This window comes from Semicossyphus pulcher, unplaced genomic scaffold, assembly GCF_022749685.1.
Source record: "Semicossyphus pulcher isolate SPU_LCO1_2020_fin unplaced genomic scaffold, fSemPul1.0.p SCAF_3, whole genome shotgun sequence".
Lineage (NCBI taxonomy): Eukaryota > Metazoa > Chordata > Actinopteri > Labriformes > Labridae > Semicossyphus > Semicossyphus pulcher.
In genome coordinates, this window is record NW_027211704.1 from 16,324,496 (window position 1) to 16,467,913 (window position 143,418).

The following is a 143,418-nucleotide window of genomic DNA, read 5'->3' on the forward strand; positions in this document are numbered from 1 at the left end:
GGTAATAATGTTTTTAATAATAGTTTCATACATTTTATTAAGTTAAAAACAGCTGCTATCTTCATCTGCTGTTTCATACCAGCTATGAACCTCCAAAGGCCTGCCTCACACCCCCAACCCGGCCCTTTCTCAGCTGCTGACCCACTTTTTTTAAGCATTTCTTAAAATAATGCAGTGGGTGGAGTCAACTCAGACCTGGGGGTGAAGTTACCCTTTAAAAACTTGGACTTAAAATGAACTTGGAGTACTTGAATAAAGTGTAAAGGTATGTTAACCTGGAAAATAACCATTTCCAATCCCAGAACCTCCTGGTTGTAAAAACGCAACAGTTGTTGCATATATTCAAGCTCCACACAAAGAATGAACCATTTACATTTATGACCTCCAACCACCACCTAGAGACCACCTCGTATGAAATCAGCTCTGGTGGAGATTTGCACCACATTCAGTCTTTTCTTGTTAAATCTGGTGAACATTTAAGACAGCTTTCAACATGTTCTTCTGGTCTGTTATATCTCATGTTCACTTTCAATTACATTTCCCCTCTGCTTTCCCTTATCTAAATCACAGGTCTCTGTAATGGAGGTGAGAGAAGGTCACTGTGCTATTTGTCACCTGGACAGGTGGTATTTGGACAGAGAGCTGCAGGCAACCGGGAGAAAGCCTAGCTGTTCCTCTAACTCTCTCCACTCTGACGGTGCCTGAGTGACCGAGGGGAGAGCCTGCAAATTCCTGCCTCGTGATGAGGTAAACCTGCAGAAACACAGCCAAATTTTTCTTTAGGATAACTCTGAGCAAACACACTCTGGGCTTTGGCTGTGCCTCGGACAACATGCGTGTAAGCGGATTTGTATCTTGTCACCAGTCTGCTTCAGACAAAGCACCAAATCCCCTCACACAATAGTGTGTCTGTGTAGCTGAAAGGGAAAAGGACTCCTGACAGGACAAAACACTTCACTCTTCTGTAATCTCTCCTTGTTGTCACACATCTTTAAATGCAGTTTAATCAGCTTAGCATGTAGAGCATCCAGTGATGAAGACACAAAAAGGGGAGATCAGTGTCAATCCATAAAGAAAGCATAGAAGACAGACATCACATGTCATCATTCAGTCCCTTTACATTCCTCTCTGCACCTGAGAAAAACAAGTGATAAATTCATCCTCCAACACCTTTTGTTTAATTTGAAATTGATTTAATTAAAAGTATATAATGATAAAAAATCTGCAAATGAAATCTTGCATCGTATCACTTTTCAAAGTAAATACTGTTACAACAAAAGTTTTATGACGGAAGGAAGTAGCTTTATTTTGAAATCAAAGGTACTATCAAAGAGATGCCAATGTACCGATGACAATTGCATGAAGCAATAATGAGGCTTTTAAAGTTACTAAGTACTATAATTTTAACAACCAAAACAGTCTGAAGCCACCACAGTCTGAAAGCAAATTATGATTAACTATTTTATAAATATCCAACTACAATCGTTCCCTCACAATAAAAAAAAAGAAACATGTCCACACCTGTTAATTGTCAGCAGCTTGCCACTATTTAATTCTCACATATTACAACAAGCTACACTTGATGCCTACTCATCTGTTTTCACACATCTGGTTTGCTGGGTCCTAACGCCCGCTTCCTTAGACGGAACCATCGCATGAGACGTGATAGTGCTGGCAGACAATGACAGAAATTTCTCAGTGTTGGAGTTGATTAGAAATGTTTTGATATTCATTCATCATCTCCTCCTGGCTGCACATGCATGAAATAACACAGGATAATACCCTAAAGATATGATGCAAGCTGGTTTTCATCAAACCCCCTTTTTACACGAACATAGTCAAAGTAAAATCCTTTGGCTAAGTGTCGTGCTCAAAGGCACAGGAATGGTACAAATGCAGGTCTGGGAAACTCCCCATCCTGACCTTTAGGCTCTTTACTATTGTAGTTTGGTTATGATTTAAACAGACAGGACGTCATATGGTGCCATGTGAAGGAGAAGATTTGAAGGTGGGAAACTGTGTGCAAAGTGCAAATTGAAGCAGTTTAAACCGCAAGTCATCTTGTCTCTATTGTCCCCTAACCAACACAGTGAAAAAGCAGTGTCAGGAGAACATACTTTCTAGTGCTGGAATGTGTTTTTATTAGTGCAGCATGGTTACGGTTTCAGTTTTGTTGGCTGGTTCAAAAGATCCAGAGCTGCACAACACACATCTGCCTCGCACAGATTTCTTCAGACGTCAGACTGCCTGTCTGCCTGTTTACACCAGCCTCCCTTTCCTCTCTCTGTAAAAGTACAATGACGCTGAACTTTTATATTCATTGGCTGCAGTGGATAAAAGAAATATAACCTAAACAGCAAAATGTGTGTCCTAACATGCGTGACTGACAAAATCAGTCATCACTGCCCGTGGCATCATTTCATATCCACCTCTGACATACATAGATAGCAGTCGCAAAATCAAAACCACATGAAGAACATAAACAAATACCAGTGGAAGGTTAAAATTTGCATGTCAATCTCATGCACCACTTACAGGAGTCTTGTGGCAACATGTATCATTTTATGATAAATGTGTAACACACTGATTTAGTCTTGTGTTAGCCTGAAGGAGCTGAAAAACAGCCTGTTACACCAAGGCCAGAGATGAATCAAAATCACTTTTTAAACACAGCCCAGACAAATATGTGAAAGACTACAATACAAAACATAAAATACAACACACTGTAGACTAAAATACCACAGTTTATCACTTTGATGAGCTGCAGTGTTTACCTGAATGAAATGCAGAAAGAGATTGACACAGGAAGGCTAGAAGTGCCAAAGTAGTACCAGCCTTTTTAGTAGAACAGGGTTGTGCTGGTATTGTTATTGTAACAATAAATAGCTCAGTAATTAACGGTAACAGTGGGAAGCTGCTCGGTAAAGAACGGCCAGGAGTCTATTTTGTGTTGCTGAGATGCTGGTAGGTGACAGCTTTGGGCATGATGATACAGAATCAAGGAGTGTCTGTTGACTGACTGTAGCAGACAATCAATTATGAACAAAAATATCTAAATTAAGAAGAATGGAAACTGATTTTTGTAAGTTAGATAAGATTAACTCTCAGGATAACCAAGGATACAGCCGTGCTAGCAGCTTTAGCATGTTGATGTTAGCAGGTAGCCTATAATGTTTACTATTTTACATCTACAGTATATGTAGTGTATTAGCATAATATCTTGGTGAGTGTTGATGAGCTATTAGCCTGCTGTATCTCATCTACTGCCATAACCTAAGAATGCCTTAATATATGTGCCAACACCACAGAGTCCTGTGAACATGACACAGCAGATTTACTTACTCACATTAGTTTTTAGCTTGGTCAGGCAATTATCAACAAATTCTCCATAACATCTTTACAGAATTTACTGTGAATGGAAAACTCACCCACCTACTGCGACAACAAATCCAGAGTGTGTGGGTTGTTGCAGAGGAAGTATCTCCTTTAATCTGCTTCTTGATCCTCCTCTTTATGTTACCAGGATCATCGACTTCAAAGAAACATGAATATAAGATGATTGATGATTAAACCATAACCTCCCATGCTCCCCTCTTTCTGTCCCTGCAAAATAGCTGTGATAAATCAGTCAGTGAGAACCAGAGTTGACATAGAGAAGATCAGGACTAAAGAGCTCTTGACCTATGAGATGTTTGCTCATTTCAAACTTACTCCTTCTAGTACAGGAGTTCTAAAGATTTGTACACAGCTTAAGATAAGGTGCTAAAAGTAGTCAGAAGCCTTGTAAGAGGGCGAAGTTAAAGCCCAAATTCTGTATGCGCTGCTGCCTCGTCAAGGTACAGTAAGTCCAGCATCTGTCAGACGGTCCTAATCTTGACCGATGTTGACAGTATAGACTTAAGTTAGAAAGCAGTACAAGCACAGGTTTAAAAAATTGTCTTACCTTATTAAGGCCAATCTAGTTTAGATGCTTCTCCAGATCCTGGTATCTAGCATGCTGGCTCATTGTCGTGGCGTATAGGACAAAGGAATAATATAAAGCCATAATTAATGTGATTGTTAACACAATGCTTTCCTGCAATGACCAGTCAAAATATCCTCAGTGACAAAAGGTCTTTTGAGGAGATTAACGTCACCATCAGAGTTGTCCATTTTAATCAACTTCATTAAGGTCAAGTTACTTATTCTGGTTTGGGAAAATTGAGTCAAACTGTGCTCTGCAGCTTTGAAGTGGTTCACTTGTGAATATTGTCTTCCCCATGTTCCCATGGGTCCTATGTTCACTATGAATGTCAGAAACAAGTACGTTCAAGTTGTAAAAGAATGAAAGGGAGATTGACGTTTGAAATACAGTTAGAATGTGAAAATTGGTTCTGCACCTGTGGAGATATCACTTGTCTTAAGTCAAGTCGGCACATTTGAGGATGAGGATTCAAGAAAATCAGTAGCTAGGTGAGTGATTTCAACCTTTTGAACCAGGGAACAGAAAATTTGACCTTGGAATCAACATTTATGAGGACATAAAAACCCTTTGATAGGTCTTGTTAATTTTTCTTATAAGAAAACATTGAGCTGGACATAAAAATCCAGAAACCGAAAGCACAGAATACTTAACACAAGTTAGTCACTTTTGTGATAGTGTGCAGACACACAACAAACAGCTATAAGAAAAACTACTTAACTTGTCAAAAAAAACACTTAAACCTTAAACTAGTTGATAGACGATATGATTGGAGGTGGGCAGCCTACTGTGGCTTAGCTAGGTAAGCTAACGTTACTGAATTCATACCCCAAAGGGTGCTTGCTAACTTTTGTGTTAACCACCTGCAGGTTTATGTAGCTAAGGTGACACTGCATTTTCAACGCGTTTGTGAGTGACTTATGGGTTAACGTATCTTTAACATCCCCAATGAGAAGTAACATAATTAAAAGTTGAACAATATTCAATAAAACCTGACAATTTTAATGTACGTGTATTATGCTAGTTGGTTTCTGCTGTTCATGTTAGCTTGTTAGAGATCTCCTAAAGATGTATTCAGTTTGGCCAGGAGTAAATTGTCTTTACTCAACTCCCTGGAGGTAGAGTAAAAAAAATAGTTTAGTGAACATGTAAAATGTTTGAACAGATGCATGCATGCCAATACTGTACAGCACTTGAAATGTTTTATGTGAACATCCACTCCCTTCTTAAATCACAGGCATGCGCCTGAACTAAGTGTGCTGACCGTGAATAAAGTCAACCTGCTTGAATTCGTGTGACCCTGAGTGCCCTGCCTTTACCTGGGAAAAATAACGGAATTAATAGGCTAATGTTTCTGCTTCACATGGTAACATGGGTTGCTCGCAGACAGGAGCAGGGAGGGACAAGAGGCAGAGAAAATGAGGTTGAAAAAAAAAAAAACAGAACGGGAGAGCTTAGGACTCCCCTTCAGGCATCCGAACAAGTCTGGACTGTTCTGTTGCTGCTTGTGTTCAGCCCACGCTTTGCAGGGCTGCCTCGGGAATCAGAAAATAGCGTTTACAGTCCTGACAGTCTCCTGCAGGGATGCACCGACACAAGTTCAATTATTAAGCTACAGTGGATGATCGTGGAGTTGTTTGTTGTGCTTTTTGTTTTTTTAAGCTGAGACACCGGTGAATGGGAATAACGTTTACAACTGTGTGTCCAGACACTGCACGGAGAGACAGGGCTGGATATGCCACAGGTGGAAAGGTGGGGAGCGGCTGGCTGTTGCCCGGTGCACGGAGCAGAGATCCCCAGGTAAGGCGAAGCAGAGGCGGGGAGAGGAGAGGAGGGTCTGTGGTGGGCAGTGTGGGAGCCTTAACGTGCATGTGTTATGAAATTAAAGGGAATATGCTACTCGGGTTGTGCACAGTTTGAAGGCTGCTCTTCGGACTTTCAGGGACATAGTTTTTATGTTCTGTCTGCGATGTCACTCATGGATGGATGAAAATTGAATTACTCGGCAAGTACATGCTAGTAAGAATAATTCCCTATAGCATGCTGTACATATAGAGTGCTTATCTGAATTGTAGCCAATGCACCACTCCTTAACCTATTGCTTTCCCTGCAGCAAAAACTTGACTTTGAACAAGACCGAGCAGAGCTTTCATTACCTCATTTTCACCCTTTCTGACATTTAATCCCATTGACATAATCCGCTTTGCAATAGCCCAGTTTATCAGACGATTCCTTTGGGTTATAAGACAAAAAATATATAATGCATTTTTAAATAAAATAATGCCCTGACAAAACCTGTGATTATACTCCTTTGCCCCTGCAGACACTCTTCCTGCATTAGCTTTCATTACTTTTGCACAGGACTGAAGGGGAGTGCAAAACCACGTTGACCTCAGCTGAACTCATTTAGTGATAGGGCACTACTCCTGCTACAGTCCATGATGCTGCACAGAGAAGGGGAATCTCACTCCTCCACTTCCTCCTCTGCCTTTGTGACTTGATTTGTTTCCATTGTCTGTTCCACTCCTGAGGGCATCCACGTCTGTGCTGTGGTTTGCCTCTTGCAACAGCAAGAAATCCCCTTAATTATGTCTCAAAAAACCTTTAGTTTGTCTGATTAGAGTCTTCCTCGCTGCCCCACCTTCACCCTCCCTCTTCCTCTCTCATCTTTTCATTCATTGCATTGTTGCAGACTTACTTGGTTAAGTTTTTGGCGTGCCACGCTGGTGGTGGATTGCAGTCTGGACTGATCCCAAGTGTGCCGTTTGTGGAGGACTGATGCTCGTTACTGTGTGTTTGATGTGTTTTTGGGGATGGAAAATGTTCTGTTGTCCTCGCTTGAGGTTTAGGAAGAGAACCGTTTTCTTGATAGGTTTTATTTTAAACTATTTTGATCAACAATGGGGCATTTTTGTGGAAAATGTTGCTGTGGAACTTCTACTTCTACTTATTTGAAGTACTTGCGTTTGTTTTGTTTGGGGTGCTTAAATAGCTCTTAACTGTGTTTATGTTGGATTTAACCAGCTGTAACCCAGGAGATATTGACTTTCCGCCTCAGTTCATTCATGTCTATGAATGAAAAGGATCACACATTGATGAATTCAGTTATTTCCCTGATTTAGTCCATCTGGCTCTTGTTCATAGTAGTACAAAGCTTGTGAAAGACTTAAGAAGGATTAGATCAGTGATTCTTTTGAAACTTGTTCCAACAAAAGGTCAAAGAAGATTTTTAAAAGCTTCTGTTTTTAGTGCTTTTGTTTAGTTTGGATGAAGAAACAGACAGATAATATATTACTGATGGAAGTAAGAAGTGCTGTACTTGAGCTGAGGGTAGAGGTCAAAGGTGGCAGGATCAGTCTCCCCTGTTTCTGACTCCTAGACAGCCTCAGAGTGAGCTCCTCTGTCCCTGTTTCCAGCAGCATGTTGCTTCCTAGAGCACAAAATCCTGGTGTGTGAGCAGATTTTAAGGAGACTTTGGTAATTTACTGTGACACCCCGCCCTGCTTTGACCCCTCCATCCCCTCGTCCACTTGTGTCACCCTCTGTCCCCGTATTGATGTTATGCTGAGGGAGCCTGGCTCTTACACAATCCTGCACTCTGTCACAATGCAGTGGCCTGTGGCCCGCCGCCCCCCCTGGGAGAATGGCATCTCTACTAAACCACAGCCCTGTGATCCTGAGCTGAGCTGAGCTTTCAGAGAGCTCAGCCCAGCCTCAGTACAGCTCCCAGCAGAAGCTCAGGGATGAGTCCTAATCTCTGTTTCTTCCTTTCCTTTAAAAGTCCTGCTCTTCCTTTGTCAGTGCTGTTCCTAACAGGCTTTTTTTGCCCCTTACTGTAAGTCCTCACCTGATTCCTGATGAGGCTCTGAGCAGCACTTTGCTACTGTGCCACTGACTATTTGGTTTGATTCCCAGGTGGCCTTTAGTTGTGTGGCCATGGCCAAGCAAGTTACATCATCCTTTTACAACACCAGGTGTGGAGGCCGCCCTAGGAATGTCCTTTATAAAGACATGATGACTGTATGCTGTGATAAAAAAGGAGTTTATTAGAGGAAGTAGGTTACTCCCACAATTGACATATGATGTAGCCACTGAGTTGTTACACTAATTATTAGTTAGTTGTTTAGGTAATGGTACCACTATCAGAAATGTCTCAGATCTTTGCTGCCATCAGGGGTGTATTATTGTGACGACAGAAGCTGTGCTTTTTTTAGGTTAGTATTCCTTGTTAGTATGCCTTGCTACAAATTGCTATTGCATTCATTCTCTGTAATTGTTCATGTTTTAATCGGCTGAGCCTGGCGATACAACTATGACAGAAATCATATTAAATCCACACAGTGTTAGTCGTACACAGCAGTATTATTAAGGCTTTGATACTCAGTTTTGGCCAATTTGTTCATTCATTAATCAGAATCGGTGTCAGCAAGGGCAGAAAGGTTCCTGGTTCGAATCCTGTTTCAGCTGCCAGGGCCTTTCTATGTGGAGTTGCATGTTCTCCCTGCGCTTGCTTTGGGTCCCTCTCGGTTCTCCGGCTTCCTCCAGCAGTCCAAAGACATGCTCGTTAGCTTGATTGGCGACTCTAACACCTCTTTCCCATCTAAATTTAGTGTGTTGACGTGGCTTTTTTTAGACACGGGAATACCTGCTTATAGATGCCGATTGTCTCCGTTCCCATTGCCAGTGAAGTATACTCCTGTCGATCTCTTTTCTGCTGCGTCACCGTCTGACGTCACAAATGTGCCCAAAACAGGGTATATAAACAGTGAAGATGGAAGTGGTTCGGTCTTTATCGTATCTATTACACATTCAGTCTGTGTATAAAACGGGAGACGGGAGGAATTCGTAAGTGAGATGACAAGGAGTTGCAGAAGTTACGGACAGAGCATAGCATCGCGCTGGAAAGGGGGGCGGAGATTAGCGTGTTGACACAGGTTTTGTGTTCCCATCAATGCCGATCGGAGCCGAGGTGATAATTACCCGGGTCTACTGGTCATTTGACCCGGGTATGTATGCTGTTTGTAGCCTTTCCCATTAAGCAAAAAAGCCTGGTCTTAAATTGCCCATAAGTGTGAATGTGAGCGTGAAGGTTGTCTGTCTCTATAGCTATGTCTCAACTCAGCGGCTGCATCCATCAAAGGACGCAGTCCACAAAGAGTGAGTCATTCCTAACCTGTGTAGACCACTAAGGCCTACTGAAATGAGTCTGGTCTACGGAGGATTTACTGTTTGTGTAACCACCTCTTCCGCCCTTACCGTTGTGCCACAAAACACTGCTACAGTCGGCCATCTTGTTTGAATTGGTGCGTTATGATTCTCGGGATATGTTGGGCCATGAACGATTCACCGATGGATTCTTTATGGCCCGGGAAAAGGAGGACGCATTTCTTGGCCTGCAACCCTGAACAGGATAAGCGGTATAGATAATAGTTCAATGGATGGCATCAGAAAGAAAAAAAGTTTCCAAAATAGAGAAGGGTCTTTGGGTGGGTTGTCAGACTGGAAGAAGGTTTAAGAAAGGAAGAGAACTCTGTTCTTTGAATGTTTACTGCCACTTCTTTTAGTCGTCAGCTGGTGTTTTAATGGCCCTTGAACCGTTAATGCCTTTCAATTATGATTTGTTGGGTTAGCCAAGATGTTATTGCCCAGAATACCCCGTCCTGTGGGTATGCTCTGTGGTCTCAGCACCTGGCTGACATAATGAAACCAGAAATGAACATGTTTTCATTAGAGTCCTTACAGGGGAAAAAAATAACATGAAAGGTGAGCATGCTGGTGTGGTTTGTCAGGAGCTAAGTGTACATAATTTAATTTTATAGGTAGAAGTCTTAGAATAAAGTACTTTAAATCTTGAAAAGGGAAAGGGGCATTACATTTGGAACATATTAAGCTTTATGTGTGTGCTACGTGTTTGGGACACAAAGTTCTGAAACAGTCGGGTTTGTAGGCTCTCACAGAGGGAACAAACATTTAAGGGTAATTATGAGCTTCTGGCTTCAGGCAAGTTTTCGTTCTTGAACAAATTAAAAGAGGACAAGGCGAACCGATTCCAGCGTCTATTTTCAATCCTGGATGTTTAATTTATAACAGTATTGTTGCACTGTGTGTACTTTGAACTCAGTATTTTTTTTTTTAGAAATAGTTGGATTATCAGATCGATATCAGTTGTCTGTTTGTGGACAGCTACAACCCTTAGAAGCTTGGCTAGCTAACTTAGCCTAACGTGCTATTTTGCTTGGCAGCTAGCTTAGTTTCGTACAAATGTTACAAAGTCTGCCTACTAGCGCCTCTACATATCACAAATTAACATGCTTTAGCTTGTATGTTTAATCCTTACAAAAACTAAAGTATAAAAATGTCTTGTGGTTTTATGTGGGGCTATGTGCGTAAGAATTTCTTGGGCAGGTGCACCAAATTAGCAGTCATTTATACACTTTTTGTACTGATCAAACAATCTGAGATATAACGCTCAACTAGCAAGCTTTAGAGCTGTTGCTAGGCTAATAGATAATGTTAAATTTGGAATGTACCAAACTTGCTGTGTTCAAACGTTTCCAGCCTTTATGCTTAGCCTAGCTAACAGGATAGCTACTAGCTAGCTGTATCCTTAGACAGACATCACAGTGGTATTCGCCTTCTCATCTCAGCAAGACAGCTAATAAATGTGTTTCCAAAATGTCCAAGACAACACATCCCATTCATCTTCAGGATGGTTGATAATGTGGTGGAGGCTGTTGCCATTATAGCTGTATAACCTTGGTATACAACATGGGAGACCTTAAATGTAGCTTGTTGTCTGCTGTGACTGTTATCAATCCTGTCAGCATGTGTCAACAGCTGTCTTTCATGTGGGCCGGTTCTGACGGAGGCACTCTGACAGTGTGTCTGGTTTGGGTCAGAGTTCCAACAAAGTGCCAAGAAATGAAAACGACCAAATCCCAGATGATGTTGATATTCTTTGCATTCCTATACAAGCTCAGAATATCATTTCTGTCTGCTGTTATCCCGCTGATCCGGCTCATACTATACGTTTTGTTTCATCTACTAAAGTGGTTTCTCATGCTTTTGCTCTGTGACGATGTTTACTTTAACTAACTTAGCTCTACAGAGTAGATCAGAGGTTTGGTTCATCGGGTCAACATCTGTCAGCTATTTGCAGTAGCCACCGTGTCGTGCATTAGCTCTGTAAAAAGGTGAATGTCAATGGAGGTTGTCATGAAGGGAAATGCTCCACAACCGAGATGGGTTTATCTACCAGAGGAAAGCTGTCCTGAAGTTAGACAGAGGTGGTCAGTGACACAGAAATATAAGGTGACACTGGCCAAAATACCTCATTGAGAACATCACTGCATTCCCAATGTCTCAAAGAACAGCAAAGGCCTGTTTCATTTTTTCAGTGGTACATGTTGTCCATGAGAATCTGGCATCTGCATTCCAGACACACAGTAACCAAAGACAGACACGCAATCTGTGAGTTGGAGTTGATTACAGTTGTGACGTTTGAGGATGGTGTGAAGATTAGTCTGATGTTCTTCGCTCTTTTAAAGAGGCATGTCTGACCAAGTGGCCTTTGTTTATCTGCTGTAATGAGGGAACAGAAGACGGAGGGTGAGAGGGAGCTGTGTAGGCAGAATTGTACTATAGTTTGTGTCTCTCCGTATACGTCTCCTTACTTTATAGAGTATGTCCTTTTAAATGTAGAGATGCTTGTTGCCATGAGAAAATACAATTGAACATTTGATTTTAAGGCAAGGAAGTTTGTGGAAATTATAAACATCAACATCGTCTTGGAACACACAAATAGACATGCTGCGCTTAAGTTTAAACAAGGACAACAAGTTCCACAAAGTAACACAAACACACTGAAAACTAGTACACACAGGCCTAAAGACATAAATATAAATGGGAGCATGCAGTAATGTCACAGAAAGACTTCTATCGGTGGTTTAGACCACAGTTATTGTGAGCGAACATTAGACATCATCTAGTTAAAGGGAGAAAACTAACTTGTGGATTTCACAGTTTTCTAGTGAGAGCAAAAGCCAGTGTTTTAATTCATTCCTCTGTTTCTGTTTGTAATTTCACCTAATTACAGTTTAAACGGAATGTTCTGGTGTGAAGAGAGACGCTCCAAATAATAAAAAAAGGATTAGAAATTGTTCGTGCATAAATCTGAGTCGTTCAGGATTTTGTTTCCAGAATGCTTCCCAAAGAAGAACGTCACTGTCACAGAGACAACACTTTTTATACAGGGTAATAAGTAGTACAAGCAGTGCAAATAAATACAAACACACATTATTTTCTTATTAGTGTGTTAAGAGAATTAATTAGTGTCAGGAGGGACAGAAGTAGACAAGAATAAGAAATGACCAGGTGAAAATGTTTTATGTTCTCTTGTGAATGTCTCAGATGTTTGCAGTGTGTGTTATGCTGTCTTAAAGCTGCCGTGAGGAGCTTTTGGCTTGTGTTGATTTTGGCGCCCCCTGTGGACAAAGTGGTACCTCTTATCTCTTTGCTGATCTCAAAAAACTCATCCTGCTTTCTTTAATCATTCGAACACATCACTCACTGTGAATCTTTGCTGTGGAAAATATAGAAAAAAGCCTGTCTAGGCACTGCAAAGTTAATCGCCTCGTCTGACACCTACCTAAAATTAAATATAAATATAATCAATTTTGTCGCTTATGGTGTTGTTTGCTTTTGTAGGTCATATAGAGGCCTCAGTATTAATTTCAGTCCAATTCATAACCAGCTAAAAACTCCTCACAGGAGCTTTAAAGTTATAATGTCAAAGATCTCACTAATTGCGAGAGCACACTTTCCAGATATCCAGACAGTGTTGCATGTGTGACGGCCACGGTCAGCTCCGTCACGGTTGTCATCGATCTTTTCTTTGTTTGTTCAGCCATAGTAGATTACTGTTTACTCGCAACACTTGCAGAGACCATAAAAGCAGCCGCTTAGCTCCGCCTACCCTCTCTGACAGACCAACCACTGCTGGCTGATGGAAAACACGTCACTAACTGGGCGCCGCTTGTGATGTTTTCCGTGTGTTACATCTGGTGACAGATCGTGACTTAACAGACATTTATTCACATGAAAATCTATGAGATTATTACTTTGAGTTATAGTTATAGTGATAGAAAATGTTATTCTGTCTTTCCCCTAAAGAAAATTAATCATAAGTAAGGGTCACCCAAATGAGATGTTGAGTTCTGAGGATGTTAGATATCCTTCTTTTTACTCTTAAACACAAGAATGAATGTATGATGTAGCGAGCCAGAGAGCAAGAATGTATTCATGGGAGCTTTTAACATCTGTTGTTACCATATAAGACCATCATGCAATTTTATACATTGACATTTAGGGTTGCAGGTAAGGAAGAATGAGTTGTTTAAAGATGTATTTGCCTTTTGTTTTGTATATGTGCACATGTACTGTTTGTTCAGCATCTGCTGTATTAACACAGTTTTCATAGAAATGGCTCATATTTATTATAACATTGTATTTTTAAGGCCTGATAAACCTCAACTCACCATTGAATGATAGCTTTATAATTTGTAATCAGATAATTCTTTGTTAATTGTACATGACGGCATAACAGATGTCAAGTTTTATGATTGCAATGTGGGGTGGGCTTTTGGCTCGATTACCACTCACCCAAACCAATACATGTGGATCATTAAGCAGACTAGCAGAGCTTTGAACTCTCTTATGTGAATGTGTGTTCAGGTGGCACTCAGACAGACTTTGTGTACCTGCCGTAAGTTACTTAAGGTTACTTAGGAATTGTTTATTCATCGTGCTACCACAATGCTAACACCCAGCGGCTTTGAAACTGCATCATTCAAAAAAGAGACATTACTCAGACAGACATTTAAAACATGAACACATGTTCAAAGAGACGAGGCTGGCAGGCATGATATCAAAGATGGGAGGTGGGTCAGTGCAGGTACGGGCAGGATCAATGGTTAGACGTCTAAGGCAGCTCAGACAATGAGACAACAGGGCTGAACTTTCCTACCAAACATATGCTGGGAGACAAACGACTAATGGGATGCAGCTGAACAGGAAAGTGACAAGATCATGCAACTAGCAGAAACAGGAAATGCGACAGGGATGAATAGTAAGTAGCTGTGGGATGGCTGCGTTTCATCTAACAGGAGATGGGACTAGTATGACCTAAAGACACAAAGGGAGGAGGAGAGAGTAGGCGTAAGCAAACAAAAGCAAGGCCTTTGAAAGTCTGCAAGCATGAATACTGAACATGTTAACTACCTGTAGACATGATAACTGCATATTTTCCTTTTTGTGTGCGCAGGTTATGAAGATGTTGAGCTGGGTGTTTACTGTGACCATCCTCCTGTCCTCCATTAAACAGGCTGAAGCTCAGGGTATATATCATTCAAACTCTCCTCCCAATTACCACATCATCAAGAGCTTCACTCGTGTGTCTGTCTCGTTATGTGTACACAAAGTATGTTTTTATGTGCTGACGTCTGTCCTCCATCACTTGTACCTGCAGGCAGGTGTAATAATGTGCAAGCAGCAGATATTGTCTTCCTGGTCGATGGCTCTTCCAGTATCGGCAGAGTTAACTTCCTGCAGGTCAAAGGCTTTATGGCTGGAATCGTGAAACCATTTGCCGGTGCTGTCAGGGAGTCAGGGATACGGTTTGGGGCCATACAGTACAGCGACACCTCCAGGTGAAGCACAGGATTTATATTCAATACTTGCCAAATAATCTCACCGCAGGTACAGATTAAAGTTTTCATGTGCATTTCTCTTCCTGCAGAGTTGAATTTACATTTACTACCTACCTGAACGGCACTGAGCTGGTCAACGCTGTGCAGAATCTGAACTATAAGGGTGGAAACACTCGCACTGGTGCTGGCCTCAAGTTTGTCTCTGATAACTTCTTCAACCCTGCGTCCAGTCGGGACGTACCAAAGGTCTGAGGAGCTGCCGTAAACTTATAAAGCTGCCTGTGTAATATATAAATAGTGTGTTTTCAGTTAAAACTGTTGGTCCTCCTTTTATTTTAGATCACCATCCTGATCACTGACGGGAAGTCGCAGGACAGCGTGCAGGATCCAGCACAGAAGCTGCGCAGTCAAGGAGTGCATGTTTATGCCGTTGGTAGGCGCCTCGTCTGCATTTCCTCCACTCTTAATCAAAGTCGTTTTTGATTGTAAATAAGCCATTGTGATTTTTGTGTGTGCTTGTTAGGCATAAAGAGTGCAGACAAGAACGAATTGGCTCAGATCTCCTCCCAGCCCAGCAGCGAGTTCACCTCCTTTGTCGGGGACTTCAAACTGCTGAACACTCTTCTTCCTCTTGTGAGCCCTCAAGTTTGTTCCAAAGCAGGAGGAGTGTACGCTAGTGATGGTATGTTGGTGAACTTAACTAGCATAACATAAGTTACTACTAACACAAGCATCTAAATACACAAGTCAGACACATCAGTATTACTTAGATTATCTGTGTCTCATCCTGCTTCCACTCTCTTCTGTCCCTCTTGTATCAGAGGCATTTTCTGGTCCGTCCAACATTCAGTTCACGAGCCAGACGTCTGATTCTCTAAAGTTTCGCTGGACTCAGGCAGGGGGCCCTGTGAGCGGCTATGTGGTCCAGTATGTGCCACTATCGGGCCTGGGTCAGCCTATTACATCTGAACTGCGTCAGGTGAGTCGCAGCTCTTACATTTGTGACATAGAACTTTGACCCTCTTGTTGATATTTTAAAACCAGTATGTGGTGCAAAATTTTAATACTGTTTGAAAGAACGGTTGCCTTGGAGACATAAAACGCCATCTGCGAGGTCACACCGGGTTGATGTGACAAATCTTCAGCCAGGCATGTGATCTAAGATTTGTATTGCATGCTGGATCCTCCCAAGTAAGTCTCGAGTCATTTGGTCCAAGTCTCAGGCAAGTCTGGAGTAATTTTATGTTGGGCAGGTCAAGTCAAGTTGAGTCCTTAGTTAAGGCAAGTCAAGTCCCTTTTTTCCACCCAAGATACAGCACTCTAATCTTTAGTACCCAGTCTTTATAAAGAGAAAAGACAAGGTGTTGGTAGCTCGTCTAATAATGATATTATTGGTCAATTTATATGACCTGTTCAGAAAGTATGACTATGAATTGTATCTGTATTATCTTGGCAAAGACGCAGCCAGGATGAGTTGTAACGAGTACGACTGATGAGGCTTCAACATCAGGTAGCGGGGGACTTTGATGTAGTGTGTTGCCATAGTGAGGAGTTTGACTGACAGCCAGGCATCCAACCATGACAATCACATACCGAAAGCTTTTTGAGGCGTCCAATCATGATTCCGAATTTGCGCTGCTTGATAGCTAGACAGATACTTTATAACATTGAATTTTATCATTTTATATTTAACAGCTAACATTCAAACTTATGAACACCGAGTCGTCCGAGTCATCATGCAAGTCGCAAGTCATCAAAACAGTGACTCAATTCGACTCAAGTCCAAGTCACCAACTCTCAAGTCCACGTCTCTGGTGTGGATATACGAAACCAACATCAGTGTTGAATACTATTGGTGACGCATAGATATGAGTATTGGTATGACTTACATTGAAGTTGCAAATAGCAATATTCAATGCTGCGTCCTCGCGAGAAACACTTACCTTCAGGCTGAGTACAAACACGTCTAATGGGTGGATCTTCATCTTCATGGAGGTGCTGTAGAGATTACATCTTGGCAGAGTGAGGAGTGAAATTCCCTCCTGTGTACCCTGGCAGACAAGATGAAAATAGAAGAATGCCAGCTCAACCGTCTATCATTATCTATGCGTCGTTCACTTTGCTTAAACTTGTTTCAGCGTTCACTGTTTTTTTAGATGACCTACGCTTTGCCCTGCAGGAGACCGTCGCTGCCAGTCAGAGGAACTTTATCGCACGAGAGCTGAGGTCAGGAACCGACTACCTGGTGACTATTATCGCCCAGTACCCCAACAGCGTGGGAGAGTCTGTGTCTGCCAAGCAGCGAACCAGTGAGTAAGAAGGGAAGGAGGCAAATGTCAGCCAAAACTGATGTTAAACTTAACATATGCACCTGCCTTGTCTATTTTCTTCCTCATACAGGGTCTTTGCCAGGGGTCTCCAGTCTACGTCTGGTCCAGGCAGGCTTCTTCTCCCTCTCTGTGGGCTGGGATCAGCCTTCCACTCCTGTCCAGGGCTACAGACTCACCTATGGACCCCGAGGTCTCTTTCTACTCCTGTCCATCTCCGTCTGTCTTTCTTCATGCCTGCCTCTTGTCTAAGATAAACACATTAGTGACATCTCTTCTTCAGAACAAAGAAAAAAGACACAATGTAGTTTTTATGGTCTGTCGACTGCTGACAGATATCTCGTCACAAAAGCACATCTTGGCAGAGCGAAGGATGAAAAGAAGCCACAGGAGTGAAAAACAGTTAACCTGTTGGTAGCAAGTTTGAAACATGTCAAGAATGTACAGCATTCAAGGCTGAGTACAGGAACATGAGCTTCTTTAACACCTCAACTCCCTCGGGCTCTGACTGTCAGTAAAGATTTTATGGCCCGTTCATTACCTTAAATATCAAATACATTTTATCATCACCGGTGTTGATGAAACATAGGCGATGAAAACTCTTACTTATGTCACAGATCGCCACAGACAGGGTGTGGCACAGATCACAGCCGTGTTGGGATGTCTGGGTGCTTGTGCCATGATTCAGGAGGAGAGGAAAGTGGCCCCTGAGGGCTCATATAAACAGTTTCTCCTTCTGAACGTGTGGCAGGAGTGCCAGTCTCACATGGAGCTCCAGTGAGAGTATTTAAATGAGGTCTGTGCGTATCCTGTAGTGAGAGGTGCGATGTTTATACATGTTTCTTTTCGGCCTGTTGTGGCAAGTTGCACATTTGACACAGTTAACTTAAACTAGACGGATATTAACACACCCTACATATGCAGGACATGCACACAGACGCACACATTTCTCTACAGCTGGATGGTAGCCAAACTAAGCCTTTGTGCTCAGAGGTGAGAGTGACGTAAACTTAATGAGGCGACGACACATCCCGTTTATCAGCAGCTTTGTTGTCAGCTAATTTGTCCGATGACATACTGTAACTGCGCCGCATAATTTGTGAATGCTATTAGCGCCCTAATTGATCTCCTGCACTAATTGATCTCCCATCTTTATTGTGTGGTTGGGAGAGCAGGTCAGCCAGCATCTCAGCTGTTGGAGCAGTCCCTGTCTGCAGACTCCACCTCCATCACGCTGGAGTCGCTGCAGCCCGACACGGAGTACGTCATCAGCCTCTACCCGCTGTTCCCCCGAAACTCTGCGTCCCCGTCCGTCCTCAACGCACGCACATGTGAGTTCAACCTGAGGCACTTTTAATTGGTACTTTTGTGTTTATATGATCGTGGCAAATGTCAGAAGACGTAATATAATAAAAAATGCACCTTATTTAAACAGGTAAGAGATACAGGATATGCTCTGTTCATGTGTAAGGATACTATCTCTGTGTGGCTGGAATGAGGTTTCAGTGTAACTAGCAAATGAGGTTTAAATTGTCCGTGTGTTCATGTTGTTGCGTGTGTCAGTGCGCCTTGAGGCGGTGGAGCAGTTAACAGTGGAGACGGAGTCAGAGGGCAGTGTTCGCGTGCGGTGGAGAGGCGTCAGTGGTGCGCGGGCCTACCGTCTGGTCTGGGGACCATTTACAGGTCAGGACAAAGAAGACGACATCAAACGTTTGTGTTTTTATTTTTTACATATTTAAATACACATCAGAATATTTTGTTTTTCTGTTCACCAAGGGCGAAATGTGGAGACTGTGGAGGTCACTGGGGACATTGAGGTCCACACTTTGTCCAGACTGCAGCCCGACACTGAGTACATCGTCACTGTCATCCCGCTGTATGAGGGCAATACTGAGGGGCCTGTAAAGACAGCCAGGTTCAAGATAGGTAGGTTTTCATCACAACTTATCGTCTCGCTGCTCCCTGTGAATTTGTCCCCTCTTCCCCTTTAAATCTCAGTTACACAACAAAAAAGTTAATTTATTACAAAGAAATTGTTGGTTTCCTTGTCGTGCGTCCTGCCAACTAAAGGGACAGGAAGCAACGGCAGACAAGATGGCCAACAATCTTCCCAGATGTTTGTCTCTAATTTAAAATCCGACACGTGTTACTGTTTAGTTCTGTTTTAGGAACATTTCTAGCACACCTACACACTCATACACACACACACACACACCATCTGTCTGGTGTGAGTAATGCCCATATGGAGTCAGAGAGGTTGGAGCAGTTTTCTTTGAATGGAGTCTGAGTCAGTGAAAATCTTTGTGTGGCCCAGTTCTGCTATCAAAGAGGTGAGATGTATGAAATGTGCTATATACAGTTTACAACACTAACTTAAACTTTAGCGTCTTTTTCTCCTGTTTGTTCCTGTTTAAACCGTTTGCGGTACAACACTTTGTTGTGTCTGTGGTTTGTGATGAGTCGGCTCTTCCTCCTAATTAGGAAAATATGTTTTTTTTTTTTTTTTTGCTTTTCGTGAAGACCACACTTAATGAAGCCCTCGTGTTTTTTTTTTTATTGCATATAAATCATTCACATTTTCATCCAACAGCATTAACATGTAGGATAACTAACATTACAATACATCTTTATTAAAACGTGACAGGTAATTAAAGTTGATGTTTTTTAAATGAATGTTTGGTTATTTTTATCTTCTTCCACTTTTTCAACCACTTCAGTAGAGTTCAATCAAGCCCCGGGATGTGTTATGGAGTGAAATGCTGAGCTTGTTAGTGTTTAGTCTGGCTCTCAGGCCCAGGGGGGACATCAGTGGGAACCTTTGCTCTGCCTCTTTGTTCTTTGGCCTGTGCTCTGCCCACTGACATTTTCTCATTGATTTATATTCATCACACGTACCAGAGGAGCCCTGTGGCCACGTACAGTATGAGAGAGAAACTATTTGTCTCGTAGCACTGACCTGTGTGATTTTTTTACTCTTTGCCAAGGAGAGCATTTCTCTTTTAACCACTACAGTCCACAACACCTGCAGCCTGAGGGCAGAGGCGTGGTGTTGTGTGTGTAATTCATTACGCTGCCAATGATAGAGTGTTGGCACCTCCTCAAAACAGTAGTTTTTGTATCATTTCACAACAGATCACTGAACCGTGAAAGTCCTGGCATGAATATGAGCACGTTGCGTTTGTGAATATGTGGAAATACTGCATTTCACTGTTGAACTATTAAATCTTGGGGATTGGAAGGCTTTGAAAGTGGCATGTATCATCTTTATTTACTTTTGGGTATAGTAGGGATGCACGATATTGGATTTTTGCCGATATGCCGATATTTTACAACTCATTTAGCCGATTACCGATACCGATATTTTTTCCCGACTTTGCCTTGGCTCCTCCTCGCATCACCGAAGCTGAGCAGTCATTGCAAACAGCAGTTTTGCTTTCTATTTCAGACACTTTGAAAGACTTCCACACCACGGACATTTTGGCTTCTGACTCTCTCATGCTGCAGGTAGACACACGTGACGTCATCACGCTGCGCCGCGCAGGTCTTCTTCGCGCCGGGGACATTGTGCCGAGGTCGGGCATTTAATCAAGTATGCAGCAGCCCATTATTTTATCGGTTAATTATATCGGCGGATATCGGGGTGTTGTCCGATACCGATAACGTGCCGATAATATCATGCATCCCTCGGGTATAGCTGTTCTCTGGAGATTAAGTTACACATGTTCATTTTAGTGGCTGAACGTATAGAATTGGCATTTCTGTTTCAGCTTCAGCGTCTCGTTACAACATCTGTGTGTTTGAACGTAAGCTGTACGAAGAAGTGAACAATTTTCTACTTTTTTTTCCTCTATGTAACTTTTCTTTTGACAACGATGTAGAGGACATCAGGAAGAACCCGTGGAGTTAATATAGTATAGTTACTCTATAGTAGAAAGCACACAGGCCTATTTAAGAGAACCACACAAAAATAGCAAGCTGACTTGCACAGTTGCAAAAACTAAGATAGAGCGTGTAATGAGACGGGCATCAATGTTGTACTATCACAAGTTAACCAGAGGGCTGTACTACAAAGGAAGCTCAGCATATCCAGGCTTTCTTTAAGTAAGCTGGCACAGAGGACTGTCCCCTATGGTTGCTCCCAACACCACCTTGGGAGCAGCCACCTGCACGCACTCCCCTGTTAAAGATTTAACATGATTCACCATTGCTCAAGCTGTCTAATGACAGTATAATATAGATGGAGAAGCGTTTCCATCTGCTCTCATTGTACAGAAATGATGCCGAAATACCCCCTGCCATCTTGCGACGGTGACGTCATTTGGAGCCAGAGACTGCGCAGTAGAGATCAGCGGGTGGAGCGGCCGTAGCCACTTCCGCTAACCAAAACACACACTTAACTTACCGAAAAAACAGCAAAGATCCCACATGTTGGGGTATTTAACAGCAGAACAGCATTTTTGTGTTGGTCTGAAGTTTCACAGATATGTAAACTTCAATGACTGTAGTGATTGTTTTAGTTATGTCTCCTCTCGCCGATCGTCCTCTACTCTGCTAATCCAGAACAGATCGGCTGCAGGAGCCTAATTTGTCAACAGAGCTGTCAATCATCATTTTTACCTCATGTCCCATCTGTTGACATGGAGGAGTCGGGCTTTACGACCTGTACTGCAGCCAGTCAGCCGGGGATGCTCGTAATGTTTCGGCTTTTCTTTAAGGGAGCTGTTATGTCTCCTAATACCTTTTCTCCTCTCTGAGCAGGTCACAATGAGAGGAAGATGGAGCTGGTGTAAGCAAGCCAGCCCTCAGGACTCAGAGGGTCCGGTGTGACAACTGTCATAAGTGATTTAACACCACATGCGTAGAAAAGATGGAGGCTGATGGGGAACACCTGTTCACAAATTTGACATCACAGTGGAAAACATTTACAGTTATTATCTGTCTGGGCCAAATTGATCCGTATAAGCAGATCATTATTTTAACTGAATTTTTCTAATTCAAAACAACTTTATTAATCCCTCTAAGGGCTATTGATTTTTTGCTTCTTCTTTATGTCTAATGCACTTTACAATCTAACTGACCTTTATAGGTTCATTACGTGAATATTTAATGCTTAAAACATACATACATTAAAAGGAATAACAGTGCTTATTTATTGGACTTATTTCGATCTTTTGTTGAGTGACACAAGAACATTTTTCCAAACGCTTTTGAACTTAAATGAAACAGGGATTGTACCCAAAATTGCCAGAAATGTAACACCGAGTTGACAACGGATTCCTTAATCACCCTCAAATAAAAACTGGGATTCAATTAAGCTGGGTGTCAAATAATGGCCGGGGTACTGGTCAACATGAACATATGAAGGACGGCCCTCAAATACAAGCCTGGGAAAAGACTCCTGATGCCTTTCATATAATGTGCAGGACAGTGAGCATTGTACATATTTACTGCTTTAGTTGAATAAATTCATCAATACAATCAAACTATTTTTAACACTGCTGTTCTTGATTACTTATCTAAAGTATTATTGTTTTATTTCAGTCACGTTGGCTGTAACAAAACAACACGTCATACAATAACAAAAAGTACAGATAACAAAAAGGACCCTGGAAGATCTTATAAGATCAGGTGTGACCAATTTTAACTCTTCTACACCAAGATTCAAAGGTATTAAATCTGTGGCATAATGAACAAACTGCTTTGCATGAGACCCTTCATTTACAGCAAGGAACACTTTGAGGTCATTTCAGTCCATCCAAAAAAACACTCAATTTCTAAAAATGAAGCTTTGTCAGGTCTGTCCTCCAGAGGAGAAGAAAACTACTTTTAAAAAGCTCGTTTGTTGAACGGAGGTCGGCTCGATCATTTCTGATGCATTCGGGGAAGTTGGGGAATCTGAACGCTGAATGGCTCTTGTGACAGAGCGTCAAGTAAATTTGTCTCAAGTGTAACGGATTGTTATTTGAACTTACATGCAGATGTGTGTTTAAATAGAGATTAAAAAGAAGCTAAATCAACGAGTGAAGCAATGCAGCTTTATATTCAGAGGATTTTTTATTGTCTGTATTACACAAATACAATACTATACAATACTATACAATCCTTTTCACGTGGCGGCTGTTTTCCTCTGATGAAACACTCAGGGTTAAACTCAGATGCTGATATAATGTTGTACTGTTGCTTTACAGGTTTGCAAATCATACAAATGTTGGGAATCTAACAAATTGCTAACATTGTAATGTTCCCTGATGGATCAGCAAGCGAAAATCTGGAGGGAAATCAGGCCGTATTAGTTAGCTAACAACATATTTAACAAGTCATTAGCTAACGTTAGCATTCGAGCACTTCCTAGCTAAGATTACTGTTTTTATAGTTTTGCATTATACGATAAGAAAGGTACAAATTTCTCTGCCATGGCTCAGCAAACAAATGTCATCAGCTGATGGCACAAAGACGCAATCTTATGCTAGCAAGAGTGCTAACTTCAAAATGCATTATTGTGACAAACAAGGATTTTGTCTCCAACCATTTACACTGAAATTAAGGAAGAGATCTCTTTCCACAAGTATGGACAGAAGGAGCAGTTACAGGGACCAATCATTGTTTCAGAGCTTTACTTGTGACATATTACATAATTGCATATATTTGTTGACATGTGTCCTCCTCAGAGCGTCAGGAGCAGCAGGTCCTCAGAGCAGCTACCACCGGACCCTCCACCATTCGCCTCACCTGGAGGCTCATTCAGTCCTCTCAAGGGTACCGCCTGCAGTGGAGGGAGGGGGAAGGTGACATTTAAACTTTTACTTATACCTTTAATACTTTGTTTGTACTTCATCAAAACATTCTTTACTTTTAACTAGGGCAACAACGACAAGTTATCATTGGGATTGAATCAACTAATTTTTATATATAATGATAAATGCCATAAAAGCCTCAAAAAGAAATGCAATGAACAAATAGAGCTGATCTTTGTCTCCAGGTGGTCGTGTCCAGACCCTGTCCTTTCCTAAAAGCACCACCAGCTATGAGCTAACAGGCCTTCAGCCCAACACAGAATACCTCATCACCCTGTTCACCCTGTACGAGGGCCGTGAGGAGGCCACACCTGTCTCCACCGCAGGGAGAGGTCAGTGACCCAGCCAGGGGGCACCAAACCCTGAGCTCATTTTTCATTGATTCATGAGTCTTAAACGTGGGGTTGAATTATTATCTTTACTTTCAAGGTTTATCTTTCTGTATGATAGTCCTAATCCTGTTGTTGTTGCAGAGGAACAGCCGGTGGGGAAGGTGTCCAACCTGAGGGTCGTGGAGTCTCTGGGCAGCACTGTCAGAATCGGCTGGACGGGTGTAGCGGGGGCCACACAGTACCGCATCATAATCCTGAACACAGAGGGTACACTCACTCATTTTTTATATTCACTTAAATGTTTTGGTGCAAAGCTATGAAAGAAAACTTGTGTGTTTTTCACGTCATGCCAGCGGGATCGGAGGAAATCAGGAGTATCCCCGGAAACCAGACGACCTTTGACCTCAGAGACCTGACAGTGGGAGTGTCTTACGGCGTCAGTGTTACAGCGCTGGTGGGAGAAAATGATGGAGAACCGGTTACAGTCTACATCAAACCAGGTGGGTTGAGTTATCTGTTCAATGTAAGCATTCCCTTTTTATTTCTGGGTAAAGACACAATCGCCCAACGTATGTGTCGGACTATTTGGGGCTGTATTTGACAGACACTCGTCTTAGTTGGGCTTCTTGGTGACCTTTCGTCTGTTGTTTTTATTGCCTTCGAAGTGAAAAAAAAGATGTCTACATGAGGCCCTGTATGCCCTCTTTTTCAGAGCTAGGTGCTGGCAGAGTTACAAACCTCAGAGTGACAAACGCAAACAGTCGGAGGATTCGAATAGCCTGGACAGGTGTGAGCGGCTCAACAGGATACAGGGTTACCTGGAGACAAGGAAACAGTAAGTGTTGTATTCATCTTTTACATTAATGTTGAAGATAGAGAAGAAGCTGTGTTTTTATATCTTACCTTATGATCCTTTACAAAGCAGCAGACTTTAAAGCTTTGAAGTTCCTGGTCTTTATCTCTCTCTTTGTTCTGGCTTAAAGTCAGAAGTTTAAGAGCATCATTTTTATGCCCTTTTGTTATGCCTCGCAGGCGCGGAGCAGTCCCGTCTTCTCGGGGCGGAGGCCACGGCCTTCACTATTGACAGCCTGCAGCCAGATGAGGCAATGGTTGTCGGTGTTGCAGCTGTGGTTGATCAACGCGTCGGAGAGGCGGTCACACTGTCTGCTCGGACTAATCCCCACGGTGGATCAGTGTCTGGCCTTCGCATCATCGACGTCACGTCTCAGAGGATCCGCATTGCTTGGTCGCCTTCCACGAGGGCGACCGGATATAAGATCACTTGGCGTCGTGATGATGGTACGCAACAGACGTCACATTACAATACATATGTTATAACAGGGCAGTATAATGTGAAGTGTTTAGATTTGTGATTAAGATTAATGATCAGGCTGTCTCTTTTACCCTTATGTGTCTGTAGTTTGAGAAAGACGTATATTTCTACATGTTCATCTCTCTGCCGTGCTTTTCTTGGTGCAGGAGTTGAAGTATCTCGTAATGTGGCTGCCGACATCTCCTCCTACACCATCGATGGACTGCAGTCAGATTCAGCCTACAACGTGTTAGTGTCCTCACTGAGCGGCTCTCGAGAGGGGAGTCCGTCCACCCTGAGCATCAGAACAGGTACAATCCTGAGTCTGTCTAAGACACATTATTGCTGTTGTGCAGTAAAACATGGCTACGATGAGGGAAACAGAAAATACTAACTATTTGACTGTTTCTGTCCTGACCCTCAGAGTTGGATCAGTCTGTGGTCGGAACTGTGACGTCGCTGCAAGTCCAGGAGACTCGTGGAGAGGTGGTCCGAGTCACTTGGGTCGGCGTGCAGGGAGCGACAGCTTACCGTGTGTCCTGGAAGAAAACTGACGGTAGAATTAACGGTGGTCCATTTAACTGAAAATCCTCTCATATAGTTTCATACAGGTCACATCTGAGAGCAATAATCAGACATCTATCTGCCCTTAACATATTAATACCATGTTTGACTTTCATGAGAACTAAGTTGTTTTCTCACGTGACGGATGTGGTGTGGCACCCAGTCTGTGTTAACGCTCGTGTCTGTTGTAACTTTGCTGCAGGTGGTGAGGAGAGGAGTCAGCTGGTGGCGGGAGATGTGACAGCAGTGGATTTAGACCGGTTGGACCCCGGAGCCCAGTATGAGGTGCAGGTCATGGCTTTGGTTCAAAACAGAGAGGGGTCCCCTGTGTCTGTCAGAGTCACCACACGTGAGTCCTAAACGCCAACATTAAGATCTCATTTCAAGGGTTTCCACAACATTTTAACAACCACGGAAAGTGTGGACATTTTTAACAATACTTGATGTTTAAAATCACTCTGTATTTACTGAATCGCTGTATGTGTACAGCTGGTGCCACCACCCCTCCCCTACAAGCTGCCACAACTTTACGAGTAGCAGAGGTTACCCAGAATTCTGTGCGGCTTGGCTGGAATCCACTACGGGGCGCCACGGGATATATTCTACGCTGGAGGGATGAGACAGGTGAAACATGTTATTATAAGGATTATAATTAATTTCACTCTTAAATACATGCTCTGGAGTCCTGTCATTTAAACCGTTCACAGATATCGGCCCGGGCTTGTCTGTTACGCTCCCTGCTTCGTCCACATCGTACCAGGTGACTGGGCTGCGTTTGGGCCGGCGGTATCGCTTCACCGTGCAGCCAACCTTTCAAACAGGACTGGGAACAGAGAGCACTGTGGATGACCACACCGGTAACACATTTCCATTCATATACTTATACCAACCTCTTGATTCCTCACTGACACAAACAAACCTCTGTGGCCTCAGTGTGTGTGGGCGGGCGTGTGGATGTGGTGTTTCTGGTGCCGGCGTCAACCGATCGGATTCGCCTCGCAAGACCTCTGCGGGACCTCCTGACCAGTGCAGCTCGGTCGCTCAACACTATCGGACCCCGAGACTCACAGGTACAACTCTTTGAAGATTCAAAACAGGAAGTTGAGAGGCTACTTACTTCATAGGATCACTTTCAGCTGTGTCCTCACAATGTTTTGATTATACTTCTTGTTCCAGGTTGGAGTGGTGGTTTACGGCTACAGACCTAAAATATGGTTCCTGCTCAATCGCCACAGCAGGTCTGACACTCTGCTACAAGAGATCCAGTCCACACCCTTTGATGAAAGCCCCGGGAACAACATCGGTCTGTTGTTTCTTTCATTATTCCCACTGAGCCTTCTCTCTCCGTAGCTGCTCCGTATGTGTGTCTCAGCAGATGTGATACAGTCTGTCTCCCTCTGCAGGTGAGGCGGTGACTTTCACCAGACAGTACCTCCTGGCCCCCACAGCCGGACGCAGGCCGAGGGTCCCGGGCGCTGTCGTCATCATCTCGGACCAAAAATCAGCTGATAACCTCACGCTGGCAGCCAACAGTCTCAGGGCTGCAGGTGCGCGGCACTCATTTGTAGAATGAAAGTTGTTAACTTGCTTTCGCCTGGTTGGATGTGACTCATATTGTGACACAGGCTCCGAACTGGAACACAGTTTTTGTGTCTTATTTAACACACTTATTGTACTTTACATGAATAATTCTAGTTCATTTTAATTCACTAATCCACGTCTGTTACCTGAGACTGTTTTTGTGTGTCTGCTAGGTTTGACAGTGTTAGCAGTCAGTCTCGAACAGGCGAATACGGAGGAGCTGCGTCGGGCTGTGACGGACGGCAGCACCCAAAACATCCTGTACACCCGCAGCGCAGCGCAGTTGGACACCTTACATACTGATCTGGCCGACTTGCTCTGTGGTATCGCCAGAATACCAGAGGTAAGAAGAGACCTTTATTCTATTTATAGTCCCGGTTTATGCTTGGTTATATCTGTATGCAACTGATACAGAAATGAGCAAGAGCAAAACTACACATTTTCTCATTTTTGGTACCTTGACTCTCAACAATTTAACAACTGGACATACAAATCTGGGTGAAGGAGGATACAAGATGGTTTGATGTTTCTGTCCTTGTTTTGTTTAGGTAACTCCAGGGACTGACCAGTGTACCATCCAGTGCCCTCGGGTGAGTTATTCTCCGACAGTAGCTTCATCTAATCAGCCTCAGCCTCTTTTACAAAAGTTCTCTCCTCCTGTTCCTGCCTCCTCCTCCCGACTGTTTGATCTCTATAATCTGTCTCCTTTGTTTCAGGGTGAGAAGGGAGACCGCGGACAGACGGTACAGTGCAGGAAAAATGATTTTAGTTCATACTGCTGTTCTTTTATTTAGTATTTTCAGCTGTTTATATAACTGCATGTTTGACTCCTCAGGGTGACAGTGGCAGAGATGGTGTAGAGGGACGTAAAGGAGAGTCTGTGAGTCCCGCATTCACACTGACAGAGCATGTTTCAATATCATTTTGATCAAACATACTAGATGAGAGATGTCCCTGTGTGTGTGTAGGGTCGTGATGGTTTACCTGGGAGAGAAGGCCCCAGAGGACCTGAAGGACGCCCAGGCCCTCCAGGCCCATCTGGCCCGTTTGAGCCCTCAGGGGGGTCGAAAGGAGAGAAGGGGGAGAGAGTGAGTACAGCTGATGCATCACCAAACCCACAGAAGTGTACCCAGTAAGGACTGAAGGTACAAGTAGTTTGTTGTCGTTTTAGGGTTTTCCTGGCATTGATGGAAATCCAGGGTTGCCGGGACGACCAGGTTCACCTGGAACTGCAGGGCTCCCGGTGAGTAGATGGAGGGACACGGGGACCCTATTTGTGCGCTCTTGTTGTCATATTCCCACAGCGGTAACATGACGATGTTGTTGTGTCTGCAGGGTTCACAGGGCCTGCCTGGTATCAGAGGAGACCCAGTGAGTAACCGTCCTGCTTCTTAGCAGCAGAGTTAGGTGGATGTGTTAACATAAAGGTCAGTGCCTCCAAAGATTATCTCTGTTTTTCTAGGGTGTATCAGGTGGGAGCGGGCCACAAGGGCCGAAGGGCGGTAAAGGTGAAAGGGTGAGCTGAGTGTTTGTTTGATTCCAGTTTAAAAGAGAAACAGTGAAGTGTGTATTTTAAAGTGTTTTTGCTTGTGCGTGTGTGTTTACGGTTCTCTCATGATGCTTTAGGGTGAACCAGGGTCAGGTATAAATGGAGGGGGTCTTCCAGGGAGAAAAGGAGAGCCAGGCATCCCGGGAATACCTGTAAGTAAGACACTGGAAATGTTCTTATAAAAACACACAACAACGACATCATTCAAGAGATGTGAAAACAACGTATCAACTTTATCCAAGTGATTCGCACAAACTCTCCACACTCCACATCCACAAAGTCACGTAGGTCGTCAAGACCAGCCGATGGTTTTGGATGTGTTCATTAATTTCTACTGTATATACGTTAAGGGTACTCCGGGTCGGCCAGCTATCGATGGGACTAAAGGTGCCGCTGGAGTTCCGGGGACTCCAGGTCAGGATGGTCGCCCAGGAATACCAGGAACTCCAGGACTCTCCATCAAGGTCTGCCTCCTTCATGTCTGATCTCTGCTTCAGTCAATTTAGGGAAAAGGGGTCTTTAAAAAAACACCTTAAAGAGAAGATAAAGATGAAACACACAAGATTAATGTTTGAAAGTACACCATCAGATACTGGTGAGACAGTGACAGAGACGATTAATCACTCATGAACTGAGAATCAATTATTTACTACATTTGACTTAATTCTTATGTCGGTCATGTGCAGATCATGAATCAAAAAAACGAGCTGTCTTTGAACCTTCCCTGAGCAGCTCTCTGTTCTCATGAAGATGCACTTTACTGTGTTAGAGCTTCTCCTGCCGTCGTCAGTTTGGTGTTTTGTTGTGACATATAGACGGGATGGTAAACAAGATTTTGCTTTCATCATCAAACATATGTAATTATAAAATCAAAATAGACATTTAAATTATTAAAACAGGTCTCTCTGGGGCGCAGGTTTAGCTCAGTTAGAAGAGCAGGCGCCCCATGTACAGTCCTTGTGGCACTGATCGCAGGTTCGACTCCCGGTCTGCTGGTTATCGGGTGCAGTCATCTCCCACTCTCTACTCCGCGCATTTTCTGTCACTCTTCAACTATCCTATGAATAAAGGCAAAAGTAAAAAAAACTACTCCCTCAATGCCATTTTGTGCTATAAAATGTGCTTTTGCCTCTTTAATATACAGCGGTTTGTTGAACTTCTTACATACATGATTACATTTACAACAAAACACAAACTCAGCCAATATGTAAAAAAATAAATCTGTTATGTGCACTAGGAATTTTATTTAGCTTATTCAAATATATATATATATATATATATATTTATATTTTTATATCATATTTATTTATTATTCCGAAGCTATATTAGAGACCTGATTTAAATGGAGCTTTTAGCTGCTTGTCTGAGAAGAAGCTGTTATTGTCAGCCTCATGCACAGGGTGGTAGCATTGAGCTGCATGTGTATTTTATTCAGTGAAGGCTTGAGCATTTACTGTTCGTGTCAGGATTTCAGATTTTAGAAGGAACTTTTGTTCCACAATATCATTTTTGATGTTTGATTTTAATTAAAAAGTGTCAAAGATTTTATTAAGATCTAAATGGTTTTATTTAAATTTGCAAATTTGAGAAAAAAGACTTCACACAGATTTCATTCTTCATCTCCAGTGTACCCAAAACAGTTAGTACAGCTGATAACTGAGGCAAATACTGAATGTTTTCTTTTTACATACAGGAGGTTTTATTTCTCTGGAAACTAACATGAATCACAGAACTGAAAATATTCAGTTTCAAATCATTTTAAGCAAACACGCATTAGAACGATTCCTCAGCAGTGAAGACAAGGGATCAGTTTCTTTAGATTAAAACAATCAACTTTTCTGTTGCTGTGTTTTTACTCGACTTCCTTCAGTTTGATTAATGTTGGGATGTTGTACGGAGGATCCGAGAGGTGTGTTTTTAGTGAACGAATCCACCTTTGACCTTGTGTGTAGATTACTGTGTGGATTATTATAGAGACATTTGTGCTAACGACAGTGTTCATCATCCTTTCTGTGTGTGCGTGTGTGTGTGTGTTTCCTCTCCATCTTTCTGCAGGGGGAAAGGGGCAGCACAGGGGAGCGGGTGAGTCACACCATCAGCAGCTTGTCCTCTCAGTGCAGAAATATCCCGAGGAGCACGCGAGCATAATGATCTCAGCTCTTATCTCTCTTTGCTGACAGGGACCTCCAGGAGTCGGCAGCGGGGTGGCCGTGAAGGGCGAGAAGGGCTCCCCAGTAAGAGCTGTCAATCACAGCCGATGTGCTGACATGTTTAGTTTGCAGATGAACTCGGTGTGTGTGTGTGGGGGGGGTATTTTGCATTTGCTAATTGCATTTTTATTATCAGGGTACTTCAGGAGCTCCAGGGACTCAGGGTACTAGAGGGCTGGCAGGACCACAGGGCAGCAAAGGAGACAAGGTAGCTACAGAGAGACTTGGAGTTTGAGTGTTTGAGCGTGTGACGTGTTCATCTGACGGATTGTGGTTGTTTTTCAGGGCGACAGTGGGGATGGGGCGACTGGACCTCCTGGCAGACAGGGAGAGCCTGGGGACCGGGTAGGTTGAACACAGCCGTTTGAGATGGCTGATGTCATGATGATGAATCCAGGTTATACTAGAAAGCACTAACTCCACCATGTCTGCACAATCCTCATCATCATTTCAAAATAAAACACCTCTGCATCTGGAGCCAGACGTGGCTTACAAAATAAAAGACAATTACACAAACCATTGGAGAGTAAGGAAGTTTTAAGTGTTATTTAAAGTAATGCTGCGCCCGCCTTCTGCAAATAGCATCAAATTTGTTTGGTGCAAATGCCATTTAAAGAATATGTAATCGCACATTATTTTAAGTATTTTGACCAAAATGCTTTATAACCATTAGTAAAAGAACAACGATCTTCTCCTTGTCATGACATGCTCACATATAATGCATCATGTTTGATCATACACTATAAAACGATGGACGACATAACAGCTCCCTAAAAGTGAAGCCAAAGCCTTTCTATCGCCCCCTGCTGACTGACTGCAGTATAGGCCATAAAGCCCGCCTCCTCCATGTTAACAGATGGGACATGAGTCAAACTATAAAATCAAAATACATGTCAAATAAATATTTCTCAAACATGGTTTCTGTCATTATAGTTAGATCTTATCATGCTGATTTATGTGTGTTCATTTTAATTAGTTATTTGATGCTGTCAGAAGGATGATTGACAGCTCTGTTGACAAATGCGGCTCCTGCAGCTGATCTGCTCTGGATTAGCAGAGTAGAGGAGGAAGATCAAGAGGAGACGTAACTAAAACAATCACTACAGTCATTGAAGTTTACATATCTGTGAACGTCTGCTTCAGACCAACACAAGAAGCTGTTCTGCTGTGGGATCTTTGCCGTTTTTTTCGGGAGGTTAAGTGTGTGTTTTGGTTAGCGGAAGTGGCTGCGGTCGCTCCACCCGTCGATCTCTACTGCGCAGCTCTGGCTCCAAATGACGTCACCAGCGCAAGATGGCAGCGCCCGCCTCGGGGGTGTTTTGGCCTCAATTTTGTACAATAAGAGTAGATGGAGACACATCGTCCATGTTTATATACAGTCATTGGGTTTGATCAATATTGTAGGTGGTCTGTATGGAAGGACATGATTCAGTATAATGTGCTTTATAAATGATAAATGACCACATGGTGGTGCTATCCACAACTAAAGCTATTTAGTGCTCTCTTTGCCCAACTCTGTTTTTTTTGGATATATATTTTCAGCTAACAAACAAACAGGACTGAACTGTGATGTTCTTGATGCACTTGGTATATTTCCGTTTAAGCAGTTCACTCGTGTCTTGCAGGGTCCCCGTGGGCCTCCAGGAGAAATCGGTGGCAAGGTAAGGCAGTGGAAAGAAAAACAACTTCTTTGTAAGTTATAAATAAAAGAATGACCTGCGTCACTCTCTCTGCTCCCTTAGGGTGACCGTGGACAGCCAGGTGAGCCGGGGTCACAGGGAGACAGGGTGAGTCACGTGACAGGAGACAGGATCACTCGTGTGTGTGCATGTCTGTGTCTGTTTTAGAGCCTGTGCTTTAAGTGCTTTATTTGAAAAGTCTGAATGACTGGGCTATATTCACGGGTATAGCACCAGGCTTCATATTGAAAAGGCAGAGCACATGCATTAACATGTAGTTATGATATTAAAAATGTAGCTCTTATCATGCTCACCAAAATGTTGTTAAAAAGTGGAGGCCCATAAGTCGCTTTTCTTCAGTGGAGTAACAAAAGGCTGCAGAGAACTGCAGAGGGAGTGTATCCGAACTGAAGGCTGCTTCTGGATTTAATATTCTAATTATGACAATATTCTTTCTTATTCCTTTTTATAAGATGGATGTTAGAATTTGCAACATAATGTAAATGGTTTTACACAATGAGAAGACATCTGTGGTAAAGATAATTAATAAAGCCTCTGTGCATCAGAAGAATATTTATCTTTAAATAAAAATCCCTCATTTCTTGCACATACATCAGTTATTTGCTGATGAGCCCTTGCAGGTAAAAGGCTCTATCAAATGCCAGCAACATTTTCTCCCAAATAATGTAGCATTTTTTTTATAAAGCACCTTTCCGACTGGTCAAAAAACCTGCTAACATCCGCTAACACCCGGCTTTTTTGGTTAGTGGGAAAAGTTCAGACCCGGGTCAAATGACTCTGCAGTAGACCCGGGTAATTATCGCCTCGGCTCATTGGCAATGATGGGAACACAAAACCCTGGTGTCTGCCCCCCTTTCCAGTGCGATGCTGCCGCCCATCTCCGCCCAAGCAGCGATCGAACATCGTTCCAAATTTGTCTGCGCCGAGTTTGATAAAAAGACTGAATGAGTAATAGATACAATAAGGACCTAACCACCGTAACATCTTCACTGTTTAGTAACCCTGTTTCGGGCACGTTTGTGACGTCAGACGGTGACGCAGCAGAAAAAAGACCAAAAGGAGCATACTCCACTGGCAATGGGAGAAGAGACAATCAGCATTTATTAGCGGGTCTTCCGGGGTCTGAAAAAACCGCGCCAACACACTAATTTTGGTGGGAAAGAGTTATAATACACCGTAGAGATATACCATATTTTCCTTCTTAATACCAACACCTAGACTTGAGTATTGGCCGATACAGAGTATCCCTTTGCAGTGTTGCCAGTTCAGATTGACAGCTTCCAGCCCGATTACAACTCAAAACCAGCCCGATTCATTAACCAGTCCAATCATAATCTTGCAAGAAACCCATGTAAAACTGTAAAACCATTACATACGCAATAGAAAATAGATCGTAAGCACACGATATCAAATAACCGAAGATAAAATGTTAGATAAATATGCCATCACAACCCAAAAAGAGTGCAGTTAGACAACCAAATACCGTAAAACGACAGCTCGTTTATACTTTATAGTTTTGGTGCATTGACTGGTTACTTGCAGATACCCACTACCACGTATGAGGCAGTACTGGCAGCTGTTACCGATGATGGTATCGCTATTAAAACAAGTCTTATATACTGTATATACACCTAAACGTTTCAGCATGGCTGTAACACTTCTCTGTGGGATACATGTAATCTTAACAGAAAGTCAGGCGACTAAAGAGGATATCCTTTTCTCTTCAACTAAACAACAAGCTTCAGTTACAGCAGTAGCAGCCACAAATTGTGCCGTTTGCTCATGCGTGTGTTGCTAAGTAGGGATATTGAGCTAATTTCACAGAGAAATCAATCAGTGAAACTGAACATGTGTCTCTTTGCAGGGGGAGAGAGGACCGGCTGGTGAAACCGGGGAGAGAGTGAGTACAGCAGTGATGGTTGAGCTTTTAATTTAAAGTAGTTCAACTGTTGACATCCGTCCTTTTAGTGAGCGTTTGAGCTTTTATCTAAACGATGTTCTCTCTCAGGGGGACCCAGGGAAGCCGGGCCTCGCAGGAACACCGGGTTTAAGAGTGAGTGACAGGCGGCCACGTAGTATTAGCTAATGGCATCAGTGTGCCTTTTTTTTGTGTCATATTTTCTGCATGTTCTGTTACAAATGCACAGCCAGGCTCATGATTGCGTGTTTTCCATTTGTCGCCAGGGTTTAGTCGGGCCCAGCGGACCTCCAGGAGAAAAGGTGAGACTGATTCAATCAAGCGTAATCATAGGAGAAGCAGCGGGTCAATAGGAACGTGATTCCATCGCAGAACGTTTCATAATCTGATGTAATGAATTTCTTAGCAAAGATGAAAGGATAAGTGAACCTGTCTGTTCCCAGGGAAACGATGGAGCGCAAGGGGAGCCCGGCAGGAGTGTGAGTTATCAGATAAGAAAGAAATCATGACATCTAATAATTTATCTCTTCTTTCATTTTCAATGTGCGCCTAATATCTGTGACGGTCTCTGTGAGTGATGATGAGTCTTTACTGTGTTACTCGAATCTTTCAGAGTCCAGGTTTACCAGGGAAGAAAGGGGAGCAGGTGAGCTATCAAATTCTGTTCTCATACCCTCTATGTGTTCACTTACACACAAACTGCCAATCTGATTGGTTTGCTGTCCTCTGCTGTTCTCCCACAGGGCGAGCGAGGTCTGACCGGTTCTGAGGGGCAGAGGGGAGAGAAAGGAGAGTCGGGACAGAGAGGAGAGAAAGTGAGCAAGCAGGGGATGATGATGCTTTGGGAACACTCACAATCTCGCACCTATCTAAATGTCATTTCCTGTTCTGTTGTTTTCCCAGGGTGCATCAGGGTCAGGAGGGTCTGGTGGTGCTGGAGTCAAAGGAGAGCAGGGCGAAAGGGTGAGTTCACACCGACGTCGTTGTCACGCCTCTTTATCGGAACAACAAATGGCACAATCATAATGTTCACAGCTGCTGTGATATATTCCTGACAGTAGGGTCCCGGTATTCATGAAGCATTCCCTCGTGCCACCTGTCAGTGTAAGTCATGCCCCAAAAAACCTCTCACACCCAAAATACATAAAACATGTGCTCTTCCCTTCAGGGACTCGCTGGTATCAATGGCAGGCCGGGTGCCAAGGTGAGAGACCTGCTAGTTTTTTTTTTGTGTTTATGTGTAGTTTTGCTGTTTACTTGTATTGAATCGATTGTTAATGTGTTCTCCAGGGAGATTCAGGTGATCCAGGAGAGAGGGGGGAGAATGGACGGCCTGGAATCCCAGGAAAGCCTGGACTTCCTGGGAAAGAGGTCAGAGTGGTGTATGGAATATCGCCACGTTCAACACAGTTCAAAATACAATAATACTTCTGCAAACCTTCTTTAGTATCTTGTTAGCATTCTCTGTTAGCATGCTAACGTGTGCATGGCTGGCTAATAACTAAATAATATTGTGTACTTAAACCTGAGTGTTATCGTGATGGTTCAATCGTAAACAGAAGTATAGGTGATATGCCATGTTTATACAACAGTTAGTTGTAAGTAATCTCATCAGTCTAGAGGCATTCATGAGGGCTGATATAGAGTGAAAAGTCCCAGTGATGTTGTTTTTCTATGTATCACTCCGCTTCACTCAGGTGTTCTGACTATTAACATTACAATTAACATTACAGCAGACTATCTATGTCTACATTAATCAAGCTGGTACCCCTGAATCACACAGCAGACTCTTATTTCACTGCTTGATGATAAATTAAAACAAACAGATAAATCTGTGGTAACCTGTAGAAACAGAGTGCAGGTTAATTTGTGTGTTGCTTGGCAACAAAAGTCCAGTTTCAGTTAAGTTGTGGAACTAGTTGAGTTGGTGAAGCAAAATTTAATCTGTTGTTGATTATGTGAGGGATAATGTGTAGTGAGCAGGTTGCTATAGCGGAATGGAACCCTGACAGGGTGAGCAGGTCTTGCCTCACCCTTCAAGTGCCATCCTCAGTTTTGCAGATCTCTCTGTTGTAGTCAACAGTTTTTGCGTGGTTTCACCTTTATTGCTTTCTCTCTGCTGTTTTGCCTCTTCTTGTTTTTGTCCCCTTTGTAAACAGACCGACGGCAAATTTACCGGACTTCTTTCCGTGGATTGATATGATTACAATTAGTCCTCCGGATTGTGTGATTAGAGCCACATCCCTAGCAACGGTCTGTTCTTCATAGCAACGGTTTATTATCGAGAAATAACAGACCTCAAATGCCGTAATTAACCAATCAGAATCAAGTATTACTTTTAACTACTATTTGCCGCTTGTATAACTGTTGTATAAAAGCAATATCACACTCGAGGTTGTGATGTTATACTGAATATCAGCACTGCTGTGATTATCCGCAACCTACGACCAAATCACAGCCGTGCTGATATTCAGTACAGCATCACAACCTCGAGTGTGATATTGATTAGTTGAATGGAAGCAGACTAAGACATTATATTACTGTAAAAACACACAGAAGTAGTTATTGTTTCTGTTGCTCCTTGCGCTGTAATCAAAGATCAAACCGCCTGTTAAGCTTTCTTTTGTTCCTTCCAACATGCTTCTCTCTCTAATGATGCCAGTTTAGAGGTAAAAATGAAAACACACTTCCAGCAGCTTCTTGTGTATATTTTCTTGGTTCTGTTCACATGTTATGCTTTGAAATGAAATGCCACTAAGGTTTCCTCACAGTTAAAATCAAAAATGTATTCATTCTTATGTTATACAGGGAGGAAGGGGAGAGAAGGGTGATGAAGGTACACCTGTAAGTATGGACTCTCCCTCTTATTCTTTTCTTTTTTCTTTCCATACATTTACTTTCATTTTCTGTTAGGATACACTTCCTTCTGTTGTGCTAACATCTTAACAACAACTCAGATCATAGAAATGTGCATTGTGTACACTGCAAATGTCCTTTTTTGCCTTTCATCAGGGGGAGTCTGGACTTCCAGGGAAGCCAGGAGAGAGAGGGCTGAGGGTAAGGTCGTCTTTGACACATTTCCTTCGCCACCTTTTCATTCTAAAACTTTCAAACTACAAAGGTACATCAATGGAAAGTTCAGTTAACGGACGTGTTTATTGCCCCCCCCTTAGGGACTCGCCGGTCAGCCAGGACGAGCAGGAGAGAAAGGAGACTTTGGAGACCCAGGAGAGCACGGACGAAATGTGAGACCCACATTAATGTTTCATCACACAGACAGATTTTCAATATGCTCTTGTGCTATTCCACTAAGGCCTCAGAGCTGGAGCAGCGAGGAAGGTCAGCTGCTCAGCATCTTTATTGATCTCTGTTCGATCACAGGGCAGCCCGGGACCGGCCGGACCGAGGGGAGAGAAAGGAGAACTGGTTTGTTGTCTTGTCTTATTTTAACAAAGTACTTTTATAACTTTTATATCCTGGGATTGTGGACTCATATGTTTCACTCTCTTTTTTAAAGGGCCCTCAAGGTCCTCCAGGGCCAACGGGGAAAGTGGTGAGTGTGTCACTCTGAAATGTATTCTTAAAACTTAATCAAAGACGACAAAAGTCAGGAGTGAAATAGTCTCCAGCTTCCTTTTTGTTACCACTAAATGAAATTCCTACAACCCTATTCTGAGACTACATGCAATCTTCTGTGTTTACTCTGTTCAACAGGCCGACATCCAGGGCCAGCTGAGAGGAGAACGAGGAGAGAAGGTAGGTGCTGCACCTGTGAAGAGCAATCATCTGTGAAGAGTCTCATTTGAGTTATTTTAAGGATACGATGGAAAAACTCCTAAATAAAGCTGCCGTGTCAGGATAAGCTGAAAGAAAACGTGAAGAAACTTACGTCACTGTGATTCCCAGGGCGACGACGGCGACCCAGGAGAGCACGGCAGCAAAGGTCAGAAAGGCGAAGCAGGGACTCCCGGAGCCGCAGGCCTGCGAGTGAGTTTGCCTCATTCTTGCAATTTATAAATGCTTCTGTGAGCATCTCATAAGCCTCTGTACTGTATATGCATCTGTATGCGCGCTGAAGCCGTTTTCTGTGGATTTAGTATGCGTGACTGATGATCCTCTGTGACCTCTTGTTCTTTCCCTGCTGTCTATAAAGGGCCCCGAGGGACAACGCGGGCCTGCAGGCACAAGAGTGAGTTTGCTCTCTGTCACTGTTTCTCCACTGCAACTCTCAAAACTGGAGTCTGCAAATGTCAGAATCATCCCTCTCTAACTTTCACTAACATGTGGTATATTTCAAATTTCCAGGGTGACGCAGGAGAAAGAGGAGCGCCTGGAGAGAAGGTTTGAAATAGTTATTGTCAATGATATCATACCAATCAATCATATAATTATCATTATTCAAAATACTGTACATAAACTTGCAGCTTTCTGGTGAGAAGCCACTGGACTCCCTTGTAGTAAACTCTCATTAGGATGAAGTTCATAGGGTCTGACAGAACGCCTCATATACAGTGTAAATGTAGTTTACTAACTCTAATCCTCTCCTCTGTGCGATCAGGGGGAAAGAGGAGCATCCGGGTTAGATGGACGACCTGGGATAGATGGTAAACCAGGTGCTGCTGGACCACCTGGTCAGAGGGTACATATGTTTCTGCCTTAAAACACATTGTATGTTCAGTAGAGCCTCAGTTGATGGTGAATGTGTGTTAACTTTTTTTTCTACGATTTACAGGGTGATCCTGGAAAACAGGGGGATCCTGGGAGAGATGTGAGTTTTGTTTGACCAATACGACTGGGCCTGATTTGTAATAAAGGCTGATATTTAAGTGTTATGCCATTTCAAGTATTGAGACTGTTAATTAAGGGCTGCACGCTGTTGCCTCGCAGCTAGAAGGTTCCTAGTTTGAGTCCCGGTTCGGACGAAGTGGGCCTTTCTGTGTGGAGTTTGCATGTTCTACCTGTGCATGCGTGGGTTCCCTCCAGGTACTCTGGTACTGGCTTCCTCACACAGTCCAAAGACATGCTCGTTAGCTTAGCTGGTGACTCTAAATTACCCTTAGGTGCGAGTGTGAGAGCTTGTCTGTCTCTGTGTGTCAGCCCTGTGATGGACTGGCAATCAGTCCAGGGTGTAACACCGCCTCTTGCCCAATGACAGCTGGGATAGGCTCCAGCCCGCTCACGACCCTGAACAGGATAAGCGGTATAGATAATGGATGGACTGAAGTTGTAACCATTTCTTCCAGGTTTACAAGTCTGCCCCTGAATTGCACTAACATAGAGCAGTTTGTGTGTGCGTGCTGCAGAGAGCGCTGTGGAGGTGTTAGAATCCACTCCTCAATCCTTTGGTTAGTTGCATAAGCCAACAGTGGGGACAGACGTTCACAGTGCACTTTCACAGGACACTATTATGTAATGTTGAACATTATAATGCTTCTGAGAGACAAGAAGACAAGAATAACTCAATTTACAGTCTAATTAAAGAGTCTGAATCCTGTTTTAAGGGGCAACTCTGTGACTACTGCTGCTGTACAACGAAGAATGTCTGTCATGCAATCCTATGCACATTTTAAGTAGGGATTATGATCATTCAAAAGTAACTACAGGTTCACAAAATGAACCTCTAACAACAAAAACTCCCTTTTAATTCTCAACAGTACAATGCAAAATCTCACCTGAACCGATCCATGTTACTTGTGTTACTTTTCCAGGGTTTACCCGGGCTTAGAGGTGAACAGGGCCCCACAGGGCCTGTTGGGCCCCCAGGCACTGCAGGGACACCTGTGAGTACACACACACACACACACACAAGTCTGTTTGACCACATTTACCTGGTCGTTTATCATCTTCCTGTTGTTGTATGTTTCAGGGTAAAGCAGGCGAAGATGGCAAACCTGGGGCTGCTGGCAAAGTGGTAACTCATTCTGTAATATATAAACATTTAAGTAATGACTCGGCTGACATATTTCGATATTGATTCTGCTCAGTCAGAGTATAAATCTTGTTATTACTGCCTGTGTTTTCTCTCAGTATGTCTCTTCATCTTTCCCTAACTGGTAATGGTCTTGATGTGCTCTTTCCTGTGAATGATTTTAAGTGATCAGAAGAAGTGCAGACGTTTAGTTCAGGGTCTGCTGCATAATGGCCATCTTGGCATAATGGCACTGAATTATCTGAGTGCTCCTGCAGTGGACCGGCCATTATTCAGTGCGCTCCTGCAGAGTCCGTAATGCATTCTGCTTTGACTTACAGGGAGAGGACGGTGTGCCGGGCGAAGACGGGAGGAAGGTTTGTGGCTGTTAATCCCTTTATACCATCATCTACTGTCGGGTTGAGGTTCAGTCTTTTCTTTTCAATAAAAGTAACCAATGACTATATATTTTAGCTACATATCTATGAATTGGCATTTCCCTGATGTCCTTTTATGAATATAATATACTTAGCATTTGTGACCTGTTAAGCACCAAACAAAGATGATACCATACATCAATGTAGCTTGAGTTTTATTTTGGTTTCAGAACATTCGGCCTGTTTTTCTGACTCTGCTGTCTTTAATCTGCAGGGTGACAAAGGAGAATCAGGAGGCGCTGGAAGAGATGTCAGTTTGACCAATTACCTCTTTATGATTGTCTCTTTGTGTTCTGTTGTCAGTTTGTTTCTAAACTGTGTCCTGTCTGACTCAGCCTGCCTCCTTCCTGTATTGATCCTGCCTTCTTTCACTTTATCCTATCATACATCAGCTTCCCTCCTTTTCTATTCTCCTCATCAGTTTCCTCCTCAAGTGTGTATTTATCTACTGTACTTTGCCCTGACATTGACATTACCATCACACTCTCACTTACTGCTGCATCAATAGGCTTCTCAGAAGAAGCTATATAAATTCACTAGCCTCTAATGATCAAGCTTAGCCTTTAAGGGGAAAACACTTCTGAGAGGCATCCAGAGAGGCGCCAAATGTCAGAGAGCTGTTTTCATGTGCAAATTCATATTAATTATCTCTCCAACATCAGAGGAGGGCTGGCAGCAGCCACCTGCTTTGAATTTATAGATTAGCTTCTACTATAGCGCAGGAGGACGGAACCCTGTGCAGAGATGGGCTCGGTTGCGTAATCGTGTGTGATTTTCAGGGCCGTGACGGGCAGAAAGGGGACCGGGGCCTTGCTGGGCCTGTAGGACCCCCTGGCCCCTCGGGAGTTCCTGGAGTTCCTGGAACCATCGGCCCGCCTGGACCAGTACGATTTTCTTTATGCCATACCATTATATTATAAGTAATATTATAATTATGTCTGTTCCTTTCATTTTTTGACGAGTGTATATTATGAATGGGCACGTTTGTCATGTTTACTGATCTATGCATTGCCCCTGTCTCTCAGGTTGTTTACGTTAAAGGAGCTGTAGCAGCAGCGATCCCCGGCCCCCAGGGGCCGCCAGGAACCCCTGTGAGTGTGCATGACTTCGCTGTATTACTGCTAATTACATTCTTTAAATGCATTTTACACTTTAGCATCCACATTATTGCCTTTCGCACAGTGTTGTGTGCTACGAATAATATAAACCTCTCAGGGCTGCTGTGCATTGAAGGAGGATAAAATCATTACACACAAAACTCTTCCTCTGCAGAGAATAATGTTTATTTTTGCATCATAGAAAAAGTTAATTTTACACCAAACTTCAGCCAGAAACCGTATTAGCTGATGTGTGGTGATGTTATCCCCCTGCAGCATCTCTCTCCCACATGTAGCAGCAGAGATGTGTGTTTAATCTACATCTGTCTGTTTGCCGCTGCAGCCCTCCAACAGTCTTATCTGTTGATGTTTTTATCATTGTCCTTGCTCTGTCCTTCAGGGCGTACCTGGGATCCCGGGAGCTGTGGGAGGCAGAGTAAGTCGTAGACGTCTTTATTGATCTCATTATGTTTTATATCGGTAACCACTTAGTCTTTTGTTTTTTTTGACCTTCTAACTTTATTTGTTCCAGGGGGATAGAGGTCCGTCGGGCCTTAAGGGAGAAGCTGTAAGTTAAACTTCCTTCTCTATTGTAGTAAGAGTGTGACATGAGTGACGTTTATGTGTTTTTATGTTGACACTCGTATTTTTATCGGCAGGGAGACCCAGGAGAGGACGGGGCGCCGGGCAAACCTGGAACAGCCATGGTGAGACGTCAGCACATTAGCTGTCACGACTCCGCTGTGGCTTATGGAAACATTTACAGTCACATCTCTTCATCTTTGTTCAATAATGTTTGTGTGTCTCTCTTACAGGATGTACACAAAGCTCTGTCCGGCCTTGGCATTCTGGTATGTGGACTACAAACAATTATGATTTGAATTTTAAAAATATTGGGGTTTGTCTGTTCAGAAAGGTCTCTAATTTTTTTTTTGTTTTCATTTAATGAGATACATCAGTGATTGCTTTTGAGATTGAAATTAATGACTCCTAACCACTATTTATTGTAAATAGAGTTTTATTGGAAATGTTCCTACAGCCTTTTAGCTCCATTTCATGTGTATATGATGTACTAAGTAACAGAAAGAATATTTAAACAATAATAAATACAAATATCTATTCTTATTTCTTACTCATATCTGATGTAATGTTTAGTGAGCAGGTTATTATAGTGGAATGGGACCCCGACAGGGTGAGCAGATGTTGGCTAGCTGTTATTGTTCACATTAAAATGAGCTAACCTAGCTGTTATTACTCACATTAAAATGAGCTAACCCTGCTGTTATAACTCACATTAAAATGAGCTAACCTAGCTCACATTAAAATGAGCTAACCTAGCTGTTATTACTCACATTAAAATGAGCTAACCTAGCTCACATTAAAATGAGCTAACCTAGCTGTTATAACTCACATTAAAATGAGCTAACCTAGCTGTTATTGCTCACATTAAAATGAGCTAACCTAGCTGTTATAACTCACATTAAAATGAGCTAACCTAGCTGTTATTACTCACATTAAAATGAGCTAACCTAGCTGTTATAACTCACATTAAAATGAGCTAACCTAGCTCACATTAAAATGAGCTAACCTAGCTGTTATTACTCACATTAAAATGAGCTAACCTAGCTCACATTAAAATGAGCTAACCTAGCTGTTATAACTCACATTAAAATGAGCTAACCTAGCTGTTATTGCTCACATTAAAATGAGCTAACCTAGCTGTTATAACTCACATTAAAATGAGCTAACCTAGCTCACATTAGAATGAGCTAACCTAGCTGTTATTGCTCACATTAAAATGAGTTAACCTAGCTGTTATTACTCACATTAAAATGAGCTAACCTAGCTGTTATAACTCACATTAAAATGAGCTAACCTAGCTCACATTAAAATGAGCTAACCTAGCTGTTATTACTCACATTAAAATGAGCTAACCTAGCTGTTATTACTCACATTAAAATGAGCTAACCTAGCTCACATTAGAATGAGCTAACCTAGCTGTTATTGCTCACATTAAAATGAGTTAACCTAGCTGTTATTACTCACATTAAAATGAGCTAACCTAGCTGTTATTGCTCACATTAAAATGAGCTACAGTTTTTGCATCATTTAACCTTTATTGCTTTCTCTTCGCTGTTTTTGTTTCTTTTGTTTTTCTTTGTGATCAGACCAACATCAAATTTACCGGACTTCTTTCAGCAGATTGATATGATTACAGTTAGTCCTCAGAATTCTGTGATTAGATACGCATCTCTAGCAATGGCCTATTCTTTTTAGCAATGGTCTGATATCGGGAAATAGCAGACCTCGGAAATAATTAACTATTATCTAGTATTTAACACAGTTGTGTTAAATCATGGATACATGGATAAATAAATTGTCATATTATCCTTATTCATTAAAATTGTCCTAAAAATTGGGCAAAATGTCATACTTGTCCTTGCAAATGTCATCGTACCATTCACAGCTTTCAGTTGTAATTATTCAAGTCATGTTCAGCTTTTGTCTCTTGTGTCACAAAGCTCAGTTTGTTTAAAAAAAGAGTTCAATCCAGTCAAAGTGGATTAACAGAGCTGCTGTGGTCAAATGGCGGATTTTCCTAAAAATAGGACTAAAACCCACAGTAGCATGTGGGGCTGGATGTCACAGACCAATGACTGATTTATGTCTAAGCCTGAATTGTCACTTCTTAGACTTCTTTGCCCTGACAGAGTGTTAATAAAAATCTATGTCTCTCACAGTAAAACTACATGTTTCAGAATGAATGCCAAATATACATATTTTAACATTACAATCAGACACAAAAGACACTGGTCACAAGCACGTTTCCAGCTGCTAAGATGAAATCTAAATGACTGGCTCAAAGTTGTAAAGCCGGTTCCCTTCTCTGCTCTGTACGCAGGTGTCTGATCTAAAGGTGATGGTGGACAGGAAGGACACACTGTTAGCTCCCACCGTGGAGAAGGCAGAGAGAGGTGCAAAAGGAGACAGGGGTGAAACTGGACCAAGAGGACCATCTGGTGTAGATGTAAGTATGACTAAGGTCATCGTTGAAGCTTTCTAGAAAAACTTGATAAAGACCCCCCGTGATATAATGGCAAGCCCAGATGGTACACCACATTTAAATGTTTATTACAATGTCTAAACAACTTAACTCAAAGCATTTAAGAACATGTAAAGTATATGTATCAATGTCCATTTCCTGTGGTACCCCAGGGTGCTCGTGGTATTCAAGGTGAGAGAGGATCCAAAGGGGACCAAGGTGAGCGAGGTCCTGCAGGAGCCACCGGGCCTACAGGCAGAGCCATCGGAGAACGAGGGCCAGAAGGACCCCCAGGGCCTGCTGGAGAGTCAGGCAAGCCAGGAATACCAGGAGTTCCTGGCAGAGCTGGAGAACTGGGGGAGGCTGGGAGACCAGGAGAAAAGGTAAAGAGGAGAGTTGGTTAAACACATTTTTAATGGACTGATTATGATTCTGCTGACATCATGTTTATCTGTGTCTCAGGGGTCGAGTGGGGAGAAAGGTGACAAAGGAGAATCTGTAAGTGTTTGTTGTGTTTGTGATTGGTATGTGCTACTCTGTTCACATATTGATTTTTGTTTGTTTTTATTGTTTTTTTATTTATTTGTACTACAGTGGGACAGCTGAATATATTTAGCAATTAAATAAAACTTTTCCTGCATGGACGATAAAGTGTGTCGTATTGCATCGTATTGCATCATACCGTACTGTACCATATCGTAACGTACCGTATCATATGTTATCGTACCATATTGTACTGTATCGTATCGTATCGTACCGTACCGTACTGTACTGTACTGTACTGTATCATATGTTATCGTACCGTACTGTACTGTATCGAATCGAATCGTATCGTATCGCACCGTACTGTACTGTATCATATTGTGCCTTACTGTAATCCATTGAATCGTACCGTTCTGTACCGTATCATATCGTATTGTACTGCAAAGTATCGTATCGTATCGTATCGTATCGTACTGTATCATATTGTATTGTATTTTATCGTATCGTACTGTACTGTACTGTACCGTATCGTATCATACTGTATCGTATCGTACTGTACTGTACTGTACTGCACCGTATCGTATCGTATCGTATCGTACTGTATTGTACCGTATCGTATCATATTGTGTCGTACTGTATCATATCGTACCGTACTGTACTGTACCGTACTGTATCATATCGTATCGAATCGTATCGTACTATACCGTATCATATCGTATTGTACCGTACTGTACCGTATCGTATCGTACCGTACTGTATCATATCGTATCGTACCGTACTGTACCGTATGGTATCGTACTGTATGGTATCGTTTTGTTTCGTATCATGTTGGAAATTCATGTTTAATTGAATCACTTCCTCACTGAACTGAGAGTGTCTTCCTTTTTTCAGGGTAGAATCGGGCAAGCAGGACCGGTCGGCCCACCGGGTCAAAAGGTGAAATCCTTTGCATTCTTTATATTCATATACTGTATCAAAAGGGAGCCCATATTTTGTAGATTAACATACACAGTACATTAAATTGAGTTCAGTTAAGCATATCTGTTTGCATGTACTCTAGGGAGCGTCTGCTGACTCCGTACTGACTGGTACACCTGGAGTCCGAGGCCCTCCAGGACTTGTAGGCCCGAAGGGAGAGCCTGGTGCTGCAGGACCAACAGGACCTAAAGGAGACCGGGTAAGATGTCAGTATAAGAAAGTCACATGTTGATAACATATGTCTGGTTATATGTCACGCTAATAAGCTTCTCGTGTCTGACAGGGGTTTGCAGGATCTCGAGGTGATAAAGGGGAAAGAGGAGAGTCTGGAGAGAGAGGGCGCGATGGCTCGCAGGTAATCTAGAGTTAAATATTGTAATAATTACAAAATAATAAGGGATGGAAATCAGATTAAGATCTTACTGGAGTTACCACGCTCTTTATTGTTTTTACATTTGGTATTACAAACAAACTGTGGTTTGTCATCTCAGGGAACACCAGGAGAACCAGGGAAACCTGGTCTGGATGGGAAACCGGTAAGTGGGACGTACTGGTGAGCTAAAGTGAATTGACAGTATTGTGCTTGTTTAAATGTTTAAACATCGTAATGACTTTCTCGAATTAGAGAAGCTTGTGTTACTATTTAGTGAATATTTCCTTCTAAAGACATGGTAAGTGTGTTTATCTTCTCCTGAGAGTAACAATATGTTGTTTATTATATATAACTTAGAATGATTTGTTATTACTTATTTGTCTTTTTTATTTACAGTTTTATGTGATGTTAAAGTTGCATCAGAGAAGGTTTCATCTTTTCTGTCATCAAACTATTTCCAGTCGTCATTTAGAGCCCAAAGACACGTCTGTATCTGATATGTGCTGTGTCATGATTGCTGGTTGGAAGCAGGAATAAATGTAATGAGAGGAGAGGAGAGACGTTTAGCACTTCCTCACATATCTGTTTTCCTTCCCTCCATGTTGGAGCAGGGCCCGACAGGGCCTGCTGCCCCTCGAGGCCAACCAGTGAGTAACCCAGCACAGGGGCCTTCTCCCAGGCTTGATCTTCAGAGCAAACCACTGGGTTGGCTGCGAGCACTAATGATGGAGCTCTCTTTTCCCCCTTTTGGGCCGAGGCTTCATAGATCCTTAGACAGTAACCTTTTGCAGCTGTGCGGCTTAAAAACTCACTCCCTAACATCCTCCCTCTCCTCATATGTGCCTTATCTCTGTCCATTTCCTTTTCTGTGTCCTTTCAACACTTTTCTCCTCCCCCCTGTCACCCCCCACCCTCCTGTCTTCCACCTTCCTCTGTCTTTCATCCTCTCCAGGGCATGCCTGGGTTCCCAGGAGTTCTAGGCAGACCGGTAGGTTCTTTGCTGCTGGCTGGCAAGCTTGAGCTGTGGATATGGGAGGGGGGGGGACCTTGTGGTATTAGATACAAAAAGAGGGAGGGGGTAGATAGTTAGATGTATCAGCATTTAACAACAGGAGACTACAAGAACCTGTCATTAGGATGCACACCCCGTCACGTACCTCCCAGGCAAATGTCACAACTGTAATCCTAATTCATTTGTATTGGAAACATCCTTCTGGGAGCGGGAGTCCGGGATAAAAGTCAAAACCTTGATCTGTTCGTCATGTAACATTTATAAAGACCATCTATCCCCACAGAATACGTTTCCAACTCAAGATTTGAGTTTTGAAGTAGAATTCTGAGCGTAAAACACCACACATTTGTTGGAGGAGATGAAAGGAAGTCAGCTGACGTCCCGAGCCGAAGCCCCCGTCAGGATCCAGCGTACAAAAGGAGGGGGGGAATATTAAATTGGGTGCACTCCAAAAAGTTCTCTGTTGTCGATCCGCTCGATTCGCTTGAGTCTGCTTATCGTGCATGCAGCTGTGCCTGCTGTCTGTTGTGTGCTTATCCCTCTCACAGCACTGATTTTTCAGAGCTTATCATGTGAGTGTGTCTTTGACATTGTTGATTCTCTGTGTTTGTATTGTCATACCTGTTGTCATGAGTCAGATGTATGTATGTGTTTATACATGTGTGTCTCCTGGAGATACAATCACACGTCTGCGTTTCATGTATGTTACCTCCATGTTTTTGTCCAATACTGAAATAGTATAGATTTTTATGTGCCTTAGACATATTTATAATTAAATATGTGTCGTATGTGTGACTACTCGACTAGCTGGACGCTGTGACTTCTGGAGCTTTGACGTTGTGAGGTTGCTAGGCAGCCAGCTCCAGGAAGTCATAATAAATGACGAACACAAAATCAATCTTTTCAACCAACACGTGAAAAAGCTTTTAGAAAATGTCAAAATATTACATTACAATGTGGCTTGTGTGCTTGCTTCTGTTTAAACGTACTGTGAGGAGCTGTAGCTGGTTAAAACACATAATGCATTTAATACTCATGCGTCATATGAGCTACTAAAGTAAACCAGACCGTCAGGAAGAAGACTGACAATTTATGTATCGGAGTTTTAAATGCCTTTCACCGCAACAGTTCAGATTCAAGCGAAGGAGTTCAAGTATCTCGGGGTCTTGTTCACGAGTGAGGGTAAAATGGATTGTGAGACACAGTGCAGCATCCGCAGTAATGCAGGCGTTGTACCGGACCGTCGTGGTGAAGAGGGAGCTGAGCCGCAATGCGAAGCTCGCAATTTACCAGTTGATCTACGCTCCAACACTCACCTATGGTCACAAGCTTTGGGTAGTGACCGAAAGAATGATCGCGAATACAAGCGGCTTAAATTAGTGTCTTTCACAGGGTTTCTGGGCTACTCCTTCACATCAAAAGGAGCCAGTTTTGTTGGTTCGGCCATCTGATTAGAATTCTATCCTGGGCGCCTCCCTTTGGAGGTTTTCCGGGCATGTCCATCTGGGAGGAGACCCCGGGGTAGACCCAGAGCTCGCTGGAGGGATTATATATCCCCACCTGGCCTGGGAATGCCTCGGGATCCCCCAGGAGGGGCTGGAAAAGCTAGGGAGAGGGACGTCTGGGGTAACTTGCCTAGCCTGCTGCCGCTGCGACCTGACCACAGATAAGCGGAAGATAATGGATTGATGGATGTAGACCGAAAGTCTCGGTTTAAATTTTCCCTGGCAGAGTTTCATAGGAAGTAGAGAGCGTTAAAACGAAGCAATATGAGATATTTTGTCAGAGACAACACACACATGTACAGACAGGATCAGCAAAGAGATAAGAAGTACCACTTGACCACAGGGGGCGCCACATGCGATAAAAATAAAGTTGTAAGAGTTGCTTTAAAGACGTATTTTAAGAATGGAATATACTGACTTGTATTTTACTTCTAGGGAAACCCTGGAGAGCCCGGCGTAAGGGGACCAACTGTAAGTACAGCACGCATACACACATTCATAGACTCTTATGAATTGCAGCTGTTACATGTTGTTCTTATGCGTTTCAATCAGGGTCCCATGGGTCCTAACGGGCTTCCAGGTCCGGCAGGTGTGAAGGTGAGTTACATGAGCGGTGTGTTACATGTTCCCGCATGTTTACTGAGCTTCTTTTAGTCTGTTACTCGCTGGACAAAGTTTTAAAAGTGCGTTTTTCACAGGGTAATCAAGGAGAGGCGGGCGTGGGAGTCCAGGTAAAACCTCTCATCATTTTGGAACGATATCAAATTGATGTTCCAGGTTTATTGATATTGTGTGTTTTCCCTCCTTTCTGCAGGGTCCTCCGGGTGCCCAAGGGAGCACAGGTCTTCCGGGACCTCCAGGTCCTCCAGGAGCTGTTGTAAGTGTTCCCATAAATCACAGCTTCTCCTTAGGGAAAGGTGTTGATGTTTCCTCGTGATATTCACTCATATGTGTGTGTATAAAAATAATGTTCTCCCTCATAACACTGTATGTATTTCTCCCTGCAGGGTCCACAGGGTCCTCCAGGACTGTCCGGGCAGGTGGTGAGTATTCAGCCCTCATCCCGCTGCTGCTGCTGCCGCACTGCAGAGCGCAGCGAGGAAGCGTAACAATGAAGTAATGTTTTGAGCCTGAGGCGTTTTAGTTATAACTGAAAATAGGATGGTAATTAAATAAAGATGCCAAAACACGTGTACCTGGCTTTTGTTGATAAATGGCGGCTTCAGCTGTGTTTTGTGTTCGTAATTTGAAACCGCAGGGAACAGAACAACTGATTAGTTTTACCTTCAGCTGAAAAAAACGCAATCAACAACAAAAAATCAAATCATCTTTTCAAACGTAAATGTTTGAGATTAACTAAATATTATATTCTGTATGTTTAACTGTGTGCTGCTCCTCAGGGTGAAGCTGGTAAACCAGGAGTCCCTGGAAGAGACGGGGTGCCTGGCAAAGAAGGAATACCTGGATTATCAGGAAAGCAGGTGTGTGTGTGCGTTTGTCTCTATGTGCCAGTTTTTGTGTGACTGTAGTCGGTTGTGTACATGGCGTGTAGTCTGCAGTCACTGGGCTGTTGTTATCGATATCTTCATTGTGTAATTTGCTCCTCAGGGCATCGCTGGACCTCCAGGCCAGTCGGGTTTAAAGGGGGAGCAGGGAGACAGCGGTCCCCCGGGGAAGGTGAGAACATGCTGCATCTCCCGAGCCGCCACTGGCTAGACGGACGCTGGATGAAATTGCTTTTTTGCGCTTGCTTTTATTGGATGTGAACCCGGCTACAGAATGATTTGCTGCCTGAAGTAATAAAAAAAACACTTCTGTTGTGCTATTATAAGCTTCTCATCTGATGCGCAGCACTACGGCCGGTGATCTGAGTTTCCTTCAGGAGTCCTGACATTTGTAATAGAAACAGTGATATTACATATGAAAACAAACAGAGGGATCTAGTAGTCTCAGACTTGTGGACCCAACAAGATCCCCACAGGCTGTGTCTGTTTGTCCGCCTCGGGCCGGGGCTGCCTGTAAAAGTTTTCCACATACATTCCCTTGCTGTTTGTACACTTGTTAAAGCTGTCTGGGACTAAAACGGTTGCTGCTAGCTGTCTAGATAAACTCATATTTTAACCCTGATATCTCTGTAAGCTGTAGCAGTGTGCACCAGGAGGCTCGAGTGGGAGGAATATGACTAGGACTCTAAACAGCTTACAAAGAAAAACCTCAGAGTACAGACATTTAAACTCTGACTGTGTTGACGAGGGGGTCTGTCAGCAGACAGTGGATTCAAAACAGTAAAGTCAAGTAAAGTTACAGCAGATCATTGCGTGTCTGCTCATGTAGGCAGGGACGTGGATTTCAGGGAAGGCAAGTGTTCTAGTTTCTGTTTGTTGTACGCTTGTAGTCCAAGTAATATTGACCAATCACGTATCAGCAGGCTGTGGCGTATGCAGGAACAACAGTCCGTGTGGAGTGCAAAAGCAGGCAAAACGTAATGACATCCCGGCTCCCATCAGCGGCTATCTGACGATGATTTAGCTTCTTATTAATCTCTATGAACAGACATCTGCAGCAAGTTCAGCTAACAATCTGCTCGAGATCAGAAATTCAACTTGACACCGTTCAGCGTTTAGATTTCCCAATTCCCTCGAATGCATCAGAAATGATCCGACCTCCGTTCAACAAACGAGCATTTTAAAAGTAGTTTTAGACAAACCTGACAAAGCTTCATTTTTACTATTTACTAACCTGCATCATGATGTTGAAATTTCAGCAAACTTCAAGATATAATCTTGAAGATTTTCATTTAAATAAATGACTGTTAAGTCACTATCTATCGCCGAATGAGGTAACACAACGGTGATTGAGCCTATGGCCCACTGATGAAAGCCTTTGCATTTGCAGTATATAGTATTATTATGGACTAGATGTCTGGTGCGAAAAATCAGCGGCGCCCAGTTAGTAACGCATTTTTGATCACCCAGCAGTGGTTGGTCTGCCAGAGAGGGTAGGCGGAGCTAAGCGGCTGCTTTTCCGGTCTCTGCAAGTGTTGTGAGTAAACAGTAATCTACTATGGCTGAACAAACAAAGAAAAGATCGATGACTACAGATACAACTTCAACAATAAGTGAAAATCCAAAGAAAAAGAAACAAATTCGACGCTCAGATGAAGGAAAACAGTCTAAAAAGGAAAGCGACCGTCAGCCAGGAAAATCAAGAGTTACAACCGTGACAGAGAGAGCCAACCGTAGACGTCTGATTTTCTGGGACGTGTAACCCCACAATTGCAGTTTTATCGCCATAAGGTGCCACTAAATAGAACAAAACTGAGAACTTAAGATTATATATTTAAGACCCGTTAATTAAAGTAAATCACAAGAAAAACTGGTTCTTTTTCGGGTTCATACCGCTGTACTTAGCCAGAGTGAAACCTCTGTGTAACTGACTATTTACAGTAAAGCTGAGACTGGCCAGAAACAGATGAACGGGCGCTTCTCCGGGGGATTTAATGAACTAAGAAATTACGGCATTTATTGTGCAGATATACACACGCTCGCTTGTCAAGTTGCTAAGTGGACTGTAAACAATGCAGCACATGGAAAAGGCTGGAGATTGCTAACATGCCCAACATGTCCACCGTTGTCCCCAGAGGTTAAATCCTCCTCAGACTACAGCTTATAAATGTTTAGGTTGCGCTCTGTTGCAACACGGCTACATCTCCTGTCTGGGCTTTTGAGGGTGAACATTGATCTTTCATGTCTCTCAATGTCTATACTCGACAGAAACATTTCCCCAAAAGACACTCTCGAGTAAAATCTAACACACTCCTCTCAGTCAGTGACCTACCTACTGTAGTATTGGATTCCCAGCCTAAACATCCCCTGCCATTTGGTGAGTATTTTGCGCAGGGATTAGGCAGCAAAACAAGAAATTCATCTTCCTCTTTTCCAATCTGCCTCAGAGGGATTTGTCCGTTATCCGACTGTTATTGATTGACATTCAAAGAACAAATACTCTGGCACATGTTGACCCAGTAAAATGAGTTTTCACATGTCAGAAACATATTTAGTCTGCCAGTGCTTGTGTCCACACTCCCAATCACACACAGGCTTATTTAATCTGGTGCAGTGCAGCCCTGGAGATCTTTTTGCAGAATTCTAGTTAAATGGGAGGAAAACCCTGTGGAGGCTTGTGTGGTGCCTCCAATACTAAAAATAACCAGCCATGGATGTGAATTTCAGCTAAATCCTTGCATAGTTTTATGGAAAATTGCCTCAAGTGTTTAATTAAAAACTGAAGCAGCCTGTCAGTTTGCAAGTGGCAAAAGCTTGTCTGGACTGAACTGCATCAATTCATACACCGATCAGCCACAACATTATGACCACTGACAGGTCAACGGACTAACATTGATTAACTCGTTACAATGGCACCTGTCAGTGGGTGGGATATGTCGGGAGGCAAGTGAACATTTTGTCCTCGATGTTGATGTGTTGGAAGCAGGATAAATGGGCAAGCATGAGGATGTGAGCGACTTTGACCGGGGCCAAATTGTGATGGCACGACGACTGGGTCATAACATCTCCAGTACTGCAGCTGTTGTGGGGTGTTCCCGGTCTGCAGAGGTCAGTGCCGACCAAAAGTGGTCCAAGAAGGGAAAACCAGTGAACCGGCGACAGGGTCATTGACGCTGGTTCTGATAGAAATGTGTGAGAACACACAGAGCATCACAGTTTGTTGTGTATGGGGCTGCGTAGGCGCAGACTGGTCAGGGTGCCCATGCTGACCCCAGTCCACTGCTGAAAACACCTACAATCGGTATGTGAGTATCAGAACTGGACCACGGAGCAGTGGAAGAAGGTGGCCTGGTCTGATGAATCACGTTTTCTTTTACATCATGTGGACGGCTTAGTGCATGTGCGCCGCTTACCTGGGGAATACATGGCACCAGGATGCACTCTGGGAAGCAGGCAAGCCGGCTGAGGCATTGTGATGCTTTGGGTAATGTTCTGCTGGGAAACCTCGGGTCCTGCCTTCATGTGGATGTTACTTTGACACGTACCACCTACCTAAACATTGTTGCAGACCAAGTACACCCCTTCATAGAAACAATATTCCCTAATGGAAGTGGCCTCTTTCAGCCCTGCCACACTGCCAACATGGTTCAGGAATGGCTTGAAGAACACGACGAGTTCAAGGTGTGGACTTGGCCTCCAAACTCCCCAGATCTCGATCTGTGGGATGTGCTGGACAAACAAGTCCCACGGAGGCCCCACCTCGCAACTTTCAGGACTTAAAGGATCTGCTGCTAACGTATTGGCGCCAGACACCTCAGCACACCTTCAGAGGTCTAGTGGAGTCCATGCCTTGACGGGTCAGAGCTCTTTTGGTGGCAAAAGGCCCCCCCCTTTTTCCCCCCTACACAATATTCTTGACCCTTGCATGATGCTGTTGTAGTTGAAGATTTGTTTAGCATCGACTCACATGGACTGAGCGACTCCTTAAAATTTCAAACTAGTCGGCTGCCAAAATGATTTACGATTTAGTTACGTGAACTCCAGATGAAGTCCCATGTCCGTTCAAATGTGAGTTGTTCGCATTGCACCACTAACACTGAATTATTATTTCCTGCCAGTGACTGCAGACATGTGTTAATAGAGATTGGCTGTGGTTGGCAGTGTCTGTGCCAATTCTGCCAATGAGGATCTCAATTTCAGCTCAGTGAGACTGAAAATGACAGACAAGGTTGCATACATACACAACTTCCTCTATGCAAATCCAGCCTCAACACCAGCCAGGCTAATCTCATCATATAAACCTGTATCAAACTGATGCCCCTGACCTTATCTTGTTAAATGATATGCACTGTATCACTTTTTCCGCTGTTGCTGCCGGTGCAACACATTCCCTCTCTTGTCCGAGCCAGTAGAAATTAAACTTTTTGGCCTGCAGCGCAGCTTTTTGTTATGCAGCTCTTGGATACATGAGGTGTGCTGCCAGATTTCATAATGATGTGAAGTAGCACACACATTTAGCAGCTGCTTAATCTCCACTGCAGTGTTTTTGAAGCTTTATGATTGGAATTCAGCGACTAGCTTGTACAGATGTTGGACAGCTGCTTTACAGATGAAGGGTCAAGTGTTTAGCAGCGTGTAGAAACGCTCGAGCTGTTCGGTTAAGCAGCCAAAGGACGTCTATTACCTTTTATTATCATCAACTTTACTTTGGTTATTATAATTGGTTTTTAAACAGATTTCTCATACCTATTTATTGATTCCAGTCATGTTTCTTCATCCAATCTCTTCTCTTTTTGACAATGTTTGCTTATAAAACTTGATTAAAGTCCTCTGCAAGAGGCTGAATCGGATGTTTCACAGTTTGTATGGCAGCAGGGAGCTGTTGTCATGCTACACCAGAGGAGCTCATTTGTGACATGATGCTTTTTTCTTTACCATATATATATACATATTATTAAAGGGGGGGTATTATGCTAATTTCAAGCTTCATATTTCCCTCTGTGATACCTGTCGAGTAGCTTAGCATAATTTACAGTTAAAAAAACTCATTTTTCTCACACTGGTGCTCTGTGCTGGCACTCATACAGCCTCTGCCTGAAACGACTCAGTCAGCTCTGTCCCTTTAAGAACCCCGTCCCTACAAGCCCGCTTTCTTCTGATTGGCCAGCTCTTCGAAGCCTGCTGAGGCTGCACTTTATGACGTCACAAAGTGCAGCGTGTAGAAAAAGCTCTGTGAAACCTGGCGTTCACAGCCGCCTGCAGACTGAGCTGAGAAGCCTGGGGATTACTCCAACATACTACTACCTACAGATTTGAAACTTCACCCACGTTTAGTCTGAACATCCAACATTGTAACATTATATATATGTCTTAAAATGTGAAACAGCATCATACCATCTCTTTAAGAATGTTTGTTCTAATATAATATAGTAACATCAGAAAGAGGAGCGTGATATGTAGCAAAGGTCTCTGGCTAGAATCAAATCAGCGATGTTGCAGTCATGTCCACCAGACAAACTGTCCTGTTGTTGTTTTTAAAGACTCAGTTAGTGCAGCTTCTCTGCTGGTAAAAAGTGTCTGGAGTGAAAGACAAAAACATGGAGCTCACAGCACGCCAGGTACTCTGTATTCGCTGCCTCTCCTGCTGTTTGTTATCTTGACCTGAATGGTGACGAGTGTCTCGGACGGCTCCCTCGCTGTTGAATGCCTCGGGTTCAGCACCTCGGACAGAGCCGCGCTGACACTGTCAGTGAGTTCACTGGTTTGATAAATAACCAGTAAACACTTGTCCATCTGCTCGGCTGCTCTACCATTTGTTCACACACAGAAAACAAAGAGTAAGTCACATTACATTTCCAGCACCGAGGCTGCAGTGGACTTTGATAAGAGACCTGTTTGTTTTTTGTCACAGACTTTAAGAGGTTTCACTTTAGTCTATTTCAGCGTTCTTTACCAAAAAACTAAAACAGTGTCGGTCACAAAGGAACTCCTGGGCGACGACATTAGCAAACTGTTCCTTGAATTAGCTGTGTAGTTTTTTTTCAGTATTAGCAAGCCCACTTAAACGGAAGTAAAGGAATACATAGAGTTTTGTGTCTTCGGGTTATTCCATGATGTTTTCCGGCAGGCATGTTCAGGCGGGTGTAGTACTATGATCAAGCAATCTGTCCTATTAAAAGACACTAAGGCTCTTAACCTTTAACAGCTGAAAAAGCTAATGGCAGGGCCGGCATGGTGCTTCAATACCAAGGCTTTTAAGTACACATTTACGTCTATTCATGAACAAGAGCCCATAGTACGCCACACAGGTAATTACTATTATTTCCTCCCATTTTTCTTTGCTCTTACAGGCTGTGGCTGGACCCCCCGGACCTAAAGGAGAGCGGGTGAGTCACTGTCATTAACATCCAACTGGCTGCGTAAACCTTTTTTTATACCTTTTATATGGTGACAGCAGAGGCATTATGTTTCAGGTGCTATACCCACGTCCGACCTGCTCTTTTTAGCACAATACATCAAGATCATTGGAGAGAATTTCTTTAAATTACACATGAAAATAAACCTGGATTTAAGGAAGAACTGATCTGATTTTGGTGGTTGAAGGTTAAAGGTCAAGGTCACAAGCCATCCATGATCAATTAATGGACCATCTCCCCTCTCTCTGCCCCTCGTGCACTTGACTGTAGATGTATAGAGGACTCTGTTGAAGCCTTGTCTGGAAATAAGAGACTACTACATGATATAAGATGAAGCGGAACAAAGTAGCTGAATGCATCTGACTTAATTTTGTTTGCTGCAGGGTCTCTCTGGTCAAACACTGCCCGGCATCACCGGAGAGAGAGGCCTACCTGGAGAAAAAGTGAGTCTGACCAAACCACACTGTCAGGTGTAGAGTGTTAACAGCGTTTCTTTTATTCAAACTGAATGATTTATGGCGTCTTTCAGGGCGTCAGGGGAGACAAAGGTGCTGCTGGCATCAAAGGAGAGAGGGTGAGTACCGTCACGCTGCAGAGGCACAAACTGTATATGTTAACATGTTGGAAACATGTGATCTGTTTTTGTTCCAGGGAGTGGATGGTGAATCAGGAGAGCCTGGTGAAGATGTAAGTGTTCCTTTCTTTCACATGTTATTGTACTGAACGTTTGTTTGTGTTCATACTGTATATCTTCACACGCAAGACTTTAATGCAATCATCTTTCTATCATGGTGATTTGACGCCACTATAACAATAGCGTCAGTATTGTGTAATTTAAAATTCAATCTAGTTGGATTTGATGGTTGAAGAGAACAGATGGCTGCTAATTGTACAGCAGATTTTAACTGTGTGAAAAGAAAGTGAATTAAATCCCCGTGGCTTGTATTTGAACAATTTAAAACTATTGTTAAACAATTATTTAACCAATGTGTACTTTGAATTAAAGCTCCTGTGAGGAGTTTTTAGCTGCATATGAAACAGACTGAAATTAATTCCGATGCCTCTATATGAGCTACAAAAGTAAACCAGACCATCAGCAACAAGACTGATTATTTCTATATAGTTATTTTTAATGCCTGAAACCGCTGGTGGGGCAGACGGAGCGATTAACGCTGCCTTTGTTTACATTTCCAGGGCAAACATTTAAAGTGAGTGACACATATGACATGATTTTTGTTAAAATAAAACACCACTTAAGCATGTACCGGACAAAATCAGAGAAGAGACAAGAGGTACAGTTTTGTCCACAGGGGGCGCCAAAATCAACACAAACTGAAAGTTCCTCGCAGGAGCTTCAAGTACTTGGTTTAGTTACTTTTTCATAAGCTTGATAAAACACCACATTAAGCTTGTTGCTCCTGACAGGTGTCATTTACGCCCTTGATAAACAGTACTTTGGGAGCTCAGTAATGCTGCTAGCTCTATAACAGGTCTATAAATATTGTTCTAACTTTATTTAAGTTTTTTTCTGGAAATAAGTTCAGTAAAAAAAATCTTAGGATTCAGTAAGATTAGTTTTGAAATAATCTTAAATATATTATTATTAATAATAATAATAATAATACATTTTATTTGTATAGCACTTTCAAAGGTACTCAAAGGCACTTTACGTGATAAAGGAGGATAACAAATAAACAGTGTAAAGCAGTCACAGTGACATTTATATGTATATCAAAGTAAACAGTTACAACTCTATCACTCTCTATTGAATGGGGAGCCAGTGGAGGCTTTGAGGGACTGAGGTGACGTGATCTATGATTATGACTTTTGCCTCTTCGCAGAAGAAATTGTTGAAATGAAGTTCCTCTCGTTCCAGCGCAGTTTTTTATATATAAGTCATCAAATGTGCAGCATGTTTTTGCTGGAGGACACGTGCAAATAGTCTCTTCAAATGGAGGTTTTACTCATCCACTTATGTCGACGTGGTCTTCTTAAAGTTCAGTCTGAATGGTATGACCTTCTGTTAACAGGAACTCTCATAAAATACATTTAAAAGGTAAAACAATATGTGTTTTGTTCCCTCACATTTTCAACCAGGATGCTTTTGTCAAGCTTTCTCTCAGCCAGTCCAATTATGTGATCTTACCTCAATCATCCCTCTTTCTGTAGCAGTGTGATTAAAGTCTGCAGACTTCCTATCTTAAAGTGTCAACTGTAATCTCCTGTGATGCCCAAGGTGTTGATTATTTGTCCTCCTTCAGGTTAATGTGACATCTTGACTGTAATGACAAACAAACGTGTCTTCACCAGAATAATGATGAAAGCCAAACAGATATTTGGGGAGCATAAAAAAGTTAGTCAAACTATTTAAACAAACTAAAACTGCACTTTTTCACACCCTCATTTTTGCTTGCAGGGGGCGAAGGGATCTTCTGGGCCAAAGGGAGACAAGGTGAGCTTTTGTCATATTTTTAATTAAGTAGCTTGAAATCAAACCCGACCCATGTGACAGTTGTGTTAAAACATGTGTTTCAGGGAGAGAAGGGCATCGGACTGGCAGGTCCTCCTGGCCGGGATGGGCCTCAGGGTTTAAAGGTGAGTAGCAGCTGGTACCTCTCTGGTCTGATCGTGAGATTTCGCTGATGTGCCACGGGTCAAAATCTAACTTTAATTCAGGGAGATTCGGGCCTTCCTGGGCCAGCTGGTCCTCCTGGGCTGCAGGGGAAGCCAGGCGGTGCCGGGCAGCCTGGCCCAAGAGGAGAGGGTGGACAGCCAGGACCTCCTGGACCACTGGGGGAGAGGGTAGGTGGAGCTGCTGATCACAGATATGTTTTAGTCTCTTTATCTGTGGTGTTTCTTTTTTTTTAATACTGAGGTCTCGTTTTCAGGGTCTCCAAGGATTTGCAGGTCGAGTCGGCAATGTGGGACCACCTGGTCCTCCTGGACCTCTCGGACAGGCTGTGAGTGTTGATGCTGTTTGTGTCTCTGGTAGTTGGGTTCAGATAAAAGCAGCCATATTTACTCCTGCTTAATTATGATGTTGGGATTTGTAGTATTTTAAAAGTGGACTGGGCCGTAACAAGTGTGATCTTTGATTTGTTTCAGGGCACGCCCGGTACCAACGGGGTCAAAGGGGACAAGGTGACTATCCCATTTGACACATATGTCTTTCTCTCTGCTTAAATGTTAATGAGCTCGTTTGAAGGGTGTCCATATTATTTCTGTTGCCAGGGGGAAGTTGGCGTTGGGGTCCCCGGTCCCAGAGGAGAGAGAGGAGACTCAGGCCCCAGAGTAAGACATCACTCTATCACCGAAATGTGACCTCATCTAAATTTGCCTCCAGGTGATCGACTCTAACACGGCTGTATGTGTGTGCCTTTCTCTGTCTGTTACGTCTCAGGGAGAGGAGGGTCGCGCTGGCTTGGATGGGGAAAGAGGACTGGCGGTAAACATAAAGTGCTCTTCTTTCATCCATTAGGCAGGAACACGATGTTCACGGACAGATTTCTCAATAAGGATCTTTGTCAGCTTAATTCACCAGGACGCCATCCGACGGACGCATAAAGAGAAGCTTCATTGTTTTTACAGAAGAGCTGTTCTTCACGGGGACTAAATGTATCTTAGATTATGAACTAATGATGTAATAGCCCTTGTTCCCTTTCATCGTGTTCAGGAGCCCATCATAATCAAGCAGTACATCCTGAGAGTCAGACGCACATACATATACGTATATAATGGAGCGTGGTGTCTGTGTCTTTGTGTGTTCATCAGGGTCCGTCGGGGCTTCGAGGAGCTCGAGGAGAGAAGGTGAACACATCCAGTCCTTTTACCATTTATATGTGGCATCACGCGGGCTTTTGTCCCCCCGGCGATGTGCTCATGTAAAGTAGTGAATTTAATTTACACGCCTCGATGAAATATTTTGCTTTCAATCTTTCTTTTTTTTTCTCTCACAGGGAGATGGCGGGCTGCATGGTGACAAAGGAGAGAAGGTGTGTGGGTATTGTAATGTTTAATAAGCGGCTCCCCATCTCTTTCCCTCCGTCTGCTGCTTGTTTATTTGTTTATGTTTATAAAAACAACAGGGGTACAAAATATGACGAAAATAAGAAAATTCATATTCTTTCATGAGATTAACTGGGAATTTATGAATACACACAATGTTGATAAGCTCTGTTACGATGTGTACTACACCCATGTTCAGTGGTTTCATACGGGCCTGTGTGAAAGTCCGGTTTTCAACCTTTATTCAACATAATCTCTTCCCTACACAAACTTTGTCGCCCTTTAAACCACTTCACCTGAGGCGGGCTGAAGCCAAACTTCCTCTAAAACCATCACAGGATGAAACATTGTGTGTTGATGTTCTGGCTGTCGGGTGAAGCCAGATGTTGAACATCTGTCCTGTCTCTCACAGGGGGACACCGTGCTGGTGGGAGGACCTGCTGGAGAAAAGGGCAACAAAGGAGAAACAGTCAGTGAATAACTGGATGTGCAAACTGTTCAATACAGTCAAACATCCACTTTGTGTTTGTGCAGTGTGTATGTGTTTGTGCTTGTTGTGGATTTCACTCTTGTTCCTTTTTAGGGTGACAGGGGACCCAAAGGTGTGCAGGGAGAAAAAGGGGTGAAGGGTCAAGAGGGACCGTCAGGGGAGCCGGTAAATTTGTTTACTCTTAGACAAGAGTTGTGACCGTTTTAATGCTGATACTGCACTAATGATCATGTTTGAGTCATGCTGTCTGTCCTCCATTTATCTTGTGAAGAAAACACCAGAAAATAGTGAAATATGCACATCTGTGTTTGACCAAATCCAAAGACAGTCAAATTTTACTGATAAAAACAAACAAAAAAAGCCACCAGATTAGCAGCGTTTGACACATGCAGGCTGAAATCACAGATTTTTTTAGGCACTTTTACTTGATAAGAATCATTCATGAAATTATTCTATTATTAAAAAACATATATTTATATTTGTCCACACATTTTTTGCTGAATTGAGAAGCTGTTTCAGATAGTTTGCCTTTTAAAAATATCAAATAACTGTAACACGTTACAACAAGATCCCATTTAAACAACATTCTGATACTGCTGTAACCTACGGAAGCCCTGAGCGGACATGCATCCTTACATTTTATGTACCACATTTTCCCGTGATAACGAGTTATTTCTGATCACTTTTTGAGATCTCAACTTATTTACCTCTTATCGATGCGGCACCACCACATCGTCACATGATCGTAACTGGTACCCCCAGAGATGCAAAGGCACAAATCAAACAAAGAGGCTTAACTTTCCTCATCAGTGCGGGCAATGGCAGCATGGCATGTCCTGGTCTGTAATATCAGTGACCAGCCTGTTGATTTGTTTTCTAGATCGTAAGAAAGTTATCACGAGAAAACCAGCTTTGTTATCTTGAGATAACGAGATAAAGAAGTCGAAATCTCAAGAAAACAACCGGAGATGACTCGTTATGACGGGAAAACGCAGTTAATAAAATGTATGGATGCATGTCCGCTAAGGGCTTCCATAGTAACCAATACCTGAAGATAAGATGTCACAGTATTGATACCACAAATGATCAATATACATATGTCTGTGTTTGTGTGTATTTGGTATCAGGGTCTGAGGGGGGAGCCGGGGGAAAGAGGATCCACTGGATTCACGGGCGCCCGTGGCCCCGGTGGACAGAAGGCGAGTGACACCGAGTGTGGACGATCATTGTGATTAAATCAGAGACAGACAGGAGACACAGCAGGTCATAATTTCACTGCTCTAATAACTGTGATTCTGTCTCCTGTCTGCAGGGAGAAGCCGGCCAGCCTGGAGTACCCGGTGAATCGGTCTGTGTTTTTTTTCAATGAATCAAATGCAGATTATTTGTGTGTGTTTTTTCTCTTTAATTGACAGGAGGAGGGATGATTTTTGTTTTGTCTTTCAGGGTTTACCAGGAAAAGACGGGCTGCTGGGGCATAAGGGGGACAAGGGAGAGTTCGGTATTGTTGGAATGAGAGGAATCAAGGTATTGTCATTGTTCACGTGTCGGCAGGAGACAGATGTTGGTTTGTTCTGTGCGGTTTCAACCTTGAAGCTTCGTTCAGGCGTCGGTGCTGACTGTCACAACTGGATAATAGCGTAAAGTGAATGTGATTGAAGTGAATTAAAACTAATTCTGTTAGAAATATTCATGCAGAATATTTGCTTTCACTGAAATTGTGATGATTCCCACCTGAAAATTGGTGTTTGCACAGCCTGAAAGATGTTCTCTTTCACTTCATTTATTCATTTGAATTCAGTTTGATTCACTGAACCAATCAAAGGAGCGGGCGACGGTTCAGAGGTGGCAAGGTTTTTACTTTTATTATCATTATTTAATCAGGTAATGTCAGTGAATTTCTTGCAAGAGAGACCAGCAGGAGAAATAAGTAGAGAGAGAAGGCACGCAATAAATATAGCCTGTCTGACGCACACAAGCAAAACACGTCAGAAGCAATCAGACATCTCTGAGAAGGTCAAAGGTTAGATTAAAAAATAGGCAGGGGATGAGATATTAAAGGAATATTTCAACACTGGAAAAAATGCTTATTCAAATTTCCGAGGTACACCTCACGTAGCATAAAGACGGGAAAGTCTTTTATGATATGCTAATCTGCAGCCACAACCACTTTGTATGACCACTATATATGGTATATTTCCCAAACAATACAAATTAAATTCAGTCAATATTATTGCTTTTTTGTGAGTTAGATCAAGATTTACTCCAACGTTTCAGGGGCTTAACATGTTTCATGAAAATCGGTACAGTAGTTTTTCCCATAAGGGCCTGTGTCCACTAATGCTCACGACCTCAATTTCAATGTTTCTCACAGGCGCTTATTGTTACTGTTGCTCTGTATGCTTAATATTTGCTTTTATTCACGGAAATTTAACAAAGAGAACATAAAAACAAAGGAAAGGAATCGTGTCCTGGCATTAGCAGCAGCTCGATTCCTGGAAGTTTTATCCTACAAAAAACGATGGAGGATGAGCTTCTCCTCCGTCATTGTTGTTGACAAAGTTAATATCAGAAGTCCCGCCCCTTCTTGATTTTGATTAGTCATTGAGGGAGAAGTGACAGTGACGAGCGTGGCGGGGTTGAACTATTTTCAACTGAAAAAACAGCAGACGCAGAGGGCGTTTAGCGCTGAGAACACTGAAAACGCTGAACTGCATTGGTTTAACAATGTTACAATTTCATTCAGCAGACGTTTTTGTCCAAAGCGACGTCCATCTGAAAGTTAATGATCTATGCATTCATATCCGATGGTCGATGGTTTATTGATGAGTTTAGATATTGTGGTAGGCAGATTTTGTCGATTTAAACAACGCTAGGCTAGCTGCTTTCCTTCTTGCTTAGCTAAGCTAAACAACTGCTAGCTGTACCTTTCTTATCAACATGAGCATTTTTTCTGCCTTCTAATTTAGCCAAAATATTTCTTCTGAAGTTAATTTGTTCTGTTTATATGGTTGAACATAATAGAAGATTTAGTAGGATACCTTAATAAACAACAATGCTAGTTGTTTCAAAGTAGAACTAGCAGCATGAGAATACAGAGTATCTCAAGAGTCGAGTACAGAAAAGATGGCTGGTTGTTTGAAAGGATTTCTTGTGTGTGTGCCAGCTGTTAAAGATGATTCTCCGACTTTGTTATATCTTTTCATGGATTACTAGCCACCTTTTAGAGTCTCTAGATAAAGACTGGGTTGAGACTTCCTGTAGGTCCTACATGGTCAGTGTGTGCTTTGAAGATAATAACAGACAACATCACCACTCTGAGTCCTCTCCAGCTGTATTGTCACTTATCGTGCTTTTACTCGACATTTTCTTCTGAACATCTGTCATCGGGGAAAATTACAGTTCTGTGCGTTCATGTTCACCGTGTGTGTACAGTCAGTGCTCAGACACAGTGATTTAGTCTGAGTGGTGGGGGAGAGGACCGACTCAATGTCTGGACGGTTCGGTGCATTTTGTCCCTTTGTGACTCACAAGCACCTCCATGTGTGTCTGTCAGTGATGGACTTTATGTGTTTCCAGGGTGACCGAGGACCCAAGGGGGTTTGTGGAGGCGATGGACCCAAAGGACACAAGGTGGGATTGATGTTGGGATTTATGGAGAAGGAAGGGGAGAGAAGAATTTGTTCAGTGATATTTAACTGGGATATTGAAAGTGTGGGGTGTGAAATAATAGATACTTTTTTACCTAAACAAGCGTCTTTCTCTGTCCTGTGTGGTGAGTACTTGAAAATGTAATGAGTAAGAGTGTTTGTGTCCAGGGGGATTCTGGTACAAATGGACGATCAGGTCTACCAGGAAGGAAAGGTGAACAGGTATGACTAATATCTGAGGTGGAAAAACAGGCATCATCTCAACCACCGTATGTCTCTGGGCGTTTCTTTAAGACGTGCTGTTTATATGTCTGCTTTCTGTGTTGTGCAGGGGGAGCTGGGACCTTCTGGCGCCCCAGGAACGCCTGGGAAAGAAGGAATAGTTGGTCCCAAGGTATGTGCCCTACATATATATTTACTTTGTTAAAAAAAAAAGTGTCCAAATGCACACTTTTCTTTGTCTTCTCAGGGTGACCGCGGTTTTGACGGAGTTGCAGGGCCCAAAGGAACTCAGGGAGAGAAAGGTGAAAGGGTGAGTTACTAACATCTTAAAGAGGGGGTGTTATGCTGCTTCACATTTTAAGACGTATATATAATGTTACAATGTTGGATGTCCAGACTAAATGTGAGTGAAGTTTCAAATCTGTCGGTAAAAGTATGTTGGATCCCCAGGCTTCTCAGCTCAGTCTGCAGGCTGCTGTGAACATCAGGTTTCACACAGCTTTTTCTACACGCTGCATTTTGTGATGTCACAAAGTGCAGCCTCAGCAGGCTTCAGGGAACTGGCCAATCAGAAGAAAGTGGGCTTGTAGGGGCGGGTTTTGTTAAAGGGACAGAGCTGACTGAGTCGTTTCAGGCAGAGGCTGTATGAGGGTAATGCTAATGCTAAGCTACTCGACAGGGAGTGAAATATGAAGCTTGAAATTAGCACTATACCCCCCTTTAAACTTCTGCAGTAGAATGTGTGCATACAGCTCTTAAAGTGTAATTTCGTTGTATGATCATCCTTCATGCTCTAAACTACAGGAAGTGATACATCACTAATGGTCTCTGTGCCTCATGCAGGGTCCTCCTGGTGTACCCGGTCCTCCTGGTCCAAGAGGAGTAGACGGGGCCTCGGGTCTGACTGGCACTCAGGGACCAGCTGGTGCTAAAGGCCCAGAGGGGCTCCAGGGACAGAAGGTGATAATCTTTACTTTGGCTGGAAGACGGTTAATTTGACACTTGGACCTCAGGGAGAAGAGAAGACGGGACAGGAAACAATGACGTTTCAACAGTCTCTTATTATTCAAGCTAAAAGGTGTAACATCAATTCTGACTGATGGTGAAGAAGTACAAGTAAAGTAATATCTCAGCAGTCAGGTGTTGGTGGCGTAGTGGCAACAAAAACTTTTATTTTGACAGTTTTGACGAACAATACAGTGCTTCTCCTCCGTCTCCTCCACCTGACTGCTTCTGCTCTTTGATTGCCGCGTATTGCTTCTTGATGCTCCGCGATGATTGACAGCTTGATGGGCCCGTGTCTGACTGGCTTGTCTGCTGGATCATCCAGTGCATAAAGAAAGCAGGTGACAGGAGAGCAGGGCCACGTCGAGTCTCTCTGATGGATGAACCTTTTCAAACTGAGACACACGTGATTCAAGTTCAGCGTTTCTCCTGAACAATATTTGCTTTAGTGCAAGTAGAAGACCCACATCGACGTAGCAATCAAAGTATACAATATTTTCAAAATAAAAGTCCTCATTCAGCATGTACAAGCAAATATTACCAAAGGCCTATATTCACAGGAGATGCTGAGATGTGCATTTAAATAAAGATGCATTATCACATGTATTCATTAACTCCATGCTGATACACAACATGTTTTATTTCCTGCAGTGTTGGTTCAAGACCAGATGTACCTGGACTGCACTGACAGTATAAAGATAGTCTTTATTTAAACTGAAACTAAGTGTGAGTTTAGTGAAACAGTGGCTGGGGGGCTGTTATTTTTGTTGTATGCTACATTTTTCCACTGCAGACCTGTTGTAATTGTGTTTTTCCTGTGCGTCAGGGAGAGAGAGGTCCAATTGGTCCCGCCATGGTGGGTCCACGCGGTATCCCAGGGATCCCGGGGGAGAGAGGAGAGCAGGTAAGTGTCTGCTGGTTGTTTTCTTGGCAAAGGAAAGGAAGAAGGTGGAAAAGTACTAGCCGGGTCCAGGATATTCTTCCCTCATTAAAAACATGGTTTGGACCACAAAGGGTGTAAAGGCTGATAAACCAATTCCACCCATTTTTTAAAGATCTTTCTGTATGAGTCACTCTTTCTGATTTAACCTTTCCCTTTGACTTTGCATTCAGTCCATGTGCAGCACCTGCTCCCAATCTAATGAATTAATGTGCTTGGAGCCTCTCTGTGGGTCGTATGTGTCCTGATACCTGTCCATGTTGCAGGGAGAGCTGGGCCCAGATGGAACCAAGGGAGACAGAGGGGAGCCAGGCATGACGGTCAGTGCTCGACGCGTACCTCGGGGCTCAATCTGAAGATGCTGACACAAAACGACAGTTGATATTACCGTCGGGATTTTAACTTTGTTTTGCTCCTCCTCCCCTTTTATTTTGAATCCAGGAGCATGAGGTCAGAGAGTACGTTCGCTCAGAGATGAGTCAGCACTGTGGTGAGTCTTTCATGCAGCTCGCATTGCTCATTTATAACTGAGTTGTCCCCAAGTTGAACTTTCAGATCACATGTGAGTCACAGCCTTTTAGCTTAACTCTATAAAGTGTAGGCCTCAGAGAACTACGGCGATGCAATCACTCCTTTTTAACTGACCTTTATTTTTCCCTCTCTTTCTGCTTCCTCCCGTCCTTCCTGTCCATCTGTCCGGTCCTCAGCGTGCGGAGGTGAGTGAGCCGCTCGGCTGCAGCAGGAGAGAGAGGGTTGGACAGACGGGGTGTGATTGAGCATGAGTCACATGGGTGTACTGTACCACATATGCTGCAGCAGAGTCTGTACTGAAAGCAGTCAGGCTCATATATTTTATATGTTATCTCTTTATGTGAAATGCTTCCATGCATATGCCCTCGATTAGCATTTATGTGTGGATTTATTTTGCATTAATATTTAACCTTGTCTACAAAAAATAGCTCTGTTTGCCGGCATTTACACCGACAAAGTCGCCAGGTTTTTCGCACTCACATTCACACACTGATAGCAAAGGCCTAAGTGCCAATCTCCACTCAGGTGAAATACATTCATACTCGATGGCTGTTCCCTCAGTTACAATTTGGGGTTCAGTGTCAGGCCCAAGGACAAATGACTGTAGGCCTATATAAAGATGGACGCATCTCCATCTACTCTAAAATTAAAGCCAAAATAGCCCCCGTGGCGGCCGTTGCCATCTTGCGATGGTGTCATGTCATTTGGAGCCAGAGCTGCACAGTAGAGATCGGCAGGTAGAGCCACCACAGCCACTTCCGCGAACCAAAACACACACTTAACTTAATGAAATAAACAGAAAGATCCCACACGTTGGTGTATTTAACAGCAGAACAGCTTCTTGTGTTGGTCTGAAGCAGACGTTCACAGATATGGAAACTTCAACGACTGTAGTGATTGTTTTAGTTACGTCTCCTCTCGCCGTTCCTCCTCTACTCTGCTAATCCAGAACAGATCGTCTGCAGGAGCTGTCAATCATCCTTTTTACAGCATCAAATAACTAATTAAAACTTGTCCGAAAAATTAACTCTTGGACGTAAATCAGCATTATAAGAACTAACTATAATGACAGAAACCATGTTTGACAAACATTTATTTGCCGTGTGTTTTGATTTTATAGTTTGACTCATGTCCCATCTGTTAACATGGAGGAGGCGGGCTTTATGACCTATACTGCAGCCAGTCAGCAGGGGGCGATAGAGAGGGTTTGGCTTCACTTTTAGGGAGCTGTCATGTCGTCAATCTTTTTATACAGTCTATACCAAAGACACTTTCGACATGTGACTCTAGCAGTCAGGGATCGAACCCCCAACCTTCCAATTGAGAGACGACCGACTCTACCACTGCCCACTGCCTCCTGCCGCCTCACATACACAAAACACATTACGGATTATATGAAATATTTCAAAATAAAATGAATGAAAAGACAATTAGTGTAAAAAACTTGTAATCAAATTAGAACTAATGTGTTTTTCTGAGCCGTTAATCAAAGCAGGACTTCCTCTGCGTCGCGAAGCAGCAGCTGTGGTGGCATAAGATGAGTGATGTGAGGCAGGCTGTTAATAAATATGCAGCATTAATGAAAAGCATTTTACACATGTATATTTATCATTATCTTAAAGATGATCCATGTGTTTCATACATTAGTCGGGGATGTTTTGAGTCTGTGAATCAGTGCTGATTTAACGAGTCAAAACGGTTTGACTCGGGTGCGACACAAGTCGATAAAGCAGCGGCTTGAGTCCTTAAAGGATTACAGGCAGTTTTTGGAGGATTGATCCATGTTGACTCGTCTAACAAAAACTCTGTAAATCCTTTTAGCCGGTGGGTTTGTTGGACGGTGGAATGATTTTGTGGTGCTTTGGGGTTGTTTTGGCTCATGTGTCTGAAGGTTTTACTCTCCTTTCTTTCACCTGTCTGGCCTCCCCCTTTTCCTCCCTCCTGCGTAACACGTACGTGGTCCCTCTCGCTCCCTGACTCCTCCTGTCTCTGCTCCCTCGGTGTCCCTGTTTCCGCTCCTCCTTGTCTTGTATCCGGCTCTTTCAGGTTCAGGCCCAGTAATTCGCTCCCAGCTCCCCACAGTCAGGGCTCGGCCTGCGCCGGAGCAACAACTGGCCCTGAAGGGTGAGGAGGAGGGTGAGTGCGTCCGTCCGTCCATCGCTCTGCCTGTCTGCCTTGATCTGTGTGTCTGTCTGCGTGTCCGTCCCTAACACACAGGTTTGACTTGGTGGTGCTGCGTCTGGAGACCTTTGAACACTGGGTGGTTTTCTCATCAAGAAAACAGAGGACTCCAATTTTATTATGTCCCACATTATATATTCTATATTTCTGACAGTATGTAGACAGATTATGTTTAAAAGACTGCTCTGTATGTGTATTTAGATGCTTCTCGTGCTGAGTTAATCTGAAGCACAGAGGTTGTAAGTCTGAAGTGAAGGTATCTGACCTGTGTGGCTCCTCTCTCAGGCCGCGAGCTGCGTGTGGTGGTGAACACCAACGACCCGGACTACGAGCACATCTACTCCGTCGAGGCGTACGACGACCCCCTGGACGAGCTGCTCTTCTTCACTCCCAATGCCAACCAGAGCGATGGTACTGTGTTTCATGCTGTGTCCAACATCATGCAGTGAAATAGCACTTTCTAACAACTTGGATATTTCTCACAAAAGCATATTCTCTTCAAAACTTCAAAACATGAAAGAAATGTTTCCAACAATGTAAGACAAGGTCCCTGAGGGGATTTTGAAACCAAAAAACGTCAGATTTTCTTGCACCGTTCCTCAACAGCACACAGTGTGTTTGTGTGTATCCTTAAGGGTTGGGTTATTCTTGACCAGAACTAGTTGTGTGGCACTTTGTCTGAGCGTATTGAAAATAAAAAACGTGTTTATTTCAGTTCAGAGCAGCCACACTGAAAGGTAGAGTGGTAACCTGACACTAGAAGGTGGATATTAATCAATGAACTAGTAATACAACAGTTTGTTCCGACCTAAGTAATATGATTGGATAAGAGGCGTTCCATGAGTGCTGGTATAGAGAACAACATCACTGGGACTTTTCACTCTGTGTATCACTCCGCCTCAGCCAGGTGTTCTGAATACTGTTAATGACATTACAGCAGACCGTGGGTGTGTCCAAAACTGCATACTATCATACTAATCATACTAACCGTGACGTCAAACTGAGTATGTCATGCGTTCCCATCTCATAGTGTGCAATTTTGTGTATGCGAGAAATGCCCGGATGTATACTAGATCGGCTCAGATGTTTGAGTATGAGACGGGAGCTCACTGGTTGTACTCAACCGCCCCAAAATGCATTGCGGCTATTCAGCTTCTACTACGGCGGGGATGGACCGGAGATTAGACCGGACCTACGTAAACGATTAAGTCAAGTGATACGAGAAGATGGCTCTGAGTATGATGCAAACGGCATCCCTAATAGTCAGGTTAGTAGGCAGTATGCAGTAAATACTGTTTGAGTATGTAGTAGGCAGTAGGTTAGAATGCAGTTTTGGACACAGCCCGTGTATGTTTACATTGATCAAGCTGGGACCTCTGAATCACACAGCAGACTCTTATTTAACTGGTTGATAGTAAATCAAATCAAACAGATAAATGAACATGAAAAAAAACAGCTGATCTGTGGTAACCTGTAGACACAGAGTGCAGGGGAATGTTTTTGTTGCCTGGCAACAAAAGTCCAGTTTTAGTTTAGTTGTGGAACTAGTTGAGTTGGTGGAGCAAAAAGTAATCTGTTGTTGATTGTAACTTGCCGCTGCAACCTACAACCGTTCAGTACATCACTCCCTCTCATGTGATATTGCTTTATTATGTAGATATACAGTGATCATTTTCCTCTGTCTTAGAAGGCAATCAAAACTAACAAACACTGACAGAAATAGTTGCGTAAGAAATTAAGAAAAGAGAGCAAGAGAGGGCAAGTCTGTCTGTTCAGAAAGTTACAGGTATGAACACACACAGCTCCCCAGTACAGAAGATAAAGAAATAGCTGTTTACAAAGCGATTGGACCAGCCAACAGGAAGTTCTTAAGAAGAATACGTATGTGCAGCTTAAGTCTTAACAAATGTGTTCGCAAACTTTTATATATTTACAACCATGTTTATTAGAAGTTTTCCTCTTTAGGTACACTGCATGTCTTGTGGTATGTTACAGACACCAAGTGTTGACGAGCGAATGTGAAACCCTTGCTCCAGAGCAAAAATCCAAAAGGTACCTTTTATCAGTGGAAGTTTGGGTTTTGTAGTTTTTAGAGGATGATGAGGTACGTACATCTGACCTCCAACGACCTTCATCCAACTCCCATGTTAGGCCACCAAGTTTGTGTTCTGTTATCTCTTAGCATACGCAATTTAGCCCCCACTATAATGCAGAAGTTGACTCAAATGTTATTATGACTAAACAACACAACATGAGGTGACAACCAGATCTTTAAATACCAAGATTCCCCTTCAGCCAAATGATTTTAGTCACCCTGCAGTGACCCTGACATTAATTCATTTGCTTTACATGCTACAAACTTTGCTGTTTTGTGTGATAAACAGAAGATGGCGTTTCAAATTTGTCCTCATGACCCTTAATTTGATTTATTCAATCAGTACATAATCCAATTTGTGCTGGAGGAGCGTGTCTCGTGTTATGTATGCGTTTCACTTTGTGCTCATTTCACCACATTACCAGACTGTGTTGGACTCGCACATTTCCTCACGCAGGCTGCTGCAAGCACACACACCGTCCTCAGTCCCTGACCTGTCATGTAGATGTATGATCTGCTTTTGTCACATTAATGTGTGTGTGTATGTTTTGTGTTTCTGTGTGTGCGGACAGGTGAGGCTGTCAAAGCTGAAACTGCCAAAACAGTCAAAGTTGAAGCAAAGAAATCAGCCAGTGCTGTCGTTAAGAAAGCAGCAACAGTTGGTGGTCAGAGAGCAGTCAAAGTTACACCTGTGAAAGCAGTCAAGTCCAAGTCAGTCAGGTCCAAGAGGAGAGTCACAGGGGAAGGTAAACCAGCTCACGTGCTGTTCTCATATCTGGGGTTATTAAGGGTAAACTCTGCCCTCCTGCCTGCTGCCTGGTGTTTAGCCCTCCCTGCATGTCTCAGGCTGTATTGGCTGTTGACTTACATGCATACAGAACAATAGAATACGATAATATGTTAGTGCTGATGAGTTAGAATGCATCTATAATAATAATTATAGTAGACAGGTTGGTTATAAATTAGCTCAGTGGTTATGAATGCTTGTTTTGGGTCCCCTGTTGCTCTTTATCGCTGCTCTGCCTCTGCTGCTTTTCGCCTGGTCTGCCCTTCCCTCGCTGCGTGTGCTCCTTTGTGTCTATGCGTGCTTAATCCTCACTTGTATTTGTGTGTGTGTGTGTCGTGCAGCTCCAGCAGACCTGTGCCTGCTGCCCATGGAGGAGGGCAACTGTGGACGGTACACTCTGCGCTGGTACTTTAACAGTCAGGTTCAGGCCTGCAGGCCCTTCATCTACAGCGGCTGTGAAGGGAACGACAACCGCTTCCTTCAGCTGGAGGAGTGCGAGGAGGCCTGTCTTAGGGAGGCTGAAGGTACACACACACACACACACACACACACACTCTGGCACACTTCTGTCAGGTATTGAATGTACGCAGACTTATGAGTGACCTTTTGTGCAGGTCCAGGTCCCTTGAAGACAGCACGGTGATTGTGACCAAATCCTCCTCAGCTACAGGAATGTTAGCCTTCATATTTTGCTTTTTCTTTATTTTGTCAAATGTCTATGGTGTTTGTTTATTTATTGTTTCTATACAATCAACCAAACTTAACCCAGTTTGAGAGGGGATACCAGAGTGCCTGCTTATTTTATGTTCTCCAAACCCTGAGAAAAAAAAAAAAAAAAAAAAGTGCTCATTTAGGTAATAAATATTTTTCTGTTGGCGTAGTGATAAAAAAGCAGAATTCACCCTGATTTTCACACTTAAACCATGCCACAGTATTAAGGTGCTTCAGGACCATTATCCATTTCATGCTGCATAGAGATAATAGTATTTGCGTCTGCTTACAGAGAGGAGTGGACAAACGGTCCAACACCTTCCAGTCTAACACAGTATTCCTTCAGTAAACTCCAATATGGTGAGGCTGCTGCCTGTAGTGTTGTTCAGTCATTATGTGTGTTTACACGTTGTCTTTTACTCATCTTTCAACTAAGTGATGGTTACATCTGTCAGAATCTTTCACAACAGAAATTATTCCTTCATACTTTTGGAAAGATTCCCTTCTTTGAATTCCATTTTTGGTATTTAAAATCACTTAGATTTTTTGAAAGGTCAATATTTGCTTCTAAGAATTTTCTGATGAATATCATGCTGTTTCTGGGTACAGATGTCATCTTAGTTGGATGTCATTTATCTTTCTCAATAGTGGTAAAACATCCAACACATTAAAGAGGTATAAAGTGTACATGTGAGCAGTGTGTCCCTTCGCTAATAAGGGTTTCTTGTGTTGGGTTTTTGCCCTTATGTTTGGAGGCCTATTGATGCAGACCGCTACACTGCTGCTTGGTATTAAAATTAACTCCAATGTGTAGCTGCCTTTATAATCATGATTAGTAGTATATTAGTAGTAGATAAATTGTCATGATTTTTACATCTCTCTTCTTGATACATCAACAACTAATGATAAAAAGCTGCGTTAGCGAAGAGGATAACAAGCAGACCCCTCAGCAACTGACATTTTTGTTAACGTGCAGCACAAACACCTTTCACCGCACTGGTAGTTACTGCGAGGATGCTGTTATATGGAGCTTTTTGATACTTCGTCACTGACTGGCACAACTAGATGCTTCTGCAGTCAGTCCTTTAGAGAAGCTTCAATAAAACACTATGAATTCTAAAGTCATTTAAAATGGATCCAGAAGTGAACTGCTAAATGTATTAACCGATGTCTGCTCAGCATATTTTTACCCTCCTTTTTAAAGTCTTAACATAAAGTACTCTAACAATGATAGACAAATAGTAATAGGACATAGTGTCTATGCAGAGAACAAACCGGACTTTAACCTTCAGAACTGCAGCTGCCTGAAACCACTCCTCACTCTCCTCTTCATCATAACTATGCAAGCACAACTATATTGGGTTAATATAGCGGTTATAGATTTATCATTTGTATTAAATATGAAGAATGGAGCACAGTTTTCTGCCAATATTTTGTACATAATGTGTTTTTGTTGTTTGGGGAAGTTGTGTTTCTGATCACGACTGCATGTTTACCTGCCAGAGAAAAGGTGCTATTTTTAAAGGTATTTTTATACTTTGTACTGAAGATGGAAACTTGTGTTTTTGTGTGGTGCTAACCACTGTGTTTCTGTTGTATTGTATAACATTTAATAAGCATTTCTAATAAACCAAATGCTTGAGTAAAAAGGTTTGGTGTTTTCTCTTTACTTTATGTAAACGGTTAGCTTTCAAAACACTTTTAAAACACAATATGTGTGCATTTCATTAGTCTGTTTGACAACTAAAATCAAATGATAAGATCTTTGTAATTTTAATAGAGGTTTAATTGGAGAAGATCAGTGGATAAGAATTTGCAAATGTGTGTGTGTGTGTGAGAGAGAGAGAGACTGATCTAGAGGTTTTAATTTCATCAGCAGATTTTCTTAATTAGAGGATTTTCTGCTTGTTGGCCACGACTCGCCCGTCCTCAGTTTTTCCCGTGCTCTCTGCCCTTGCTTGATTTCCCCGGTGGAGGACACACTGACTCCAAGCCCACCTCATCAGACTCCAAAAGGTGTCACACAGGCTTCTCTTCCTTTACCTGACTTCATTTAAAATGTTTTCTCAGGCAGCATCTTATCATGCAGCAGACCTACATGTGTTTGGCAGAAGCTGTGTGACAGCTCTAACAAATTATGCACGCTGCGGCCGAGGCTCCTGACACGCTGACAGTGATTGTGGATAAGATGAATACGGGGACTGGGCTTCATCGTTGCTCAGGTGATGGACAAAGACGAGACACTGTGCACATCAAGTCACACTAAATTAAGATTTTATGTGAAGATTGATGCAGTATTTAAGTTGAAGGCTTGTTTTGTTTAATATTCAGGTTTTCAGTTTTGACTTTGGTCAAATGAACGACATCAGAAACTAACATTTCCGAAAAGTCTTTAGCTCAAACCGTTTTGGACTGTGGCGTCCTCGTTAATACATAAAAAAGAATATAAAAACAAAGACTGTTGGTTTTGGACTGCTGTTTTAAAGCCATGAGTTTGGCATTATGACCATTGTAAAGTGAAAAGTGACCATATTTGGACGAGAGGCTAAGCTAAAATGTCAAAATTAAACCCAAGGCTAATTCTTTGGGTGGCTAATTAGCTAGCTAACAGGGGCCTAGTATGACCTTCAGAATAAGATTCTTTCTGTTGTCGAAGCTGACCGTAGTTGTTAATTTATTCGACTAAAAAAGCAAAGAGAACATATGGAAAGTACAACTAGAAGTAAGTAGATGTTGAACTCACAGCTAGCTTGCGCACATCTCAAGTAGGAGGTAGCAGCGTGTGAACGAAACAAACCAGGGTACTAAAATCTACTGGTGTTCTAATCATAAGCTAAACACGTTCCTATCTCCAATGCACAGCAACCACACTGGCATACACTGAATGAGCTAGCTAGCCTGGTATGAGGAGTGTAAATAGGGATACCGGCTCATTAGCGGTAGCATATCATGTGTAACTTTAATATTACTTAGCTGAAGCGCAGACTTCTTGAATGTTGTGTTTGTACATTTTACAACACGGCAAGACATATGTCCAAAATGTACATTTACATTTTTCTAAAAAAGCACCAACACGACAAACACAGCTGAAGATGAACTTCAGAGACTTGAATTAGCTGTGGTGACAACTAGCAGACAGCTAGCATAACTTTAAGCCTCAATATAGTTGAAACAGGTGAATTATATAGAATTTAACTCCCTGTAAAGTTGTCATGTCATGGGTAGTTTAGCGCTAAAACATTTCCCTCAAAAATGCAGTACCAGAGTAAATGAACATTTTTAATACAAAGCATTAGATTTCCATACTTTGGGCTCTCTCAACTCTTTTAAGACCATCTAGCCTGTTAAATCGATTTTATAGCAGACTGCTGTTTAAAAGTGGACCAGAAATCACCTAATTGCCGTGTAACTGTCGTTAAATGTCATCAGATTAAATTGAGTTACATTTAATGAGATTAGTGTTTTGGGATCAAATGTAATGAAACAATTACATTTCAGCGTCTGCTTTCTCTCAGCAACAGCTACCTGTACTGAAGCTCGATCATCCAGGCTGACTTATGTAATGAGCAGGCTGTTGTGACTGAAACAGCTCGTAAACTTCACATGACACCCGCTGTGGAGCCAGAGGAGAAAGATACAGCCCTGCTTGTGCCTTGCACACATTTATGAATCCGTTTCTCACGCTTCTTCTGCTCGATTTTTCTGGTCTGCTACGAAAGTGTGTGTGTGTGTGTGTGTGTGTGCGCTCACTGGCTCACACGCGTATTTCATCATGGTTGGTGCGTTAGAGATACATTTCACATGTCCTAAAAATAGCTGCCGTCACTGATATCAGCAGCCGTAACCACTCGGCTTTACACAGGCAGCAAAGCCTTTAGAGAAGTCTCGCAAGTCTTTCAAAGGACATGTGAGGATAAAGAGTGTGTGTTTGTGTCTAGAGGGGCTTGATTTGAGGAGGCTGTGTGCTAACTTAGGTCTCTATCAAACATGAGGGGCTTTAATAACTTTAACTGATTTGATATTCACTCTGCTACCTCGGGGGCTCCTGAGGGCTCCGTCTGTAAACACACACACACGATTCTCAAGGTTGTCCTTCGCAGACCTATGCTAATGTGTGAATGTCGGAGTTGTAATTTGAAATAGACTGCGCCTCACTGCATTTATCTGCTAAGCTATATTAATGTAAATGTAATTCCCAAAATAAAAGCACCAACGTTCGGGGTCAAAATGAAACATACATATTGAGATTACGAGCTTTCCCTCACAAAATAGGTAGCATGTAAATTCTTCCAATAGGGAAAATAAGGACATTAGCCGGTGCTTTTTTCAATGTAAAATTAATAATAAAAGCCAGATTGAGACATTGAAAAGAGAAACAATGAGGATTAGAGCCCCCATTTTAATAACTGTGACCCTTCAAGGGTATCTCACAGCCTCCATGATCCTCCTGCTGCTGGTTTGTAGTGGATTTTGTGGAGTGCTCGCTGTAAGCAGTGGCTCCCTCTGTCTGTGTGAGCCAGAACTGCTCCCCTCAACGAGGAATATGCAGGAACATGTTTAGGAGTTGTTCATTTTTCCTCCTCAGTGACCTTGACGCTCCAAAGCCCACGGGGTCTCGTGTTGGCAGAGCGCTGGATTGGTAGAACGTCGCCAGAGATGAGCACGCCAAAGTCTCTCTCTCCATCACTGCTCTCACTCTTGCTCTTTTTCCTGCCACCCACTTCCCTCCGCAAGTACAAAGGCTGTTGCTATAGCGATGTAACATGCTAGAAATGTGCTCAATCTCACTTTTACCCTCTCAGCCGTATTAGCATATGATCCATATCACTTCTATCTTTATTTCTATATCCTACTTCCCGCATATATTGCTCATTACCGGAACGTAGGAGCTGTGTGTGTGTGGGTCCTGTCGAGGTGCATGTACACATCTATACGCACGGGTGTGTGAAAGGAGAAAAATGAAAAATGCACTTAGGGATTACTGTAAAGCTCGTGTGTGCTGTTCACAGCAGATTCCCCTGATACTTTGACCCCAGGTTTTCTCTATTTGATCCCCTGGAGTTTGAGAGTGTGGACGGACGGGGCATCTTCTGTCCTGTAAGTCTTTGTGTGAGTTGTGCCAGCCTAAGCAGTTATTCATCCTATTGATCTGAGCGTGTGGGTTAACCTCTCTGGCCTGAGCACTTTCACACAAAGCATTACACACCATCCTATCTCTGCTAGCTTCACACTCCACAGTCTTTAAGTGCAGATTTTTTATGCAGATTTGTGCTTATGTTGTTACTAAAGTTTTCAAGACTTAAAACTTGAAGGTCTCAGAGGTCGTCACTGTATTTTATGTGAGCTAACTTTTGAGATTTTGCATGGAACAACTCATTGCTAATGTGAGGCTGCACCTCCTCCTTCTCTGCGCCTCCCTCACCCTGTCTCCCCTCATGTCCATCTCCTGCATTCTCTGACAGGGAGCAGCGAAGGTGTTGTTTACTTTGTTTAATTTTTCCTCCAGCAGATGAGTCAGCTATTAGCATATTCGCTTCATTATAGCAGTGATGCGCACGGGCCACCTGAGTGTCACAATGCCTCAGCATTATTAGAAGAATCTCCAGGGATATCTGAGGCGCATGGACTAAATTAGCATATGCCATTTCTCATCTCTTCCTGCTGTCATTCAGGAGCCGATGCTCTATTTAAATTTATGCTCAAACTCGACCGGCCTGAGATTTTTTAAAGTTTTCCTTCTTATTACTCTCTCCCTCCCATCTTTCGCCTCCCTCCTTCAATCGACCCCACTTCCCTCTCTTGACTGTAAGCAAATCTGTGATCTGTAATTTTGCAGCTGACTAGGAAGCACAGAGTGCTGGAAATTGTTGGGTATTGGACGAGAGGGTGAGATGGCAAGAAGATAGGATCCTGTGAGGCACTTCCTGCTCGTTGGAACCGGTGCAACACCTACACCTATTCAGGATAGTGGACCATGGTTTGATCCAGCAGCTTTATTTCTCAACTTTTTATATGACGTGTAAAGAAATTAGTCATCCATACACATCTCAGATCTCGGTTAAATCAACAGTGACACATAAAGTGGTTGAGGTGGTGAAGGAAGTTGTAGCAGCGCTCGACACTTGAGGGTACTAGAAGATAGATATTGAGACAGACACTTTATGTCTGTTGGAATATGGTTGGATATAACTAGTCAGCTAGAAGCCAATCAGCAGTAGGAAAAGCCGGAAATTGTGAAGCATGAATAAAGCCCCTGATGCCAGTAAGCTAATGAAGGGGAGACTTTGCTCTGGCTAAACTCAAGGCTAAATGAAAGTATTATAGACAACCAGTCGTGTCATTTGCCTTCTTTGTACAGTCTTAAATCACATATCAAAATAGGTCCTGGGGGGCTTATTTGAATAGGGCAAACAACAAATGCAACAAATGCTGTGTGTAGAGAATAGACACAATCACATAATATGCAAATTATAAAGTTAACCAAAAGTTCATAGTTACTTTTATAGTTATAGTAATGGCAATATAGGGATGGCAATGCCAATCAGTCTGTCTGTCAGTCCACCACCTTGGTCCAGTCTATAATATCTTACTGTTGGATGCATTGCCATGAAAATTTGGTTCATATATCCATGCTAGCCATTTGATAGATCCCTGTGATGTCGGTGTTCCCCCAATCGTTCATCTCGTGGCAACATCTGGTCAAAGTTTCACTTTTGTGTGACATTTTGGTTGAGCTTAACTTTGCTTTATGCTAATAAGCAAATGTTAGCATGCTAATGCAAAAACGATAAGCTAGACACCACTGAAACTAGCTAACTAAGCGACATTTTGTTATGTTACATTGAGTTATGTTGTTTTAGGTGGAGGAATGATTGACAGAAGGACTATACATTTGTGTTTCAATCATTGCCTGAATAAGACAAAATGTACATACTGTCCATCCATACAGCTGACACTCCATATTCAGTTATTTTAACACAACTGCTAGCTAGCTTGTTAAGTGGGCAAGTTAGCATTATATGAACAATTTAGCTCTGTGAAAGGCATAACATCAGCTGGAGCCTTACTATCATTAATTGCTAAAGATACAAAGCTAGAGTAATCAGACATTAAACACTGTTACACTAACAACCTAAACTCAGATAGTAAGCTATAACATCTGCATGCTAGCACTGTCCTTGTTAGCATTTATTTATTAGCACCCACTGTGCCAAATACATAATCACATAGCAGCGAGCATAGCTGACATTTATGACACCCACAGCTCTACTAACCTCCACAGTTTGTTTGTGTTACTAGTGATGTCACCCTTCTCTCTCAGACCGGGAAAGGGTTAGAGTTCGCAGCGCCGTCTGTTCACCTCTGACCCCACTTAGCAAGTAGACTGAGCTGCCAGACGTCCTTCTCAGCGAGAGCAAGCTGCAGCTTCTCGCTCGCCTTTGATTTTGAAGAAGTCAATTTTGTCCTCTGCTTTTAACTCTACTCCACTTCTAAATCCATTCGCAGTAATGGCTTTGAAATATTCAATATAATATTCAATTAACTATTCATTCCATTAATGACACAAATCGGGCTGTTGCTCCGGACTCGTGGGATCATTACCTCAATGACTTTTCCGGTCTCTGCTCCCTAACTGACCTCATGCAACCACCAAAGCTTCCCTAAGTAATTGCCTATTGATTGCATAAATTTTGTCTCAAAGGCTCTGGCATGTTGCAACAGTTCAACTTTGAAACACAGAGAAAAAGGGATGACACGTATGCAGAGAAATAATCGTGTAGCGCAGGCGGGGGAAGACTTATGAGGTGAGAGAGATTATTTCTTCCGCGTCCCTGTAGATGGATGTATGGAAGCTGTCTGCGAGGATGTATCAGTGTCGATTACTGGGCTCCAAGGTGCTGTCTCTCTTATTCAGTATTATCTCTGGCAGGCTTCTGGTAATATCTGCAGTCTGAATCAAATGGCACCCTAAGGCTCTGGTGTAAAAAAAAGAAAAAAGAAAACAAAGACTCCAGTTTGTAGAATTGGTGGCTTGTTTGAAATGTTTGTGGATGATGACCACAGCTATTATCAAGCGAGTGGGAATAGGTGGTAAGTGGCACGTATGGATGAGGAAGAGGAGTGCTGTGCTGAAGACAGGATGGATGGCCGTGGATGTCAGATGCCACCCAGGGAGAGCATGCCGCGCAGGCAGAGGTCAGGAAGGAAAGACGGGGCCGAGAGACGAGGCAGAGGGAGGGGTTGAAGTGACAGGTCAGTGAACGTCTCATCTTCCATCCATCACAAAGTCCCTTTGCGGTTCAATCAAACTAGAAATGTCTTGACTGGATTTGACTGCGGGAGCACAGGTGAATGGTTAGTCATGCAGACACCTGTGCCCACTCGTGCATATCGGACATAAATATCAACCAATCAAATGAAAGGATGTGTTTCTCTCGTACAGAAACCAATGCATGGTCAAACGTGTTATTCCTTAACTTAAGCATGTGCAGTGCCTTGCTCAAGTATTCAACCCCCTCCCTTGAACTTTTGCATGTTTTGTCAAGCCTATGTATATTTACTTTCTAGGTTATAACAGTGTCAAATGTGAATATATTGGATGGGGTGAATAGCTATACAAGGCACTGTGAATCTCTACGATGTACAAATCGAAGATGTGAGCGTTTTTTAAATGGCTGTACTGTATGTAATTTAGAGTGAAAACACGTTTTCCAGCCCAGGACTTTGGGGAGACTACATAGCACAGAATTGTTCTGTATAGCCATATTGTGCTTCGAGATAAAACTAATTTCACAGCCCATTAGACTTATTTGAAAAGCAGAAGCCAGGAGACTCACAGTGAGCATACTGCATCAAGAAAATTATAGTTTACAGTCACCACCAAGCACAGGCTAAAGGTGGCTGGCCCGTCATGGCAGGTCGCACAGTCATGGTGACACAGTCAATACTCGACCCAGGGTGCAGGTCCAGGGTTATTTCCCGGGTACGCTAATGAGAGGGTAAATCAAGCAGTCAGTCTACCCCCTCCTTAGGCAGGACACCATTAGCTTATACAAACACACTTCAGAGGTGGCATTTAGTGAACCGCCTCCCTGTGCCCAGCTTCCCCTTCTTTGTGCTGGCAAAAAGGTGAATTTAGTTCTCCTCATTTATAATGCAGGATTGTAATTGGTTGGACTCTGATCAAACAGCTGCTGCAGATCATCTTCTCTTTTGTCTTTCCTCTCATATGTGCTTTATCTTTTTTACTCTCTCTCTCTCTCTTCTGCTCTCTTCGTTGGCTGTCTTCCTGACTTCACCTCACCCATAATCCTCTCTGTCTGCCCCGTGCCCCTGGCTCAGCGTTCGCCTCCCTCGAATCTCAACTCAAGGTCATTTTGTGGAGCCACAATGGCTTCACAAAGGTTTTTGGGTGTGTTTTTTCTTTCCATTGCCTCTTTCCGCTCCCTTGTCATGGAAACTCTTATGAAGTCACGCAGCTTGATGGTTAATTTTCTCCTCTTATGTGTCATTGCACCTCTGCTTGGTTTCTACTTGTCCTATCAAAGCACTACCCACGGCTCCTCTGTATCAGTTGAAATTCAATAAATGTGAACTCCTTACTTATGTTATTGCTTCCTCTCCTCTCAGGTCTATTTGATCAATCTCACTGTAAGGCTGGAGTGCCTTTCATTTAAGTAGGAAGTGAAGCTGAGTCAATGGCCCGCATGGTGAGGCATGGTGACATTTTAATTTGCACTGTCTCATTTTTAAAAGACACTCCAGCTGGTCATCTCTCTGCCTATGACTGTATTGAGGTCAAATATAAGTATGTGTCCACAGCATGTTTTTGTCTCATTCAAGGGCAAGCTGCACTGTATCTGAATACGAAACAGTGCTTGAGCACAGCCCGATTATATTTTAATGTATTCGATTCTTTTGGAAAATATCTCTTGAAAGGTTTGGACAGAAATATTTCAACTCTTTTTCAATGGACTGGCCTGAAATTTTGTACGCACATCCACGGTGTCAAGAGTAAACTATCTGCATCAGGTCATGTCAGCATGTACAGGGAATGTGTCCTATTGAATTTGATCCCCTGAACATTCATTTTGTGTCACCGTCTGTTCTAATTTTTTCTTTATTAATATACAAAACTAGTGACATTCCCATCAATCTCAGCTGTGGTTTGTGTTCGCGAACTTTAGCATGAAAACCTGCTAAACTATGGCAAACTTTGTACGTAACTGCTAAACACAAACCTGCAAGCATATCCTCGCCAGCATGTAGGCATGCTGATGTTAGAATTCAGCTCAACCCATTAATGTGCCCAAGCAGAGCAGAGCCGAGCTGCTAGCAGGATTGTACACTCTCTTTTTTTACATGCTAGCTTTATTGTTGTGAGCATGTTAGCATGCTGATGTTAGCATTCAGCTTTCAGCATAAATGTGCCGCAATAGAGCCGCACAGAGCTGCTAGCATTTCTGTTGGCTCTTAAACATGCTAGCATTATCGTTAGCATGCTGATGCGAGCACTTGCTCAAAGCAAGAGCCGCACAGAGCTAGCATACCGGTGTGTTCTTTATTTTCTTCTTTTTATCTTTCAAATGTTGTTTCGCTTCCTTTATTTTGAGAACCTGAATCTTGCTAGCTTCACTCTTGTTAGCCATTAAATTCAATTAAATTAAACAGATTCATAGTCCTTCCTCGCACATTTTAGCTTTTGTTAGCTAGAAAAGCGCAGGTGTAATAAATAACCTTGGTTTCAGAAAGTACTGTAATATGCCGCAGAAATTAACAATGTTAGTAGTTACACCTGTGCATATACCCCATTAGGGAGCATTGGGCTAAGATTCTGGGGGTTTATTTAGGTAAAACTGCAAATGTATTTAACATAAATTATAGGTTACTGTATGTCTAGAGTCTTGCATGTTGCTAAGGTGCTAGGCCCTTCCTCTCTCTTTCAGTTGACTTGTCCGTGGGACTGAAGCCAAGCTGGACCTCGGGTCTTGACACGTGTTCAGGTTAGCCAGAGGTTCTGCCGATTTCTTCGACGCTGAACCGGACAGACGGAGACACAACCCCCCCCCCGCCATGCTGTCAGACAGGACACAGAGACGAAGCAATAACCCACACCACAGAGGCCACAGTAAGTGCATTATCCCTCCAATAAATGTTTTAATTCAACATTGATGCGGGAACGTGACAGCGGTGTTTACATTCACTAGCTTGTGAAGAATATAAAACCACAGGGAGAGAACGGATCTGAGGCTTTATTGATGCAAGAAGGGGAAATTTCTCTCCGGGGATGAACCAGGGAGGTCACGGGGTGAACGGTGCGTTATTGGAAGGGTATAAAAAAAATATCCTTGCATCTTGTTGGGGTTCAGTTTTCATTTAAAGACTATTATTAATTAGCATCTTTTGGTTTTCTGGTGTTATTATTACTCATTCCTGTGGTTAGTTAGCCAAACACACAAACCTTTGGGTGTTTCCAGTGCAGCTGCAAAACTTCTCATAGCTCTAACACGCCAGAGAGAAAGGACACATTTTATATCACTCAATGGATTTTTTTCTAAGCCCTAGCATTTTGTACTGACATTTAAAAACCATATGGGAAGAAGTCGTGTGTAGAGGAAGGGGACATTTGAGACTCTCTATAGACTTTGTCACATGTTGCATTTACTGCTGCTGCCTTTTTACCCATGCCTGCAAGTTCATGCACCCTGTCTTGACGGTGCTGAAAGGCACTCTGGGAAATATAGGAAATCAGTAACATAGAAGAGGTGGTTGAGTGAACGACGCAGATGCAAGAGAAGGTGTGTACATCCAACAGTACAAATACAACATGTATCATTACAGTGCGGCTGAATGAACTCAAAATTACAAAGGAGGATAATTTCCTCCATCGTGCAGATTGTTGCTGTGACTCATGCTTAAATGCAGAGTTTGTCATCTAGGCTGCATCTAAATCTGCACTACGTGAATATGTGGAGTGTTTGCATGTGTATCTTCTTGCGCACGTGTCTGCTTTTAGACCTTTCTACATTGAGTGTTTTAATTTGCTCTCTAGGATTGAGCGTTCATGTTTAGATGTTTTCCTGTATTTTTCCTTGGCTGAGTGACACAGGCATATGGTATGTGGGTGTTTGGCAGATGCTCCTAATCACCGGCTAGCTTTGCATTTGTATGCGACTGTTTTCACAAGAGATTCAGATCCTTAGCAAGGGCAATTTGCTGTATTTTTCATGTGGGTCTAAAAAAGAAGAAAGAGGCGGCTGTGGGCGCACAAGGGGGGGCTTGGTGTCCTGTAAAATGTGCGGTGCAGCGAGAGGGAGAAGGTGGGCTGCCGGAGAAATCTGGTAGCCGAGGGCGGAGGGTGTGAATGGGTTTAGGGGGCGACAAATGTGCAGAAAAACTGTTAAAATCTTTAGCGCATGAGGTGTTGAGTACAATCTGTGAAGGATCGTGCAAAGTCATTATGTTCCACTGTTGGCTCCTGCCGAAAACAAGCACCTGCAGACTATTTACACACATATGAATCTGTAGCTTGAAGCCTGGCAGTGGGTCAAACCTGGGTTTAAATCCCAGCACGCAGCAGTTATAATTACGATATGCAGAAGTTAAAGTGATGCCATTTTGCTGGATTGTAGTGTAGGAGGGTCTACAGTGAATTCATTTATTAAAGAGGCTTGAAATGTTTCTTGTTCAAGGTTATACAAACAATTATTCAACCATCTGTTTATTTGCGCACATGGAAATTTTAGATTCAGGTTTAAAAGGTTCTCGGAAACATTTATCAATTAAAAACGGATTTAATATTTAGAGTCTGGTTTTAATCCCTTTGAGAAAAATAAATGTATAAAGTCCTAATAGAGGATTTTAGCGCACCTTCCACCGTGGGGGTTTACCTGCACGGCGGTGAACAGCTGACATCAGCTACCCCTGCTCTCCTCAGAGACCCCAGGTGTTCACACCGTTTATCAGAGCGTCCCTCTGCACAGTTTATCTCACACATTCATTTGGCAACATAATTTACAGCCCTCGCAGGAGCCAGCGCCTGTGAGTTGGCGTGAGAGCTTGCGGTGACAGGGACCTTAAATTTATCGTGTTCCCAAGGTCACAAATTTAACAGTCCGTGACCTTGATCCCCCCCCCCCCGCACAGCTCACAGTGACAGAGGGGGGCTCGTACAGTAGGGAACAGCAGGTGGGAGATACAGAGGAGGAGATGATTATCCTGCAGGTAAAATATGGCCTCAAGCCTCATGAATCTGGGCTCTAACCAGCGGCTATGAAGTCGCCTCATGGAAATTTAGAGTCTGTACAGCCCCCACTGTGCAGCAAAGCAGAGACACAAGCCTCCTCCACAGTGGGGGGAGACTGAATTCATCAAGTAAAGGCTGAATCCAGACATTCTTCTTTGAGATGGCTCAGGTGACGAGTGTAACAATTTGTTTTAAGGAGGGGAGGAGAAGAAGGAGGGGGTGCAAGTAATGGGGAAATCTAGCTGAATGACTACAGAGGAGCGTTCACCCTTGAGGAATCTGAGGTCGTCCTTGTGAAAGACTACCGATCCCGCCCCCCACCCAGTCCTCCTCCCGCATCCCTGTCTCCTCCCCCTTCCTACAAAAATCCCTCTTCATCCTGCCTCCCCCTCCCTCCCCCCCTCCTCCTCCTGCAGATCACCGTATTGGTCGCTGGGATGGAGCGACTGCGCTCCAGCGAGCGGTGAGCGCATAATCATGCGTTTGGTGGCTCGGAGTGTGGAATGCTGTACAAGTCCGCTGCGTACAAGTGGACAGGTGTAGCGCTCCGTGTTCAAGTGGGGATTAAAGAAAGAAAGAAAACGCCCAAACACTGTGATTTTACCTGTTTTTTGCTGCTGCTCTGTATCTGCAGCCGTGGAGGGTTTCCCCCCCTCCCGCTGTAATATTTATGACAAAACGGAGGCAAATTATTCTGGTCACGTTCCTGGCTGACAGCCGGCTGTCCTGGAGAGCGCTGGAGTGAATCCGGGTCCAGTGTTGGAGGTATAGCGCAGCGCACAGACACCTGCAGTAGGATGTAAAGGGAATTCCCACTCACACAACTGGTAAGTTTAACACTCGACTATACACAGCACTTTTTATTTTATACTTAAAGTTATTATCTTTACCGTGGTTTTGTCTGTACAGATGTAAGCATATATTTAAATGTAGACAGGGAGACTTGGAGGCGATCTTGGCTCTCAAATGGAGACAGTCTCGTGCAAAATGACACAAATGGACGGCTGGACAGTCCAAACCTGTTTCGATCGCAGACTTGAGGCGACGATAACAAATCACCTGCGTGTCAAACCAGGACTCATGAGGGGCCAGAAACAGCCTCCGGACTTGTTTGCGTTTTTTGGATAGGCTTATGCGTCCGTGTGACAACATAATCCTCCAGCAGTCCCGATTTTCGTTTTAATCTGACAACACTTACACCAGAGAGGAAAACAAACTGTTCATACGCTCTAAGAAAAAGCACATCTATATGACTTTTTTTCTACCCAAGCTTGCTCATAGTGACCTCGCTCCTGCAAGGCTCCATTTCCCAGGGACCCTCACTGATTGTTGATGTGCTTCAGTCACATGGACGGGCCACGCTTGACACGCAGGTGGCCCTCTGCTCGTTTCTTAAGAGCAGTGTCTAATGTTTTCACATGTAGCGTCATAATCAGATACAATTATTCCACACAGCACACGATCAGTCAGTGTTGAACTAGCATAACCCCACGAGAGCGTGATTTCAAAGGATTGTTTACCAGCGCTCCTCTGCATGTATTTACCTTCATTAGAAAACAGGGCAAACAGCCAGTAATAGAAATTTATGTATTTCTTAGAGCTTGACAGGACATTTGCATTTTCTCCGCCTGTCTTCTGCGTTTATGTTAATTCTAAATCTGAGATGTGTTTGGTGTAACAGTGCAGCAAAGTGTTTCTACAGCTCCTCTGAAATCTTGGGGAAGGTTTGGACATCTTTAAGCACGCCTGTCTGTGATCCAGCCCTGCTCCTTGCATGTGTGACACAAGTGTTTCGATCACTAGTCGCTTGTTGATGAGACTTGTGGGAACATGTTTGCTCGGCAGGTGACAGAGTGGCCCTCTACTGCTGAGCGCTGTTTGCATGAGTTGATTTTTCAAAGTGGCAGTGACTTTTGTCACCAGTTAAGAAGCTAAGGCTGCAAAATGTGTAAAGTTGTAGACATGAGGTGATGAGGTGAGAAAGCCTGTTAAAGATGGAGTTCTTTAACATTCCTTCAATATCCTCGAATAACTTTTGCACCTCCTTATAACACTCCATCATAATGTCTCATTATTGTTTCCCCCAATATCACATACTTTCTGATTTTGACATACATAGCCCAGATGCAGCGTTATTGTCTTTCAAGCGCGGTTATGTAATTTCAGCACAACTGTACTTTATGTCTTTACGTCAGGCACACACACAGGTCCATTCCAGCATTACACCGAACAAGACGAATACAACACAAGGATGAGGTTATTACAGTTCATACGTCCACAGTGATTAAACCACATTTGTTCCAATGTTTCCAAAAGCAAGAGGAGCACCTCGTCTCTCAGGTGCGGGCTGGGTGACTCCCATTATGAGTCAATTAATCAACACACAAATGTGTACATGCAATTTCTCTGTACAGCATGAAACGTGGGAACACTCGCTTGCACTTGCAACTTGAGTAAGACTCTTAATGCATCATTAACTGGCACCTGAAGCTTTTAATTTGTGCTGTAGTGTAACTGCACCACAGGTGGGCTATAGAGTGGAGCACAGCAGGCTGTAAGGAGCGCTGTTTAAACATCGTCTGTGCATCCCAGCATGTTGGCTTGTGCAGCGTGCAACACATCATCACCACCCCATCACTGTCATTCCTGATGATGTGTATGGATTCTGGATACTTCCTGAAATAAAGACACAGGCAGTAATATCTGAGGGACGCAGCCTCAGATCAACACGTTGAGAGTGGAGTTTTATTGTCTTTTCAGTTTGATCAAATGACTTTTAAGCCGACACTTCACTGCACTGAAAATATGTTAATTGAAGCTACTTTAAAGTACGACAACCACTTGATATCAAGCAGCCTTCATTGGGACTGCTCACCTCCAAATGAACCGTTTTGATGAGACTACAAACACGCAGAAGATTAAAAAGAGCGAGTTGCAGCCAACCCTTTCTCTAATGCTTCCTGCCTGCGTCTCTTTGAACGCACGTGTGTTTGTTTGTAGAATTTCTCCCCTTCTCGGCGCAGGATCCCTGCTGTCAATCCCAAAGGGACCATTGTTTTAACATATTCCCCTATTTCCATTCACTCTCATGGAAGGCAGCCTGTGTGTTTGCTCTGCATGTGGGTCATTGTGTGTTGTGTGCGTTTGTGCATGTATTTATAGAGAAGCTTTGATGCTGCTGGTGGGGGGAAATATTCCGGCACACGTGTCGCTCTCAGGCTCGACGTTGAGGGAGGCTGTCATATTTTGTTTCAGGAGTTCAGTATCCGTGTGATCTGTCGAGTTGATTGAAAGGGCTTGTTTACCTGTTATATTTAAGAGCAGTGAGGAGGAGCTGGTCAGAGTGTTGCTGAGGGTGTTATAGGACAACAAAGGCGTGGGAAGAGTGCTCAAGATTTATGTAAGAGCTGCTCTATAGTCATAAAAAGTTCCATTAAAGCTCCTGTCTGTGTTGGGTTTGTTGTCAACACAATTTAATGGCTCAAAGACCTTTTACTTGTAAGAAATACTGTATCGGGTTTACAGTAAACATTTGGCGCAGCTACAACGTGGATATTCTGACATTTTAAGGACTTAAACGGCTCGCTTTTACGGTGTATTTTAAGTTCTTCGAGCTCTCATGTAAATGAGATGTTTATTGTATCTTTTAAAGAATTGGCGAGACTGCAAGCATGGCAGGTGTTGAATGAACATGTCACTGCAATAACTAGAAACAATCACGGTCATCGCTATAAAAGCCTCCAATAATTGGCCTTATTAACAGCTGTATCTAATGATTTTAAGCAGTGACTTTATTCGTATTAACTTTGATTGGAGCAATATTTTGACTGGATCCTTTTAATTTGAAAAGTGCACACGGTCTTGCCAAAAAAAGAAATAATTAAAGGGGGGGTATTATGCTTACTCCAGGTTTCATATTTTACACCGTGATACCTGTGGAGTAGCTTAGCATAATTTACAGTTTAGGCCCTCATACAGCCTCTGCCTGAAACGACTCAGTCAGCTCTGTCCCTTTGAGAAACCCCGGCCCGACTGTACAAGCCCACGTTATTGATTGGCCAGCTCTCCGAAGCCTGCTGCGGCTGCCCTTTGTGATGTCACAAAGTGCAGCATGTAGAAAAAACTGTGTGAAACCTGCCGTTCACAGCAGCCTGTGCTGAGAAGCCTGGGGATTACTCCAACATACTTTTACCTACAGATTTGAAACTTCACCCACATTTAGTCTGGACATCCAACATCGTAACATTATATATATGTCTTAAAATGTGAAACAGCATAACACCCCCTCTTTAAAGATGTAGAATAATAAGAAGCAGCCTCTTAACTATCATAACAACAGGAAAAAAGGGACTAAACAGAGTAAGCCTCAGTTACAGGAACCCATGAAAGAAGTACAATAACTAATGGCCGACACCGCTCATCCTCATGTTCACTGTGTGTGTTGAAGAGCAATCTGTACTTAATTCCCAGAGCGAATAGAGAACGACAATGCTCCTTAAAGTGCGGGGAAACATGGAGCTGAGGCAGACAACAGCAGGAGCAGGATGGTGAAAATGTAAGACACATGACGAGAAAATAGAGAGAAACAGGGAGCGATAAATCATCGGAGGAGCAGAGCGGAGTGAGCAGGATGAAATAGGCTCTCAAGAGGAGGGAGACGGAGGCAACAGGAGAGAGGAAACCCGTAAACAAAGACTTTATAGACTCAGTGTGGGGGACCATAAATATTTAACCACTATAGTGCTGCTTTATTGTGTATTTACTGTATATTTAGGTATATTTTGATGTATATTTACATGCCGCAGACACTCCTGCTTCATTTGTTGGCAGCTGACTGATACTAGCTCAAGGTGTTAATGTGTCTCACTTACTTTCCTCCTCCTGGATTGTAACGAAGCCTCTTAATGCGACTATACAACATGAATCCCTGAATATTTGTCCGTATATTTACGCGTTTGTCTCCCCTCCCTTGGGTCAGACCTCTGACTGTCATTACGGTGTGATAGTACAGATGCCTGCAGTGGTGCTCCTCTCTCCTGGGCAATGATGTCCGGTCTGAGGGAGATAAATGGCATTAATTGAGCTCTAATTGCCTTCTGGAGTGAAATAGCTTAATCATTTTAACCTGCTGCAGACAACTTCAGTCTTTCTTTTCCGAGTACCTAATCAGGTCCACTTACTCGGCAGCTCTTATTACATTGCCTTCAAATCCATAGTTTTCTGGCCTCTTTATCTTCTCTCTTCATCGGATAATCCATGCGCACTGATTACAAACGGTATCAGATAGATGTAAAGCATATTCTGGTTTAAATAGAACTCGTTCTCTCTGCAGGCGCTGATCTGCTAACGCAATGTTCAATTACACCGATGCTAAAGGTGAAAACACTCAGCGCGATGGAACATTGTTTTTATGAGTGCTTCCCGTTTTACTTCTTTGACGTGCACCTGCATTGGTACAATACATTCTTCATAATAGTTTGACACTTGATCTACAAGTAGCTTCAATGCACCAAGAAACAAAGCAATGCACGAACAAAGGCAGGGGAAGAACATGACGTCAGTACGTCATGTATGTACACAATGCAGATTCAAGACACCCTTAAGAGTGTCCTCTTGCAGTGTGGTTAATGTCAAGTAAACAAACCTATCGCACACTTGTCGTCCTCGCATGCGCTCGTATTCAGATAGACAGGCTCTTATCTTAACAGCATCTTAAAACTGAGAGCTTTTACAATAAATTGATTTCATGCAAACGAGATTGGTGTTTGGATGCTTTGATTTCTACTCACTTTGATTGATATTATCTATCAATGTAGGTAAGTCAAGATAGAAAGCTAATTGATTAAATTCAGGTCCCTAGTCAAGGTCACAAAAGGATTTCATGGCTTCTGTGTCTGTAAAATCTGTCGAAATTACACAAATTCAATGATCCAATTTGCAAAGCAAAGGGGCAAGTCTCAGTGGCTGTTTGCTCATATCTAAGTAAGGTAAGAAGCATACATTTGGTGCAAAATTGGCAATTTTCTATGCAAAAAAGGCCAATTCAAATTGTCCAGCTCTAACAGCCACCAGCAGTTAGGGCTAAATTATTTGGCTCTGCAGGGAGTTGGTGATAACCGAGACTCTGAGTTTTTGTAGTGGGTGTCATGCCCTGACTGTCCTGTGATCATTACAATTCTACTTTTGTGTGACCTAAAGTAGCCGGTCAGGACGGGAATGAGTGTTATTTCATGTGGACAAGATGGCGCTCTAGGAAGGAAGCTGCGTTACAGACGGTCAAACTAGTATCACATCTGTTGAGTCTGGGCTTCACAACCAACTAGATAAAGAGATGCCCGTTTGACAGAGCACCAAACTCATCATCCATCTGGGGATGGAATCGAACCAGCAGTTATTCTCTACAAACAAAAATGGCACTCAACTGTAAGACTTAGACGTGTTTTAGCTTATCATTATCATTAGTACAGTATCCTTTGTGAATTGGACCTCGAGACCTGGCAGATACTGTTTTTGGCGCTATGATTTTGTTTGGATTTCCCTCCATGCGAACACTAGGGATATAGCATTTAGCATGTAGCATTGTTTTTTTTGTTAAAATCTGTATTAAATGAAGAAGAAAAGAAGACGAAATGGTCAAAATCAAAGCAGCTGATGCAAAGATATCCTGACTTTCAGCCCCTTGTAAAGATTTTTTTGTTTGACCTTCCTTGTTTGGTAAAAGTCTTTCAATTTCTCAACCCCCATTTGAGATTATCCGTATTACATCATCAGGGCTATTTTTTCTCCAGACCCACAGAAGACATTATAAAAGTCATTTTCACAGTCTGACTGAAACTCCTCATGACAAGTAAACTGATCTTCGAGTGTGAAATTGGAGCAGTGCGGCTTTAAATGAAAAGAAAATGCAAAGAAAGAAGTAAAGATAAGAACTTCCATCAGTTCAGAGTCAACATGTTCTGTTTGTGTGAGATATTCACTGTTTGTGTTTGGATATTCTCGGCACATAAACGCAGGTCTGTGCATGCGAGCGCAGGTCACAGCCTTTCCCCCGTAAAAGTCAGTCAGGCTTGTTATCACACAAACAGCCGTTGGTTTGGTGCTTTGTCACCAGAGAGGCACCTGAGCGACCACAGACCTCGCACTGTGACTTGACTATTTATTCACAACACTCCTGACAGACACAAATCAACACAGGTAGCCGCAGAGAAGAGGCTACTTTGGTGACTGTAATTGGACAATCAATTAACTCCTGATGACAAGTGCTGTCGATATCAAGAGATGGAGGGAGACTTTGTTAATCACGACCAATCACTTGAGAGAACACAAGCAAAGTAGGAGTTATTACTGGTATAATAGCATTAGAATGAACGCTGCTGTTCCTCTCCGTTGTATTGTCTTATCCTCATTATCGCTAATCAGGGATATTCTGTTCGATTGAGATGGTGAACAGCCCTCCAAATTGCTGATTTACTCCACTCATCCTTACTCAGTCTGTCTTCGTTTCACCGGCTTACCCACTTGATTTTGATTTCTTCTTGTTTTAAAGAACTCTGATTGCACTGCAGCCTTGAGGTTGCGCATTTAATAACAAAATTACAGGCTTGATATAGGATACCAAAGATAGTCTTAACAAATGGTGGAGCCAAATGAAATCTATCGACCATGCTGTCAGGTGATAATGATGCCTCGCACCCTGTGGACCCCAGCTGTCTAGAGACCAAGGTCTTCCTTCTGTACAGAACTGATCCTATAGATTAAAGGCTGTGATATTTAACCTGCTCTCTTTAGCTTCTTTATTGATGATCCGGCAGCAGCCTGTCACAATCGTGTGACTGGATGTTTGAGTCTTGATTGCACCTACGCGATCGCTGATGTAATCAGAGGAATCTGTGAGAGGCGACTTGCTCTGTTGCATCATGAAGCGCTGCCTTAATATTCAAAATCCCAGCACAGTCTATCCAGACAATCTGGGAGGATTACACAAAGATATCGCGCCATGTAAAAGCGAAGAGCTGCGAGTTTGTAGTAAGATGGATGGTGCGGCGGGGAGGGGAGGCCGTGCAACTGGGACTATTCAAAAGAGAGATGGATTGAGGTAGCATGCAGGGAACAAACATTCCCCTCCAGCGAGCACACGGCTCTGCATCCATCTGCACGCCCCTAAGCCTCCCTCCCATCCATCACTCCCTCACTTCACCTACCTCCTGCTTTCATCTTACCTCCCGTTACCCCGGTCCCCTTTTTTCCTGAACTTGTCTCCGGCAAAAGTATGGATGGGATTCAGCACTTTCTTAAGCACACAAGATGTCATTCACCTCAGTTGGCAATCCATCTTCCACCGTATCTATGGAGAGCATACGGACAGGGAGAGTGTGCGGTGGCGTGGGCTGGCAGTGGGTGGCTGGATGGCAGTTAGTGATACATTGCAACTACATGGTGTTCTTGCGCGTCTTCGGCAGGTTTGGCATGAGTTATGATCAACAATATTAAAATTGTACAGTGCCGAGTGTTACTTGGCCTATCATCAGGGGAAGCAGTGTTGGTTTTAACACATTCAGAGTTACAGTTACATACAGGATCCAGTTTGTCTGCTGCTCTCACAGTCAAACTGCTTTCCTCCTGAAGCAGCCTGGATCAGAAACGTTTGATCGGCTCGGATGTTGTTGGTCTCCCTGAGCAAGTTGTGTTGTTGGCCACTCCAGGCTGGTTTGCTGGGAACCTGCCAGGGATGCTGCTGCCCAGCTGGTGGTTGCTCGCTTTTAGCGCTGCTGGAGGAATTGAGTGGGAAAATTAAGCCTTTGATCGATTGTCTCACTGCGGACATTAGGAATACCTAAGACAGCCATGAGTCAGCGTGCTGCATGCGCCGTCATCCTGTTTGCTTTCTCTCGTTCCCCCCCTTTTCTCCTTCACTCCCCTTCTTTCCTGTCACTCTCCTCTGTATCCCTTTCTTCTTCAAATGTCAACGTTTGGTGTCAGTGCCATAGAATCAAAAGAGCAAAGGCTTCTTTCTAGTCTCAACATGTGACATTTTACAGTTTAACAAGGAGGAAAACCATCAAAGGAGAAGCAGATAACAATTTCTCCACGGATAGTAACCTAAATAAAGCATAATACAATGCAGCTACACTGTCATCTGTCGTCAGATACAATGCCCTTTTGCAAACGCCTCTTTGTTATCTGAACAGCCAGGCCCTGCTTCCTGTCAGAGCAATTTATTTTTCCAATCTATTTTTTGGGAAAAATACACACACATCTACTTCGGTTATTGTTGTGCTCATGTAAGCAGCCCAGACGGTTCCTGTCCCTGAGGTGGACCCAGGAGCAGAGGCTCGCCGACGAGCGGGATGATTTCCAACCGCTGAATATAAACCACAGCAGCAGGTACACAGATTAAAAATAAGAACTTCTCAGCAGCAATCTATTAGCAGCTCTCTCAAACCTGAAGGGAGGTGGGCTGGAATAAATAAGGCTTGTCACAACATTAGTGCATGAAAACATCAGGTCAGGACAAGCTGAGATTAGTACAGCAATACGAGGACAATCGCAGAGTCTGAAAACGAAGAATCATCGGCCCTTTCTTTGCCGTACTCGCAACAGCAGTAAAATATGCAACCTAAGCACATAAAGTTTTAGAGAGGTCACAGGCGCTGCTTACATTTAAATAATTAGCAAAGTGAAGTCTCACGTGTACCGACCACATTAAGATTGCCCAGGACTGAGGTGAAAGCGGGAGAGAGTGCCCTCGGGCCTGGTGCAGGATCAGCACTTTCAGCACGCAGCGGCAGGATGGACAGTAGTCATGACACAAAGGGTCAGATTTAATAAACCGTTTCTGCTTCAGTTCAGACACGCCGGGAAACGTGTGCGTGCTGTTTATCAGACAGGCGCACTGGCCTGGAAGTGCAGTTGTCATCTGAGGTGCATCTTGCGTGAAATAAGTCAAGTGTGCCTCCATCCATCGTGGCGGGATTAGAGGAATGATATTATGGTGTATTTAGTTCATGTGTTGTGTGAGGGTCTGTTTTGATGGCTCTAAAAAGGCAGGTGCGATAGGATTATGTTAATCAAAGGAGATGGTGGTGTGGAAACTGAATCAGTAAAAACACAGCACCTTTGAATAAAAAGGAGAGCTGTTATAATTCTTATAAATACTTAATGCCTGGCAAAACATGGGGGAGGAAGAGTTTGAATTGGATTTTGGCATCCATTAAGCTGCTGCACACCATGTTCTCTGCACTCGTTTGATAAAACTCCTACAGTGCTTTGCAGCAGTTATCTTGTGAGTCCAGGGAGACATCGGACACATCGGTGCCATCTTTGTTTTTTGTCATTGGACCTTTTCTTTATATGCTCTGACCATTTACATACATCAATGTTAGCTTGGGCTGTTATCCGTCCTCTTCCTTGGACACATCCTCTCATTCGAGTAATGTTCGGGGGTTATTTCAACAAGACATACCTTAAAAATACGCCAAGCTAACAAAATGCCTAACACCGTGTTGTTACAGACATAATTTGGGCTGAGAGCATGCATAGTCTCTCGTCTTTGTGATGGGCAGAAGTAATTTAGCCTCCGGCAGGAAATGTTTGGTTGTGAGAAAAAACAAAACACATGGAGAGCTTAAAGAGGGTGTGCAAAGAGTGCAGGAACAAAGATAAAATTAGAGAAGAAACTGAACTTCTCACACTGACAACAGGATGTACCGCAGCGTTTACCCTCTGATATTGTGAAAAGGTGCTTGACAACCTGTCATCTTCTACCAGACACCTATAATAACCCTGGCAGCCGGGTCTAGGAAGTTATGCTATATTGGACTCTGTCAGTTTGTTGTTGTTGTTTTGTAGCAAGGCAAAGGTGTACAGCAGTAGAGAGTGGAGCTTTCATACAGTCTTCTGTAAAGCCAAGCTAAAACTTGTAGTTGACATTTGATTCCATTTTGAACCAACTGGTGCAGTTTCACATTTGTTTGTCCTTTGGATTATGTACCAATGTGGAGCTGTCAGTTACTTTCAGATTATAATGCCTGTTGTTTTGGTTATTTCAGCATGAATACAGCATGTTTTGAAGCACATGGCCTCAGCTGACTCAGCCCTCTTCCCTTCTGTCGACTTGTCAATGACACCAAGGTTGGGCATAATTCATGGTACTTACGTTTCCCCTTTATCCTGGCTAATTTCTGTCGCAAGATGCAACTTCAAAGTGCACCAACTTGCATGCCACAATATGATAAAACACAGCAGACTGCAGTGCACTGACATAACCTTCTGTGCAGCCTGACTTTCATTCACCAGGACCACAAATTGTATAAGACAGGTCCGCAAATTCAAATGCACCTGAGGATTTAATATTCCCACTGCGAGTCACAAGTCCTGGTGATCAGTAGAAAAAACAACCCAAAGTTCACCACCCTGCCTACATATTTTCTTTTTCTTTTTCCCTCTCGTGCCGTAAATGCTAAAATATTGTGACTTCTCCTGACCGCAGGTCAAAGTCACAGCCGTTCATATAAAGGGACTATGACATTTTGTCCTGCCCCCAAACCAAACGCTAACACCGATTTTTTTTGTCTATGGCCCTTTATATCTCTTACTTGTTCATCACACAGTACTAAGTAGCCATTATCACAGGACTGATTTTGGCTCATTGTTTTTCTTAGTCATAGAATAGCATAAATTACTGTTGTTGAAAGCTTTTCAGCCCGCTCATTTCACCAGTGCACACTCACTCCCTCATAATCATTGGCAGGACTGTTGAGTGAAGCAGATGATGGCTGCTTGTCTGATGAGACCGATCAAATCAGCGGCTGCACAATACCGGAGATTATTTTACTCTTGTCAATAAGAACAAACTTAAAATGTCTTTGTTTTGATTTCACATTATCGTTTAAAATTAGATCACACATGATGATAGTTTTTGTCAATCATGGTAGGCTTTCATATTAAACACTTATGTATTTTTATATCCAAAGTAGCACACAATTTAGTGCCTGATATTCATTTGGTGAAGTGTTTCAAACAACCCTCACCCTCGTCTTTTTCATGTACACTGTACATTATCATTGGATCAAAGGCAAATTCACAGAGTCTGTAAATGCAAACCATCTACATCTTGTATAGCAACCTGATTCATTATATATCTCAGCACCTTTGCAATCTCCATTGCACTCCTGCCTATAAGTGCTGAATATATAGATATATAAACATATATTTTTAAGTGTAAAGTGTTTGTTAGCTTTGTCTAATTTGTCCTTGTTTGATGTGCAGTATGTCAATTTGTGTGTCTGTATATTGAGAGCAATGTAAAATTCCTTGTATGCACCCGCATGCTTAAAGAGATGACATTGATTCTGACGCGATGGAAGACACAACTTGGTCAATGCAGTATTGACATGTTTATTGCCCCTGTGATTAATGTAAATGATTGACTGTTAAATATTAAGGGTCCCTTTGTTTGTGCCGTGATTCTCCATAGCACCATACTACCATAATGTCAACCATATTGAACAAAGCCTGTGAAAGCAATGGATCTTAATGGCGTCTTAAAGTCAAAGCCCACTGAATATACGCGTGATTGGTGCTCAGTATAAATGGTCTCAGACACAGGGGGGATCTAGATTCAAATATTTTCACTCCCGGGACCATTTCTGCAAAAATAATATTATTACACAGTGATTTTGCAACACAGACGGCAAAACGTCTTTCTCAGCTGAAGATTTGATTCAATATTTTAGGGATGCAACAAACACACAACCTTTGTTCAGTGATGTCACACACTCCTTATAATCGTTATCACTGTGACCTGTGCTGGGGTAAATAATACAGCAGTTTTTATAACTGCAGTTGGTGATTAAAGAAGGTAGTACATCTAATTTCCTTGCAACTATCTTATGCAGTCCTCAAAAGAGACCACAGGTACCCGTGAGAAGATGAGATAGGGAGTGTGTTTCTGTGCTCCCCTGCCTCCGGCTTGTTAAATTGGCAGATCGATGATGCTTTAAATCAATGTTCCAGCAACACCGCAAACCCCATGGAACCCATTAGTGGATTAAGATAGACCACTGGTCCACGCTGAGTCCCGTTCTGCCTGGAGGTCTTTTCCACATGACAAATGACAAGAACTGTGAAATAACACAAAGGGAAAAGGGCAAATGAGAGGGTGCCAACAAGCGAGCCGTGGCAGTGGAAAGGTTGACAGCAGAGGCTAGGGTCAATGCTGCCAGTGAGGACATACCTGTAGCTCTCGGTTCAGAGGCTGAAGGAACTGATTTTCTTACCAGGGGTCTTCTATTTAATCAAGAAACACTTTGTATAATTCTTTGCCAAGCACAAGGGAACATCCAACCAGCCATGAATAACATGCTCTACATGCAAAGTAGCCTGTCTCAGCCAGTAAACTGGAAAGGGAACAGAGTGAGAATGGATGTAGGAGAGCAGATGAAAAAGAGGGGGTGTCGGGAGAAGATGCCAGGGGAGCCGGTCTATCTCTGATAGCTTTGTTTATGTGCCACTGTCTGTGGATCATTGATCCATTCGTCTTCATTACGTCTCCCTGTGAGAACTATTAACTGCTGCCACACTCAGTTGGGTGCCTGCTATGTTGACATGCACTGCACGGTCTCTCTCTACCAGCCCAACAATGTCCCTGCCACCTCTCCTCTTTCAGGTAGAGCTTGTGGACAAAATGAAATGCAGGATTTAAGAGGAGGACTTTTTGAATTGGCATTTACTGGATTTGTACAGGTATAATTGCCTTCACAAAGTGGGTTTCAAATCACATAGGAACAGATACAGGTTGATAGAGTAGTTATTTGGCTATCGGCCTCTGATACAGCCTTAAATGTGATATTGGGTATTAGCATGTTACACCTGTCAACGCAATGATCCAATACCATGGTAAATAGACTGTACTTATATAGCGCTTTTCTAGTCTTTGCGACCACTCAAAGCTGCTTTTACACTACATATCACATTCACCCATTCACACACTGATGGCAGAGGCTGCTACGTAAAGTGCCCAACTGTCAATCAGTTATCACATTCATACCCGTTGGCTATGCCACTGGGAGCAATTTGGGGTTCAGTGTCTTGCCCAAGGACACTTTGACATGTAGCCTGAGGGAGCTGGGGATCGAACCTCCGACCTTCCGATTGAAAGACAACCGACTCTACCACTGAGCCACAGCCGCCCCATACCATGTTTACTATACCCCCCATCTAGCTTCAGGTAAATTATTATGTAAGGATAACAAACATCAACACTCTGGTGGTAACGGAGAGTTTAAAGTAAGTCAAAGCTGGAAAATGTCTGTAATCAATGCTTTTCTAGCAATAATATGGGTATCAATAATATAGGTGTTTTTGGAGGGGTAGTTGGTAACATCAAGTACTGGATTCTGGGTATCGGGATCTGTTTCAGGAAGGAAAAAATGGTATAGGAACATCTCGACAGGAAGTACATAATGTGAACATGTGTAGTGTGTCACTGCCATGTTAACAGTTGAGGTACTGTTGATTTCTGGAGTTTCCACAGTTTACCCTCCAAGCTTCGTTCTGACCCATCTTATGTAATAATGAATCAAACATCCACCCACTCATGCTCATGACAAGCATGGTTACATCTTTATACCAGAATTCAGCATAGCGCATGAACTGTAAGCACAGTCAGGAAATAAATCCCCCGTGGTTTGTTAAAATGTGTTGACTGCACAAGGAGCCTGCTGAGTCCCTGCTTAATGCACTTACACCTGCAAATTTCTCCCAAGAGACACACTGCTCCAATTCCTCTCTGAGCTGTTGCTGTTGTTTATGCAGAGTATGTTGTCGTCTAACTGCCTGAGCTCAGGGAGACATCATGGGTCATCAGCAGCAGCTTGAACTGCACCCCGTGACTCAGATCTACTGCCAAGATCACTTTCACCTCGCTGTGTCAACTCATAGCTTTCCTTCACTTGTGAAATCTGACAAGTCTGACTTGTACTTGTCGTACGGTTTTATTTTTGAGTAAATATGAGAGTGTCTATCTTTTTCTTACTATAGCTTGTTTCTTTTTCTGTCACAGAATCAACCACAGATCTGGCCATCATCCCCATTGCTGTCTCGCTCGAGCCAGAGGAACAGGAAAGACAGAGCATGGTCTGGTGTGGCGGCCACTGTTGCTATGTATGAAGGAGTGCTGTGGCGTCAATGGAGACCGAAGGCTATCGTGACCTCCTGGAGACCAGCGATGGTCAGGGGGTAGGCCTGCTGGATGGAGGGGGCGAGGTGGGGGCGGAGGAGGGCTGGAGCACACCCTACCCTCTTGGCTTCCAGGTGTCTTTGACCACTGTGCTGATACTAGAGCTAGTGTTGGGCTTCAGCAGCAACCTGACTGTGCTTGTGCTTTACTGTGCCCAGTCCAACCTTGTGGATTCAGTCAGCAATCTGGTCACAGTCAACCTCCATGTGCTGGACATACTGGTCTGCGTGCTGTGTCTGCCACTGACTGTGGCTGTGATCTTGCTACCAGCTAATGGAAGTGGAGTCAGCAGCCTGGCCACGCTTTGCTGCTTCCACGAGGCTTGTGTCACTTTCACTAGTGTGGCCACAGCTGTCAATGTGCTGGTGATCAGTTTGGACAGATACGACATCTCAGTCCGTCCAGCCAGTCGCCTGCTGACCCCAAGGCGTGCAGCTCTGCTCCTGGCTGCAGTGTGGGCTGTGTCTCTGGCTGTTTTCTTCCTGCCCTTCCTTGAGGGGGACTTCTTCTCTTCGAGGGCTCAGGCCAGCGAGGATTTGGAGCCAGAAGGGCAGAAAAATGGCTCTGAACTCACAACTGGACTAATCCCAATTTTTTCCTCTCTCTCTCCCTCCCCTTTCCCCTCAACTCATCCATCCACCCCTTCACACCACCAGCGTCCAGTATGGCAGAACAGGACACTGCTGTGTGTAGGAGGGCAAGGGTATTACACAGGCCTGGCTATGTATTACCACTTGTTACTCCAAGTGCCATGCTTCTTTATCGCTGTGGTCGTCATGTTGTTCACCTACTCCAGGATCCTACAGGCCCTCAACATTCGCATTGGCTCTCACATGATGAGAGGTACACGTACAAAGGACTCCACCTGCAGGATACGCTGCAGGAGGCAGAAAAGAAAAGACCTGAGCCTGCCGACAGAGGTGGTGTCCTCCAACCAGAACCAGAACCTCAGCCATCCTCCTCTCATCCCCTCACCCACACCTACACCAACATCGCCCCCAGCAATCTCCCCACTGCCCCAGGGTATGTCTGACAGTGGAGCAACAGTCACCACTGTCAGTACTGCTGCCACCACACCCATCGCCACCACACCAGCCACCCCTGCTTCTCCGACCCCAGCTTCAGCCTCAACGCAGAACCAAGCCACCACACACCTGCCGGCCTCCTCCATGGGTGTGCAGGCTTCCGTTTCTGCCATTATTGCCCTCAGGAGGGCAGTGCGCAGACACAGGGACCGTCGAGAACGGCAACGGCGTGTCCTCAAAATGTCCCTCCTCATCATATCCACCTTCATGGGCTGCTGGGCCCCTCTGTCTGCAGTCAACATTCTGATCCTGTGTATGGGTCCCAGCGATGGCCTGGTGCGCCTGCGCCTCTGCTTCTTGGCCATGGCTTATGGAACCACTATTTTTCATCCTCTGCTCTACGCTTTCACAAGGCAAAAGCTACGACGTGCCCTCAAAACACGTGTCAAGAAAAGGGTAGTGTCCCTTTTACAGGTGGACCCGGCTCCCAGCGGAGGGACAGTTATTCATAACTCCTGGGTGGAGGGGGGAGGCCAGAGGAAGACTCGCAAGCCACGGGTGGAGGCCAGCGATGGCACTGATCGATGCCTCACAGAGGCAGTGAGGGAATGAGGCTGGTCTTCAGAGTCTGTTTGCATGTGTGGGTGTGTGTGTGAATATGAAGAATTGTATGTATCTTACCAGTTTGCTAGAGATGGATTGTGTGTATAATCATGTGAGAAAAATGAGAACCAGTTAGTTTACAAAGGTCAGGACAAATCAGATGACCTGTGGTTCCATGCAGATGTGGAGACAGGTGAGTCCCGAGCTCTAATTAGAGCCTGATTTCTGCTCTCCTTTCACATGCCCTCATTAGTCCACGTCTGACTGACAATTTGGCCACCGTGTCTCCATGGCAACACTGGCCAAGCATCATGACACCTTAGCCAGGGATACTGCAAATACTTGTGTATACCCCACGTGTAGTAAGGGTTGGATAACAGCAAATGCATAAATTATTGCTCCTGTGTGCACTTTTAACTTGCATGTGCATGTACATATGCACAGATAGACAGATGGACACATACACGTACACATACACACACACTTAATCTATATTAGTTAATATCTGTGAAAGCACACCAATATCTACCTGCACATATATTCTCAGAGAGTAAGATATAAATGGAAGTCAAGGTTTCTCTTTCTTTCCCTTATTTTTGTTCATGCCTTAATTGAGTTATTAATATATCCTCATGGTGCTGAATGTCCTGCTGTATGTTTACAACAATATATCAGAGTGACAGTGTTTGTGCATACTGTTACTGGTACAGCAAATAAATGGCGGGTAAATGCAAGCATTCAGATTCAAAGTTTACAGGCTCAACTACCAGGAAAGAACTGCAAAAAAAAACCCAATTCAGATTTCATTTAAGCACCACATTTTGGAAGAATGTGTGGAAGTTAAGAAGGAAAGGCATGACTTTATTTTTCTTTTCAAAATCAACTTAAGTCATTATGACGGAGGGGAGGGTGTGTGATTGTGTTTGTTTGTGTGTTTGCATGCGTGCATGTATGCGTAAATGGATAAATGAACGTGTGCGCGTCCATGATTATGTGCAATAAATCATGAGCAAAGCAATGACCCCTAGGATGTGAACAAAAAGAATGTGAACAAAGAATTGTTGGTTTTCTATTAATGGTTGAGATAACAGAGGGGAGGGAGAAGAAAGGGAATGAATATTCCTTTGAATAGCGAAAGCAACTTACCAGGAGCAATTGTAACAACACAATTCACTGTAATTCTACTGATATTGTATCACTTCGATTTTTTAAAGAGGAAATCAAAGGGCAAGATTTTGTGAAAACTTGTGTGTCACTGATGATAAACTAGCGTCTCAAGGCAGAGAAATCCCAACCTCTCACAGGGGACATATCCTTGTGTAAGCTGTTTGAGCTCTGGAGGGCAGAGTCACTGCTTTTGGCAGCACTTTGGATGACTGCATAGGCTGACAGGCCACTGTCCACTTCTGGACTGAGTCCTGGACATATTACAATATATCTGTGTCTCTCTTTCTCCTCAGGGCTTCATGTCTCATATCCAAACTTGCTGGACATGAAACAATAAACCAGCCCTCAATCAGCTGTTGTATTATGGGTGTTACAGTAAGTAAAGATTTATGTAAGTAGGTAGATACAGTACATTTCAAACTTTGTATGGGAGAGCTTCTTGGGCTTTGGGCTATCTCCTTCATTCTCACCTCTTTTACACTATTTGTGAGCCAGAAAGAAGACAATAATTCTTGCGTATTCATGTACATTTTTCAGGGATGTAAATATTGAAGTGTCTGTTATGGGTTTTAGTAACAAAAAAATCATCACAATCATCTGCCGGACAGAAAATCAGCCATTGTGATAAACTCTGAGTGAGTTGGAAAGTAACTGTAAAGAGAAGTAAGTGTATTTGTGTTAATACTGTAAGTGTGTACACTGTACTGTACATTAATGACCATGTGTATAGAGAAATATTAGTATTGTATAAGATTTATATTATGTGTTATTATATAGAACAGAAGAGAATCTGTATTAAAAATGTGATCTATCCAAGACTTCATATCTCTCAGTTCACTGTGTCGGTTTATACATTTATCATGCATGTGTTTTTGCGGTTATCGGATATTGATTTTCACATATCTGGAAGTTTGATTGCAGAAGAAAATGTTTTTTATACATGTTTGTTTGGATGCATATTATCTGCTAAAAGAACTTGATGGTGTATTCTGTTGTCAGACACTTAAAAGAGTGGAAATGAAGACAATATAAGCAATACAGAACAAAATGCTACATCGTGTTTCAGTGTAACAACCTGGAAGATTTTCATAACCTGTAGTTACTACAGACCAACTAATCACAATACTTCACACAATAATTTTGTGGAACGGAAGACTGAAAAGTCAGTCTCTGATCATTAGTCTGTTTATGACTCAGCAAGAATCTGAAATATGACAGTTCTGTCACTCTATTATTATGAGTAAGAGCCTTAATAACAGGTTTTGTCACTGGGCTTCCATCACAAATGCAGCAGCATTTCTACAGTCTTAGCAGAGAACTGCTTGGATTCATCCTCCTCAGTGTAACTTACGACATCCTCCATCCCTCTTCCTTTGCCCCTCACTGTCCAAAGCTGTCTCTTTTTTCCAGCTGTCCCTTTCTTTCAACATCTCTTGTTTCCCCATTTCCCTGATCCCTAAATTTAGAAACTCTGTCCCAGATACTTGCAGTATTTACTGATGACTATACCGAACCTTCACTTTGCCTCCCTGTGATGTGACTGCTGTGCTAATCATCAGTACTAATGAAGATGAAACTTGTTAGTCAGGTAAGCATCTGTTGAGACAGCGTATTCTCTTGATGTTGACGCTTAATTTTTTTAATTTTACCAGAACAAATCTGTCGGCACATGTGGTGTGTGTATGCTTGGTGCCTTACTGATTTTAGCAGTGAATCAACACTGTAGATTCCTCCATTCCTCTTCATAATCTCGTCAGTCCCCTCCTCTTTCACAACCTCATTTCCTCCCTTGGTTCTCCCTCTCTTCATTCTGCCGGTCTGCATCTCTTCTCTCATCTCTTATCCACACTCAGGCCCTCCAGAACAAAGCGAGGAACATCTGCAGTGTCTGTGAAGGAAGGAATGTCACCTTGGGGGATGACGCTGGAACAAAAACGTGAGAGAGAGAAAGAGAGAAAATGAGATGCACAATGAAGGGGAGATTAGGGGGAAAAGAGGGAAAGACAGGAGGCATAGATGCCAGCATTGGGACATCGTATGACTAATAAAGGGACAGCACTGCATCACTGCAGAGCGCCAGTAGAAAAAATGAAAAACAAACATTAAGTGCAGAATGAAGAGATTATAAGCTGTACTGTTCTGGCCAAATACTGACAAACAATCATGCTTCTGCCGATCGCTCTATGAAAACATGCTTTTATTTGGGTGTCACTCAAAATAACATGTCAGTAGTCAGAAGTCAGAATAGTAAATATAAAGGTGTCCTATTTTATGATTTATGGCAAGTTATTCAACTAATAGTGACTTTGTCAAATGTTTTGAACTCAGTAATGGATGGTATAAAGAAGCAGCTTGACAGGACTTACTTTACATGCGGGTTTCAGTTCTTACAGAGGCCTGTTGTCAAATATTTAATGTTCTCTCATGCTGAGAGGTGAAATCAAAACAGTGCACTCTGCCCATTAGAAAAGGCAGACAACAAAAGTGTTCACACACCGGCAAAACACATTTTACATTTTCACCTACAAGAAAAAAATATCTTGGCTGGACTTGTTCAGATAGAAGCATCAAACTACATTGCAAGGTGGAAAAAGGAAATGAGCCTAAAAATAACTGGTTTAAAAAAAAAACATCATGAATTTCAGTTTTTAAACACACATTTTCAAGTAATTTCCGGTAATTTGATGCTGTTTTCAGGAGACAGAAGGCCAGAGGCTCTTGGGTTTAATGGTTATCAATGGCGCCATCTTGTGTTCAGACGTTAGCTAGAACAACTCTAGCTTTATGTAGCTAAAGTGTGTATTTATCAAATGTTACCCACTCCGCCGGCTTTGTTGTTTTATTACCTTCACCATCATTCGTTTCTTTATGATATCCCTCTCTTTTTCGAAAAGCATCGTCCTGCTGTCGCTGGGTAATTAACCTTTATTGGTCTCCTCACACCGTTGAAGAGGTTAAAGTGGAGCTAAGTTTATGAAGGACAAAAAATGACATAAGCATAAATAAATAAATAAATAAGTAAATAGATAGATAAATGAATAAATGTAAAAATAATTAGATTAATACTTAAACCAAAGCCAAAATAAATACATTTTGGTCATGAAATAGGCTATTTATATATTTTTATATTTATTTATTTATTTATTTCTACATTTATTTATTTATTTACTTCTACATTTATTTATTTATTTCTACATTTCCATATTTATTTATTTACTTATTTCTACATTTCCGCATTTATTTATGTATTTATTATTTCTACATTTATGAATTTCTATATTTCCACATCATTTATTTCTGTGTCCCTGTCCGACGAGGAAAAGGAAATATGTAAATTGAGTGGGTGGTCCTTAGTCACTCTGAATTGGGATTGGTTATATCGGTGTGATTGGATCTACTACTACTGCCTTGACTTGAACTTTGCCTTAATACCTTGAGCCCGCTGCGCCACAAGCCGCTTAGCTAACCAAAAGTTGTCGAGCTTGTTTCACGTAGTCATGGAAACCTTTACTCGAGCCATTGCCAATGATCTAAGATCTTTGGCGAATGATTTTGAGAACAACGCACCCAATGACTACCTTCAGTTTCGTCTGGAAAGATTATTGGAGGATTTAGTTCAGCTCAACGCTGACATGGATTATGAGGTTGACTTAGTAGTGCTAGATAGCCTTCAAGAAGTCGCCCACCAGCTTCACGTCCTGTCGGAGACGGAGGAAGCGACGATAGGACGTCCATCGTACCTTCTACCTCCAGATATAATTAAAGTTCACCTCCTTATGGGGCACACGGCTGGAGACATTGCGCGGTTGTTCGGAGTGTGCGAGAGAACAATTCGTCGGAGGATGGGGCAGTATGGGATAAGGTAATAATCATAATTCTGCCTAGTCCTTTAGTCTTAAGCAGGCTGCAGAAGTTTGAAGTCACCTTTAGAGATATGCATGTGGCGCAGGGATAGGGACAAAATTAAGACTATTGAGAGGCTGAGGGAGGCTATATCCTTGCCGAAGCCAGCTACTGATCTGTTCAATGATAAGCCAAGCGCTGGTAACTGAGAGCCCGGCGGTTGTAGATGAGCAGCCGCCTATTCATTCGACCAGGGTCATGCTTCTAACAGTACAACCCTTTGGATCGGCTGTCAAGGCTGGTTATTAGCTTCCGAGGCTGTCGACTAGCACGCCGAAGCTAGCTACATTAGCCATTGATTTCGATGGTCATTTTCTTCTGTTGTATTTTAGTGGCGTCCTCCACCAAATGGAGGGGTGCGGTGGGGGTGTTGTGGTAATTTTTGGACTTTTCGACCACAGTGTCTGCTGTCGCCTGCTGACTGTGACAGCAACAGAGATGGTAAAGATGTTAGACAGCTGCCTCCATTTATCAGGCAAAAATGTCAGCTATCTCTGGTTTCAATTTTAATTGCAGCTAAGCTAATGAAAAAACAACTGGCCTGTTGTGATCACTGTGTTTTGTTTGTACTGTTGTCGTATTTGTGTAATGTTAACCATATGGTTTTCTTTATGATCAGAGTCCACGATCTATTAACGCCATTGGAGGACAAGGATCTGGATGAAACTGTCACCCAAATTCTTCAGCACCATCCCAACTGTGGGTACAAAATGATGGCTGGGCACCTGCATGCAAAAGGCATTCGCATACAGAGTAAGTGATTGGAGTCATACCCATTCATCTGATTGGGAAGGTCAGAGAGAGAGAGTCAGAGAGAGTGAGAGAGAGAGAGAGAAACAGCTGACCCATGCATGTAGTTTAGACTCTAGTTGGAAGTACTACAGGAGAAAACTTTAGGATTATTGTGCATCAAAAATTACCTGTGTGCTTGATGAAAGGTTTCTGTACTGATTTCATTAACCTGACCATAGACCATAACCTATATGGATTTCATAGACTAAAACATACAAAAACTTTGTGGAATAAAACTAGACTACAACTAACGATAATTCAAATGAATAAAATGTGACTCACTAAACTAATATGCATTTTAGTCAAAAGACTAAGACATAAATTAAATTAAAATTGGTTGCCAAAATGAACACTGCTTAGAATGTGGGGAGAAAAGATGCTTCATTTACTGCCAGGCTACATTTTAGGAGAGGGTCAACTTGTTTTTGAGTAAACCTAATTTTGTGTCCCTTTTTGCATATTATAGGACAGCGTGTGCAGGAATCAATGCGTCGCATGGATCCCCATGGAGTTTTGATGCGCACCCTCCAGCTTAACCCTCGAAGGCGCAGGAGGTACTCTGTACCAGCGCCTAACAGTTTGTGGCACATTGATGGCAATCATAAATTGATAAGGTAGGCTATCTGAAGAATAGTAACAACTTCAACGAGTTTTACAAAATATCATAGAAACCTCAGCACAGTAAATAATATGTTGAAAACGAGATAGATAGCTAACTACTTTAATTCAAAACACTTTACAGAACCATACATTGAATCCAGTTTGAATCCTGGAAATGTCTTGATGGAAAAGGGGTAAGAGATCCATGGTACATGTAGTGGTTGCTCTTAATATATGTCCATACATAAATATTTCAGATGGCGTTTCGTTGTGCATGGTGGTGTTGACGGTTTTAGTCGTCTCATTGTGTACCTGCATGCCGCCACCAACAACCGTGCAGCAACAGTCTTGAGAAGCTTTCTAGAAGCTGTGGATGTCTACGGTGTGCCATCTCGTGTGAGGTCAGATAAAGGAGGGGAAAATGTTGCTGTTGCACGCTACATGGTGACTAACAGAGGACTTAACAGGAGTTCCCATATTGCTGGCAGGAGTGTCCATAATCAAAGGTAACATTTGTAACCCAGATGCCTCCTTTTCTTTTGTACTCAAAATGCATTTTTAAACAGATCTGTGGATTATGTCCATCATTGGTTACTGTTAGGTTGTTTTCACACCAGTAATTTGGAATGACGTAATGATAAACAGTCTTACTTTTTTCAATCAGAATAGAGAGACTCTGGAGAGACGTTTACGTGGGAGTGCTTGATCTGTTCTACACAATCTTCACAAACCTTGAGAGAGAGGGCTTTCTCAATCCTGACAGCGAAGTTCACCTGTATGCTCTACACTGGTGCTTTCTGCCTCACATCCAGAAACACCTTGAGGTTTTCCAGCATGGCTGGAACTGCCACCGGCTGAGCACTGAGGGAAATCGGTCCCCACTTCAACTGTGGACTCGCCATGAGCGTGAGGCACCGCAAGACCCCATGCAGGTTTGAATTTTTTTGTATGACTGTCCTACATAATAGTCAACATCCTAACCACCTTATCTAATATTATACAAGTGTTTCAATTGTTAATGCAGGGACAGACCACTCCAAAGTTCTGTTCTGCACGGCTGCATCTGTAGAATAATGTTTACATAAGTCTCATTTGTTAAATAATATTTCAAAGTGTTTTAATTCACTTTTTTACATTCTTTTAGTAAATGTCAGGTTGCACAACCAACTATATTTATTATTTCCTAGTATTTATTCGACCTAAAATCTTTAGTAAGTAACCCTGAGTTTCTACGGTGGCTAACACATTATTTTGTGGTTATGTTTTGTATTTACATTTCAAAATTAATTTTTAAAATAGGTTTATTTGAAATGTTTTGAACATAAGATGAAGTGTTTTGAAGTTATCGATAAAGTACCATTTTAAATAGTTTAAATAGAGGTTTGAGATTGCAAAACATAAAAGAAAACATATTATTTCAATACACTGAAAATATACTCAGAAAATAGGTTTTAGAGAATAAAGTGATGCACGTCATGAATCGAATATTGTAAGAGGAAATAAGGCACTCAGCCACACTTATGTCAATGACCAAACTACTAAAGTAGTTTGATATCCAGTAACTAAATGGAGCTTTAAAATTGTTGCTACAATGTTGAATTGAGAATTTGATACGTTCAACCAGTTATTTTAAAACTAGGTTTTATTAAGTTACCAGTTACACAGTTTGAGGACGGCTTTCATGTCTTTAGATAATGAATACAATCACTGATTCTGGTAGAACAGACCCTGTAACTGTATCTCCTGTAATTACAGGTTGACATAGAGTATGGAGTTGACTGGCCTGGACCATGTGGTCATCGACATCCAGATGTTGTTGTCCCTGAAGTTGAACTGCAGCGCTCGCTGACTGAGCAGGAAGTAGAAAGTCTACCAGAGCCTGACGGTCCTCTGTCCAATGTGTTGGATGTCTACATACAAACTGTGAGCCTGTTGTCAGAAATGCTCCAGTAAATTCCAAATTCACAAGGTTCAAGCTAAATGGAGAAGCAAGGGGTAGTGAGTTTGCTATACATTTAACGATTATAAATGAGATTTGTATTTTTTGTACTTGTATAACAAACATAATGAAATTTACATTTGACAAATGGTAAGGGCAGGACATCAAGTGTTTTTATGTATTTTATTATCAACAGTCTTCATATAAAATACCTTCTGTAATGTACAACATGCTCACGAACATCTAGAAGGTTAAAACATGTTTAATTCTTATGGTTATCTAACATTCATAAACCACAATAACTGTCCTGTTGTAAAGATTTCTTGTTCTAAAACATTTAGCTGAAATGTAAATAAAGAGACATTCTGCGAATCAGGCAGCACAACAATCTGCTTTTCTACCCTCTTTCAGAAGAAGATAAAAGAACAAGAACTCAGGGTGTCTCACTTTAAACAATGGACTCTTTTTCAATGGAGTTCTTTTGAATTCAAAGTCAATGCAGGAAAAGTACAGGTGTACATGATAATGCTGACATTGGCTGCATTTCATCAGTTGTCCCAATAAGAAATAACAGTGACCCAGCAGGCGCAGTACCCGAGTGCTGAACTATTGTCTAAATGGAATGCATCCATTATTAATGTTATTAATTACACTTGGGTTTTTCCTTTTTTGACAAGGGTTGCACACTGACAGAACTATGTGCTACTTTTGGTCTCACTCAAATGATTTTTAACTGAACTAGTTGCATTTTTTCCCCAGGAACGATAACAGTTTTTAAATAGCCAAAGGCAAAACATTTTCTACAGTTATGATATGCTGAACTGGGGGACAGTAACACATGCACACTCCTTAGACCAATCCAAAACCAGTATCAACACTCCAGATAGCAGCAAGGATGTCTCTTTCGAAGATATTATAGTCTTTGCAATGTGCTGGGAGTTTAAGGAGATGAAAGCAGGTGGATGACCCAGGGAAGCTGCTCTCCACCACTTCAACATCCAACTGTCTGGGAAGTACATCCCAGCCCACCCAAAACCGCACAAGTTTCCCAAGTAGGTTTGGTGAGGCTACCACAGGAGAGAAGAAAGTACATGTTTATGTTATTAATTTGTAAAATCAGTACAATATAAAACAGACCTCCAGTTAAACAACCTGGGAGGACTCTTACATTAATTACACATCTACTTACCATTCTCAATGAACGTGCGAAGGTATCCTGTGATCCTACATGCATCTTCCAAAGATACATCACTCTCTTCCTCTTGGTCCTGTGAAGGCCAGTTTATCTTTTCCAAGACCATCTGACAAAATAATTTTTAATCATTTATCACCTGCTTTTTCAAACAGCCAAGAAAGTACAATAAAAATGCCATACAGATAAATATAAGACATAGTTGACACACTGATAAAAGCTTATAATAAATATAAATTATTATAAGGATTTTGGATTAATTTCCCTTCAGGTCTCTCCCAAGTATAGGGTTGCAACTAACAATAAGTTTCATTAAACAATAATCTAATAAATATTTTTAAAGCTCTAATCTTAATTTGTCTATGAAATGTCAGAAACAATTTTAAAAGTTACAGTTAAAGTATAGTCGAAATTGAAGTCTTTAAAAATCTTTTTTAGTTGAACTAACAATCTATCATATTTTTAAAAGCTGAGATATACTGCATTTTTCGTCTTTAAAAAAATTGAAGAATGATTTTATTTATTTATGAATGATTTTATGATCAGCAAAATAGTCATGATTATTTTTCAGTCAAGCAACTTATATAATTAACTGAAATGTACTGAAACCAGTGGCTTCCTGAAAGTAGAAAATAAGACCAACTTCCTGGGGCTAGTTGGAGTGTTTTTGACTTTGAGCATTTACCTGTGGTGTGCACTGCATATCAGATGTCCCTGGAAAGAGAAGGGGAATTGTGTCTTTCCTCTCTGTTAGCAAAGGCCAAATCAGTGTCTCCTTTAACCCCCGTCGTAACTGTTTGACTTGTCTGGAAGTCCTTCGAAGGACCTGTAAAACATATGCATCACAACAGAAAAGCCAAGCAGCCTTACTTCTGTTCAACTCGAAGCTCTTATGACAAACCCATCAATGTTTATTTGTGTATCTCACAGGGGGAAAAAAGCCAAATTGCCGAAATGTGGAAAATTCAGTCAAAACTCCATCTCTGTCCAGTGGGATTTCAATGATCTGTTTAGTACAGTATACTCACAGCATGGATGAGGAGTTTGTCCAGCAGCCATCTCCTGTTCTCAGATGTGACTAGAGGCAAATCCCAGGACATTGCCAGCTCATTGATGGTGTCCTTTACATCAGCTGATAATTCTGCTGTACCATCCAGCTTATAATGAAAATTAGAAATTATAATTGATATCTCAAGAACACTTTGTTTTCAAACATTAATATATGAAAAGGTTATTTTTATTTCTAAATTGAAGTTATTAATGAATTGAGTCAGAAAACATTTGTTTCAAATCACATGAAAAATGTAATTATCAGTTTTTGTATTACTCAAGCAAAAACAAAGCCATCTGTACAGAAGCGTAATGCATCCACTTGAGAAAAAAATATTTGTTACGTTTTTCTGATTAAGGAGATGTGTTATTTTCATGAAAATACTTAAATCTATAAAACAATCTCTTCAGAAATCTTGCGAATTTAGAAAAACTAATATTTTTTTCTCAAGTGAATGCATTATGCTTCAGTACAAATGGTTTCTCTTATAATAAGTAATTTGTTAAAATCATGTTTGCTCAAATAACATTTTACAAAATGGCATCTGTCACTATAACTGAGTGATTTATTCAAGCACTCCCAGGTGGTGCAAAGTAGAACATGATTTGATTGCTGAATTATCTATGTTGATCTGCTGAATAAATAGTATTGAAATAGTATTAGTCTAAAAATACTCAGTGACAATTTTGTTCCAATGTCATACTGTTTACTGTTTTACCCCTACTTATTCTTGGTAAAATGTTTTTGAAAAAAGTTATCATACCATCTTGATTGTCTCACGGATATCAAGGTCAGCACAGTCCTTTATATCTATGGTGGCTTCTTCTGGGGATCCACCAAAGAGCACATGCAGGATTGCTGGGCTCAGTCCCCCAAGGCTTGGCCCACCATGTAGAAATGAATGACCAATCATTCGGCCAGCAACAACAAAGAAGTCGCTCTCCAGAAGGAAATGGGAAGTGGAGGGAATCAAATGATCTTTCTCACCCTCAAACAGAAGTGTTCCCCCTGGCGCTTAAAATAAAAGAAAACAGTCAAACCATATATAAGGTAATGTAAAGGAAATAGATATTCTGCTGTCATACAGCATTTGTAAAGTTCATTCCATCAATTAGCAGATATAGAAACAGATATATTCACAAACATGCACATGCAGCAATCAGGCAGGATTATTGTACTTGTCTGGGGACAGATTTTTTTTCAGAGTGGGACTGGCAGAGACCAAACAAAGAACCCCATTGCTGATAAACAAGCTCAGTCACAATGCATCACAAAACATCAGTGAAATAAATAGAATTAAAAATAATATTTTTTACTTACTAAATTTGATGTCAAAACCATACTGAAGTTTGGACATGGTTGTTGCAAAGAAATGGCGAGTCACACCATCACCAGTTGCTGGATCTCCTAAAGAAGAAGACACACATTGCATAAATCAGTAGAAAAAAACATAGTAAGGAAAATATCGTTTGCTGTTTAGAAATCGTATGTGATAATTTGGGATGGCAACTACAGATCTAAATACCTCTACTGCTCCATAACTTACAGAAAATTCCAAATAATCATTCTCTACCCATTTATGACTGCTTTAACTGAGCCTGCACTTTGCTATCTAATATCTGTCATTTAATGTGTTTGTCCACCTCTGTTACTTTCCTTGTGATTAGATGTAACATTACATTTCTATTCCCTGTAGAAGTATAGGTTAAATTAATAAACATAAATTGGTTAACATTTTTTATCTTTAGTTTTTTTTGTTTGTATTAGTGTGTAAGACATTTACCCTTCAGTGTGCATGCCAAAGGGGAAGCCCACTCAACATGAGCCATTTTATAAAAAGCAAGGATTGCCCTTTCCCTGTCTTCTGCACTGTCTCCAAGATCCATGACCAGACTTAGTGGTTTTCCAGTCGCATACTGATTTGAAATCTCTTCTTTGAACTTATTTGCTGCTTCGGCAGGATCTGGCTCAATTTTCCAATCTATAACAGTAAAAAAAAAAAGGAAATACAAAAAAATATGATTTAATCTATATATTATATATATCCATATATAATATATACAGTAATGTGCAGATTTCATGTAACACACCAGAAAAGCCTCTCTCCTCAAAGGGATCTAAATCAATAATCTGAGCTGTAGGCATATTTCCTTGATGGGGCACTGAGTTGTCCATGTTGCTGGCCCTTGCTGTTTGACTCTCCTGCTGTCTTGTCAACGAGCTCACAAATCTACCTTCACGTTGGGGAGTGCGTGGACTCTCTGTGGCAACCTCCATTTGCCCCTCAACACTGCTCTGTAATTGTCTTAGATATAAAGAGGTGATTTTTGTTAGTGTTTTGATCACATTGCAAGATACAATTCCAAAAGAACAGCAATGTAGTAACAAGAGTTGAAAATAAATTTAAATTCAACAGTTAGTTACAGTTCTTAGAAAATATCCAGGACATGCAGAAATCCCCATTTTGCCTTTTACAAAGTGACTTTTTTTAAATAAAAAGAGGACTATTTGGGCCCATACTTTCAATCAAAAGATGCTGTATGTCACAATGTTTGCACTCTTTGTTTTTGAATACATTTCGCACTGCAAGGTACACATACACACAGTCACTATCAAGACACTCTACAACTGCTGGCTGGAGGTGCCCTGCTGTATGCCCCCTTTCTTGATATATGACTATACATGCTGACAAATATGATACATTAACTATGTAGAGCAATACCTCATGCAGTCATCACTATGAGCCTTAATACTTGAAAAAGGGAATTCTTCTCCACATCTGACACATTTCTGAGGTGGTCCAACCAGCTCCCTACTGCATCCTGGTTGACATATCTGTAGAGGAGATCAGAATAAAATTACACACAAAAAATAATCATGTAACTGACATTCATAATCTGCAAGAGCAGTTTTTAAATGAGAAACATACAGGCTCCACATTCAGATTTCTTTGAAGAGGTCGAATGAAAATGGTAGCATGACCAATCTGGGTTTGTGCATCTTTAAGATGTCGGACATGGTAGCCGTCATTGGGACAGGGGATGATGACCAGTTGGCGACTTCGTGTTGCTCCAGAAATTTTAAGCAGTTCAAATCCCCCTCCCTCTCTGAGTTTTGGAAATGCTGCTAAGAGGAAGTCACTGAACTCAGTTGAATTTGTCTGACTGCCTGAGAAGAGAAGACAGAGGATATGTATAACAAAGGCAATTACTAACATAAAAAGTACTTAATATTATAATAGTGTATTACAATAAAATAAAATTTTAATCATAAATTCACATACAGCAGACATCCTCCAAAAAAGGGTCTAAATTGTGATTATGATTCTATACAAACCTTGAAATGTAAGACGTTTATCCCCCAATCCTGCAGCAGCAAGCCTCTGTTTGGCAAATCGATTGGGGACTAGCTCCACATTTTTATCGTTAAGACAGCAGAAGTTATGAGTGTAAGAATAAAGTTGTGCGGGCACAGCAAGGGATCGCCGATCTGTCAACCTTCTCCCTCCCTGTCTGTACGGGCCAAACAGTCTTGAAACTTCGGCTAGGATAAAGTGAAGACAACAGGCATTTTAGGACATAATAATAACTGCACTTATAACTGCACAGCGCAACTGAAGAAACCCATCATCACCGATTGAATTACATATTAGTCTACACAACCAAACTGACACACATTCTTAATTTTTTCATCCGTACAGTCTCTTATTTCGTATCACAAAACGTTAATTGCGGAAACCCACCGTCAACTGGGTGTGCGGGTGTGTGTGATGGTGGAGGTGAATTTGACGGCTGACGTGAATTTGCCGCGTTTACAGCAGCCGGTGCTGCAGAAAAAAATAACAACATGGTCGGTGAATTCAGTTTAAGTTAGTACAGTAGCCTTTGTTTTTTTTGTTATATAACCACTTTTGTGGTCGCACTTGTTAAATGATCGATCTGCACAGGTGTAACTTACTGTTTCCAAGCTGGTTAGCTAAATCCCGCAGCAGATCTGGCAGCGGCCTCCCAGACGAAGCCATTGCGGGAGTAGCAATTATGTTACCAAGGTTAGAGTTGATAGTAATCGATTGCTACGGTCTGGTTTTCCCAGCTGACCAATCCTGCTTCAGAGTGACGTTAGGTCCACCCACTCAATTTGCATATTTACTTTTCCTCGTACGACATGGACACAGAAATACATAAATAAATAAATGTGGGAATAAATAAATAAATAAATGTAGAAATGTAGAAATACATAAATAAATAGATGTGGAAATGTAGAAATAAATAAATAAATGTAGAAATACATAAATAAATAGATGTGGAAATGTAGAAATAAATGTAGAAATAAATAACTAAATAAATGTCGAAATGAATAAATAAATAAATAAATGTAGAAATAAATAAGTAAATTGATTAATTAATATATAATAGCCCTTTTATGTATTTATTTGGTATATATGCATTTATTTGATCATTTATTCATTTATTTATTTATTTATGCTTATGTCATTTTTTGTCCTTCATATAAGTTAGCTACCAGAGCTGTGTAGCTAGCTAACATAAGGTAGGGCTTGTTCGGTACACTCGCGTGTTTTACCAGGCTAGAGACAACATACTCGTCGCTACAGCTTTGAAAGTACGTATTTGATGTATATAAATTGGGACCCTGTGCTTTCAGGTAAGCATGCGCCGAAATAGCTCAGTTGGGAGAGCGTTAGACTGAAGATCTAAAGGTCCCTGGTTCGATCCCGGGTTTCGGCAGCACATGGGGCTCTTTTGTCAGTTTTCTGACGCCATTTTACAGCGGTGAATCTGAGGAATGCTAATTAGCTATTTAGCACAACCGAGAGGAATGAACTGCACTTTTGTCATACAGACTGAAACATTGGGTACAAAAAACTTCAGCCGGCTACCACAAAGAGCTAAGCCATGAATACATTTATTGCTGAAGCAGAAATGTATACAACAAGAGGTAGTGCTCCATAATATGTAAAAAAAAATCCTCATTCAAATCTATACCTAGCTAAAAGTAGTAATTCGCAGCAAATGAACTCACAGTGTAGGCATACACACTTTTGCAGTTTTATCTACTATTTTTGTCTAACTCTTCATCCCTTAAGTCACTTTTAGTGTTCAGTATATTGCACATTCTGGGAAAAATTTACTAGAAGCATAGGTGAGTTTCAACAAAGTGATTTCAAACCAATTTAGGTTATAAAAAATGCATACTTATATACAGTGATTAAGAAACTTTTATGTTTTGCATCAAATTTTTTATTGTTACTGTTAAGTAGCTGAGCAACAATTGTTTTTTTGGCACTTGTTCACGTGGTTCCCTCCTGTCTAGATCCTTGCTTGTGAAGTACTACCTCTCACATGTACGTCGCTTTGGACAAAAGTCTGGTCTGCTAAATGAAACTGTAACATTGTAGCACACCTATTACAAAAATAGTAAAGTGAAAGATACATTTCCACTGAAACAGAGTTTAGTCAAAGTTTAAAACAGGAAATACTAAGTAATATACCTCATGCACGTACTCAAATACTCCCTTTTTACTTGCTTCCTCTGTCAAATTGTATCTATAGTTCTCTTTCCTCTTTTTTAGTTCATTGTTCAGCTGATCTCACAATTTGAAAGCATTTATGCATCATGGACGAACTTCAGCTGTTACCACAACGAAACCAGTTGATGTAAAAGTTCACCAGGGGGCGGTGTTGTTCAATAAATCATGAACTAAGACGGCTGAAAAACAAGTGTGCCGTTCATCTTAGGGCACTTAACTATGTTAGTTCAGGTAGTTCAAATAGCCTAGATACTCAGCATTCAAATGCTAATGTAGCCTAGTTTTTTCTTAAAGCAAAATATAGTATTTCTCTACTTATTTTTAATGTGGTTGAACACTGAAAATTCACTACATTGAGTGTGTTTATGGCAAAAAAACAACAACACTTGACCTTTATTTGTTCCTGTTATTCCAATATATTTACCCACAACATGCAAACAAATATAATCCAATAAAAGTTATGTTCTTGAGTGTGATGAAAACACAAACAAAAAAGTTTAAAAGTTCATTCTTGAGTTAAGTGTCCAATCATTATACAGTAGCCTATATTAAATAAAAGATTAATTTAACGTCATATCTTTAAATTTCAAAAGTACACTGACATCATGTGTTTAGTGCTGTTCTGTGTCTATTTTATAAAAGGCCAATCTCGGGCCGTCGTTGCTAATTAGCTTAGGCTACAAATGGTGGCGTTTATGGCTTTGGTTCATGCTATGTGCTTGTCCTTAAATAAGTAAATAATATGCAAAGGTTATTTGTAAATCAGATTTCAAAAACAAGACAGACAGGAGATGTAAAGCAATTCAAATGTTGCTTTACATAGCAACTACTTTACATCAGTGGTCAGATATGCCGGCTCAATCCTATTCAACTTGGGAGGTGTCGCCCATGAGACATGAGGGTTTCAGCAGTATAGAAAGTCACAAATATTAAGTTCAGCATAAACGGAGCTACTGCTTTGACCCCTGAAATTTTTTAACTTGCACCCACCAGATGAAGTATCTTGTAGCATGGTTCTAAATCATTATTGACCTTGTTAATAATATTCTTCTGCCTGTGATAACTTTCCATAGCTGTACACTCCAGACTCAATGGTCCCTGACGCTCATCCTGTGTCTAGTATTAAAATATGGCGCCTCTGGTTTATATTTAATCTTGTGCTCTGTAGTGACTTGCCCACATCAACGTAGCCCTTTGTTTCGTAAAGCCACCGTCTTGTTGTTGGTGTAAAAGGCATCCTCAGTTTTATGCAACTTCGCTCACATGACTGTCATGTGACCACGGGCACTCTTGTGACGTCATGGTGTGAATAACCCTAACAGGTTCTACATGCTGGGAATTCACCACCACGGACAATGACTGAGGAACCCTTTTGGAGAAGTCGAGACATGTTTGTGAATCTTTGAGTAGAAGTTTTACAAGGCCGGTTTTTAGTTCTGAAAGTTGTTATAGTTAAAATGAAGGAAAATGACTGGCTGCGCAAAAACCTAGATCAAAACTTATTGTAAGAGTTGCCGTCATATCTCTTCACTACACATACTTTATGTTACGCATTCCTCGTCAGCAGCAACCCTACACTCAGTGCCTCTCTCTCTCTACCCTTTACCCTCTTTACATTAGTTGTATCCCTCATAACTTCTATGTGTTTATTTTGGGTCTATTTTACAGCATGACTATTTTGGTTTTACACTTTTCATACAAGAAATGCAGTTCAAACTCATTTAAATTACATAATATTCAGAGTAAGAATAAGATAAGATAACAGATAAAAAGAATGCATTATATAAGATGGACAATCAAACCCACCCTTTAACCATAAACTACACATTAGATTCAGGGGAGGTGCTCTTCAGGGACCACCTTGCTCTGCCTGCTTTTAACATCCACCACGTGTGTTTGTGTATTTTGAACTTTGAACACTGTACATTTTATCCATTTCTGTCTATTCATCATCAGCTTGTTTTTCATATTTTACTACTTCCCTGACCTTTTGTTTGACAGTCGACCGGTGTAGACACCACTCCAAGGTTTATTTATACACGCCTTTGCCAGGGAAGACTGAACCCGGTGCACCCTGAACACGACATGTGACTCGTTTATGCTGATTGTGGTGTGTCGCTGTGTTTTTGAAGCAGATAGTAAACGATGTAGTTTGTTTTTTTTACTACGTCTGAAAATTGTTTACATTTATTCTTGTATATTTAACATTATATTCTGTTTAATAATTCAAACGAGAATGCAGATCTAATGTTTACTATCATGTTGCATTCTTTGTTAATAATTTGCTGACATTGCAGATATTGAGCAGGATGTAAAAGCTTATGCAATAGATTATTCATGTAAAGTATTTGTACAATTAGTCAAAGTATAACTCTTCACATGTAACTGTAGTGTCATTATGTAACAGACCGTGAGCTGGTGCCAGCAGTGGTTGCGAAAGGGGTTCCCAAATCATGCTGTTCTTAAACAAAGCAGGAAGACACAAAAAAATGCATGTTTAGTGGCATTTGAACCCGTGACTATTCGACTGTTGCATTGACAGTTGGGATGAAGTTAAATGTGCTGGTCTTTGGTCGCTGCGTCACTTGGATTTAGTCAAGCTGTCTTACAAATCCTCTGTGAGTGTAATAACACAGTGGCTGGGTTTACGATTCACAAACTGCTCACTAGTTTCTCGTCATTTTGACACTTTGTGGTCAGGAGAGACTAAGTGTAATTTTGTATTTTAACTCTTTTGGTTCCAGGGTTTCCCCAAGAGAAGGCCTGTTCGCAAATGCATCACTTCCCGTCAGAAGAACACCACTTTGTGCACAATGAGGATTCAGAGTAGTGATCTCCAACCTGCTGTTTTCCATTAGAGCATTGTGTTTTAACCATCAACCGCTGCTGACATCTCCAACCATTATAACTGCAGGCCCTTATTACACCTCCGTTGTGCCTCGTCTTCTATGTAAAACTTGTGGAGGCGGAACGTCAGGGGGAAGTCGTTCAGAGGCGAGGCGGCAGGGCGAGTGTGTAGGTGAAGCACTCACCTGGGTGGCTTTATGCCGGCGTTGAGTGTGGAGTTGACAAATGCGGCATGACGGTGGAGCTTCTTTACGACACTGTGGCTGCACTGCAATGTTAAAAGGCCTTGTGTTTCAAACTGAGCTGCTCTTCTTAAACTTTTTTTTTAATATCCTAATGCTTTTGCACAGAACGTGGTAAACTGACGCCAGGGGCTTGTAATACACTTGTAATAACCCTGCATCCAGCTCACTGATTGGTCGATCTGTCAGTTACCGTATCAACACCTTGATCATTATGAATGAATTCAGTTTCAGTAATAATACTTGCTTGTACCCTTTCCTTGTGTGTTATTATGCCATTGAATTTGCCATACCAATGTTAGGTTATCCCATTCTACCTAATGACAGAACAGCCCATAAAGAGCTCCCCGCTTTTTTATTGGTTATGATGATAAGAGTTGACCTCTGACCCTTTTGAAGTCATAAAGGTTAGTGAAGGTTTGATTCGAGCACCACCTGAGTGAAAGTCACTTTGACTAAATGTTTGTTGTTAAACCAAGTTTGCATGTTTGCTGAATTATTGGTCTTCATAGGTGGAAAACATGCAAAGGTAGGAAAGTGGATCAATGATTAAAATAATGTTTAAAGAGGAGGAATAGGTGATGGTTTGATTGGAGTTTCAAAATAAAAGTACACATTCCTTTGCATTATTTTTGCATCATTACACAATCCCCCAAAGAAACGGGACACCCTACCCTACCGTGGAACAGTGCAAAAAGGTGGATAGGGCCACGTTGTAGGGGCTAACAAGGGAATTGGGATGCAGCCATACAGTATGCAGGGAGCTTAACTACAAAGCTGGCCTTTTGTACGTCCTAAGCCTGTTAGTTCTCACACAGTTCACAGAAATGCAGACATTATCCCAAACTTTGTGGGTTTCCTTTTTTAAATCTGTAATTGTTAAGCCTTACATTGTGTGGCAAATCCGCAACTGCATTAGAGCCTGGACTCTTTTTTTATTTCCTCGAGGCGTTATCAAGCGACGCACAAAAAAGAGAGCAACAAAGCGTGTGATGTAGTAAGACATGTCTGTCAGTGGTGTGTCAGAGATGGCATACGGTGGTGTTTTCTTACACTTACACAGAATATTGCCTTGCTGCAAAAGGACGATGATTGATAAATGTCTGAAATCTAAATCAACTTCTCACTTCATGGTGAACTGTGTTTAATCAGTGAATTCAGAAACAGGCTCAGTCTTTGGCACGGCAGACATTTTGACATGTCTTAGCAGGTAAAACACAGGTGCAACTCACATTAACGATGGCTCCACTCCACTTAAAAGCCTCAGTGAGCAGTGCAAATGAGCCAACGTGTAAAATATCAGAGCTCTGGGACTGGATCACCTTAACTAAATGCATAATTGATGTTATCAACTGCAAAATACTTCTAAATTTCTGCAGTGCATGAGGACTTTAGACTTTCAGACACGATGGCTGGTACAATTCAGCAGTCTGCTCTTCTGTTTGTGTTGTAATTAAGACGCGACACGTCTGAGCGGCCGTACACTCAGCAGTTATGTCGAGTTTGTACGTCAGCACTGTAGAAACAGAACAGGATGACAGCTTTGTTTTTCTGTACAGATGACATAGACCCACTTCCTGTATAGCCCACTCCCAAGTGCACTTCCTCTTTTCAAACCTCAGAGTGCACTTGTGTAGCCTTTAGTGAAGAAGTCTGAAGAAGGCCATTGAACTTGGGGGGGAAACAGGATGAATGGCGCCCCGCGGTAACCCATGAACTGAAGGCAGAGACTGTAGGAGACAGGCGCACAATAAGAACCAGAGATAGATAGTGTTGCGTCTAAACGTGCTGTCATCAAGTGCACACTGTGGTGTCTCTGTTAGCTACAGGCCTCGTGCCAAACACACAAAGACCAGGCTGATTCCCTGGTGTGAGGAGAGAATACCTGTTCCAGTCCCACCTGTCCCAGAAGGCTTACAATCAGCTATCATGAACAAAAGACAGTAACAGTGAAAGGCTTGCAAATGGGGTTATCTATCCAGGCTGGGAGCACGTGTTTATCTAGGATTTTTAAACTGGGTGAGACTCTGATAAGCATGCCTATATTACCCATTTTTATGGTCCACTCCTTTAACCCGGCTATTCTGATCACCTAAGGTTGTCATGTGTGCCATAGGGAGCAACATACCAACTCATTAAATCTTATATGATTTCACAAAATCTCACAGGGAAGCAGATTTCAACAGAAGCTGTAGTACTGCCACCGGTTTAGCATGTGTCCTATGTTCAGAGGCTCATGGTGTGGACCAACTGCACGTGACCCATTTGATTACACGCGCGTCTGCCCAGCCTCGCTGGTCACTTGTTGGCATGAATTTAGGATTCAACAGCTCCCCACAAGGTTGTTAACAGTATAACACAGTTGTGTTAAAATGGATGATTTGGACATGATAAGAGATGTTGAAAAGAGACGCCGCATGCCTGGTATGCGTTGCCAAGTATCCCAGCATGAATTGAGCAGCGATTCAGCTGCTTTCAATACACAAAGAATGGGGGCGAGTTTTTAGCTGCATCAGTTCACGTTCAGTCCCCGGGTTCACTTCCCACCCTTAGGCCTTTGTCACATGTCGTCCCTTCTCTCTCTTCCCCTGTTTCCGACACTACCCACTGTCCTCTCTCTAAACAAAGGCATAAAATAATCTAGAATAAAAATTGTTGTAGCATTGCTCTGGAGGGAGACAAATCTAAAGAAGTGTAGTGGGACAGTAGCTGTTCACTCTGTCTTGTTCTTTTCATATCTCTTATTTGCTATCAGGCTCAGAAAGTACTGATTTAATCATCTATACTTTTAATACTAAATATCAAACATGTATGAAATTAGCGGGCTGGCTCCGATGAGTCTGTTGAGTTAGAATTGATATCATCATATTACCATAAATTTTAGCCAAACATCGGTACCAACCAAGGTCCCAAAACAGATTCCCTTCTTGTCGTGAGGGGTGAACTGGACTATATGGTGAATGGATTGGTGATGGACCAGTCAAAGCTGTTTTTACACTACATGTCACATTCACCCATTCATACAATCATCCACTCACTGATGGCAAAGGGCTAAGTGCCAATCGCAAATCAGATCTATGCCTATTCATAACCGTTGGCTATGCCACCAGGAGCAATTTGGGGTTCAGTGCCTTGCCCAAGGACCCTTTGACATTACAATTACAATGTTACAATTTCATTTAGTCCAAAGCGATGTACATCTGAGATTTAATACAACACAAGCAACGATCAAGACAGGAGGGAACGAAGTCAGTTAAGTGCCAACAAACAGCTTCAAGTGCAATCGGACACAGGTGCCGACAAACAGTGCACATGTGACTGTTGCAGTCAGAGATCAGTCAGGGATCGAACCCACAACCTTCCGAATGAGAGACGACCACTGAGCCACAGACGCCCTATAAATTAACTCGATTCTTCTGTAGTTTGAGTCCGGCCTAAGTTGTGTATAATATTGGACGTCTAACACCAGATATTGGATGAGTTCATACTTGCATTAACTAGCTCCCCTCCATTTGTCTCCGTGACATTACTGACTCCATTGAGAAGTCTTACCCTGTGCCATATCTACTGTGTAGTAGATTCAATGTTACTCAACAATTTGATTGTTACCAAAATGTTCTCGTCTGACACTATGGCTAATATTATCATGTCCTTCAGAGCTGTAAAATTTAGCTGTGGGTACATTTGGTCCATTGTTAAAAGACTTGTTTCTTTCTCACGTACTGTGTGTGGTAGATAAGAGAGCATGGGTGATCCTGGTGTTCTTCCAAACACTCTTGTCTGCTACTTCCTTCTCACACCAGACCAACGCAAAACAAAAAAGAAAATCTGTATCAGGCCAAACAATCAGCCCAGTTTCCCTTCCCATTTTGCTTTCCCTTTCGTTTTCCCTCCAAGGACCTAATATTAGTCTAGCTTTCATTAAACTGCAGGTCTTTCCATTGTTTCAGCATTAGACCTGTGTCCTGGAAAATCCCGGCAAGCATTTGATGTGGAAAACTGCAGGAAGTTCAGTGCATTCAGGATTACAGAATTACAGATTAGCTCAAATGTTTCCTGTCAGCAGCAAACAATGACGCGAAAGGATCAGTTAAGTGTTGTTTGCAGTGCAGCTACAGCCCCAATTCTGCTGTTGTCTCAACATGAAACAGAAAGTATACAGTTCAGGTACAATTCACCTGATGAAAAAGTGTTTATTTGCTCTTTTGGTGGTTGAAAGCAGTTCTGTCTTTTGTTTGTTAGCCAGCAAATCTTGCAGCTGATCTACTGTCAGCTTCTGTCATACAGGGACGTCCTTTGACACTTAGCATGTCTGTCTCTACTCTCCTCTTTTTCCACTTGTTGATGGACAGAAGTGTAATGCGATCAGTGCCGCAGTGGTACAGACTCTTAACCGAGAGGGACTTGCAGTACTAGGCCTTCTATATGGGGAGAGGAATTTCCATTGACCAGTGCCTCGGTGGGTCTGTATTTATAGCATGGGAATGGCCCTTGAAAGAGTGCTGGCATGACGGGCTGTTGCAATGTGTCAGGGGTTACATTTGCTGTGACCCCTGGATCAACATGTTCCTCTCGTTGCTGTTTCCTGTTGATCGGGACGAGACACAACAAGGGTGTTGACAGTGTGCATGTGCAGGACTCACTTACTCAGCACTGACTCCAGCAGAATCTAAAGTGCTGCAGAACACAGATAAACTATGATTTTTTTTAAAGTCCTCTGATGACAGGCAACTAGCTCCAGCCAAAGCCCAAAGATACTCCACTTCTGATGTTTCAGGGATTCACATACACAGGGGTGTCATCTGCGTAGCACCTGTGGCCAGCAGGGAGCCACTAGCAACGGCTTTTGCCAGGTGATATTAAGTGTGGTCGTCCTGTCAGCTCAGCAGAGATGAGGTTTTCAAGACACCAGCTGAAGCAACCACATCTTTCCAAGCCTACCAATCATCCACCGCCCCGAGAGTGTTTATGTAGCCCTAATGTCAGGTACTCACCGGCCTGCCTGCTGTTTACACAGATCAGACTTGAGCCAGGTAAAGACGGGGCGAGTGGGGTGAGTTATGTTGTGCTTAGTTTGCCAGAAAGGTCTTGACACTGCTCTTGCATTGCTGCAGCAGACAGTACGACATTAGCTGGGTTTACATGGAGCCTAATATGCTGATGGGGTGGTTTAAACCTTCATAAACTGGTCAAATGAAAGATTGTACCATGTAAACGATTTGACCCTGTTATATCCTGACCGCGTTCTTCTGCACATGCCCTTCATCTCTGTGATGTATGTTTCACAATGTAAAGGACTTGTAAAGGACATCCGAAAAACTTTTGCTTCCATTCAAGATGGGTAAATTCCACAGCTCTCTCCCATCAATCTTTGCTTTCGGACCTTCACTCAGCGATTTCTGGTCTTAGTAGGAGGCAGGGGCAGTCATAAGCTTATGCTTCTGGTGCCCGTCTTCTCCTCTCCATTGCTTCCAGTAGCAGTAAGCATACTGTGCTGAACATAAGCTAGATCTCCATCTTGATCTGATTTAAAACACGCTGAAACGAACGCATCATGTGCACATGTCACACAGTTGATGGAATGTGTCGCCGCATGTAAACACCAGATCGTAATGGATCACACCCCATATAAACAGTCAGTTAATCGCCTGTAAACCCAGCTATTGTCTACTGAAACAGAGCAAAAGGATTTTTGCAGGGTGGACCCAAGGACATTGACCCAACGAGGGCCAGCTTACAGGGCCATACAGGTCACAGTGATGTGTTTGGAATGAGTCAGACGTGCTTAATAAGTTCATTTTTAGTGTTCTAGATCAAATATTTCATTAATATTTCTTGCTTCTTTCGCCCAAACATCAACTGCACCAAGTATAGATCCTGCTTTATTTGCTTCTATTAACATTTTAACTGTGGACCAGATCTTGACAGCAGCGATGCCCCAGTTATCAGCCTAATTGTCAAACCCTTTTGGTCCTCTCGTCTATCACACGTGTTGGAACATATCTCTCTCTGAGGTCAGTGTGAGATGAGATCATTTTACACTATTCCTACCATTTCTCTCAGGGGGCTGGAAAACAGTCAATCGGGACGGTATTATTATCTCTCTGAACTCGTTCCATCTTTCTGTCACCGTCCGACACACATATTGTAGTAGTACACGGTGCATTGATCGTGTGAGGTTCTCCGCGGTGTTGAGTGGCCCGCTGGATCCATTGAGCCATCACACATCAGAGGTCGCCCGGTGTTGGATTACCACACTCGTGCGTCTCAGAACACAAGGTGATGGGGGTAGGATGAATAAGTGAAGTGCTCAGGCCCTGAGGAGCCCTGACACTCGCACTATCGTGTAACACCTGCAGGACTACGGCTACTGAGCCGGGACAAAAAGCCTTTGTGCTTTATGGATCCAGCGGGTTGATGTAAACACATTTGGAGCTTCTTACATAACACAGACAGATTGCTGCAACATGCTTAATGTGCAAATTAATTAAATTAGCTCCAAAATTGGTTGAAGATAATTCGTAACAACTGTAAAAGTACTGATACAGAATGTCTACAAAATGAGCTCAGAAATCCAGAGTTAATATCGCTGAATCTCGTTGACAGATTGGATGCTCCTGGGCACACATGAAACCACTTCTGCTCAAATCTAGGGGAGATTTTCTGCCATTCTTCACGGACGATACGTTTCAGCTGCTCCTTCCTGTAGGGGCTTTTCATGCTCCCCCTGTCTCTTTAAATCTCCAATGAAGGTCTTGTACCAGATTCAAGGCATGGGGGAATTCTTGCCTAATCATATTTTTAACATTTTTACATCAAATTTATTTTGGATCAATCTGATCAAAGAAAGTATTAATCAGGCTTTTTGTTGGTCTTTCTGTCAGCTTGTGCTGATATGTGAGCATTAGTTTCTTATTGGACGGAGTCCTTAGAGGTCGACCTCATGCAGGCCCTTCACACTGTCTGACAGTCACTGAAACATACCACTGATTATTCTTCTTTCAAGTCCGAAGTGCTTACTCCTCTGTTTTGTAATGCAAGTTTGCACAAATACAGAGCTCCTGTCTGTGCATGCCACACAAGTTATTACAGAAATGTACTTACGTCAGCCTTCAAGGACGGCCATTGTGTCTTCTGTTATTGGTATAATTGGTAACCACGGCTGCAGCTTGTACCTCCTGGCATATTCATGAAGTCTCTTAAATCTGGTTTCTTTATTTTTCAGGAAATTCCTAACCACGGGGAGCCATGTTGCAAAAAACACAACCTACAAAGCCAAAATGGTTACTTTATAATCATGGTGATGGAATTCATCTTAGCTGGAAACAACTATGGGGCCTTTTAATTGTTAAAGTCATCTATCCAAACTTTATATTGATTATACAGAAAATTAAATTTACTTCAACTTAAAAAATCATTTAACATTGATATTGCATCTTGGGTGTACTCTTAAAAAGCTTTATTAAAACCTGTTTTTTTGCATCCATTGAAACAAACTAACAGAAAAATTGCTTCTCTCTACATTGTATATAATATCTCACTCATACGCACAATTAAATGATTCGATGTTTCATGAAGAATACTCAGGGAAAGATAAATGAGGTTTACATAATCAGTGAAAAAAAACGTCCCTGAACCCACCTTCCTTTGTCCAAGAGCTCACAGTGAAGACAAATAGGGGAAGGTGGATGAGTTCAAACACAGTGCAGCACACGTGTGTACTGGATGGACTCTTTAAAAGCCCATGTGTCCATGCCAGACACGTTTTTTTTTTTTACCGCGCTGTTTAAGTCTCACCAAGGTCATAATCATTGTCTTCAAGCAATTCAGAATCAGATAAGACTCTCTCACCCTCCACTGTCCGGAGATTAAATATTACTCTTCTTTCTCGAGCCAGATCCATAAAGAATCATTGATCTCCCTGGGTGTGTTTGCTTGGAGTTGTGTGGCTCTCTCCTGCAGACGTGGATCAGTTTCTCTGAATCTTATGTAATCGAAGTCTCTCAGTGCAGCTCGTGTCAACAGTGCCGCTGACCCTGTGCTCCTGCTTACGTTTGCTGCTGGTGGTGATGCCTGCAGGGGTTCCAGGTCAGCCTGGCTCTGCTGACACATCGGCTCACCATGAGGACAAACACCTGATAAAGAGCTGTTAGTGCACAAAAACACAAACTCCTCACAGACACTTACATCAGACTCGTGCAATCTTGTTTAATGGTTTACTTATCAAGATTGGGTGGAGGCGCATTAAGATCACACATGAAGTGTGAAGTTTTCTGAATTAATGAGTGATGATGACTGGGGTAGATGACATCTCACTTTTCACTTAAGTCTTATGCAACAGGGACCTGAAGAATCCTGTGTGGTCTCTGAGGGTCTGAGCGTGCTCTGTGGGAGTCATGCATGGCATGGGGAGAACGCTGCATGAAGGGATACTGTCGTCGAGAGGGGAAAGATGAGATGAAGCCATGCGTGTGTAAATACCCCAACTTTTGCTGACCTGTTATGGCCTTAAAAAACACTTTGTACGACTTGTATGACCTATTTTACCTACCTCTATGCATAATGTGTAGATGTTAATTTTTGCTGCCTTTGTTTTTTTGTTCTAGTTTTCAGCTGTGTGTCTATTTCCATCCCCACCTTTTAAATACGGGAATAATGGCATATGACAATTGGAATAAATTCATAGTTTTACCCATAATTGTTTACATGAAATGTTAGAGAAATTGTTGAATAAATAATTTGACTAGCATGTTTTAGAGGGAACAGTAAAATCACATTTTAAAATATATATATATATAACGTTTCAAATCTGTAGGTAAAAGTATGTTGGAGTAATCCCCAGGCTTCTCGGCTCAGTCTGCAGGCTGCTGTGAATGCCAGGTTTCACACAGTTTTTTTTCTACATGCTGCCCATTGTGACGTCACAAAGTGCAGACTCAGCAGGCTTTGGAGAGCTGGCCAATCAGAAGAAAGCAAGCTTGTAGGGGCGGAGCTTCTTAAAGGGACTGAGCTGACTGAGTCGATTCAGGCAGAGGCTGTATGAGGGCCTGCGCAGAGCACCAGTGTGACAAAAATGATGAGTTATTTTAACAGTAAATTATGCTAAGCTACTCCACAGGTATCACAGAGTGAAATATGAAGCTTGAAATTAGCATAATACCCCCCCTTTAAACTCTTGCTTGCTTCCTCATGTTTCTATTGCTGGTTGTGGAAAGTTACAGTCGGATGCAGCTCCTTCAATTCCCACGTGGGAAAGGTGTGGGTGGAGGAGGTTTTAGAGCTTGTTCAACCATCTGTAAAACACTCCAGTCAGAGTTTACTGGCACAATTATACTGTGAAAAAAAAAAATACAGCTAGAGAGTGGCCAAGTCCATCTTCTACCAGTCCTTCATTGCTTCCAGTCGTCGCTAAATGATAAAGAGCGTATCATCCTTGAAGATATTACATAATACCCCACTTGATACTATTCCACAAGGATCATTTCTTGCGTCTACAGTATGACTCCCGAGTGTTTCCACCAGGGAATCCATGCATGAGTAAGATCACTGACACAGGATATGATGTATCCTAATCAGGAGCATGCATGGAAAACATGTATGGAAAGAAGTGTCTGCAAACTCTTCAGGGTTCTGTCCCGAAGCCCTCCTTACTCTCTGGCTATTTATAAGTCGTTCTCATTAAGATCAAATGTGTCCTCTTATCCTCTGACATGGGCTATAACTAACCTCTCTTTCTCTCCTGGCTGTTTAAAAGGCCGGAGCTGTTTATAGCAACGTCTCTGTAGGTTACTTCCACCATCCCTCCCTCCGCATTGCGAGGCCGAAGAACGTCTCTGGGTTGCTCCTTTTCTTTTTTCCTAACCCTCTCAGATTGTTTCGCTCTCACCCAGGGAGGCCTGTCCTAGTTCTCAGCTCTTTTTTTGGACGAACTTTGGAAGACAATAGGTGGCAAATACGGATTAGGCCAGAAAATCTCCTGGCTTCTATTATGCCGTAGTTCATTATCTGCTTGTATAAAAGGGCCCTGCCATCTCCGTGTTCCTGATAGGGGAGGCCAAACGCACACAGAGTTCATGTAGGATTTTGTGTTGACATTTGTTTTCACAGCGTTGGCATTGCCCTCCGTCTGCTGCCACAATGTCCTAAACCAGTGTGTGTTCCCTGAGGAGAGAGAGGCCAAATGCCCTTTTCCGTCTGCCAGTCAAGCAAGCTTTACGTGCATGGCCCCTTCTTTTTCACCCTGCCTCATCATTGTTCTTTCTGTCCTCCTTTTGTCTGATCCCTTTCGTGATCTCTGGGATTTAGCACTGGTAGTTGTGGTGGTGGGTTCTGGTGTCAGAGTTACCTAACAGGGGGATTATTGCATGGGACAAATTGAGTCAGACAGGCTGAAACTTCTGGAGGCTGAAAGAGGATGTTAAAGGAAAAGATATACATCATTTTCCATATTAAAAGCTGTAAAAGGATTCTTTTGATATCTGCTTTTTCAGCTGGTTATCTAACTAAAACCTCTCTAGACCTTTCTCCTCTTCTCTTTTCGGTACGGTCTGTTTTGACAGTGTCCCAAAGCTTGAGCATACAAAGACAGATGAGTGGCACCTGTGGCAGTGGCCTTCTCTGGCCTCAGGCCCAGACCTCCAGGGATTCCCACACACCCCACCCTGAACACTCACAGAGTCTAGTTTCCTTTGGCAGCACAAGTGACAGAAAGGGAGCAACAAATCCAAAGAGGATTTAAGGAGGCGTTGGCTGAGCTTTCTGGCTGGTACTTGTTACCCTGGACTGAACTCATGTCTGTCAAACTTAACTAATGATTTGTCAACCTGTTGCCAACTCATCAGTAGTGCTGGCCAGCATCTCTAACCCCATTCCCCTAATATATAAGCACCCGCTGGGCAGCGTGCCAAGTAACTACACTAACATTTCCAATGCAGTGTTCCAACCTTTATATTACTCTCATCCATTTAACCTCTTTATGTTGCCGTGACACACTCAGAAACATCCATTAATAAATCAGTCCATGATTCAGCCCCTCCAGGAAGGTGCGATGCCGCAGTCCCAATACTTAACACAAATTTAGCCAATCCCTGTGCCAGTTTTATCATACCATACTAGTTTCCCCACAAATGGTCATGTACGTCACCAAACTCACTTTGTTTTATTCAAAACATTAACCACCTGCGATGTCGCATGCAAACAAGGCAGTTGTTTACTCTTTGAATGCTTCATGCTAGAGACTTCTTTTTAATGCTGACAGCTGCTTCTTTGGAACTACACTAACACTTGTTGTCTTTTTGTGATGATTTATCCATTTTTCAATGTTGAAAACTGTTGGAAGTCCACTTAACCATCTCGAGGGGCCTTAGGTTGAGTCTGTAGACCAATCAGAAGCTGTGTTCCTAACTTTCCACCAATCAGAGGCTTTGTTACTGATATGTATGTCAACGCTGATCTCAAAGAGTCATTGTGCAGTAAGATTGTAAACCCCCAGTTCTCTCATCAATAGTTTTACTAACACTCACCGGAGTTGCGATTATTTAGTATGTTTGTATGTTCCTCCAATTTCATTGAAAAAATGCCTGAAAACATCACAATTTGCTTTACAACTTATAAAAATCTACTGCGAAGTCAGGCATTCTAGGCGGCAACTATACCCCAAAAAGCCCCCATAACCCTGGAGAGACTGACTAATAAGTCCTGTCAGTACCCGATCCGTCCCGGCTGCCCAATCCGTTCTGCGCATGCGCATACTTATTCCTGCCCGATTTGTACCAGACAACCACAATTGACGGCAGCAAGTCTTTTTTTAAATAACTTTATTAACAACACGATATTAGACAAATACACTACAGTGCAATACACAGAAAGGTTGCGAAACTACTTATTTTATTAACATTTATTGTGAAAAGAATTTTAACTTATATCACGTGGTGATCAATACAGACACGCATGCATGGAAAAAATTGGGCAGTGTCGTAAAACAGGTTCAATTCTGCGCATGCGCAAAAGTCAGCGCAGAACGGATCGGGCGGCCGGGACGGATCGGGTACTGACAAGTCCCAAGGCTTTTAATTCCTGTTTTTTCTAAAGTAAGAGAAAGAAATTAGCCAATAAACTGAAGCTGTTTTGTTACTTGTCAATTTTATATAACATATACCGGTAATATATTCAGCTGTATACAATTAAACTGAGTGTGTGAGTGGGTGCATACTGTAAGTCTCTGTTGGTTGATACAGTATGTGACTATACGCTGAGGTTACTGTAGATGAGGGGGTAGCTGAGCAGGTAAATGATGTCATGTCCCACACATCACCAGTGACGCAGGGCAATGACTTGCGGTGTAGTAACGCACACGCGTATCTTCCCTTCTCCCTCACTACTATTAAATCGTCGTCATTATCACGCTGTCCCGGCTCACTGCAGCACCAACCTGCCTGAATCATTTACCCACTAAGTGACCTCCACTGCAGCCATCACCACATTACCAAGGGCAGAAACACACTTCTGCACGATCGTCACAATCACAGAATGTCATTAACACATTTCCAGTCACACTTTCACACCGGACATAATGCTGCAGTGTCTGACTCTGGCATGACTGTTTGGCAGAGCAACTGCTGGGAACCATTTGTCTTTAACAACTAATTGATGTACATCCTCCCGTTGCACTCTGTACGGATGCTGTGTTTAATGACTGATGCTGTTTTTAATGTTATTACAGTAATCTGTAAATGTCACTGTATTTATTGTCAAGAGGCAGGTGGAGTTCTGGGAAGAGAGCATTATCTTTAAATACTGGCCTTCAGAGACTCCTTATGCTTAAAACAAAGGGAAGAAACAGCATTTTTACTGGAAATTATTTCTCTCTAAATACATATTCACATGGCAGCCATCCTCTGGCTGTGGTGACAAAAGATTCTGACAAATAGTTATAATTCATCTGCTCCTCATATCTCAACTGAAAAGACAAATCTGGAGAGACATTTGGGCTGTTTCAGTCAAAACATTAGTCACTACTTATGAGTCAGTAAGGCAAAGCCAGCATTCAATCATCTCCGAGCTAACATTACCGTTAGCTAACGGTAATATTTTAGCTAACATTACAGTTAGCGAAAGTTAATATTTAAGCTAACATTACCGTTAACTAACTGTAATATTTTAGCTAACATTACAGTAAGTTAATGCTAATATTATAGCTGACATTAACATTAGCTAAAAGTAATATTAAAGCTAACATTACCCTTAGCTAACCATAATATTAAAGCTTACATTACAGATAGTTAATGGTAAAATTATAGCTGACATTTATGTTAACTAACCGTAATATTTTAGCTAACATTACAGTAAGTTAATGCTAATATTACAGCTGACATTAACGTTAGATAAAAGTAATATTAAAGCTAACATTACACTAAGTTAATGCTAATATTATAGCTGACATTAACGTTAGATAAAAGTAATATTTTAGCTAACATTACACTAAGTTAATGCTAATATTATAGCTGACATTAGCGTTAGATAAAAGTAATATTAAAGCTAACATTAGACTAAGTTAATGCTAATATTATAGCTGACATTACCGTTAGATAAAAGTAATATTAAAACTAACATTACACTAAGTCAAAGCTAATATTATAGCTGACATTAACGTTAACTAACTGTAATATTTTAGCTAACATTACAGTAAGTTAATGCTAATATTAAAGCTGACATTAACGTTAGCTAAAAGTAATATTAAAGCTAACATTACCCTTAGCTAACCATAATATTAAAGCTAACATTACAGATAGTTAATGGTAAAATTATAGCTGACATTAATGTTAACTAACCGTAATATTTTAGCTAACATTACACTAAGTTAATGCTAATATTATAGCTGACATTAACGTTAACTAAGGGTACAATCATAGCTAACATTACAGTTAGCTGTAGGTAACGTTGTAGCTAACATTGCTGTTAGCTAATGGTATTATTATACCTAACATTTTGGAAATGACAAAAGTGCATAAAATGTTATGTTGGACATATTTAAAGGAGATATCTAAATGGTGAGAGAATGATGCATTAGTTGTCATTGCTACAAGTAAAAAGGACAAGAATGATAGTTTGATGATTTAATAGTGCTTAATTAATCTGTTTGCCTCTTGTTTCAATCACTTTACTCAGGAAGCAAAAAGCTATTCCATGAAAGTTATGCATATCTTTTTGCTGTTCCATGAGCTGTTGTACTGAATATATATATTCAGCACAACATTAACAAAACATTCTGTGCTAACCAGTGTTATGCATTTTACCAGAACTTGTACACATTCACCTCCTCTGTTTGTTTTGTGGGCTCACCATTTCAGCTGCCTCTGCATCCTCATGTCTGTCTGGTATTTTTCCACTGAACTTGTGAAGGGACATGTGATGATAGGTCTTCATCACAATGGCTCAGGCTTGGTTTTTTTTTTGGTGTGTGTTAAGTAGCTTTCACCCTTCATCCTGCCTCCTTCCTTGTCATCTTCCTCTACAGCATCACTCTGAGCACTGCAGCGCTCGCTGGGCTTGGAAAATTCCACACTGCAGCAAAGAGAGGGGTGCAGCGGAGAGAGAGAGCGAGAGAAAAGAGAGAGGGAGAGAGAGAGGTGCAGGTGGGATGGAGGCGGGAAGGTATGAAGAAAGTAATCGATCATTTTCAATATGCCGTGGGAGGAGAAACACGTTTATAATTTGCTGCCAACACTGGGATACAAAAGACAATTATGAATAAAGGCTTATGCAGAAACATTGCATGTAAAAACTGAAAAAAACTAATGCATTGAATGACTAATTTTACTTCTACAGTATCATAATAAAGGGACAAAATGAGGACAGCAGCTAAGAGGACATTTAAAAAGATGATTTCCTTTGATATGATAAGCCATGAAATATTTTTGAAGAGGAGGGAGGGAGAGCTGTGTTTATGCAGAGAGATGAGAGGAGCAGCTCTTTGGTCATAGTAACCTCTGCAGAAACGTGCATCCATCATCACGTGCGCCGAGAATAAGCAGAAAAGCACTGCAGTACCCCAATACTGGAGCTCAGAGCTGGCTCTCACACGCGCTCACTCAGAGCGGCAGCTTTAATCTACACCCCCGCTCCCCCACACATTTCGCATTTTAAATACAAATTATGCTTGAACTACTTCCCCTGCTCGAACAAATGTATGGAAATTTATGCCATTTACTTTTCATGTCTAATCAAACACAAATACATAATGATTTATGCAACTTGGATGTGTAAATATATGGCCGAACAAACGCAGCCAGTCTGTTGCAAAAAGGTTTTTGTATCATGACCTACATCCAGTTTTTCAATTCACTGCATCCATTGTAGGAATACATTATTACTGAAACTTGCATTCATTGACTTTTTGGCCGTTGGAGGCAGAGAAAACAACTTGTATGTCCAATACTCACTTTCTTTTAGCTGTTTTTGCTCTCTATCAACTCCTGAGGGTTACTTTCCACTCTTTAGTCTTTAACCACTCGTCCAACTGTTTTCGGACTGACCAGGTGCTGCGTACAGTGAGAAGATCTGCAGATTCAGGTCATAATTCTCCTCAGGTTCATCAATATGACCCATTTCATCATATTGATTATAACTGCTTTATCCGTCCATCCATTATCTATACCGCTTATCCTGTTCAGGGTCGTGGGGGTAACCCTTTAAGCTTTTGTAAACTTACCTGATACTGGGTTTAAATTTTTCAATGTTATGTTTGGGTATTTATTGCTTAAATTACACAATAAATTTGTTAATCTGATCATAGGGAAAGTGATAAAGCAGCTGTTAGCTTGTTTACACCCAGCGTTACCAAAGCCCACGGTTTATTAGTGACATCCCTTGGTCTTGAGTGTCAACTGCGGTTGTCTATTTTCAGCTGCAGGAGTTTTGTGGGGGCTTGGTTACCTATTTTCCCCAGCAGGTGTGGAGCATTGGTGGGAGGAGTTTAGCTTTGTGATTTGATAGCAGTAGCTAACGCTACAAAGCTTGGAAAGTCTTGCTGGGGAACTGGGACGCTTCTCAGTGTGCGACCCAAATCAGTCTGAATCTGAAATGGGGGCATATCAGCTAATGTTTCAAGCTAACTGCTAACTATGAAATGGTTCGCAAAGTATTTTGAGTGTCCTTATACAGTGACCAGTTAAAATGAAAATTTCGGATGGCAAGGCTTCAGGCGATTCAGATTCAGACAACTCAAACATACAGACAGCACTTCACGACATAGCCAGTATGTCAATCAAAACATGATCTGCCCCTCACAGTCGTCGGAACAGGATGCTTATTGAGACTCTCTGTCTTATATGCATTTATTTAAATGTAAAACCAAATCGCCAGAGTCCTTTAACAGAACAAACACAAACTCAAACAGACTAGATACCAATGTCACATTGAAAAACATTCGGGGCCAAGTGCCATCAAACAGACGTCACAATGTTACTAATCAATGAGCCTGCCCTGGGGCTCTGTTCCATACTGATGGATTCAATAGTTCTAACCTAATGCATCATTGATCAACAACGACACAGTCAGCAGATGGACTGACAAGTGGTTGGAAAGTCAGGGAAGATTTTGACACGTGAGCGCTCATTATGCTTTTCATTATATTCAGTCCACATTTTCAGACTCTTCTATTTATAATGTGGCTGTGTCCTTACGTGCCATTCATACTAGTTTAAAGCAGTTCTGTTTTAGGCCTAATTTAGCTTGCAAAGAGTGATTCGTGCTGCAAACAAGTTATGGTCTCCTTTTTGGGTCAACACTTAAAGATTTGTTCAGGGAAATGAATAAACCTCTTGTGATGCTGTACTGCAAGAACAGAGTCACATCTCTTGCTCAGATACAAAATGAAAATGTCTACAGGCTTATGATCTTGAGCTACAAAGTCTAACATTTACAATTTTATTATAAGTTTCAGTTTGAGTCATCTAAAGTGCACACGTACAACACTTTCAGATGTACTTTCAGGTAAACCACTCTGTTTTAACCACTTTCAGGAATAATATCTGAGAAGTGAAACCCAAAGACTGACATTTAACAACTTATATTCATCTAATTAATAAAAAAAAATTATTTTAAAACTGACATTACTGTTAGTTAACCACACTATAATAGCTAACATTAACTTTAGCTAAAGGTAATATTAAAGCTAACATTACCGTTAGCCTACAGTAATAGCTAACATTAATGTTAGCTGAAGGAAACATTAAAGCTAACATTAACTTTAGCTAAGAGTAATAATAAAGCTAACATTACAGTTAGCTAAAGGTAATATTAAAGCTTACAGTTAGTTAAAGGTAATATTAAAGCTAACATTACTGTTAGCCTACAGTAATAGCTAACATTAATGTTAGCTGAAGGAAACATTAAAGCTAACATTAACTTTAGCGAACAGTAGTATTACAGCTAACATGACAGTTAGCTACAGGTAATATTAAAGCTAACATTACTGTTAGCCTACAGTAATAGCTAACATTAATGTTAGCTAAAGGAAACATTATAGCTAACATTACAATTATCTAAAGTTAATATTATAGCTAACATTAACGTTAGCCAAGGGTAGTATTGTAGCCAACATTACAGTTAGCTAAAGATAATATTAAAGCTAACATTGCCCTTAGCAAACCGTAATGTTACATTTTTTTATTTATCTAAGGATCTACTTGAATTTTCGGTACATTGCTGTTTCATTAAAGCAACAAAGTGCAACTGTAAACATAAAACAACATCCTGAATATCATTCATCACATAGGAATAGCTATTTGAATTTGTGTGCAGCGTAGGCATTTAAGTGCTTATTTGCATCATGGAAATGTTGCTGCTCAGCCCCCAGTTTACTGCTGTGAATTATTCAATCTTCAGCTGGGCAGTGAAACTTACACAGCCAGGGTCTTGTTGCAGCTAACCGTCACAAACCAATCTTAGGTTTTGTGTCAGTGGGTCCAGTTTTTCCAGGGATGCTCAGACTGATCATACAGGGAAATGTTTGCATAGATATCGATGTCATTGTGTATTTCTGCATGGCCTTTGATTAATGTCTGGAGTATAGACTGGGCAATTCTTCAGGACTCTCACATTCCCTCCTATTATTAATGCAGAGAAGTAAAAGCAAAGTAAGTGTGCAGCGTGGGCTAATGGAGGCACTAAGTACTTAAACTCATTTAAATATACCCGGATCACTCATAAATTCTGAGACCCTTATGTGAGACTCACAAACATGCAGCTCTGGATCTTGCCCATATGCTGTTTCTCAATGTCAGTTCTAAGTAGTGCAATACGAGGAACTCTGCTTCCTTTTTTGGATTAGAAAATGTAGTTTGGGGATTGTGTGATAGCTCTCGAAGCACTCAACTATAACTCTTTCCTGTCAGCTGCTTGGGAAACACATGAAGGCAGATCTCTCTCTTCCCCTCTAACTCGTACCAGAAAAGTCTCGGATGGCAATTTTTCAAATAGAATCCTATCATGTGCACGATAATGAGTTGCTCAAAGTCGACAAAACCATATGGACAGTGTGTTACGTAAGCAACTAATCAAGGATTTAATGAGGAGTAGTGGCTGTACATGGCAGCAGTTTTAAGCACTGCAACTTGAGAACCGAACTCTCGACCCTGAGTTGTTACATTGACCTGCCTCACTGCTGTTGACGAACATCTTTTTTTCCCAGGCCCAGTGTGAGAACGCTCTGGTAAAGTCAATAACAGCCCAGTCTAAAGTGCTACTGACAGTGTGAGATATTGATAGTTTCTCACCATGATAGCAGTAATCAGTGGTACTGAAGTACTGACTGGCCATGGCGCTAAGTAAAAACAAATGAAACTGTTGTGGCGGCCAGTTTGGTTGTGTCTAAGCTGGTCTGCATAGTAACAGCTGCTGTCCAAATTGCTGTTGTCCAAATGTCAACATTTTGTGAGTTATACTGAAAGCTTGAAGCATTCCAACCTCAAGCTAACACTGTAACACGTGCAGGAATACAGGGAGGTCTGCCATGGTTGCAGGGGGACAGTCATGTGGCCTGTCTCTAATTTACTCAGACAGGGCACCAAGACTTTACAAACACAAAACATCCACTAGCTGTTAGTTTACCTCCTAACATAACTGCCTAGTAGTTATTTAGCAGCAAGCAGCAACCTCTGCAACAAATAAAGCAAACACAGAATCGGTTTTGATTGCAAAGGCTAATTTCTCAGAGCTCGGCAACTCTTGGAGCACGAGCAGTCGTTCACAGTCTCCTTGATTCAATCTGTTCACCATTCACCAAAAACACGAGCACAGTCAATAAACTTGCTATTTCAGTCACAGGACTTGACCACTTTGCCGTGTTTGTGGTGTAGTTGGAGATTTTTCATGCAAATATCAGACATATAATATAGCTTGCGGTGCGGTTGTAATAAGAAACCACAAATCTGTTCTCCAGTTTTGTTGGTGAGTGAAAACCAACGGGTAACATCATATGCTACATCCATTTTCTGTGTTGTGTATGTTTAGCTGCAGTCTGAAGCGTGTAAGTCATTACCAGCACAGTAGCTGCATTCTCTAATTTTTCTTTAGGGTGATAGTCACAGTTTGAGGCTCGTAATAACCGCTCCACTCAGCATGCACAGGAATGTAGCCGTCTGTCTACCCTGAGGTCGTCCATATTCTGTAGACACATGACCTCTGTAGTTCCACAA

The 143,418-nt window shown here is 42.2% G+C and overlaps 2 protein-coding genes, 1 long non-coding RNA gene and 1 other non-coding gene across 4 annotated transcripts; all 4 read left to right on the top strand.

Annotated features, from left to right (window-relative positions):
- The first annotated feature begins 5,700 nt into the window (after nt 1–5,700).
- Nucleotides 5,701–75,950, top strand: col7a1 (collagen, type VII, alpha 1). The gene is made up of 119 exons (XM_069677947.1): nt 5,701–5,761; nt 14,283–14,355; nt 14,487–14,667; nt 14,757–14,913; nt 15,007–15,100; nt 15,191–15,349; nt 15,489–15,646; nt 16,847–16,976; nt 17,068–17,187; nt 18,170–18,325; nt 18,558–18,677; nt 18,771–18,920; nt 23,663–23,779; nt 23,974–24,120; nt 24,262–24,387; nt 24,474–24,620; nt 24,833–24,955; nt 25,153–25,419; nt 25,600–25,743; nt 25,857–25,988; nt 26,199–26,345; nt 26,486–26,620; nt 26,704–26,853; nt 26,930–27,066; nt 27,173–27,299; nt 27,400–27,543; nt 27,751–27,920; nt 28,126–28,167; nt 28,294–28,320; nt 28,413–28,457; nt 28,546–28,665; nt 28,749–28,820; nt 28,913–28,948; nt 29,040–29,093; nt 29,204–29,278; nt 29,477–29,590; nt 31,182–31,208; nt 31,307–31,360; nt 31,473–31,544; nt 31,622–31,681; nt 32,962–32,997; nt 33,079–33,123; nt 34,901–34,936; nt 35,045–35,089; nt 35,221–35,256; nt 35,398–35,433; nt 35,568–35,600; nt 35,698–35,769; nt 35,858–35,917; nt 36,123–36,158; nt 36,245–36,325; nt 37,763–37,798; nt 37,967–38,011; nt 38,128–38,199; nt 38,336–38,380; nt 38,472–38,507; nt 38,669–38,710; nt 38,861–38,941; nt 39,108–39,143; nt 39,260–39,295; nt 39,513–39,593; nt 39,687–39,722; nt 40,663–40,734; nt 40,821–40,865; nt 41,204–41,239; nt 41,514–41,549; nt 42,079–42,161; nt 42,321–42,390; nt 42,797–42,832; nt 42,929–42,964; nt 43,056–43,103; nt 43,212–43,247; nt 45,299–45,424; nt 45,613–45,822; nt 45,902–45,937; nt 46,814–46,858; nt 46,983–47,099; nt 47,184–47,255; nt 47,392–47,436; nt 47,885–47,920; nt 50,226–50,261; nt 50,343–50,387; nt 50,489–50,521; nt 50,605–50,667; nt 50,798–50,833; nt 51,191–51,271; nt 51,399–51,467; nt 57,646–57,681; nt 58,095–58,154; nt 58,241–58,285; nt 58,363–58,398; nt 60,128–60,163; nt 60,247–60,306; nt 60,388–60,513; nt 60,600–60,671; nt 60,817–60,852; nt 60,943–61,002; nt 61,112–61,156; nt 61,483–61,518; nt 61,668–61,703; nt 62,129–62,185; nt 62,300–62,371; nt 63,334–63,405; nt 63,519–63,554; nt 63,653–63,733; nt 65,786–65,839; nt 66,025–66,078; nt 66,188–66,250; nt 66,326–66,388; nt 66,922–67,038; nt 67,910–67,987; nt 68,290–68,343; nt 68,465–68,513; nt 68,731–68,739; nt 70,601–70,690; nt 71,021–71,146; nt 73,403–73,576; nt 73,959–74,141; nt 74,232–75,950. Exons 2-119 carry the CDS (start codon nt 14,286–14,288, stop codon nt 74,258–74,260), a joined length of 9,261 nt encoding a protein of 3,086 aa, XP_069534048.1. The 5' UTR covers nt 5,701–5,761; nt 14,283–14,285; the 3' UTR covers nt 74,261–75,950.
- Nucleotides 75,951–102,760: 26,810 nt separating this feature from the next.
- LOC138606614 (G-protein coupled receptor 22) lies at nt 102,761–106,652 on the top strand. The gene has a single exon (XM_069679096.1). It carries the CDS (start codon nt 102,761–102,763, stop codon nt 104,447–104,449), a length of 1,689 nt encoding a protein of 562 aa, XP_069535197.1. The 3' UTR covers nt 104,450–106,652.
- Nucleotides 106,653–111,082: 4,430 nt separating this feature from the next.
- Nucleotides 111,083–113,216, top strand: LOC138606419 (uncharacterized). The gene is made up of 3 exons (XR_011309350.1): nt 111,083–111,408; nt 111,567–111,834; nt 112,658–113,216. It is a non-coding gene; the product is annotated as an uncharacterized lncRNA (long non-coding RNA).
- Nucleotides 113,217–119,756: 6,540 nt separating this feature from the next.
- On the top strand, nt 119,757–119,829 carry trnaf-gaa (transfer RNA phenylalanine (anticodon GAA)). Its single transcript has one exon. It is a non-coding gene; the product is annotated as a tRNA-Phe (tRNA).
- Nucleotides 119,830–143,418: the final 23,589 nt, after the last annotated feature.

Excerpts from the sequence above, each read along its gene's own strand:
- col7a1 (XM_069677947.1), top strand. The coding sequence starts at position 14,286 with ATGAAGATGTTGAGCTGGGTGTTTACTGTGACCATCCTCCTGTCCTCC. Across the intron at positions 31,545-31,621 it reads AGGGCAGCAAAGGAGACAAG|GGCGACAGTGGGGATGGGGC; the intron begins GTAGCTACAGAG and ends GTTGTTTTTCAG. Across the intron at positions 38,381-38,471 it reads GGGGAGAGAAAGGAGAACTG|GGCCCTCAAGGTCCTCCAGG; the intron begins GTTTGTTGTCTT and ends TCTTTTTTAAAG.
- LOC138606614 (XM_069679096.1), top strand. The coding sequence starts at position 102,761 with ATGGAGACCGAAGGCTATCGTGACCTCCTGGAGACCAGCGATGGTCAG.